The 130467-nt window shown below is 35.5% G+C and overlaps 5 protein-coding genes across 11 annotated transcripts; 4 read left to right on the forward strand and 1 right to left on the reverse strand.

Moving 5' to 3' along the window:
- Nucleotides 1-3640: 3640 nt before the first annotated feature.
- Nucleotides 3641-9840, forward strand: LOC135966154 (NKG2-C type II integral membrane protein). Of its 2 annotated transcripts, XR_012419969.1 has the most exons (7): nucleotides 3641-3851; nucleotides 4226-4324; nucleotides 4598-4642; nucleotides 5123-5156; nucleotides 5703-5854; nucleotides 7451-7551; nucleotides 8430-9840. XR_012419969.1 is itself a non-coding variant. In XM_065523689.2 (6 exons), the coding sequence occupies exons 1-6, from the start codon at nucleotides 3665-3667 to the stop codon at nucleotides 8539-8541; spliced, it is 696 nt and encodes a 231-aa protein (XP_065379761.1). In that variant the 5' UTR covers nucleotides 3641-3664; the 3' UTR covers nucleotides 8542-9840. The 2 variants fall into 2 exon arrangements, 1 of the variants encoding a protein (XP_065379761.1); XM_065523689.2 differs by lacking the exon at nucleotides 5123-5156.
- A 9141-nt stretch (nucleotides 9841-18981) lies between these two features.
- Nucleotides 18982-27106, forward strand: LOC135964331 (NKG2-C type II integral membrane protein). Of its 2 annotated transcripts, none has more exons than XM_065523690.2 (6): nucleotides 18982-19211; nucleotides 19586-19684; nucleotides 20473-20517; nucleotides 21064-21215; nucleotides 22812-22912; nucleotides 26807-27106. In XM_065523690.2, the coding sequence occupies exons 1-6, from the start codon at nucleotides 19025-19027 to the stop codon at nucleotides 26826-26828; spliced, it is 606 nt and encodes a 201-aa protein (XP_065379762.1). In that variant the 5' UTR covers nucleotides 18982-19024; the 3' UTR covers nucleotides 26829-27106. The 2 variants fall into 2 exon arrangements, with proteins under 2 accessions (XP_065379762.1, XP_045220618.2); XM_045364683.3 differs by lacking the exon at nucleotides 26807-27106 and adding an exon at nucleotides 23792-26095.
- A 1792-nt stretch (nucleotides 27107-28898) lies between these two features.
- On the forward strand, nucleotides 28899-35456 carry KLRC4 (killer cell lectin like receptor C4). 2 transcript variants are annotated; one of them, XR_010579268.2, is made up of 6 exons: nucleotides 28899-29105; nucleotides 29582-29680; nucleotides 30184-30237; nucleotides 30783-30845; nucleotides 32594-32694; nucleotides 33526-35456. XR_010579268.2 is itself a non-coding variant. In XM_065523691.2 (6 exons), the coding sequence occupies exons 1-5, from the start codon at nucleotides 28919-28921 to the stop codon at nucleotides 32678-32680; spliced, it is 579 nt and encodes a 192-aa protein (XP_065379763.1). In that variant the 5' UTR covers nucleotides 28899-28918; the 3' UTR covers nucleotides 32681-32694; nucleotides 33526-35456. The 2 variants fall into 2 exon arrangements, 1 of the variants encoding a protein (XP_065379763.1); XM_065523691.2 differs by having other exon boundaries at nucleotides 30783-30934.
- Nucleotides 35457-56082: 20626 nt separating this feature from the next.
- On the forward strand, nucleotides 56083-77445 carry KLRK1 (killer cell lectin like receptor K1). Its single transcript, XM_015430167.4, has 8 exons — nucleotides 56083-56181; nucleotides 57253-57357; nucleotides 59161-59268; nucleotides 66107-66199; nucleotides 66418-66453; nucleotides 67267-67418; nucleotides 68564-68667; nucleotides 72834-77445. Exons 2-8 carry the CDS (start codon nucleotides 57318-57320, stop codon nucleotides 72949-72951), a joined length of 651 nt encoding a protein of 216 aa, XP_015285653.1. The 5' UTR covers nucleotides 56083-56181; nucleotides 57253-57317; the 3' UTR covers nucleotides 72952-77445.
- Nucleotides 77446-87384: 9939 nt separating this feature from the next.
- On the reverse strand, nucleotides 87385-94197 carry KLRD1 (killer cell lectin like receptor D1). 4 transcript variants are annotated; one of them, XR_012419971.1, is made up of 6 exons: nucleotides 93984-94197; nucleotides 92581-92673; nucleotides 92373-92435; nucleotides 90172-90261; nucleotides 88540-88643; nucleotides 87385-87725 (listed from the first exon to the last, which is right to left on the reverse strand). XR_012419971.1 is itself a non-coding variant. In XM_005570117.5 (6 exons), the coding sequence occupies exons 1-6, from the start codon at nucleotides 93988-93990 to the stop codon at nucleotides 87605-87607; spliced, it is 540 nt and encodes a 179-aa protein (XP_005570174.3). In that variant the 5' UTR covers nucleotides 93991-94197; the 3' UTR covers nucleotides 87385-87604. The 4 variants fall into 4 exon arrangements, 2 of the variants coding, with proteins under 2 accessions (XP_005570174.3, XP_005570173.3); XR_012419970.1 differs by having other exon boundaries at nucleotides 88540-88646; XM_005570117.5 differs by having other exon boundaries at nucleotides 90110-90261.
- Nucleotides 94198-130467: the final 36270 nt, after the last annotated feature.

The raw sequence follows: 130467 nt of genomic DNA on the forward strand, positions 1-130467 counted from the left end.
GTTATGTTATGTGGCATCCTTAGTGAATGATTTCACTGTTTTAATTCCATAATATGACTAACAGAAAAAACCTAGTTAATGAAAATGTAATAAAATGTACATATAAAAAATGTACTTGTAGTAGAAATAGATACAATATAAACACAAGCATATATGCATATAACATTATTAATTTATTTTGTGAAAATATATTACAATATATTTTACAGAAAAACATATACACCTACCAACATTAGCCATTCTGATGGAAGGGCAAATAATAATTCTCAGTGCAAAGAAATAAATACAGATTTAAATTTCAACTTTTTAGATTTCAGAGAATGGCCAGGCACAGTGGCTCATGCCTGTAATCCCAGCACTTTGGAAGGCTGAGGCAGATGGATAACGAGGTCAGGAGATTGAGACCATCCTGGCTAACACGGTGAAACCTCGTCTACTAAAAATACAAAAAATTAGCTAGGCATGCTAGTGCACGCCTGTAATCCCAGCTACTCGGGAGGCTGAGGCAGGAGAATCACTTGAGCCCAGGAGGTGGAGGTTGCAGTGAGCTGAGATGGCACCACTGTACTCCAGCCTGGGCAATAGAATTATGCATAAACATTCACCCTTTTCTTGATAGAAAATAAATGATGAAAAGATTTTATTTAATATGACTAGATAATTTATAGTTTTTTTCCTGATATTCGTATACCATTTTTTTAAAATTTTTGTTTACTTATTTTTGAGACAAGGTCTGGCTCTGTCAGCCAGGCTGCAGTGCAGTGACACTAACTCAGTTCACTACAGCCTTGACCTCCAGGGCTCAAGCGATCTCCAGTCTCAGCCTCCAGTGCAGCTGGGACTACAAGCAAACACCAGCATCCTCGGCTAATTTTTTTTGTTTGTTTGTTTTGAAGAGATGGGGTTTCATCCTGTGTATCATGCTGACCTCAAACTCCTGAGCTCAAGTGATTCTGGATGCTGGGATCACTGACATGAGCTACCACACCCCGGCACTCATGTATCATTTTACTTATGTTTTAAAAAATATCTGTTTTCTGTCCTCCCCATTTTTAAGTAGGTGATATCTTAAAAATTGCTTTTACCTCCCTACTTAGTTTAACTTAAGCTTTAATCATTAAAACAAATATTTCTATTAAAATTGAGACAATAAGTCATGATTAGAGAAGGAATCGGTGAACAATATTGTAGGTAGTTTTTTATTAGATCAGTCTCTGGCATAAAGATATAGTTCAGTATTGTTTAATATTTTATTCTTTCAAGAGACATTTATTTTAATCAGAGGAATCTGGTTAACTTACATAAAGAAGAAAAATGAATGAGGGAATTTTAAGAACTACGGCAAAGAAATCAAGAAGATAAGTTTGAAAATTCATGTCAGTTACAGTAAAGTTGAAAACGTAGCATTTTCTGAAAACAGTGACAAGTACATTAAATTCCGATTGATAAGATTATTTAAATTTTTTAGTATGATAACAGTGATAGAGGTGTATGATAAAGAAGTATATAATGCCAACTTTTAGGCAGCTTGTCTAAAGGTGGAAAGTAAACATCTAAGATACTTTTAAAAAGTTACAAGATTTTGGTGTTTGTGACTGAGAAGGAAACAATCAACTCCATGGGTCAAATCTCTGCTCTCCCCCCACCCTGTCGACTATTAAAATAATTTCTAAGAGGCACTGAAAATGGACGAACTAAATGCCACCCTAGCCACCCAAAGTCTCCTATATTATAGAGTGTGTGATGAGATAAACTGATTCAAAATAGCCCTAGGGTGAGAATTTCCTGTTCAAATCTGAAGTGACACATTGGCGAGGAATCTACTTTTTCCACTCTTGCCTCACTCTGACCCTTCAAAGGGCAGTCTGTGAAGATCACAGATAAGGTTTGTGTCTTTAGGAGGTAACCTGACCTCTCCACTGAAGGGCGTGTGGCTTTCTGGTGACAGAAGGTATGTGTTGCTACTCTCCCTGTTTCTCTACTTGCTCATCTCATTTAGTAGAAGATTGTAAATACTGACTGTGATGCACCTGAGATAAAGTTTATATAGAGTAAAATCAAGGTAGAACTCTCTTCATGTGAATAATTCAAGGTGAAAAACGAGCCAAAATATAAAATACGTTTGAGAATTTCTTAGAGTTATTGCCTGTGGAGAATCACTCAAGTAGATGCACACATAATAATAGGTTTGCCAATCAATGTAATTCAGAGTGAAACCCATAACCATCATGACAATGAACAATTCATTTTGGATTTTGTAATCCTTACTGGCTTAATTGTATATTACATTTAGAGCAACCTCTAAAAATTTTTTTTAAAATGGATACCTCAAATTGTGAATGTCAAACATTAATTCTCAATCTCATACCTGGATTTAATGAAAGTAGTTTTAATTTTTAATAAAAGCAAGGATGAAGTCATTTCCATAAAATGCATCTGACCTGAATTATAAACAATTGGAAGACCTGAAACAATTGAACCGAACATTGCAAAACAGATGTACCACACTGACATGAGATGCCTAATTAATGAGTTATTTTACACACTCTAATGCCAATCAGAAATAATAAAATGGTAATTGCGTTAAAAATAGGCAAAATATATATTATATATTCAGTGTTAACATGTCCCAGGTTGTGTGTTTAGTTTTGCATGTAGTATACTTTATAAATTATTTTTCCCAATGTAGATTAGTAAACTAGGTTAGTAGACACGCAGTAATTTAGTAAAGGTCACCCATTATAACTTGCAAAGCTAGAATTAATTGTAGTCTCACTGACTACAGAGCTCATTGACTAGATTATTAAATTACATTATCTGAACTATTACAATTACTTATACAACCAAAGCGACCCTCACTGACTTCTACAACCATAGGAGCTTTCTGAAAGTTTGATTGGACACTGTTCTTCCACAGATGGCCCACACGTTTATTCATCATTTTAAGTTTTCCAATTTAAGTCCTTAAATCAATTACCAATTTCTTGTGTAAAAGAAGCAATTTAAAAATGCATTTTGTTTTCAATAGTATTTACTTTATGCATAGAGTAATGTACTGTTTTACAAGATATAAGATATATTTTTAAAATCTTAATGAATTTTCCAATTTCCTAATTTAGAAAAAAAATCATTTGACAATACCTCATGTCCTTTTAAAAAATGAATTTTTAGTATAAGAAGTTACTCTATATGCTAACAGAACTATTTTATCTTATGGCACAATATGCTTAACCATCAGGGAATCTTAAACCTATCATAAGAAATAGTGTATTTGTATTTCTAAATACAGTATTTTAATTGTTAACATATGCATTCTATTGGTGCTAAATATTTTTGAAGAATTTAAACTTAATTTAATACAAATTTTTTTCATGAACTTCCTATTTCTCACAGGTTTAATGTTTTTATTGTTTCCACTAGATATATTATGTCAAATACAGAATATGTCTAAAAAAATACCAATTGTATCATGTGATTTTTGCTTAAAGCTTTAGGGAATTAGTACCAGCATTTTACAATGGTTAACAGCAAAGTAAACATTACTGCTCAGTCCCAACATATGCAAATTGCCTATACCAGGGATCCTATCAAAATATACACCGTTTATAGCTTCTTAAGTACAGTTATCGTAGAGCACAGTCCCTGACATCACACAGCTGCAGAGATGAATAAACAAAGAGGAACCTTCTCAGAAGTGAGTCTGGCCCAGGATCCAAAGAGGCAGCAAAGGAAACCTAAAGGCAATAAAAGCTCCATTTCAGGAACCGAACAGGAAATATTCCAAGTAGAATTAAACCTTCAAAATCCTTCTGTGAATCATCAAGGGATTGATGAAATATATGACTGCCAAGGTAACACATTAAATAGATCTTCGATATTATTATTCTAGGACGTACAGTTGAGTGCAGAAGGGTGGGGAAAGATTAGCGAATATTTTGCACTTGTGAGAATCAGAGTTCATAATTGGGATCTAATATTCTAATATGACATCAGAAGACTAATTTTATTAGGGCATTGTTCAACCGTACTCGGCGATCCACTCATGGAACATTATGTTTCCTGAAAATGAACTGGTATATTCTGAGAGAAAGGTTACCAGAGTAGATGTAGATTTAGAGGCCAGAGGTTATCATCATGTTTCCCTGTGCATGTGGGTTCTCTAGTATGGAATCCTAATCAACTCTCTATCTCCCCTCTCTCAGTGCCTCTATTTCTCTCCCTGCAGGTTTACTGCCACCTCCAGAGAAGCTCACTGCTGAGGTCCTGGGAATAATTTGCATTGTCCTGATGGCCACTGTGTTAAAAACAATAGTTCTTATTCCTTGTAAGCACATTCTTGAAAGATTAGACGGGAACATTTTACTTTAATGCTTGGAAGTGCCTCAAAATATTTCATACTGTTGAAGAATAGAACTCTCATTGTAATGTTTATTTCAGAGATCTATTACTTCATTTATTTTTTACAGAAAAAGTTAATTTCATTAAAGATTGTCCCCATTTTAAATAACACACAAAGTTTCAAAGTAAGAAACTAAACTTGTTATGGTTTATCTAGATATTAGTTTTTACAAAAATCATTTTAATTTTTCTATTACAGTCCCGGAGCAGAGCAATTCTTCCCTGAATACAAGAACCCAGAAAGGTACATTTTTATTTTCAACGTTCAGATATTAGTATAATTTGGACCCAGAAGTAATATGGTTATTCTGAACTTTTCACAACATAAATAACAAAATCATTGTAGAGAATATGTGTTTATTTTTTTGTGTGTGTAACCTATCTGTATATATATACACACACATACACATACGATGTATTTTCTGAATTCATAATTGAAATGCATGCTATAGGAGAAAAGTATTTAGAAAAACGAATTAATTTTTGAAAGTGGTTACGTCAAATACTACAAGAGATGGTGAAGTTTTGTGCTAAAGTCTTTAAAAATATTTCTTTCGAAGATCTAGTCATTTATTTTTATAGAAAAAGTGAATTTTATTAAAGATTGTCCCCATTTTAAATAACACACAAAGTTTCAAAGTAAGAAAGTAAACTCATTATGGTTTATCTAGATACTAGTTTTTATAAAACTCATTTTAATTTTTCTATTACAATCCTGGAACAGAACAATTCTTTCCCGAATACAAGAACTCAGAAAGGTACACTTTTATTTTCAACGTTCTGATATTAGTACAATTTATATTTTGTGTCTGTTTTAAGGCATATAAAAGAATGATGGCATTTTTGCAGAAAATAAGCCATAAAATTCAGCCATAAATATTTATAAACAAAGATTATAAGGCAGCATTTCCTTTTCTCCGATAAGTAGAAATACTCACTTAAAATCATTCTACCCTCTTTCTCTCAATTAACAGAAGTTTCCTACTGCTATGAGATGATATGAAATGAATAATTTTACTATCCTAAAAAAGCAGTTGTGTATCAGTGACGTTCAAGACATGTGTAGAGTGTATTTTTTTTGGTGGTTTGCTTTATATGGGAACACGATTAGGGATGACAGGCTAACCCTTGTCTGTGCATGTGTGTATGACTGACTCGGTTATTTAAAAATATATATTTATAAGCCTGTAAGGATGCATAAATATGTTAAGCACATATAGGTTTATACTGTTGCAAATATGTAAATGAATTTTCATTTGTAAACGTTCATATTGTTCTGCATAGTAATTCATATCTTTATTTAGTACGTCATTGTGGCCATTGTCCTGAGGAGTGGATTACATATTCCAACAGTTGTTATTACATTGGCAAGGAAAAAAGAACTTGGGCAGAGAGTTTGCTGGCCTGTGCTTCAAAGAACTCTAGTCTGCTTTCTATAGATAATGAAGAAGAAATGGTAAGATATAAATGTTTCAAAGATTTTATGAAAAGCTTCTTTCAGTGAATAATACATTTGTAGGAAACATCCATGTGTGTGTACATATAATTATCTTATATATTTTCAAGTTTATGTAATATTCAATTGATTGACTTAATGTTTCTAAAGTTATATACTGCTAATGTACTTTTATTTTCAGTTTTTGTTTTCAAGGAAAACCATGCTTCTATAAATACTTTGAATACACAATAAATGTTGCATCTAATTTTATCAGGAATGATATGATCTGATCATGCAGATTGATTGCAAAGTGCATGAACTCATGTGATATAAGACAGATCATGAAATAAAAGTTTCCAGCTCTAGCAGTTCCACCCCTGTGTGTACACTTATCACTTACCCTGACTCCTCTCCAAAACACTGTCTTGACTTTTAATATTATAAATAACATTTGCCTGTTCTTGAATTTATATAAAGGGAATCATACAGTGTGAATTTCATGTCTGTGTTTTTCACTCCTATCTGATATTTGTGCAATTCTTCCATATTATTGCAGTTATCAGTAGTATGTTACTGTTCACTGCTGTACTATGTACAAAGAATAGTAGGAATCCATTGAGTCCTTGTCTCTGGATGGGGAAGTGGGTCTCCTGCCCTCAGGGACAAAGAGGACCCTGGGTGGTGCACTGGTAGTCATGGGGTCGCTTTGCTGATCCCCCTCACCCACATCCACCCTGGTGTCTCTTGGAATGAGAAGGAAGCACTTCCTCTGGCTGTACTGATAGCAGGTCTCCTGGTAGCTCATCCTCGCCAGTGGTACCAGCCTCGCCTGGTGGTATGGATGGGACTCCCCTTAAATACAGAGCAGGAGTGAGCTTTGCTGGGCCTCCTCCTGTTGCCAGGTTGGGTGCGGGGAAACAGCAGGCCTAGGTCACCTTCTTCTGTCGGGTGGGAAACTTAACATGCTCGCTCAGATACTTTGTTGAATCCTGATGCTAGGGTCCCAGACAATGTCATTTTCCTCTTTCCATTTTTCAGAGTTCTCCATTGCTTTTGTCTTTCATTAATCCTAGAGTTTAATAGTTATTTTTAGTAGGAAGTAGCAGAGAGAGATGAGTCTACACCACGTGGTCAGGATCACTGTTATTCCACCAAAACCAAATCAGATAAAAAAGTGAGGGCTTATCTAGTTAAAGAATGGTGTGGTGCCCAGAAAACACAATCTGTAGCTTCTATGTCATTTATTTCTGAATGACAACCTCTCATTTCTCTTCTAAATCTCCAACTCTGGGACATATAGTGCAAATATAGATTGATTTTGTCACAGTATCTGGAGGAATGAATGCACAGTATCAGGAAACTTATTTAAATCCTTCCTGTGTTTTTTCAGTCAATTGGGGTAACTATTATAATGCAAGAATTAAGATGTCTTTATTAACATGAGAATAAGAATGAAAGTACTAAGTATAAACATTGAAGAGTTCATTTATATCAAAATCATAAACATTTATGAAAGTTTTTGGTACTGCAAATAGTGATTTTCAACTTTAATATATTGTCTTTATAATGTTTTCATAATTATTATTTAAGTGAAAATTCTTTCTTTTCTTTTAGAAATTTCTGACTGCCATTTTACCTTCCTCATGGATTGGTGTGTTTCGTGACAGCAGTCAGCATCCATGGGTGACAATAAACGGTCTGACTTTCAAACATGAGTAAGTTGTTTTGTACGGTGCTATATAAAAAATATATAAAGGATAAATTCAGAAGACTAATATGAATAAATTTATGTGGAATCATATACATGAAGAAAGATGTGGAAAGTTAGTGAAATGTTGACATAATTATTTTACAATAGACCATAGTAGTCCCTATATGTCAATTGCTCGTCGGTCAGCTAGTAACCCTCTTGGTTATGAGATGGACCAGGGGCGTCCTATCTTTGGCTTCTGTGGGCCACATGGGAAGAAGAATAGTATTGGGCTGCACATAAAATACACTAACACTAATGATAGCTGAGGAGCTAAAAAAAAAAAAAAAAAGTCACAGAATGTTTTAAGAAAGTTTATGTATTTAAGTTGGGCCACATTCAAAGCTGTCCTGGGTCACATGCAGCCCGTGGGCAGCCAGTTGGACAAGCTTGAGATGGACTATCAGGGAATTGCAGAGCTTGTTTTTATTAAAAAGCCACTCTTACTATTTTCCTTAAGAATATCCTCAAAGCACAATAGTAGTGCTGTTGGCATATTGCTATAATTTTTTTATTAGTAGTTATTGTTGTCAATCTCTTATTGTGCCTAATTTAGAAATTAAACTTTATGGTAGTTATGAACGTGTAAAGAAAACATAATCTCTCTATAGGTTCTGTACTACCTGCTGTTTCAGGCATCCACTGGGGTCTGAAAACATATCCCCCGTGGATGAAGGGGAACCAGGCTATTGAGTGTTCAGAATAATGACTCTTACTAATATTATGAGAAATTTAATTACCATTTTCCATAAAATTCTTTTCTTACACAACATAGAAAATGCTTTTGTCTCATGAATCATTTGCTTAAAATGTAACAGAATATGGATTTTTCTCCCATTACAGGATAAAAGAGTCAGATCATGCTGAACACAACTGTGCAATGCTACATGCACGTGGACTCAAATCAAACCAGTGTGAATCTACAGTAATATATCATTGTAAGCATAAGCTTTAGAAGTAAAGCATTTGCGTTTGCAGTGCATCAGATAAATTTTATATTTCTCAAAATAGGAATAATATTATGATTGCATAAATTTTGAAATGAATTACATTATTTGCTCTAATAAGAAAATTCTAAGTCAATTATTGAAGTAGGATACACACAATTACTAAAGTACAGATATCCCAGCATTTGTGTCGGGCTCATTTTGCACAACATGATATTTGTGGTATTCAGCCTTTCTAAAAGTTGCATGTTATATGAGTCAGTTTCTATGAAGTATCAAGAACAGTCAAACCCATGGAGACACAAAGTAGAATAGTGGTTGCCAATGCCTAAGGGAGGTGGAAATAGGAGGTGACCACTAATTGATAGAACGTTCTTTGTGTCGTGATGAAAACTTTCTAAATTCCAATAGTGGTGATGGTTGTAACTCTGTGAATATACTAAACATCATTGATTTTTAATCATTTTAAGTGGATGAAATTTATGCTTTGTACATGATACTTCAATAAAGCTATCAGGAAAAAAAAGAGCCTCTCATGGGATTGTTTGTGACTGCATTTATTCTCTAATTTTCAAAGATGAGCTTCTTTATCATATTGACTTTTCTAATCAATATAAAGTGTTTCCTTCCTTCAATGTACGGTGTTATCTTTAATTTCTCTCTATCGTATTTTGTATTTTGTGCGATTGAAGTCATACAGAAATGTAGGTATTTTATATTCATGCTTTTGTAAATGGCATCCTGATTCTAAAATTCCCTTTAGTAATTTTTGTTGTTACAAATAGAAATACAACTGATATCTGCATTTTTATTTTATATTTACTTATTACACTGATTTTATATATTTAAATCTATTATGTCAACTATTGATTTTTTTCTGGGTGTTCTATATAAAGAACATTTTATCTGCAAATCATCACACTTTTATTTTTTTAAATCCATGTGCTATAACTTAGTTTTATTTTCATTTATTTTCACTGGCTAGGGTTTTATACCCATAGTTGAATAGAAAGTGCAATCAAAGTTCTGTGTGTATCATATGTATCGTTTTCTGGTTTTGGCAAAAAATACCTCAACATGTTATTCATATTTACAAATCTTGATAGTTTTCTTCATCCTATCTCATTGCAAAGCAGTTTTATAATATTCTCATTTTCTAATAGATTTTATCAATTGTACCATTTTACTAATTTGTATCAGTTGGAATGATATATGTTTTGTTTATATAACATTTTATAAACTACTTTTATTTTTTCAAATGTTAAACCAGCCTTTGTTTCTGAAATAAATCTATGATGATCATTGCATATTTGCCTCATAAAATATCAGTGCTGGCTGGGTGCGGTGGATCACGTCTGGAATCCTTCACTTTGGGAGGCTGAGGTGGGCCGATCACGAGGTCAAACGATCGAGACCATCCTGGCCAACATGCTGAAACCCCATCTGTACTAAAAATACAAAAATTAGCTGGGCGTGGTGGTGCACACCTATAGCACCTATAGGCTGAGGCAGGAGAATCACTTTAAACTGGGGGTCCGAGGTTGCAGTGAGCCGAGAGCACACAACTGCACTCCAACCTGGCCACAGAGGGAGTCTCTGTCTCAAAAAAAAAAAAAAAAAAAAAAAGTGGATATCTATTTTATGTAGGGTAAGATTTATTTCTTCATCCATGTTCACAAGGATATTTGACCATGTTTTTGTTCATAGCTATAAACTTGAAAAGTTTTGGTATCAAGGCTATCTCGGGAAGAATTTCCATTTTTCTGTAACCTGGAAGCATTTGGTGAGAGTACTGCTTTATTTTTAAATGTTATAATTCACTAGTAATGTCATCTGAGTTTGCAGACTGTTTTTGTAGGAAAGTTTATGTCTAAACTGAATTTCTTAGATACATGTGGGATATACTCAGAATTCTATTTGAGGTGCTGCATTTGGCAAAGAGTATTTATGAATTTTCTATTTCATATAGACATTAAAATGTAAGGAAAATATAGTTTTATTGCCTCTAAATAACTTTAAATAACATTATGGCATTTCCACGTTTAATCTAGAAATAGGCCAGTTGTGGTGGCTCAAGCCTATAGTCCCAGCACTTTGGGAGGCATCACTGTGCCCGGCCCATATCAATTTTTTAAAATGTTAAATTTGTTATTTTTGTGGATATATTAGTAGGTGTATATTTCTGGTAGTCTTTCATCAAATTTTAAAAGCATTTTCATTGAAAATACCTTTGGCCTTGCTGTTCTCTCTACTGTAATATTCTTTATCGTGACTTTTTACTGTTTATTCATTTTTTTCTTATACATCACTTGTATTTAATTTTAGCTTTTCTATTTTTATTTTAGTGCATTCCAGTTAATTTAATTTTTAGGTCATCTTTTGTAATATATATACATTGAGGACAATCAGTTTTTACAAGAAAGAGTTCTCTTCTCTTCTATTTTCCTTATAATTCATATAAAAATTGTGACCATTCATTTTGAGAATTTCTTTCACCCATATGTTATCTAGACACGTATTACTGAATTTAAAACCATGTAAGGTTGGCAGATATTTTTTACTGACTTCTATCGTAGGTAAACTGTAGTTAGAACATTTTCTGTGAAGCTGGAAATATTCTTCATCTTTGTATAACAAGATGTGGCTAGTGTGCTGAGAAACTGGTTTTACATGATATTTATTTTGTATTAATTAACGTTGAACTAGAATATTTATTTTTTAACTGTCCACTGGCCAAGCTTAGCTAGTGGTACTACGTTGAAATCGTAGTCCTATATTTTTTACTTATATGCTTAGAGTTATGAGATTATAGTGTATTTGGGAAAAATACGTGAAATTAAATATGTGAGTATGCTACATATGTGTGAGTGTGTGCCTATGAGTGATAACTACTTGTCTAGTTCTAATCTTTCTATAGGCTCCCTGGTCTGTTTATGTGTTAAGCACTGAGAGAAAAGTGTTTAAAAATCCCATTTATGATTGTTTACTTATTCACTTTCTTCAATCATATGTTGAACTTGTATCATTAGGTACATGCAATGATAAAAATGTATATTACTAGTGGTTTAGAAAGTTAATCTAACATTATGAAGCATGCTTCTTCAATTCCAGTAAAGGGCTTGCCTTATATTAAGACAGCACATTAACTGTAATAGTGTTCTACCAGTTTGTGAGATATGGTATATGTTTGTAAATATTTTATCTTCATCTTTTCTTTTTTAAATATTTCAGTTTTAATTTCAGTGAGTACATAGTAGGTGTATATGTTTCTTGGGCACATGAGCTGCTTTGAGACAGACATGCAATGCATAATAATGACATCATGTAAAAATGGTGTTTCCATCTCCCTAAGGATTTATCCTTTATGTTACAATCTAATTATACTCTTTAGTTATTTAAAATGTACAATTAAATTATTATTGACTGTAGTGACCCTGTTGTGCTATCAAACACTAGGTCTTATTCATCTTTTCTAAATATTTTTATAGCCATTAATTAAGCGTTTTCACCTCCCTACTACTACCCTTCTGTTATCCTTCTCAATCTTTGGTAACCATCCTTCTAGTCTCTCTCTCCATGAGTTCAATTGTTGTGATGTTTAAATCCCACAAGTAAGTGAGAGCCTGTGATGATTGTCTTTCTGTGACTGGCTTATTTTACTGAACATAATGACCCCTGGTTCCATTCATGTTGTAGCAGATGACAGGGTCTCATTCTTTTTATGACTGAATATTACTCCATTGTTTATATATACCACATTTTCTTTGTCCATTCCTCTGTTAATGGGCACTCATGTAGCTTCCAGATCTTTGCTATTGCGAACAGTGCTGCAGCAAACATGGGAGTACAGCTATCCCTCAGATATACTGATTTTCTTTCTTTTGGGTATATACCTGGGAGTGGGATTGCCGGATCACATGGTAGCTCTACTTTTATATTCATTTTTCTTTATGCTTACATGAAAGGAATGTCTCATAAAGACAATAGCTATTACTGAATATATACATGCTTTGCTTTTATATTCAAATACTTTATACTTAATATAATGATGAATATCTAAAATATTATCCTTATGTATTTTATTTGTATGGAAATATATAAGCACAGGTATTAATTATAACTTAATTTTTATTACATTCTGATTGAACACTACCAAGTGTTTAAACTCTGTTGTTCCCTTGTGTTTTCATAATAGACATTTTCATTGTTTACTTTCCACACAGAAACTTGTTAATTTAATACAATTTACAACAAACCTGCTGGCACTTTGATCTTGGACCTCCCTGCTCTCTGAACTGTGCGTAATATATCTATATGGTTAATAAATTGCTTGGTTTGCGATATTTTATTATACCAGTACAAACAAAGTGAGATTACTCTCTATTTTATTTACCAATTAGCCTGTATCTGCTCCCCAAATTCTAATACAAATATTTATCTCAATGTTGGAAACTTTATCATTAATACACTATTCAGTATCCAATATCCAATTAAGTATATCCACACAATTCCCTTACTTTAAGTCTTCTTTTTGAATATCCAAGTTTTCATTGGGAATCTATGTTTAATCTATTGAAGATATTTAAATTTTATATTCTTTAGAGTTTGTAATAACTAATTCACTCCAATTTTTAAAATTACTTGAAAATTATTTTATTTCATGTTACATTAAAAGTATATTTTCACTTGTTATTGACTTCCAACTTACCCATAAATTATATGAAACCACATATTGTCATTTTTTGCTATAGTCACAGTAATACATTTGTAGGTTTGTGTTAGGGTTCTCTGGAGGGACAGAACTAATAGGATACACGTATCCTGGTTTTCACATGTATCTATGAAAGGGGGTTTATTATGGAGAATTGGCTCACACAATCACAAGGCAAAGTCCCACAACAGGCCATCTGCATGCTGGGGAAGAAAGAAGCCAGTAGTGGCTCAGTCCGAGTCAAAAGCCTCAAAAGCAGAGAAGCCAAAAGTGCAGCCTTCAGTCTGCGGCCGAAGTCCCAGGAGCCCCTGTAAAACCACTGGGGTAAGTACAAGAGTCCAAAGGCTGAAGAACCTGGAGTCTGATGTCCAAAGGCAGGAGGAACAGAAGCGACGCATCCAGCATGGGAGAACAATGAAAGCCAGAAGACTCAGCAAGCCAGCTTACCCCACCTTCTTCTAGCTGCTTTGTTCTACTCACTCTGGCAGCCATTGGATGGTGCCCACCCACATTGAGGATGGGTCGTCTTCGCCCAGTCCACTGACTCAAATGTCAGTCTCCTCTGCCAACACCACCACAGATACAGTCAGAAACAACACTTTACCAGCTATCTGAGCATCCTTCCATCCAATCCAGTTGATACCTAATATTAATCATCGTAAGTTCTGTGTATGTGTGTGTATTTACATCATATAAACCTACATGTATACACACATCATATAGAGTAAATTCTAACTACTCCAGTTATCTTGTGTAATTTTTGTTTTGTTTTTATATATTTATTATGCCTTTGTATAAGCATAAACTTCATTCACATTAAATGTTCAAACAGTAGAAACTTGTCTTATTTCGATTAACAAAGGACATGATACACAGTCATGTGCCATAAAATGATGTTTTGGTCAATGATAGACTGCACATAGTTAGTGGTCCCACTAGATTATCACGGAGCTGAAAATTTCCTATGACTTAGTGAGGTCATAGCAATCGTTGCAGTACGGTGTATTATTCACATGTCTGTGGTGATGCTGGTGTAAACAAATTACTATGCTGCCAGTGAAATAAAAGTATAGGACCCACAATTACATGCACTACATAATATTTGATAGTGATAATACATGACAATGTTATTGGTTTATGTATTTGCTGTAGTGTACTTTTAATTATTGCTTTAGAGTGTACTCCTTCTACTTCTACAAAAACGGTTACCTGAAAAACAACCTTGGGCAGGTCCTGCGGAGGAATTCCAGAAGAAGGCCTTGTTACCACAGGAGAGGACGGCTGCACATGTGTTATTGCCCCTGAACCTCCCAGTGGGGCAAGATGTGGAGGGGATGACAGTGATACTGATCTTGCTGACATTGTGTAGGCTTAGGCTAATGCGTGTGTTTGTGTGTTAGTGTTTTTAAAAGGTTAAAAAGAAAAAATTAAAATGAGCAATAGAAAAAAAGCTTGTAGAATAAGAATATAAAGAAAATAGATTTTAAGACTGTGCAATTTGTGTTTTTAAATATAGGGTATTTAAAAAGAGGCAGAAGGTTTTTTAAAAAATGGAAAATTTAGAAACCAACAAAGTTGCAGTAAGCTAAAGTTAATTTATTATTAGCAAAAGAAAAAAGTGCTGCATAAGTATAGTGTACCCTAGTGTAGAGTTTATGAATCCTGCAGTAGTGTGCTGTAATATCCTAGACCGTGACTTTCACTTGCTACTTACTCACTGACTCACCCAGGGAAAATGCCATTTCCGCAGGCTTCATTCATATTCAGTGCCCTATAAAAGGATGCCATTTTAACCTTTTTTAAACCATATTTTACTGTTTTTTATGTTTACATATGATTAGATAAACAAAAAGTACCATTCCCTTCATTGCTTACATTATTCACTACAATAACATGTTGGATGGGTTTGTATCCTTGGAGCAATAGGCTATTCCGTATAACATAGCTGTGTAGTAGCTGTATCATCTAAGTTTATGTAAATACACTCTATGATGTTGACACAAGGATAAAATTGCCTAAAGACACATCCCTCAGAAGTATCCCTGTCATTAAGCAAACAATTACAGTATAACACTATTTAATGGAAAACTCCAAGTGGATGTTTGTAACAATGGTAGACATCAGTATTTCAAACTGAAACAGAAAACATTAGTGAATGATACGTTATGTGGCATCCTTAGTGAATGATTTTATTGTTTTAATTCCATAATGTGACTAATAGAAAAAATTAACCTAGTTTATGAAATATAATAAAATGTAAATATAAATAAATTTACTTGTAGGAGAAATAGATACAATATAAACACAAGCATATATGCATATAACATTGATTTATTTTATGAAAATATATTCCAATATATTTCACAGAGAAACATCTATACCTAGCCAACATTAGCCATTCTGATGGAAGGGCAAATAATAATTCTGATTGCAAAGAAATAAATATGGATTTAAATTCCAACTTTTTAGATTTTAGAGAATGGCAGAGCACAGTGGCTCATGCCTGTAATACCAGTACTTTGGGAGGCCAAGGCATATGGATAACGAAGTCAGGAGATCGAGACCATCCTCACTAACAGGGTGAAACCTCATCTCTACTAAAAATACAAAAAAAATTAGCTGGGCGTTTTGGCACATGTCTGTAATCCCAGCTACTCAGGAGGCTGAGGCAGGAGAATCGCTTGAGCCCAGGAGGCAGAGGTTGCAGTGAGCCGAGATGGCACCACTGCACTCCAGCCTGGGCAATAGAATCATGCATAAACATTCCCCATTTTCTTGACAGAAAATAAATGATGAAAGATTTTTATTTAATATGATGAGATAATTTATAGTATTTTTCCTGATGTTCATGTATCATTTATTTTCTCAATTTTGTTTGTTTATTTTTGAGACAAGATCTGGCTCTGTCGCCCAGGCAGCAGTGCAGCAACACTAACTCAGTTCACTGTAGCCTCGACCTCCAGGGCTCAAGCGATCCTCCTGCCTCAGCCTCCAGAGCAGCTGGGACTACAAGCAAGCACCGGCATCCTCGGCTAATTTTTGTATTTGTTTTGAGAGAAGGGGTTTCATCCTGTGTATCATGCTGGCCTCGAACTCCTGAGTTCAAGTGATTCTGGATGCTGCGATCACTGACATGAGCTACCGCGCCCCGGCACTCGTACAATTTTACTTATGCTTTAAAAATCTCCATTTTCTGGCCTCCCCATTTTTATGTAGTTGATGTCTTTAAAATTGCTTTTACCTCCCTACTTAGTTTAACTTAAGTTTTAATCATTTACAACACATATTTCTATTAAAATGCAGACAATAAGTCATTATTAGAGAGGGAATCAGTGAACAATATAGTGAGTAGTTTTTTATTATTGCAGTCTCTGGCATAGAGATATAGCTCAGTATTGTTTAATATTTTATTCCCTCAAGAGACATTTATTTTAGTCAGAGGAATCTGGTTAACTTACATAAAGAAGAAAAATGAATGAGGGAATTTTAAGAACTATGGCAAAGAAATCAAGAAGATAAGTTTGAGAATTCATGTCAGTTACAATTAAGTTGAAAATGTAACATTTTCTCAAAACAGTGACAAGTACATTAAATTCCGATTGATAAGATTATTATTTAAATTTTGTTATTATGATAGCAGTGATATTATAGGGGTATATGATAAAGAAGTATACAATGCCAAGTTTTAGCCACCTTGTCTAAATGTAGAAAGTAACCATCTAAGATACTTTTAAAAAGTTACAAGATTTTGGTGAATGTGACTGAGATGGAAACAATCAACTCCATGGGTTAAATCTCTGCTCTCCCCCCACCCTGTCGATCATTAAAATAATTTCTCTAAGAGGCACTTGAAAATGGACAGACTAAATGCCACACTAGCCACCCAAAGCCTCATGTATTATAAAGTGTGTGATGAGATAAACTGATTCAAAATAGCCCTAGGGTGAGAATTTCCTGTTCAAATCTGAAGTAACACATTGGTGAGGAATCTACTTTTTCCACTCTTGCCTCACTCTGTCCCTTCAAAGGGCAGTCTGTGAAGATCACAGATAAGGTTTGTGTCTTTAGGAGGTAACCTGACCTCTCCACTGAAGGGCGTGTGGCTTTCTGGTGACAGAAGGTATGTGTTGCTACTCTCCCTGTTTCTCTACTTGCTCCTCTGATTTAGTAGAAGTTTGTAAATACTGGCTGTGATGCACCTGAGGTAAAGTTTATATAGAGTAAAATCAAGGTAGAACTCTCTTCATGTGAATAATTCAAGGTGAAAAACGAGCCAAAATATAAAATATGTTTGAGGATTTCTTAGAGTATCCACATTATAGCCTGTGGAGAATCACTCAAGTAGATGCATACATAATAATACGTTTGTCAATCAATGTAATTCAGAGTGAAACCCATAACCATCATGACAATGAACAATTCATTTTGGATTTTATAATCATTACTGATTTAACTGTATATTACATTTAGACCAGCCTTTAAAAATAAATTTTTGAAATGGATACCTCAAATTGTGAATGTCAAACCCTAATTTTCAATCACATACCTAGAATTAATGAAAGCAGTTTTAATTTTTAATAAAAGCAAGGTTGAAATCATTTCCATAAAATGCAAATCTGACCTGAATTATAAACAATTGAAAGACTTAAAACAATTGAACCAAACATGGCAAAAAAGATGTACCACACTGACATGAGATGCCTAATTAATGAGTGATTTTACACACTCTAATGCTAATCAGAAATAATAAAATGGCAGTTGTGTTACAAATAGTTAAAATGTCTATTAGGTATTCAGTGCTAATATGTGCCAGATTGTGTGTTTTGTTTTTTACATACATTATACTTTATAAAGTATTTTTCCCACTGTAAAGTACGTTAATAGACACTAAGTAATTTACTAAATGTCACACATTAAAACTTGCAAAGCTAGAATTAACTGTAGTCTCACTGACTAGAGATCATTGACTAGATTATTAAATTACATTATCTGAACTATTACAATTACTTATACATCCAAAGCGACCCTCACTGACTTCTACAACCATAGGAGCTTTCTGAAAGTTTGATTGGACACTGTTCTTCCATAGATGGCCCACACGTTTATTTATCATTTAGGTTTTCCTATTTCAATCATTAAATCAATTATCAATTTCTTGTGTAAAAGAAGCAATTCAAAATATATTTTGTTTTCAATAGTATTTAGTTTATGCATAGGGTAATGTAATGTTTTACAAGATATGAGATGTATTTTTAAAATTTTAATGGTTTTTCTGATTTCCTAATTTAGAAATTTAGTATAAGAAGTTACTCTATATGCTAGCAGAATTATTTTATCTTATGGCACACCATCCTTAACCATCAATGAATCCTAAAACTATAATAAAATTTGTGTATTACTAAATACAGTATTTTAATTGTTAACACGTGCAGTCTGTTGGTGTTGTGTTTTTGAAGAATCTAACCTTAATTTAACACAAATTTTTTTTTATGAACTTCCTATCTCACAAGTTTAATGTTTTTATTGTTCCCACTAGTAATATTATGTCAAATACAGAATACATCTAAAAAATTACCAATTATATCATGTGATTTTTGTTTAAAGCTTTAGGAAATTAGTACCAGCATTTTACATTGGTCAACAGCAAAGTAAACATTACTGCTCAGCCCCAACACATGCAGTTTGCCTATACCAGGGATCCTGTCAAAATATACACCCCTCATAGCTTCTTAAATGCAGTTATCATAGAGTACAGTCCCTGACATCACACAGCTGCAGAGATGAATAAACAAACAGGAACCTTCTCAGAAGTGAGTCTGGCCCAGGATCCAAAGAGGCAGCAAAGGAAACCTAAAGGCAATAAAAGCTCCATTTCAGGAACCGAACAGGAAATATTCCAAGTAGAATTAAACCTTCAAAATCCTTCTGTGAATCATCAAGGGATTGATCAAATATATGACTGCCAAGGTAACATATTAAATAGATCTTCAATATTATTGTTACAGGACGTGCAGTTGAATGCAGAAGGGTGGGGAAAGATGAGGGAATATTTTGCACTTGTGAGAATCAGAGTTCATAATTGGGATCTAATATTCTAATATGACATCAGAAGACTAATTTTATTCGGGCATTGTTCAACCGTAATCTGCGATCCACTCATGGAACATTATGTTTCCTGAAAATGAACTGGTATATTCTGAGAGAAAGGTTACCAGAGTAGATGTAGATTTAGAGGCCAGAGGTTATCATTATGTTTCCCTGTGCATGTGGGTTCTCTAGTATGGAATCCTAATCAACTCTCTATCTCCCCTCTCTCAGTGCCTCTATTTCTCTCCCTGCAGGTTTACTGCCACCTCCAGAGAAGCTCACTGCTGAGGTCCTGGGAATCATTTGCATTGTCCTGATGGCCACTGTGTTAAAAACAGTGGTTCTTATTCCTTGTAAGCACATTCTTGAAAGACTAGATGGGAACATTTTACTTTAATGCTTGGAAGTGCCTCAAAATATTTCATACTGTTGAAGAATAGAACTCTCATTGTAACGTTAATTTCAGAGATCTGTTACTTCATTTATTTTTATAGAAAAAGTTAATTTCATTAAAGATTGTCCCCATTTTAAATAACACACAAAGTTTCAAAGTAAGAAACTAAACTTGTTATGGTTTATCTAGGTATTAGTAGATAAACCATAGCAGAGCAATTCTCCGGTAGATAAACCGGAGCAGAGCAATTCTTCCCCGAATACAAGAACCCAGAAAGGTACATTTTTATTTTCAACATTCAGATATTAGTATAATTTGGACCCAAAAGTAATATGGTTATTCTGAATTTTTCACAACATAAATAACAAAATCATTGTAGAGAATATGTGTTTGTTTTTTGTGTGTATGTAATCTATATATCTATATATACACACACATACACATACAATGTATTTTCTGAATTCATAATTCAAATGCATGCTATAGGAGAAAAGTATTTAGAAAAACAAATTAATTTTTGAAAGTGGTTACGTCAAATACTACAAGAGATGGTGAAGTTTTGTGCTAAAGTCTTTAAAAATATTTCTTTCGAAGATCTAGTCATTTATTTTTATAGAAAAAGTGAATTTTATTAAAGACTGTCCCCAATTTAAATAACACACAAAGTTTCAAAGTAAGAAACTAAACTCATTATGGTTTATCTAGATACTAGTTTTTATAAAACTCATTTTAATTTTTCTATTACAGTCCTGGAGCAGAACAATTCTTTCCCGAATACAAGAACCCAGAAAGGTACATATTTATTTTCAACGTTCTGATATTAGTACAATTTATATTTTGTGTCTGGTTTAAGGCATGTAAAAGAATGATGGCATTTTTGCAGAAAATAAGCCATAAAATTCAGCCATAAATATTTATAAACAAAGATTATAAGGCAGCATTTCCTTTTCTCCAATAAGTAGAAATGCTCACTTAAAATCATTCTACCCTCTTTCTCCCAATTAACAGAAGTTTCCTACTGCTATGAGATGATATGAAATGAATAATTTTACTATCCTAAAAAAGCAGTTGTGTATCAGTGACGTTCAAGACATGTGGAGAGTGTATTTTTGTTTGTTGTTTGCTTTATATGGGAACACGATTAGAGATGACAGGCTAACCCTTGTCTGTGCATGTGTGTATGACTGACTCGGTTATTTAAAAATATATATTTATAAGCCTGTAAGGATGCATAAATATGTTAAGCACATACAGGTTTATACTGTTGCAAATATGTAAACTAATTTTCATCTGTAAACATTCATATTGTTCTGCATAGTAATTCATATCTTTATTTAGTACGTCACTGTGGCCATTGTCCTGAGGAGTGGATTACATATTCCAACAGTTGTTATTACATTGGCAAGGAAAAAAGAACTTGGGCAGAGAGTTTGCTGGCCTGTACTTCAAAGAACTCTAGTCTGCTTTCTATAGATAATGAAGAAGAAATGGTAAGATATAAATGTTTCAAAGATTTTATGAAAAGCTTCTTTCAGTGAATAATACATTTGTAGGAAACATCCGTGTGTGTACATATAATTATCTTATATATTTTCAAGTTTATGTAATATTCAATTGATTGACTTAATAATGTTTTTAAAGTTATATACTGCTAATGTACTTTTATTTTCAGTTTTTGTTTTCAAGGAAAACCATACTTCTATAAATACTTTGAATACACAATAAATGTTGCATCTAATTTTATCGGGCATGATATGATCTGGTCATGCAGATCGATCGCAAAGTGCAGGAACTCATGTGATACAAATCAGATGATGAAATAAAGGTTTCCAGCTCTAGCAGTTCCACCCCTGTGTATACACTCATCACTTACCCTGACTCCTCTCCAAAACACTGTCTTGACTTTTAATATTATAAATAACATTTGCCTGTTCTTGAATTTATAAAAAGGGAATCATACAATGTGAATTTCATGTCTGTGTTTTTCACTCCTATCTGATATTTGTGCAATTCTTCCATATTATTGCAGTTATCAGTAGTATGTTACTGTTCACTGCTGTACTATGTACAAAGAACACTAAGAATCCATTGAGTCCTTGTCTCTGGATGGGGAAGTGGGTCTCCTGCCCTCAGGGACAAAGAGGACCCTGGGTGGTGCACTGGTAGTCATGGGGTGGCTTTGCCAATCCCCCTCACCCACATCCACCCTGGTGTCTCTTGGAATGAGAAGGAAGCACTTCCTCTGGCTGTATTGATAGCAGCTCTCCTGGTAGATCATCCTCGCCAGTGGTACCAGCCTCGCCTGGTGTTGTGGAGGGGACTCCCCTTCAATACAGAGCAGGAGTGAGCTTTGCTGGGCCTCCTCCTGTTGCCAGGTTGGGTGTGAGGAAACAGCAGGCTTAGGTCACCTTCTTCTGTCGTGTGGGGGACTTCACATGCTCGCTCAGATACTTTGTTGAATCCTGATGATAGGGTCCCAGACAATTTCATCTATCTCTTTCCACCTTTCAGAGTTCTCCATTGCTTTTGTCTTTCATTAATCCCAGAGTTTATAGTTATTTTTAGTAGGGAGTAGCAGAGAGAGATGAGTCTACACCACCTGGTCAGGACCACTGTTATTCCACCAAAACCAAATCAGATAAAAAAAGTGAGGGCTTATCTAGTTAAAGAATGGTGTGGTACCCAGAAAACACAATCTGTAGCTTCTATGTCATTTATTTCTGAATGACAACCTCTCATTTCCTTCTAAATCTCCAACTCTGGAACATATGGTACAAAAATAGATTGATTTCGTCACAGTATCTGGAGGAATGAATGCACGGTATCAGGAAACTTATTTAAATCCTTCCTGTGTTTATTCAGTCAATTGGGGTAACTATTATAATGCAAGAATTAAAATGTCTTTATTAACATGAAAATGACAATGAAAGTACTAAGTATAAACATTGAAGAGTTCATTTATATCAAAATCATAAACATTTATGAAAGTTTTTGGTACCGCAAATAGTGGTGTTCAACTTTAATATATTGTTTTTATAATGTTTTCGTAAGTATTATTTAAGTGAAAATTCTTTCTTTTCTTTTAGAAATTTCTGACTGCCATTTCACCATCCACATGGACTGGTGTGTTTCGTGACAGCAGTCATCATCCATGGGTGACAATCAACGGTCTGACTTTCAAACATGAGTAAGTTGTTTTGTACGGTGCTATATAACAATATATATAAAGGATAAATTCAGAAGACTAATATGAATAAATTTATGTGGAATCATATACATGAAGAAAGATGTGAAAGTTAGTGAAATGTTGATATAAATATTTCACAATAGACCATAGTAGTCCCTATATGTCAACTGCTCATTGGTCAGCTAGTAACTTTCTTGGTTATGAGATGGAGTAGGGATGTCTAATCTTTGGCTTCTCTGGGCCACATTAGAAGAATAGTATTGGGCCACACATAAAATACACTAACACTAATGATAGCTGATGAGCTAAATAAAAAAAATTGCAAAAATATCTCAGAATGTGTTCAGAAAGTTTACATATTTGTGTTGAGCCACATTAAAAGCTGCCTGGGCCACATGTGGTCCATGGTCCGTGAGTTGGACGAGCTTGAGATGGACTATCAGGGAATTACAGTGCTTGTTTTCATTAAAAAGCCACCCTTATTTTATTTAAGAATATCCTCAAAGTACAAGAGTACTGCTCTTGGCATATTGCTTATAATTTTTTATTAGTAGTTATTGTTGTCAATCTCTTGTTGTGCCTAATTTATAAATTAAACTTTATCATATTTAGGAATGTGTAGACACAACACAATCTCTCTATAGGTTCTGTACTATCTGCCATTTCAGACATCCACTGGGGTCTTGAAACATATCCCCCGTGGATGAAGGGAGGACTACTTTATTGAGTTTTCAGAATAATGACTTTTAGTAATAGTATATGAAAAATTTAATTACCCTTTTTCTTAAACTTGTTTTCTTATAGTACATGAAAAATGTTCTTGTCTCATGAATCGTTTGCATAAAATGTAACAGAATTATGGATTTTTCCCCATTACAGGATAAAAGACTCAGATCATGCTGAATATAACTGTGCAATGCTACATCTAGATAGACTTAAATCAGTCCAGTGTGGATCTTCAAAAAGATATTATTGTAAGCATAAGCTTTAGAATGAAAGTATTTGAGTTTGCAGTGCATCAGATAAATTTTATATTTGTTAACATAGAAATGATATGATTGCATAAGTCTTAAAATGAATTGCATTATTTGCTCTAATAATAAGAAAATTCTAAATCGATTATTGAAATATAATGCACACAATTTAAGAAGTACGGATATCCTAGCATTTAGGTCGGGTTCATTTTGCTAAACATGTTTGTGGCATTCGGACTTCCTAAAAGTTGCATGTTTTGCGGGTCAGTTTATATGAAGTGTCAAGAACAAGCAAAACCATGGAGAAAGAAAGTAAAAGAGCCCTGCCAATGCCTAAGGGAGGTTGAAATAGGAGGTGGCCGCTAATTGCTAGAATGTTTCTTTGTGTCAGTGATGAAAACTTTTTAAATTTCAGTAGTGGTGATGGTTGTAACTCTGTGAATATACTAAAAATCACTGATTTTTAATTATTTTAAGCGGATGAAATTTATACCATGTACACGATACCTCAATAAAGCTCTCCAAAAAATATAATAATAATACTGTCCTGGGATTGCTTGAGTCTGCATTTAACCTCTAAAGTAATATTTAAAGATTAGCTTCTTGACTTTTCCAATCAATATCATATTGTGCCCTTCAATGTACTGGGTTCAATGTACTGGGATCTCTTTAATTTCTCTCTATTATATTATATATTTTGGGGGATTGAATCATACAGAAATGCAGATATTTTACATTCATGCTTTTGTAAATGGCATTCTGATTTTAATATTCCCTTTAATAATTTTTGTTACTGTAAATAGTAATACAATTGATGTCTGCATTTTGATTTTGTACCTAGTTATTTCACTTATTTTACATATTTAAATCTATCATTTCAAACATAGATTTTTCTGGATTTTCTACATAAACAGCAATTTTATCTGCAAATAATCACACTTTTATTTTTTCTATCCATATGCCATAACTTATTTTTTTCTTCATTTATTTTCTCTGGCTAGTGCTTTATATTCATAGTCGAATAGAAGGTACCATCAAATTTTGCGTGTATCATGTGTATCATTTTCTGGTTTTGGCAAAAAATAATTCAACATATTATTCATATTTACAAAGTTTGGTCTTTTTTAATCACATCTTTCTTATATTGAAGCAGTTTTATAATATTCATTTTTTTCTAATAGATTTTATCAATTGTTGTAACATTTTAATTATTTTTTGTTACTCAGAATGATATGTGTTTTCTTTATACAACATTTTATAAAATAAATTAGTTTTATTTTTGTCAAATGTTAAACTAGGCTTTGTTTCCGAAACAAATCCGTGCAGATCATTGTATATTGCCCCTTATAAAATATCAGTGCACATATTTTATCTAGGGCAAGATTTGTTTCTTTATCCATGTTCACAAGGATATTTGACTATGTTTTTATTTATAGCTATGTACTTGAAAAAGTTTTGGTCTCAAGGCTATCTTGGGAAGATTTTCTCTTTTTCTATAACCTGGAAGCATCTGTTAAGAGTACTGCTTTAGCCATGAAAAAGGATGAGTTCATGTCCTTTGCAGGAACATGGATGAAGCTGGAAACCATCATTCTCAGCAAACTATCACAAGGACAGAAAACCAAACACCACGTGTTCTCACTCATAGGTGGGAATTGAACAATGAGAACACATGGACACAGGGAGGGGAACATCACATACCGGGGCCTGTCGGGGAGTGGGGGATTGGGGAAGGAGGTATTAGGAGAAATACTTAATACATAATACCTTTTATATTAGGTATTAGGAGAAATACCTAATGTAAATGACAAGTTGATGGGTGCAGCAAACCAACCTGGCACACCTATGCCTATGTAACAAACCTGAACATTGTGCACATGTACCCTAGAACTTAAAATATAATAATAATAATGAAGAGTACCACTTTATTTTTAAATGTTATCGTTCACTAGTGATGCCATCTGAGTTTGCAGGCTATTTTTGTAGAAAAGTTTATGTCTAAACTAATGTCTTCAGTACATGTAGAGTTTACTCAGATTTCTATTTGAGGTACTATATTTTGGTAATGAGCATTTCCTAGGAATTTTCCATTTCATATGGACATTAAATACATTGATAATATAGTTTTATTGCCTGTTTAATAACTGTAAATACCATAATGGTATTGCCATGTTTAAACTAGAAATAAAATATCTGTGCCTTTTCAAAATCTTCCTTTAGTAGTCTTTTGTGACCATTCATCTTGATAATTTATTTGGCCCATATGTTATTTAGACATACATTACTGAATTAAAAACCATATAAGGTTCTCAGATTTTTGTTTATTGACTTCTATTGTAGGTAAAATATAGTTAGAACATTTTCTATGAAACTGGAAATGTTCATCCCTCTATAAATGTGGTTCATGTGGTGAGGTAGTGGTTTTAAATGTTTTTTACTTTTTATTAATTAATGTTAAATTTGAATAGGTACATTTCGACTGTCTCCTGGCCAAGCTTTCCTAGTGGTACTACATTGAAATTGAGTATATGTGTGAGTGCGTGTGTGAATGTATTCATATGAGTGATAGTTACTTGTCTAGTTTAAATCTTTCTACAGGCTCACTGGCCTGTCTTGTATTAAGCATCAAGAGAAGAGTCTTTAAAATCCCATTTATGATTGTTTACTTGTTCACTTTATTCAATTATATGTTGAATTTGTATCATTAGGTATATGCAATGATAAAAATATATTACTAATGGTTTGGAAAATTAATTTATCATTATGAAGCATATTTCCCCAATTTCAGTAAATTTCATCTTAGCTCACTGCACCCTCCACTTTACCTCCAAGGCTCAAGCGATCCTCCCACCTCAGCCACCAGAGTAACTTGCTACAGGCAAATACCACCATGCTGGCTAATTTTTGTATTTTTTTGTAGAGATGGGATTTCATCATGTTGACCAGGCTGGTCTTGAACTCCTGAGCTCAAGAAATCTACACGTCTTGCTCTCCCAAGTTGCTGGGATTACTGACATAAGCCACCGCACCTGAGTGCTCATGTACCATTTAGCTTGTGTTTTTAAAATCTACTTTTTCTGCCCTCCCTATTTTTAACTAAGTGACATTTTAAAAATTACTTTTCCCTCTCTATATAGTTTGATTTAAGCATTAGTCATTTACAACAAATATTCCTATTAAAATGCAGACAGTTATGATTGGAAAATAAATCAATGAACAATATAATGAATGGATTTTTATATTTCAATCTGGCGTGGTGATATAGTACAATATTGTTTAATAATTTATTCTTCCCAGAGACATCCCCTTTAGTAGAAGATTGTAAATATTAAATGTGATGCAACAAGGTAAAGTTAATACAGAATAAAATCAAATTAGAACTGTCTTTACATGAATAATTCAGGGTGAAAAACAACCCAAAATATAACATGTGTTTGAGGATTTTTAAAAGTATTTACATGATTGCCTGTGGAGAATTAGTCAAGTACATGCATACATAATAATAGGTTTGTTGATCAGTATAATTTAGAGTGTAACCAATAAATATCATGACAATGAAGAATTAATTTGAAATTTTATAATCATTGTGGATGTAATAATACTTTATATGTAGCCCAGACTTTAATAATCAATATACATCAAATTGTGAATGTCAAACATAATTTCTCATACACATATTTAATTGAAGCAGATTTTATTTTTTTAAGAAAACAATAATGAAGTAGTTTCCATAAAATGCAAATCTAATCTTAATTATAAATAATAGGATGACTTAAAAAAATTGAGCCAAACAAACATTGCAGAAAAGATGTACTACACTGATATCAGTCTCCTACCTAATTAGTTATTTTACACAATCAGTATGAATTAGAAATAATAAAATGGCAATTGTGTTAAAAATAATTAAATTTTAAATAAATTAAATTATAAATAAATTAAATTATAAATTAAAAATAAATAATTGAGGGCTAATGTGTGCCAAGTTGTGTAAGTGTTTTACATACATTATACTTTATAAATTACTTTCCCCAATCTAGATTAGTAAACTGGGGTTGTAGACACTAAGTAACTTTGTAAACGGTCATGCATTATGAGTTTCAAAGCTCTAATTAATTTTAGGTCTCACTGGCTACAGAGCTCATTGACTAGATTATTAAATTATATTTTCTGATTTATTACAATTACTTACACAACCAAAGTGACCCTCATTGCCTTTTAAAACAGCCACAGGATCTTTCTGAAAGTTTGAACCTAAAGTGTTCTTTCATAGATGGTCCAAACTTACATTTATCATTTCCAGTTTTCCTATTTTATCCATTAAACCAATTAGCAATCAATTCTGTAAAATAAGCAGTTAAATGATTTTCTATAGTAATGAATTTATGCCTAAGTTAATGTAATGTTTCACAAGGTATAAAATATTTCTTTAAAATTTTAACAGTTTTTCTGATGTCCTCAATCATTCAGAATAAAAAACATTTGCCAAGACCTTATGCCCTTTTAGTAAATGAACGTAAGTCACTAACTTAATGTACTTTAGTATTAAAAGTTGCTCTATACGCTAACAAACCATTCCTCCATCTTAAGCACTCAATCCTTACATTAATGAATTTTAAAATTGTCATACAATTAGTGCATTTTATTTTCAGATTTCAATTTTAGTGTTTTTACACAGGTATTGGTGATAAAATATTTCTGTAGAATTTGACTTTAAATTAATGAAGATATTTATTTTCATTTACTTCTTAGTTTTCACAAACGTATTGTTTTTTATTGTTCCCATTAATAATATTGTGTCAAATACAGAATACCTTTTAAAAAATGACCTATTGTTTAAAGAGATTTCAGTTTAAAACTTTAGGAAATTGGTACTAGACTTTTATATTGGTCAACAGCAAAATGAACATTATTACTCAGCCACCAACACATGCAGTTTGCCTATACCAGGGATCCTGTCAAAATATACACCATTTATAACTTCTTAAGAGCAGTTATCATAGAGCACAGTCCCTGACATCACACGGCTGCAGAGATGAATAAACAAAGAGGAACCTACTCTGAAGTGAGTCTGGCCCAGGAGCCAGGGAGGCAGCAAAGGAAACTTAAGGGCAATAAAAGCTCCATTTCAGGAACCGAACAGAAAATATTCCAAGTAGAATTAAACCTTCAAAATGCTTCTTCAGATCATCAAGGGAATGACAAGACATATCACTGCAAAGGTAAAACATTAAATAGATCTTCAATATTATCGTTCTAGGATGTGCAGTTGAATGCAGAAGGATGGGGAAAGATTAGGGAATATTTTGCACTTGTGACAATCAGAGGTCAAAAGTCAGGATCTAATATTCTAATATGAAATCTGAAGCCTGATTTTATTCAGGCATTGTTCAGTTGTAATCTGTGATCAACAACTCATGGAGCATTATATTTACTGAAAATGAACTGGTATATTCTGAGAGAAACATTACCATAGTAGATGTAGATTTAGAGGCCAGAGTTTATCTCTTTTTTTTTTATACTTTAAATTCTAGGGTACATGTGCACAACGTGCAGGTTTGTTACATATGTATACTTGTGCCGTGTTGGTGTGCTGCGTTTATCTTTATGGTTCCCTGTGCATGTGGGTTCTCTTATATGTAAACCTCATCAACTCTCTATCTCCCCTCTCTCAGTGCCTCTATTTCTCTCCCTGCAGGTTTACTGCCACCTCCAGAGAAGCTCACTGCTGAGGCCCTGGGAATCATTTGCATTGTCCTGATGGCCAGTGTGTTAAAAACAATAGTTCTTATTCCTTGTAAGTGTATTATTGAAAGATTATAAGGGAACTTTTCACTGTAATGATTGGAAATGCCTTGAAACATTTCATAATAATGAGGATTAGAATTCTCTTTTTAATGTATATATCTGAACCCCAAGATAATACGGTTCTTCTGAACTTTTCAAAATTATAAGTAACAGAATAATTGTAGAAAATATTTGTTTGTTTTTGCGTGTTAAATATGTGTGTATATATAATACACACAGAGAGAGATGTATTATGATTTCATGATTCAAAGACACGATTTAAGAAAAAAATATTTAGAAAAACAAATTAATTTTTGAAAGTGGTTAAATCAAATACTATAAGAGATGGTGAAGTTTTATGCTAATGGCTTTAAAAATATTTGTTTTAAAGATCGTTTTTATTTCAGATTGTTCCAGTTTAAAATAATTTTAAATTTTGTATTTCAAAGTAAACAACTGAAATTATGTTTTATCTAGCTGTTAATTTTGTAAGAATTACTTTAATTTTTCTAGGTATTGGAGTACTGGAGCAGAACAATTTTTCCCTGAATACAAGAATCCAGAAAGGTACATTATGATTGTCAGTGTTCTGATGTTAGTACAGTTTATATTTTGTCTCTATCTTAAGGGATGCAAAATGACAAGAAAAATTTTTGGTAGAATAAACTATAGCACTAAGCCATAAATGTTTATAAAATAAAGATTACATGAGGGGAATTCCTTTTCTCCAATAATAAGTAGAAATACTCAGTTAAAATCATTATACCCTCTTGTTGCATTTAATTAACTGAAATTTCCTAATACTATAAGATGATAAGAGATAAATAATTTTACTATACTTAAAAAGCAGTTTTGTTCAGTGATGTTTAAGATGTGTAGGGTGAATTTTTGTTTGCTGGTTTGCTTTATATGGGAACACAATTAAGGGATGAGAGGTGGACCTTACATTGTGCCTGTGTGTATGAGTGACTAGTTGTTTTAAAATATATATTTAACAGCCTATGAGGATGCATAGATATTGTGTACCTATGTGTTTATAGCTTTGCAAATATATAAAATAATTTTAATTTGTAAACATATTGTTCTGCATAGTAATTCATATCTTTATTTAGCATATGATTGTGGCCATTGTCCTGAGGAGTGGATTACATATACCAACAGTTGTTATTACATTGGTAAGGAAAAAAGAACTTGGGAAGAGAGTTTGCTGACCTGTGCTTCAAATAACTCTAGTCTGCTTTCTATAGATAATGAAGAAGAAATGGTAAGACGTAAATGTTTCAACACTTTACTAAAAGCTTATTTCCGTCAATATCATATTTGTAGAAATCATCCATATGTTTATACATATTTAATTCATATAGTTTAAGTCTGTGTAATATTCAACTGACTTCATAATATTTTCATATTCATATACTGTTAATGCACATTTGATGATTTCCAGTTTTGCTTTTCATGGAAACCCATTCTTCTATGAATATTTTTATCCCAAAATAAATATAAAGAAAACTAAGCATGTCATAGTCATTCATATTGATCACAAAGTGAATGGATTCATGATACAAGGCAGATCATGAAATAGAAGTTTCCAGCCCCAGCAATCCTGCCCCTGGATATGCCTTCCTCACTTTTCCTGCCTCCTCTCCAAACCTTTGTATTGACTTTTAATGTGATAAATAAGCTTTGCCTGTTTCTGGATTTATGTCGAGGGAATCATACAGTGTGCATTTTCATGTGTGTCTTCTTTTACTCCTATATGATATTTGTGCAATAATGCAGTTAGCTGTTGTTTGTTACTGTTCATTGCTGCATGATGTACATAGAACACTTACAATCCATTCAGTCCTGTGTCTCTGGATAGGGAAGGGAGTCTTATGTCCTCAGGGACAAAAAGGAACCTGGATGTGCACGTGTAGTCATGGGTTTCCTTTGTTGATCCCTCTCGCCCGCACCTACCCTGGTGTCTTTTGGTTTGGGAGGAGAAGCACTTCCTCTAGCTCCTAATTGGTAGCAGGTCTCCTGCTAGATCATCCTTGCCAGTGGTACCAGCCTTGCCTGGTGTTGCTTTCAATACAGAGCAGGAGTGGGTTTAGCTGAGCCACCTCCCGTTGCTCTGAGAAACAGAGGACTAGTTCACTTTCTTCTGCTGAGTGGGGGACTGAAGATGTCCGGACACTCTGTTGATCCCTGATTCTGGAGTCCCAAACCATTTTGCCATCCTCTTTCCACCTTTCAGAGTCTTCCTATGTGTCTTTCCTTGCTTGCAGAGTTTAGAGTTGTATTTAGTAGGGAGTAGCAGAGAAAAAGGAGTGATGTACCTGGTCAAGACCGTTGTCATTCCATCAAAGCCGAATCAGATAAAAGTGAGCGCTTATCTAGTTAGAGAGTGGTGTGGTGCCCAGAAAAGCCCATTTTTGGCCTCTGTGTCATTTATTTCCTCAATGGCAACCTTTCAATTTCCTTCTAAACTTCAAGAAGGAAAAGTTCCACTATGAGAAACATGGTGGAAAAATACATTTATTTAATCAGAATATCTGGAGAAAAACATGTGCAGTATCAGGACGTTTATTTCAGTTCTTACTGTGTCTGTCTTACCAACCCAGGCAACTATTAAATTACATGAATCACAATTTTGCTTATTAAAATAAGAAGAATGAATGTACTAAGCATAAACATTGAAGAGCTCCTTTTAAGTCAAAATTACAAAAATTTGTAACAGATTTTTACACTATAAAAGTCGTTTTCAAGTTTACTATTTTGTTTAATGTATTTATTTTGTTTTGAAAATTAAGCATCCTATGAAAGAATGTATTACCTGCACTTTTAAAAATTAATAAAAGTTTAGAATTCAAAGAACGCACCTAAAAATTAATAAAATCTTTTATAATTATTATTTAAATGAAAATTTTGTATTTTCCATTAGCAACTTCTGGGCTCCCTGTCAGTTCTCTCATGGGTTGGCATCTCTCGTAGCAGCAGTGATCATCCATGGGTGTCAATAAATGGCTGAACGTTCAAATTGAAGTAAGTTTTTTGAATGATGCTATATGGTAGAAGAATATAAAAAGGTTCAGAATAACATTGTGAATAAATTTAAGTGCAATTATAGCCGTAAATAAAGATGTTGAAAGTTAGTGAAATGCTGATATAAATATTAAGGAATGATCCACAATTACATTTTCTGTGGTTTTAGTTACCCAGGCTCAACCACAGCCAAAACTATTAAAAGGAAAACTCTAGGAAGAAAAAATTCATGAGTTTTAAATTGTTCACTGTTCTGAGTAGTGTGATCAAATCCTTTATATAGTGTATGGATCCATCTCACCTGGGACATGAATCATTGCTTCATCCAGGATACCTGCATAGCTTAAGTTACCTGTCCACTAGTCACTCAGCTGTCTCAGTTATGAGATCGACTGAGGTGATATTGTACCATTTGTGTTCAAGTCACTGTTAGTTTACTTAATAAGGACCCCAAAATGCAAGAATATTTATGCTGGTATATTGTTATAATTGTTCTTTTTCATTATTATTAGTTTGTTTTAATCTCCTAATGGGCCTAATTTATAAATTAAACTTTATCAAAGGTGTGTATGTATAGATAAAACACAGTATATATACAGTTCAGTACTATCTATGATTTCAGACATCCACTGGGGATCTTAGAACATATCCCCTGTGCAGATGAATGGACTATTTCATTCAGTTTTCATATTACCAACTCATTATATTATTATATGGAAAATATCATCTGTTTTTATAATATTCTTTGCTTACAATTTGTGGAAAATGCTCTTGTTCCGTGAATTGTCCCCATGCAATCTAATGGGATTTATGGATTTTTCTCCATCATAGGATAGCAGAATCAGATATTGGAAAGCATAACTGTGTAATGCTGTGCTCATCTGGCCTTAAATCACACAGATGTGGATCTTCACAACTGTATACTTGTAAGCATAAACTTTGGAATTAAAGCAACTGAATTTGGAGTCTGTTCAGGTAATTTTAAATTTCATAAAACGGAAATAATATTTTGATTGAAAAAGTTTTAAAATAAATTTCATAATTTGTCCCAATAATGGAAAAAGTTTTCAAAATCAGTTATTGAAATGTAATATGCACACCACTAAGTACAGATATCATTGCTGTTGTGTCTTGCTCTTCTTACTCAACATTATATTTGGGCATTCAGTCTTTCTTAAAGTTTCACAGTATGCAAGTGTGTTTATATGAAATATCAGTAATAGGCAATCCCATAGAGACAGAAAGTGGAATAGTGGTTGCCAATGCCTAAGGGAAGGTTGGAATAGAAAGTGACTGTTTATTGTTAACGGTTTCTTTTTGGGATGATGGAAACTTCCTAAATTTCAGTAGTGATAGTCATAACTCTGAATATACTAAAAGTTACTGACTTATGCACATTAAATGGATGAAATGTATGCTGTATACATGACATCTTAATAAAGCTATTTTTAAAAAACTCCTGGATTTATATTTGGGACTGAATGTGATATCTAAAGTAGTGTTTAAATATTAAGATTTCTTTATAACACTGACTTTTCTAATCAATATCATGCTGTGTCCATCAATATATTAGGTTTTCTTTAATTTCTATCAGATTTGAGGGGATTGAAGTCATATAGAAATACAGGTATTTCACATTCATACTTTTGTAAATGGCACTTATTTTTCAATTTTCTTTAATATGTTTTGTTGCTGTAAATAGAAATATAATTGACGTCTGCATGATGATTGTACATCCAGTTACTTCACTAATTTTATGTGTTAAATCTATCATCAAGTATAGATTTTTCTGGGTTTTCCATTTAAACAGCTGTTTAATATACAAATTGTAATACTTTTCTTTTTATTTCCAGGTGCTAAGAATTTTTTTCTGATATATTTTCACTGGTTAGGGATTCATTTCTGATGTTGAATAGAAGAAACAAAAAAAGTTCTGTGTATATTATATGTGTCATTTTCTGTTTGGAGAAAATATATCAACATTTTCTTTAAGCTTATGAATTTTTTATTATACCTTTCTCATATTAAAGCAGTTTTATCATATTCCTGTTTTTCTAATAGTTTTTATCAATTGATGTCGCATTTCTATCATTTTTCATTTTTTATCAATTGAAATGATATATCTTTTCTCTGTATAATGTTTAAGTAAATTACCTTCATTTCTTTCAAATGTTAGAAAAGTATTGTGTTTCTGAAACAAGACCCTATTTATCATACTGCACTGCCACTTTAAAAATAAATCAGTGCATATATTATACTTAGAGTAAGATTTGTTTCTTCATCTAGGTTCAAAAGAGATTCAACTGTGTTTTTACAAACTGTGTACATGAGAAATTTTGCTATCAAAGCTATCCTGGGAAGCTTTCCTCTTTCTCTATAACCTAGAAGCATTTGTGTAAGGGTAGTTTTATTTTTAAACGTTATTATTCACTAGTGGTTCCATCTAACTTATAAATTATGTTTTGTAGGAAAGTTTGTATAACAAACTCAATTTCTTTAATATGTAGAGTTTACTCTGGTTTTTGTTTCTTTTATTGTGTTTTGGTAATTTGTATTTTCTAGGAATTTTATTTTGTAGGATATTAAATGTATTCCTGATAGAGTTTAATATCTGGTATCTGTAAAAACGACAACGGTTTCCCCATGTTTAATCTAGAAATAAAATGTTGATGTTTTCTAAAACTCTTTCTATGGTAGGCTCATCAATTTTTAAAAGGTCTTTTCAATAAAAATACCTTTGGCCTCGTTGAGCTTCTCTCCCGTAATTGTGTTCTTGTTATGATTTTTTACTGTTTATTCTTTGTGTTTTTCTACTTTACTTATATTTAATTTCCGTTTTTCTGCTTTTAATCTCATTTGATGAGTTCTCAGATAATTCAATTCTACTTTCATATTTTACTCTCTCTCTCTATATATATATATTTAAGGCAATTAGTTTTTCACAAGAGAGAATTTGCTCTATTTTCTTTGTAATTCATATTAAAATGTGACCATCCATTGTGATAATGTCTTTGGCCCATAAGTTATTTAGAAATGTATTACTGAGTTAAAATTATACAGGTTTCCTAATTTTTAGTTATTGACCTCTATATTAGATAAACTGTATAAAGCATTTTCTGTGAAGCTAGAAATATTCTGCGTTTCTGTGTGAATGTGGCTAGTGTGAGAAATTGATTTTATTTTCTATTAATTAATTTTATATTTGAATAGTTACATTTCAAGTGTCCATTGACCAATGTAGGCTAGTGATACCGCATTGAAATCATAGTTTAATATTTTTATATTAATATGCTTGGAAACATGAGATTATAGTGTACTTTTGGAAAATTTCCATGTGAACTCAAAAACAGAAGTATCCTGTTAGTATATACTGTCTGTACAAGTGTGTGTGAGTTTGAGCATATAGGTGATAGTTAATAGTGTAGTTCAAAACCTTTTAAAGATTCACTGGTGTGGCTGTTTGTGTGACAAGCTGTGAGAGAGAAGTGTTAAAACCTCATTTTTGATTGTTAACTTGTTCACTTCTTTCAATTCTATGTTGAACTTGCATTATCAGATACATACACATTATTTTTAAAATATTATAATGATGTAGTAAATAAAATTATTATTATGAAACATGCATCTTTATTTTCAATAATGACTTTTTCTCTTATTTTATGACTTTACGTTAACACTAGCAGTTTTCTACTGGTTTGTATTGCATGATATATTTTTTCATCTCTTCATTTTAATTTTTCTTTATACTTAAAGGAGTGTCTTACAACAGCAGTTTTGTTAGAATAAACATTCTTTGTTTTTAATATAAAAATAATTTTCTTTATATTTACTATAAGTATTAAATTTTCAAATATGATTATTATGTATTTTATTTGTATGTCCATAATTATATAATTAATTATAATTATTATCTAATTTAGATTGAACATTGCCAGGCTTTTAAACTCTTAGCTTTTTATTGCTTTATCTTTTCACTAGAAATATTTTATTGTTTAAATATTTCTACTAGCAAATTGTGCCAATTTGTTAATTTACTATGCTTCGAATATTCTTTCATTAGTGCCCTGCATTTTACAGGGCACAACAAATTAATGCTTTTACCCCTTCTTAGACAATGAAAAGATCTAACTATCCTTCCTATGGTTTAAATATTTGTGTCTTCTTAAAATTTATATTGAGACTTAATCCCTATTTTGCTGGTTTTAAGAGGTAGGGCCTTTGGGGAACTAATTAAGTCAGCAGGGCTTTGCCGTAATGATTTGATTAGCGCCTCACAAAAAGGCTGTTAGGAACTAGTATTCGCCCCATTTTCCCTTCTGCCATGTGAGGACGTAGCAACATGGTGCCATCTTGGAAGCAGAAAGCAGCCCTCATCAGACACCAAATCTGCTGACACCTTGATCTTAGACTTTCTTGCCTTGAGAACTGTGAGAAATAGATTTTCATTGCTTATAAATTGTTCAATCTATGGAATTTTGTTATTGCAGCAAAAATGGACTAAGACTACCCTCTCCTTTTATTTACTGATTATCCTATATTTGCTTTCTGAATTCTGATATAAAAATATATTTAAAGTTTGAAACATTGTCATCAATATTTTATTCATTTACTATTTAGGTAGGTATATCCACATAATTTCTTTTGAAATACATCATCTTTAGAATATAGTTAAATTTTATTTTCTTTTCTTCTAGGGAATAGCAACTAAATCTCTCCATTTAAAAACACTTCTTGAAGATGAAGTCGTTTGCCATCTTATTTAAGAATATTTTCACTTATTATTGACTTCCAATTAATCCATAACTCTTAAGACACTAGGTATAGCCATTATTAACCATAGTCACAGTAATATATATTTTGATTCTATATCTATATATGTACTATATATTTATATCATATAGAGTAAATTTTGATTACTCCTATTATTTTCAGTGACTTTGTTGCCTTTTTATATTATTATGTGTTTGAATAAGCATAGATTCCATTAAAGTTAAATGCTGGAAGAGTAAAAAAACACATTTTGTTACATATAACAAGGATATGATATACAGTTATGTGACCGAAAAAATAATGTTTTGGTCGACAATGCACCACATATATGATGGTGGTTCCATAAAATTATAATGGAGCTGAAAAATTCCTATATCCTAGTGATACTGTAGCTGTTGTCATAGGACAGCTCGTTATTCACATGTTTGTGGTGATACTAGTTGTAAACAAACCCACTGAGCTGCCAGTCATGTAAACATATAGCATATACAATTTTGTACAGTGCATAGTACTTAATAATAAACAACTATGTTACTAGCTTTATGTATTTAGTGTACTACACTTTTTTTAACTTTTAGGTTCAGGAGTACATGTGTAGCTTTGTTGTGTAGGTAAACTTCTGTCATGGGGGTTGGTGGTACAAATTATTTTATCACCCAGGTATTAAGCCGGATACCCATTAGATCTTTTTCCTGATCCTCTCCCTCCACTCTCCCTCCACCCTCTGATAGGCCCTAGTGCATGTTGTTCGCCTCTATGTGTCCATGTATTCTCATCGTTTAGCTCCCGCTTATAAGTGAGAACATATGGCATTTGGTTGTCTGTTCCTGCATTAGTTTGCTAAGGAAAATAGCTTACAGCTCCATCCATGTTCCTGCAAAGGATGTGATTTCATTCCTTTTTGTGATCACATAGTATTGCATGGTGCATATGTACCAATTTTCTTTATCCAGTCTATCACTGATGGGCATTTAGGTTGATTCCAAGTCTTTGCTATTGTGAATTACACTACATTTTTTATTCTTATTTTAGAGTGTGCTCCTCCTACTTATAAAAAATAGTTAACTACAAAATGGGCTTAGGCAGGTCCTTCAGGTGGTATTCCAGAAGAAGGCATTGTTATCATAGGAGATGACAGCTCTTTGAGAGTTATCGCCCCTGAAGACCTTCCAGTGGGACAGGATGTGGCGATGGAAGAGAGTGATATTGATCATCTTGACTCTATGCAGGCCTAATGTGTGTGTTTGTGTCTTAGTTTTTAACAAAAACATTAAAGAGGAAGAAAAAAGTGAGAATAAAAATTTTTTATATAGGAAAGAGTTTACAGAATAATCATATAAAAATATATTTGTAGAGTTGTACAATGTGTGTTTTTAGCTCTTTTATTACAAAAGAGTCAAAAAGTTTATAAAGTAAAAAGTTAGAGTAAGTTATTTAATATTATTGAAGAAAAGATTATTATAAATCTCGTGTTGTCTAAGTGTATAGTGTTTAAAAAGTGTCCAGTAGTGCACAATACTGTCCTAGGCCTTCACATTCCACTCAACGCTCACTGACCCACCCAGGGAAACTCCCAGTTCTACAAGCTCCATTAAGTGTACCATTTTTTATCTTTTATATTGTGTTTTTACTGTACCTTTTCTATGTTGAGATATGTTTAAATAAACACATACTTACCATTGTGCTACATTTGTCTACAGTATTCAATAGAGTAGCATGCTGTACAGGTTTGTAGCCTAGGAGCTGTAAGTTACACCAGATAGCCCATGTGTGTAGTAGGCTATACCATCCAAGTTTGTATAAGCACACTCTATGATATTCACACAATGACAAAATTGTCTCGTGACCCATTAATCAGAATGTATACCCATCATTAAGTTGCACGTGACTGTATAATGCTATTTAATTAAAAACAATAAGTGGGTGTTTGCAGGAATAGTATACATCGGTACCTCAAATTTAAAAAGGGAACATTAGTGAATGTTACATTGTTTGGCATCTTTGTGAAAGATTTTGTTGTTTTAATTCTATAATGTGACAAAAAATTACTTAGTTTATAAAAATGAAATAAGTATGTAAATGTAAATAAATGTATTTCTAATAAAAACACCCAACATGCATATAAGCATATATCAGGTTATTTAGAATTATAATTATGAAAATACACTAAATTATAATTAATAGAAATATATACATAGCTAGCAAACAAACATAGTATTTCAGATTCACAGTTTTACAAATGGCATCCTTATTTTAAAAATTTCTTTAGTAATTGTTGCTATAAATAGAAATACAATTGAAATTTGCAAGTTGATTGTTATATCCAGTTACTTCACTGAATTTTTTTGTATTAAATTTATCATGTTAGGTGTAATTTTTCAGGTTTTCTATATTAACAGGTATTTTATCTCTAAATAATCCCACTTTTATCTTTTCTTTCCAATTGCAATATTTTCTCTATTTCTTTTCTATAACTTAAAAAATTATGAGTACATAATAGTGTACCTATTTATGGCATATACATGCTATTTTGATACAAGCATACAATGTGTAATGATCAAATCAAGTAATTAGGATACACATCACCTCAAAAATTTGTCATTTCTTTGTGTTGGGAACATCTGAAATCTATTCCCCTAGTTATTTTGAAATATACAATAAATTATTATTAAATATAGCTGCCTTATTGTGCTACCATTGTGCTACCTTTCTTCATACCCCTGACACTATCCTTCCCAGCTCTGGTAGCCATCCTTCTACCCTCTACCTCCTTGAGATCAATTGTATTAGTTCCCACATATGAGTGAGAACATGTAATATTTACCTTTTTGTGCCTGGCTCATTTCACTTAACATGATGTCCTCCAGTTCCAACCATGTTGTTGCAAATTACAAGGATTTTATTTTTTTATGGAATAATAATGTTCCATTATATATGTGATCTATCTGTACCACATTTTCTTAAGCCATTCATCCACTGATGAATACTTAGCTTGATCCCACATCTTAGCTATTGTGGATAGCACTGCAATAAACATGGTAGTGCAGATCTATCTTTGATAACCTGGTTTCCTTTCTTTTGAATATACACCCAGCAGTAGGTTTGCTGGATCATATGGTAGTTCTATTTTTTGCATTTTGAGGAATCTCCATACTGTTTTCCATAACGACTGTACTAATTTACTTTCCCACCAACAGTATACGAGGGTTCCCTTTTCTCCACACCCTCATCAGCATCCATTATTGCCTTTTTGATAATAGCCATTCTAACTGGGGTGAGATGACATTTCATTGTAGTTTTTATTTGCATTTCTCTGATGATTAGTGATGTTGCGCCCTTTTTCATATACCTAATAGCTATTTGTATGTCTTCCTTTGAAAAACGTGTATTCAGATCTTTCACTCATTTTTAAATCTAGTTATTTGGTTTCTTGTTACTAAGTTATTTGAGTTCATTATATATTCTGGTTATTAATCTCGTCAGTAGAATAGCTTAAAATTATTTTCTCGCATTATGTAGGCTGTATTTTCACTCTGTTGATTGTTTCCTTTGCTGTGCCACAGCATTTTAGCTTGATGTAATGCTATTTGTCCATTTTTGCTTTTGTTGCCTGTGCTTTTGAGGTCTTACTCAATAATTTTCTGCCCAGAATGTCAAAAGCATTTCTCCAGTATTTTTTTTCTAGCAGTTTTATAGTTTCAGATCTTATATCTAAGTCTTTAATTCATTTTAGTTTGGTTTTGTATATGGTGAGAGATAGGAGTTTAATTCTTCTGCATATGAATATGCAGTTTTCCCAGCATTATTTTTTGAGGGGACTATCTTTTTTTCCAATGTATGTTCCTGGCACCTTTGTCAAAAGTGAGTTGTCTGTAAACTCATGGATTTATTTCTGGATTCATTGGTCTATATGTCTGTTTTAATACCAGCACCATGTTGTTTTGGTTGCTATAGCTTTGCGGTCTATTCAGGTGTGACGCCTCCAGCTTTGATATTTTGCTCAGAATTGCTTTGGCTATGCTGGGTGTTTTGTGGTTCCATATGAATTTGAGGATTGCTTTTACTATTTCTGTGAAGAATGTCAGTGGCATTTCGATACAGATTGCATTGAATCTGAACTAGCTAAGGTTTTATTTTGAATGTTGAATAGAAGCCACAGAAAGGTTATATGTATATCATATGTATCATTTCCTATTTTAGGTAAAAAGATTGCAACATTTCATCCATATTTACAAAGTTTGTTTTTATTATACCTTTCTCATATTGAAGCAGTTTTATCATATTCCTATTTTTCTAATAGATTTTGTTATCAATTGTAACATTTTTATTGTTTTGGCATCAATTGGAATGATTCGTGTTTTCTCTGCATAACGTTTATAAAGTAAACTCTTTCGCTTCTCTCAAATGCTAAACCAGTCTGAAATAAACCACACTGGTCATTCTGCATTGCCTGTTTAAGTTTATTAATGCACAGGAGATTACACTGTGTTTTTATTTATAGCTATGTACATGAGAGGCTTTGCTCTTAAGGATATATTGGGAAGCATTTCTCTTTTTCTGTAACCTAGAAGACTGTGTAAGGGTACTGTTTTACTTTACAATGTAATTATTCACTAGTGATGCCATCTGAGTTTGTAGAATGTTTTTGTAGGAAAGTTTATGTAGGAAAGTCAATTTCTTCAGCACATATAGACATTTCACCCATATTTACAAAGTGTATGTTTATAGAGGTTACTAAGATTTCGGTTTGTTGTATTGCAATTTGGTAATTTGCATTTTCAATAATTTTCTATCTCATATGGATATAAAAGTACTCATAATATGGTTTCATTATCTGTTTCATACCTGTAAAAATCACAATGGTTTTCCCTTAATCTATAAAAATATTTGTGCCTTCTCATATTCTTTAATAGTCTTTTATCAATTTTATTAAGTCCTTTCAATAAAAATACCTTCAGCCCCATTGACCCTCTCTACTGTAATTTTGCTCTTTGTCATGATTTCTTACTATTTATTGTTTTCTTCCTACCACTTTACTTCTATTTAATTTCAGTTAATTTCATATTTCTGTTTTTTATTCAGACAATTCGGTATCTGCAATTTTGTTGTAATATATGCATTTAAGGTAATCCATTTTTCCCAAGAAAATATTTTGCTCTATTTTCCTTATAACTGATGTAAAAATTGTGAACATTTATTGTGATAATTTATTAGGCCTTTAGTTTATTTAGAATTATATTTACTGAATATAAAACGATATAAAGTTCCTAAAGTTTTGATTATTGACTTCTGTGCTAGTAAACTGTAGTTAGAACATTGTCTGTGAGGCTAGAAATGTTCTTCATCTCTGTGTAAATGTAGCTAGTGTGACTCATAAACTTATGTTTAATGTTATTTACTTCTAATTAGTTAATATTAAACTTGAATTGGTACATTTTAACTGTCCACTGGCCAACTTTGGCTAGTGCTACTGCACTTAGAGCAAACTTCTAAATTTTATATTAAAATTCATAGGCTTATGAAAATATAGTGTAGCTTAAAAAATTAGTATTCCGAATTAATATACAGTTTATATGTGTGTGTATACACAGGTGTGTTGGCTAATTGCATAGTTTAAATCTCTCTATAGTCAGTGATGTATCTGTTTGTGTGATGAGATGTGAAAGAGAAGTGATTAGATCCCTAATTTTATTATTTACTCATTTATTTCTTTCAATTCTATATTGTGTATTATTAGGTACGTACAAATTATTTTTAAATTACTAATGGTATATAGAGAAATATATCACTATGAATATGCTTCTTCATTTCTAATAACAATTTCTGTTTTATCTTATTACAGTATATTAAAGTAGTTTTCTACCAGTTTGTGTTGCATGGTATATTTTTTCCATTTTTCATTTTCATATTTTTTATGTTTATGTTAAAGGAGTATCTTTATGAGTATCTCATAAAGACAGCAAACCACTATTTTTAAATACAAGCACTTTGTAACAAATCAAAATCATTCCATATGTATTTGTTACATTTTTAAATAATTATTATTTATATTTTTAATTGTATGTATGAATGTGTAAATATAATATGTTTATTGAATATAATATTTCATTTCAATTTAACACTTCCAATTTTTGAACTCTCTTTTTCTTAACTTTTATATTAAGCTCTGGAGTACATATGCAGTTTTGTTATATAGGTAAGCACGTGTCACAGGGGTTTGTTGAACAGACTATTTTGTCACCCAGGTATGAACCCTAGTACCCATTAATTACTTTTCCTGATCCCTTCCTTCCCCCACCCTCTACCCTCAGGTAGGCCACAGTGTCTGTTATTTACCTCTATGTGCCCATGTGTTCTCATCATTTAGCTCCATTTCTAAGTGAGAATATGCAGTATTTGGTTTTCTATGTCTGTGTTAATTAGCTTAGAATAATGACCTTCCGCTGCATCCATGTTGCTGCAAAGGACATAATCTTGTTCTTTTTTTTATGACCACCTGGTCTTTCAGGGTGTATATGTATCCTTGATGGGCATTTAGGTTGATTCCATGTCTTTGCTATTATGAAGAGTGCTGTGATGACCACGCAAGTGCATGTGTCTTTTTGGGGATATACACAGTAGTAAGACTCATTGATCAAATGATAGTTCTAAGTTCGTTGAGAAATCTCCCAATGGCCTTCCTCAGTGGCTGGACTAATTTACATTCATACCAACAGTGTGTAAGCGTTCCCTTTTCTCCAAAGCCTTGCCAACATCAGTTGTCTTTGACATTTTAGTAATAGTCCTTCTGACTGGTGTTAGATGGAATCTCATTTCGACTTTGATTTGCATTTCTCTGATAGTGATGTGGAGCACTTTTTCATATATTTGTTGGCCGCTTGTATGTCTTCTTTTGAGAAGTGTCTGTTATGTCTTTTGCCTATTTTAGTGGGATTTAATTGTTTAAGTTCCTCATAGATTCTGGATATTGGAACTTTGTCAGGTGCATAGTTTGCAAATATTTTTCCCATTCTGTAGGTTTTCTGTTTATTGGAGTTTAAAGTTTCTTTTGCTGTGCAGAAGTTGAACTTATTTTGTATATGGTATGAGGTATAGATCAAAATATTTTGTGTGCGCATATTGATAGCCAAGTGTTTAAACGTTTGTTAAAAAGATTATACTTTCTCCACTGAATGCGTTTACATCTTTCTTGAACTATTCTACATTCCATATATTTGTGGATACATTTTTCACTTAGTCTATTTGATTAACCTAGGTATCTATTTATCTACTAGTTCCACATCTTGTGAAAATTGAGAGAAAGCTACAGAGATTTCCCATGGTCCTCACTCACGCACTACCTCTCCCATTATCAGTATCCCCCACCAGCATGGTATATTTGTTACGAATGAAACATCATTATTACCCAAAGACCATAGTTTATGTTAAGTTTCACTCAGTGTTGTACACTTTATGGGTTTGGCCAAGTATATAATGATAGTGACATGTCTATCATCATAGATCATACAGAATAATTGCATTCCCCTGAAAATCTTCTGACTCTGCCCACTAATCCTTTCCTCCTTCAAACACATGGCAGTCATTGATCTTTGTACTGTCTCCATAGTTGTTACTTTTCCAGAATGTCATATAGTTGAACTCATACAGTATATTACATCTGAGACATTACATCTTAACCATATCATATATCTCAACCATTTTTGAGTGAACAGGTCAGTAGTGTTAACTATATTCACATTTTACAACAGATTTCTAGGATTTGTTCATTTTGCAAAACTGAAACTCTACATACATTGGACAACTCCTCTTTTTGCCCCTAGCAATCAGCATTCTACTTTCTGTTTCTATGAGTTTGACTACTTTAGATATCTCATAAAATAAAGCATGCATTATTTGTTTTTTTGTGCCTGGCTTATTTAACTTAGCATAATGTCCTTAAGATTTATCCATGTTGCAGTATGCAACAAGACTTTGTTTTTAACAATAAAATATGTTATCCTTTTTAAAAATGTTTAAGCAACTTTATTGAGGTATGATTGACATACAAAAACCTGTACATATTTAATGCATACAACTTGATGACATTAGAGATAAGTATATAACCATGAAACCACCACAATAATCTGTGTCATAAACATATCTGTAATCTCTAAAAGTTTCCTTCCATCCTCTTTACTATTGTTTTTTGTAATACAAACACTTAACATAAGATCTTCCCTCTTAGCCAAATCTTTAGTATACAACATTGTTAACTACACATTCTGTATAGTAAAATAGATCTCTAGACCTTGTTCATCTTGTATAACTGAAAGTTTGTACCCTTTGACTAATACTCCCCTGTTTTTCCCTCTCCCAGCCCCTGACAACCACCCTTCTACTCCCTGCTTCTATGAATTTTCTATTATTTTATTCAGCATAATGTCCTTCAGGTTCATCCATGTTGTTGCAATAGGGTTTTCTTCTTCTTAATGGCAGAATTGTATTCCATTTTATATACATGCCACATTTTCTTTATCCACCAATTCATCAATGGGCATGTATGTTGCTTCTATGTTTTAACTATTGCAATGAACATGGGAGTGCAGATATCTGCTCAAGATCCTGATTTCAACTCCTTTGGCTCTACAGAAGTAAGATTGTTGGTTCATATGTCAACTCATTTTTAAATTTTTGAGGAACCTCCATAATGTTTTTCATAGTGACTGTACCATTTTACATTCTCATTAACAGTGCACAAGGCCCAAATTTCTTCACAACCTAACCAACAGTTGTTATTTTCTGCTTTTTTCATAGCAGCCATGCTAATGGGTATGAAGTGATATTTAACAGTGGTTTTGATTTATGTTTCCTAACAATAGTGATGTTGAGCATCTTTTCATATGCTTGTCGGACATTTGTATATCTTCTTTGGAGAAATATCTATTTGAATCCTTTGTCCATTTTTAAATAGGGTTATTTGGGTTTTGTCATTGGATTACATAACTTCTTAATATATTCTGGATATTAATCCCTTATTAGATACATGATTTTGTTGCTTCTATCATTTGCTGTGCAGACATTTTTAAGTTTGATGTAATCCCATTTGCCTATTTTTTGCTTTTGTTGCCTGTGATTTGGGTGTTATATCAAGAAATGAGTGCTAAATCCAATTTCGTGAAGATTTCTTTACATGTTTTCTTCTAGAAGTTTTATAGTTTTGAATCTTATTAAGTCCTCAATACATTATGAGTTAATATTTGTAGATGATGTAATGTAAGGGTTTGACCTCACTCTTTTGCATATGTCTAACCAGGTTTCTCTGGAAGATACTGCCCTTTTTCCACTGAATGGTCTTGGCACTCTTGTTGAAAATCACTAGTCCATATGTGCCAACGTTTATTTCTGGATGTATTAAGTTGTTGTTTCTATGGAGAGCAAGTGCCTGGGGTATGCTATTCCTCTATCTTGTTGATGTTGCCTTCTTCCAATCTAGAATAGTATTCAGGGCAAATGTGGGCTCTGCGGAAGGTAATGTGGTCTAAATGCTCCTGGTGGTGGGGGATACATTGACCATTCTCTGATTTTCGCACTGACTCAAGTCATCTCATAATCAATCCTATCTGTTCCACAAGATTATATTAGAGTCCTTGTCTTAAAATCCCCTTCAGTCATTTGATTATGATGTTTTGAGATGGAGATTTCTACATGCTGATTCTATTAGTAGTTAGTTTACTTAGCATCTTGGATGTATACATTTTTAAAAAAGCAAATTTGAAAACTTTTAAAGTCAGTTTTGTCTTAATATTATTTTTCTACATCTTTCTGTATTCTCTTTTTCTCTGGGATGAATAATTTCCATTAATCTATCCCAAAGTTGATGAATTCTTCCTTTTGAATCTCAATTGTTTTTTCTAGCTAATTTAGTGAATTTTTCATTTCAAGTAATGTACTTCTCAACTCAGAATTTGGTATATTTCTTGGTTTTCATTTCTCTGCCAAAATTTCCTACTTGTTTTCTCATTGCCATCATATTTTCATTTAATTGATTGAACATACTTTTCTGTATAATTTAGGTACATTTATAATAGTTACTTTAAAATTTATTTTCTGATAAATCTACTGTCTTGTCCCGGAAAAAGTCAGATTTTGTTGACTGATTGTCTTTTCCTCCAAGTATGGAAGACATTTTTCAGTTTCTGCATGTTTTCTAATTTCTTATAATAGATTTTTTAATAATATAGCATCATACAAATAAATCTGGGGGGTTTATAAAGAATTTTGGGAGGTAACTTGCATACAATTTTACTGCAGAATCTTTCTCCTTTAAAATGCATTTACTGATGTTTTTGTTTCAAAATCTTATTTTTTTATTTTTAGATTTTGGCCCCATTTCCTAGGGATTGCCCTTGTGAATTGCATAGCTTGGCTGTCAGCCAATATATTATTTTAAAAGATTTATTCAAAAACCTTAAGTTAGTAGAGGTTCCACTCTGCGCTAGTGTGTGTGTGTGTGTGTGTGTGTGTGTGTGTGTGTGTGTGGTGGAGGAAGTGTTAATAAATTTGCAATCAGTTCTCAAGTCTCCTTGGGCTTTTCCTTTTTACTGGAATCACCCTGGTGTCCTCTACACATATGCATATTTTTTTCAACAATCAAGAATAAAATCCTGCTGTTTATACAACATGGATGAACCTGCTGAGCATCGTGTTAAGTGAATAAGGCAGATACAGAAAGACAAATATCACATAATCTCACTCATATGTAGAATTAAAGCAAAAAAGAGCTGATACTATAGAAGCAGAGTGATCACCAGAAAAACACCAGAACAGTGGTCAACAGAGACTGGAGGAGAGAAAAAGAGGGGGACAGGGCGAGAGCTTGGTCAATGTGTACAAAGTTATAGTTAGGTAGGAGGAATCAGTTCTGTTCTATTGCGTAGTAGGGTGATGATGGTTAACAGTAAGATATTGCACATTACAAGTTAGCTGGAATAGAGGCTTTTGAATGTTCTCACCACAAAGAAATGATAAATACATGAGACAGATGGATACACTAAATACCCTGATTTGATTATTGAATATAACATATATATGTATTGAATATCAAATTGTACCCCATAAATATGTACAATTACAATGTGTCAATTTTTTTAAAATTTAAAGAATATGTAGAGGGCTAATGTCATGAGGTCTATTGCATTCTCATGTTTAGGATTTTGTTATATTTATAGCTGGCACTGTTCTTCCCCCAGAGGAGACTACACCTCAGACTGAAAAAAAAAATGGGGTTTTCTCATTCATTTCCCGCAAAATTCAGCACTTTGAGTTGAAAAGCAGTGGTCAGCTGGGCGCGGTGGCTCAAGCCTGTAATCCCAGCACTTTGGGAGGCCGAGACGGGCGGATCACGAGGTCAGGAGATCGAGACCCACGAGGTCAGGAGATCGAGACCATCCTGGCTAACACAGTGAAACACCGTCTCTACTAAAAAATAGAAAAAAACTAGCCGGGGGAGGTGGCGGGCGCCTGTAGTCCCAGCTACTCGGGAGGCTGAGGCAGGAGAATGGCGTGAACCCAGGAGGCAGAGCTTGCAGTGAGCTGAGAGCCGGCCACTGCACTCCAGCCTGGGGGACAGAGCCAGACTCCGACTCAAAAAAAAAAAAAAAAAGCAGTGGTCTATTACACTGTGCCCCAACCTCTGACCGCTAATCAAGTCTGTCCTTGTGGCAAAAACACTGTTGATTTTCCCTGCTTTCCCCAAGCTGTAAAAACTGCAACTGTTACTCACAGTACTGGGCTGTGGTGGGTGGGCAGGAGGCATGGGAGCAGCACTAGGTAAACTTACTACAAATTTACTGCATTCTTCCTTGAATCTCTAGCAGTTTTTCCAAGAATGAATAGTTCACAAATGATTAGCAGCCTTTGATCAATTTCCAGAAGCTTGGAATTTTTTTGTTAATTTGTTGTCTTCATTCAGTCACGGCAATACATTTTTATCTGTTCAGTGTGTAACACTCATTATCTTAGTGAATTGAAAGACTGAAAAGTAACAAGAATTAGCTTTGCTATTACAAAATTTAAATTAGTGTAATAGTTTTGATTTTGCATCTCATAAAATTTGTTTTCTCATACAAATTCTCAAACTCTGCCAGTAATTTTTTTATGGATTGCAGTCTCCTACAAAACCAATAATCCTTGGCTGGTGTGGCCAAATGGCAAACACTAATCTTGAGAACTTCTATATTTTTACCTAGAAGGAATAATATTAGAAAGAAAAGAGCAATATGTGAACAATTCTATAAATATTTATTTCCATAGACAAATTATATAGAAAATATTCAGATTTATATATAACTATTAATCTAAATAAGTCATCTATTCATAAAAATATTGTTATATATTACCAGTATTAGCAATACGTTATTTTGAGTATTTCAGGTTTCCAATATCTTCAGAGAGGAACAAGAACCGTGTACATTTGAATTTTTATAGAGACAAACTTCTTTTGAATTTTGTTTGGAAATAAAAACATGCTTGTAAACACCAACTTATAAACAAGTTTATAAACACTTAAGTGTTATCGCTTACACAAGTTTAATATAATGTTACTCCCACCACCTGTAAAGAACATACTTCTAGTTTCTTCAAAAGCCATACAATTATGTTCTTAGAATTATTTTTAAATCTTTACATTATTTTAAAAATACATATCCAAGTACATACTCTTTCTTTCTTTGAGACAGAGGCTCGCTCTGTCACCTGTGCAGTGGCACGATCTCGGCTCACTGCGATCTCAGCCTTCCAGGCTCAAGTAATTCTTCGGCCTCCACCTCCAAAGTAACTGGGACTTACAGGTACTGGCCACCAGGCCTGGCTAATTTTTCGTAGAGATGGGGTTTCGCCATGTTGGCTAGGCTGATCTCAAACTCCTTACCACAAGCAATCTGTCCACCTCGGCCTCCGAAAGTGCTGAGATTACAGGCGTGAGGGATTATAGGAGTGAGGGATTACAGGCGTGAGCCACTGCACCCTGCTATATTATTTATTTCTTAAACATCTGCAATTCGTTAAAATACATCATGTATAAAATATAAATCATAATATTATCAAGAACTATTCTAAGTGCTGAATAAAATGAATATTTCCACTCATATATTCAGTTGAATTAATTTCTTCTAGTCTCTGAAGGTGTTTAGAATGACAATTCAACACAACTGTGGGTGGCCCTAGGACAGGGCAGTTCTAACACCAGCAAGTTGAAACTGGTGAGGATGGATCTCACGCTGTGACTGGCCAGCAGGAAGTCTTCATTCCAGAGTGCCGGAGCTAGATACTGGAAGGCATGGAACAGGGATCCGGACAGCTAACAAAAACTTGCTGGAGGGTAGATACCACAGGATGTCACGCAAACATGCAGCTGGCAGCCACAGCCATAGGAGCAAAAGGAGAGAAAGTATCATAAAAGCAGGAAGAAAAATCCTTTCTACTCCAGTCTACACAGTGCCTTTTAGAGACAAAACTTATCATGTAAGCTGGCAAGGGAGAAAATTTATGGGATCTCTTCATTATGATAGAGCAGGGTAGTGAAGGATAGATTTGAAACTAAGAGGCGATAAATTGTGAATAAGCACACAGGGTTACTATGCAGCAACCACAATGTTGCTATACAACAGCCATTTGGATATACCCCACTTCCTCAGAGAATGTAACCAACATTACATTCTAAATCTGTTCTAGTGTAGCATTGTCAGTAATTAGTTCTGCTTTATGGTATAGATTGGTATCTTCACTGAGAAATAGTTTCCTTTGTTAATATCACAGTTCCATGTAAAAACATCATTTGCTTCTATGGCATGTAGCCCTTAACAATTTGTGTCTGTTTTTCTAGCTCCGTTAGTATCAAATTCATTGTCCTCTGAGTAGGTCACATTGTCTGCTCAAAGCATGGAAACCTAGCCTTGTGAACCTCTTACTTAAAACCCCTCAAAGACTTTTTACTGACTACACGGTACTACTCAAACAACATAGCTTAGATTATCAATCTTTCTTCTCACTCACACCCTTTCTTGTGGTTCCAGCTTGCTCCAGGCTCTGTTTTCATCTCCAGCTCTTCATAACGCCACTTAATAAACCAACAGTACTGGACTGCGTGTAGCTTTATTTTTTCATTTTAATGTCTCTCTTCTATGTTTTTGAGATTTCTGTCTTTGGTATGTTGTATGTTTTAACAACATTACCTTGATTTCTAACTTTTTTTTTTTTTTAATCTTCAGAAATCACCCAGTCTAGGACATCTTCTCTAACACCATTTTCTCATATTTAATGTTGGAGACCTATTAGAAAATTGTCATCTATAATACTATCTTTGAAAAAACCCGAAGTTTGTGTCTGGCACTGTGAATTACGTGCTAATTTAAAACCATATGCTTCTGTGTATGCCTTAAATAGGGTGTGAACAGCTAGATGACAGGAATCATGCTTTACACTTTATTGAACTTTGTTTATTCATGGCCAAACAATATGATTGCCCTATAATAGATAAAAGCCCGATAAATAAATATAGAATGATATTATGAAAATGTTGGTAATTTCCTATTTTTTACTTATTTTTGTTAAGCTTTGGTACTGTTACTTCTATGTCAAATAATGAAGACAACATTATTACAGTGTAGAAAAACACCAGGGCCTCTTGGCTAAGACCTCAAGAGGAGCATTGTAAGATTTTAGTAGTGATTTTTATATTCTCCAAAATATAATGCAAAAGTTGTAGACTTTTAACCCCTTGCATTTTTTATGCCTCTGCACACAAATGAAGCTACTGGGGATAAAGGAAGAAGAAATAAGTCAGCTAAAATTTGAGCACCTGCTAATAGGTACGTAAGAGTGAAAAAAACGTGACTTGAGACACCTTGCTTTCACTCAGATCTACAATTAATGAGCCATTTTCCTTTGGAAAAATAAAATGCTGTCTTATCCCTAGATCGTGTCTTTAGGCACTTGTGGTAAGTAACGTTACCAATTTAAGACATCTTCAAAATTCTAGACTTCTTTGATACTCAGAGCACTGAAGTAAACACAAAATCCATTTGAATCCAAGATGCAGAAGTCATTAAAGGCATCATTCCATTTACAAATGTGGATATTACCACTCTAGCAGGAAATGAAAGGTTTAGTGGCAAACAAATAAGCAATCAGAGAAAAGTAACTAGGATGCTAATAAAAAATATGATGTCATCTGACCCGCAAATCATGCGTGTAAGTTACTTGAGAGCAATTTTTAAAAGGTACTATTTATTTATGGCTATTTATGCACAATTATAAAGATAATACCAGAGTGGGTAAAAACACTTTTCTGTTCCATTATACTACACAGATTGCAATTAAACAAACAAAAAAATGGTGTGTCCTAGCATGGATTAAGTTAATATAACACAAATATTTGCTAAAGATATTTCAAATGAATTGCTAAATTTTAGAATTATACAAAGTTTCAACTGAGTTGGGTCCAAAAAATCATTTAATCATTCCTGGTTTAGGAAGCTGTGCCAGAAAATATTAGTTAATTGCCAAGATGATGACCTGTTTTTCCCCAAAGTATACATTCAAGATTTATGGAATCTCTGCCTTGAGTTCATATGATTACAATACACCAGTTGATATTATCTGTCAGTACGTAGCCCGGTAATACCTAGCTGAATGCAAAATAGGTTCTGAATATATATATATATATATATATATATATATATATATATATATATATATTTCTTAAAATGTTTGCAGACTTTTTTACTTTTTCATTAGTCATCGTTTCACTTCTGCTTCAATATGCCCATGCATGTCCTGATAACATTGGGTGCACCATGGTGGTGTGGCCATAGATGCCCCTGCATATCCAAAGACTCAGCTCTGTTTCTTCCACTCCCTTTTATTTTCTTTATTGTCCATGTGAATTTTAAAAATTTGTCCTTTTTGACATGTCTTTTGTCAATTCAAACACATTTACCAAAAGGTCAAGATTACAAAATTTTTGCTTGGCAATAACCACACATTTTATGCTTTCGTATTTGGACAAGTGTCCAGTAAACACCTCAGACCACATCCAGTTTTAGTGTCACAGCTTGAAGCAAGCAACCTGCCAAGAGCTCTGTTTCTCACCACAAACTTGCACTGCATGTTAAGTCTTTCCTGTGTACCAGAAGAGAAGGATTTTCTGAGACCACAGTGCAAGTTAGCTTACTGATCAAAAAGGCTAGTTGATTATTGGCTCTTCTCAACTAATGAACGTAATTAAAGAGCTTATTGTGGTGATGGATGTTCTCAAATAACTTGAGCTCAGGCTGTTTGCAAAATATTGTAACTTTTCTTCTAACAATAGTTTTTAAAAGTTATATAAATACGTCTATATGAAGTTTGTTCAGGTACTTTTATAGTCAAATTATTCTTTCTGCATAAATTCATTTGTGTGGGTTTTATTTCATCTATTAGAAAATATTATCTCTGAAAGCTATGCTATGTCCTTTTGCAATTCCACGTAGCATAAACCAGTACAAATGCCCAGCAAATCCCCAACAAGTTTATCATGATGACTATAGCAAAGTGAGTATATGTTCAACATTGAGAAATAAATTGGAGTTTTAACATACTATTTCTTTATCTAAGTAATTGTTTTAACTCAACATACAGGACTTATTTTAGAATTTTCTTCTTTGAGGATCCTTTCCACACTCTGTCAGTTGGTTTAGGGTTCTTTATATATGACAATATAACTCTCCTGGTGCTTAGCTTTATCATGGTATTTATTTCAAAAAACTTCTTTTAGGCATGTTTTGTGACTTCCTTGTTGGCTGTAAATTGACATTTGAACTAAATGAAATAGTAGGATATACAAATGTTCTTTTTTATCCTATTCCTTTCCCCTTTTCTCAATTCTGTATTTAAGAGACAAATAATCTCTATTCAATTGAAAACTACATACATAAAAATAACTCTTCAGGAAACTGTGATTCAAGTTTTCCCCATAAAAAGCCAGCATTTAAACATTTATTCGTTTCCTTTCAAAAACCAAATATTTGTTAAAATGTGGTTGTAAGAAAATATCAGCCCAAATTTCCTCTATATAGATCTATTTTTACTATATAAAATAGTTAATAGAAAATGCTGATTAGCTGAAAAGAATCTTGGTATGTCAGAAAATAATATATTTTCTTCAACTTGTTTTATATTTACCTATCCTGTTTAATTTTGAATTTGTTTTGTACTTTTTCATTTTCTATCACCTAAACTAAAAAGTAATTTCCAGTTGGGTGTGGTGGCTCACGCCTGTAATCTCAGCACTTTGGGAGGCCGAGGCAGGAGGATCACCTGAGGTTAGGAGTTCGAGACCAGCCTGACTAACATGGCGAAACCTCGTCTCTACTCGAAATACAAAAATTAGCCAAGTGTGGTGACACATGCCTGTAATCCCAGTTACTCTGGAGGCTGAGACAGGAGAATTGCTTGAACCCAGGAGGCAGAGGTTGCAGTGAACCGAGATCTCCCATTGCACTCCAGCCTGGACAACAAGAGCGAAACTCCGTCTTTAAAAAAAAAAAAAAGTAATTTCCATGTGGGCAAAAACCTTCTTTTGGATTGTTTACTTTGACATTCTCAAGACCTAGAAAAGGGTGTAGCAAATAGTATTTGCTAAATAAAAAAAAAGTTGAATAAATTTATTGTCCAACTTTAACACATTACCACATGAAAGTTGTTTTTGAGATTAATAACTTTGGTTATTGTTAAAATTGTATAATGTGTTCATCTTATATTACTTTATATGATGTCTTATGTTAGTATTTTAAATTAATAAACAAATAAAATATATATTTAGCTAATCTTGTTCATTGGCATCAATTCATATATTCACTTGTTTTTATGTGTACTGGGGTATATATCTAAGTTTCTAATTCTTCTGCATATGATGTCTATATGACAGAGATGCAATTTCATGTTTTTATATTAAAATTTAACAATTCCCAGAACTAAGGTTTTTTTAACTTAAAGGCCAGTGTGATAGTAACCAAGGACTAATTATTGAATAGAAGCTAATTTCCCACTTTATCTGCAATGTTACCTTATATTTTTTAATCTATGTACATGACTTTTTCTTGACTGTATTTTTTCCCTTCTCAATTTGTCTATCTATGTCCCACATGCCACTTTGCCTTTATTAATATGGTTTTAACATAGGTCTTGCTATCTAATAAAACAAGGCTCCCATGTTTTCTTCATCTTCAATAGTGATTTTCCTAGTCTTGACTTTTGCAATTTAATGTATATTTAGAATTCTGCTTTGTAAGTCCCACAACAAAATCTGAGGTATTAACTGGAACTGAATTGAATCTTTAAAATATTTAGGATTAAATGGCATCATTTAAAATCATCATTTTCAAATCCTAAAATGTTATTAAAAATAATGGCAAAACTAAAATTACTTTTGCACCAACTGAACATTTATCCAACCATGGGTGGTCTTACCTCTTTTACCAAATTAACAATATTTCTATAGTGATAAGGCGGAAGTACTGTGGTTTATGTTTTTCCACAGGAAGGTGAGATTATAACATTTGTCACACTTTTCTCAAAGATAGAATTTCAGTGAGTATCTCCACTTTCAATTCTAGATCAGGAACTGAGAACATATCTAAATTTTCTAGTTTTATAGAAGACTTTTATCCACAAGAATCAAGATCTTCCCTCTCTGAGCAGGTGTGTGTATGTGTGTATGTGTGTGTGTTTATTATTCAAGATATGAGAAACTATATTTCGACCTCAAAAAAATAAAAATATTTACACTGTAAGGTAATTCTAATTGTTTCTTAGATGCTTGAATAGAACTCCTGAGGATACAGAATACTTATCATTTCTGATGTGTATTCTATCACTGTATCTGATGATAGGGAATTAGTACATACCTATTAAAGAATTAGAAGTTGTAATATTACTATAAGAAGAAGCTTTGTCTCTAAGCAAAACTAGAAAAAATTGAATCTTTACCTTTAGGATTAGAAGAATTGAGTTTCAATTTGAATTCTCAAATTTTTGAGTTTTCTGATGTTGTAAGGGGCACTTACCTTTGATACACATCTTTACATGCAAGGTGAAACAAGTTATATCTGTGCTTTCCAACTATCATAATCAAATATGAAATAGCTTTTATTTTTAAAGTCTAAGCACTATGCATATTTATTAGTTTTTTTTTCTGGAAGCTCTGCTGTGCATTGCTAAGATGTTACTAAATAAACATGTGAGATTAGTTTTATTAATGATGGTGGTGATGAGAATTTGTTGTTGATGATGATGATACGGGCACGTTGGATGAAAATGCACTAGAAAAGGACATTCAATAAAAGTGCATAAAACTTACCTGAGTTTAGCTAGCAGAAAGAAAACTAAATTATTGCCAGATAAAATAAACAACTATAAACACTTGGTCTTAGCTAAAAGGCCAAGAAGCAATAAATAACTATAAACAGAAAACTGTGTGTGCTGTTATCTAATATCAGTAATGTAAAATATTTGTGTTAAATATCTCAATGTAGGTGAATTAATATATTCATTATATTGTTATGACATTTTGAAGTAATTGGCGATTATTTTACAACCAAGAGATATGTATACAATTATTTTTGCCTGGCTTTATGTGAATTGTCATTTCTATTCTTTTCTTAGAGGCATGCACAGGGGGAAAGTTTCTGGATTTTACTTTTCTATTCAAAATATTTTCTCTCACCACAGGAAAGAGAACAAAAAACAAATGCTCAATTTTATTTTATTCAGGAATCCTTTGTGCTTTGAAGACTTCAGATTCCTCTCTGAGGTAGACGTGCACTTACAATTATTTGATGGGGTGGATTCGTGGTCGGAGGCCTCGACACAACTTGGGTATGTTTTCACCACATAAGTGTGTAGTTTTGTTTGTATACAATTTTAAGATACCAAGAATTTTATACAAGCATATAAGGCATAGGCAAGCAATTTACTCTGATTCTTTTCATGTTCTATTTATGTTGATTTCATGTTACGTCCGTATTGTATGTGAAATCAAGTCTTCCAAAACTTAAAAACGTTTTTTCCCTTTATTTTATTAACTATATTATGGTAAAGTCACAATTTGGGCCAGTTTGAAATAGTGAAATGGATGTGGAGTCATACTTGAATTTTATTCAAACTTTTACCGCTCTCTAGATTTGAAATGGGGTCAATCTGCAACCTCTATGTAGTTTAGTTTAGTTTCTTTTTCTATCAAATACAGGCATGAAACATTCCATATTGATCTTAGTAGATTTGTGTAATATTCAAATCAAGTGACATGTATTTTAAAGCCCTTTTTATCCTAAAGGTGTTTATACATTTATAACTTATTCACAGTTGGTAACATTATATTAAATAAGCTTTATGATTTTGGCCATCTCTAATATTCAGTTTCTTCATCCATAAAGTGATACCTACTCTCTTTACTCCATATGTAAAATAACTGAGTTAGATATTACATGTGCAAACAATGTCTAAGTCTAATTTTAGCTATAAAAGATAATTCATATTATCATTTAATTTATAAAAGGCTTTTGTACAACAAACCCCCATGACATGAGTTTACATATGTAACAAACCTTTGCATACAACCCTGAACCAAAAATAAAAGTTTTAAAAAAAGCTTTTAAGAAAATATTAATCATCAGTAAATAATATTTCAAGAGAGCAAAATGATTCTTTCAGTATTTTGTTCAGAGGCAAGATTATCTGTCTTTGTTCTAAAGGATTAGATCCTACTATTTTAGCCTATGTATGTCCTTCATTATAAAGAAAATTAGACGGCTGGGCACAGTGGCTCACGCCTGTAATCCCAGAACTTTGGGAGGCCGAGGCAGGTGGATCACCTGAGCTCAGGAGTTCGAGACCAGCCTGGCCAATATGATGAACCCCCGTCTGTACTAAAAATAAAAAAATTAGCCAGGTATGGTGGCACAAGCCTGTAATCCCAGCTACTCAGGAGGCTGAGGCAGGAGAATCGCTTGAATCCAGGAGGTGGAGGTTGCAATGAGCCAGGATCACGCCACTGCATTCCAGCCTGGGCTACAAGAGCGAAACTCTATCTCAAAAAATAAAAAATAATAAATAAATAAATAAAAGAAAATTAGACACACTAGTATTTACTAAAAGCTTACTAAATGATTGATGTTATTAAGTTCCTTATATTTTTATTTCATTTTTAAAATACCCATACTGGGTTGTAATAGTATCCTTTTCTTTTTTATTTCTTTCTTCTTTTGCAAGTTAGGAAACTGGGATGCAAAAGCTAGATTATTTATGAAGTTATATTAAGTTTGTATATGTGAATAGGTGATTTAAATACATGTCTTTCTCCAACATGTCTTTTCACTATACCAAGTCCCTTTCTGGTAATGTTAGGTTTCATTATACATTATGAATTAACTAATTTTAATAGTTAAAATTAGTTAGGATTTGCTGAGGGTACTTTGCATGGCATAAATGTAATTTTATTTATATAGTAAAGTGTAAACATAATAATGTAGTAATATAAAATGAAAATAAATTCATGTTGTGCTTTAAAAAGGATTGTCATGAGAAGTACATAGATGGAAATGGCAAGTGGAATTTTTAAAATGTATGCACCAAATAGCAGAAAGGCCATGACTCATATAAGCCTGAATTCTTTCTTTCTAGAGATGAGTGAATTTCATAATTATAAGTTGGGTCTAGCAAAGAGTGATTTTTCAACACGATGCCAAAAGCAAAGATGTCCAGTAATCAAAAGCAAATGTAGAGAAAACGGTAAGTCCTATGTTCCATTTGTCTACTCTCAGTATATTCAAATGAATCTTGGAAACTATGTGATTAAATCAATGACAATCATTCAGTTTACTTTATCTTCATCAGGAAAGCAGGAATACCCCCATGAACTCTAATATAATATTAAAATATATAATAAAATTATGGTATTAAAAGCTATTGAGTTTAGAATATTTTCATGGCCTAAAAAATGATGAGTTTATTTACCATGATAATATAATTGAGGCAGGAATTTCTAAGAGATTACTGAAAAGAAAACTAAATAGAAATGAAAAACAGAAAAGATATTTTAAAAATCCTCCAGAGATATGTTCCTAAATATTATAGAAGTGATAGCTAGATTATTATTTATAGAATTGTTTCTGACTGCAGTGAAGAAGATGTACTCTCCAATGTCTTTTTTCAAAGCAGAATATTATTGATAATAGACCTTTATATAGTTTGTATGAAAAGCAAAACAACAGGTGACCCCTCAATTTTGATTAAAAACTAAGAAACAAATTATTAATGAATAGCATCACTTTACAAGAATTAATTTAAGGAATGCAAAGTGCTATATGTAAAAATTCCTTTTTGGACTAAAATATTCAATTGTTACCAAAATTTTAAACCCACATGCCTTTTCACTCAGCAATTATCATTGTGGGAATTTATCCCAGAGAGGGACTCAAAAATATGCACAGATGGGTATGAAATGTATCATTATTTCTAATAGCAACACCTAAGAAACAAATTAAATATCCACTGGAAAAAAAATTCAAAGTCTGTCAAAAATTAGATTCTGTCCAGAGTTGTCAGTGAAATACAATGCAGCTATTTATAAATTTGGTATCCTTATACACCATGAGAACTAATCACCAGGATATTGTCTTAGGTTAAAAAAAAAAAAATTCATAGGATGTTTTGTATATTATAGTTTCTTTAAAATGTATTTTTAATATGTAGCTAAGGGGAATGGTAATTTTTATTTATTTTTAGTTGGCATGTAATAATTATACATATTTAAGGGATACGGTGATATTTCCATACAACTATACAATGTCTAATGACCAAATCAAGGTAATTAGCACATCCATCACCTCAAACATTTATCAGTTCTTTGTGTTGGGAACATTCAAAACCTTCTCTTCTAGCTATCTGAAAATATACAATAAATTACTCTTAACTGTACTCTCCCTACAGTGCTATAGGAACACTAGAAAAAGCCCACATGTAGCTATAATTATGTATCCATTAACCTCTCCTAATCTTCTCCTCCTCACTATTCTTTCTAGCCTTAAATAACCACAATTCTACTCTCTAATTCTGTGAGGTAAAAGTTTGGATCTCCTACATATGAGTGAGAATATGCGGTATTTATCTTTCCATGCCTTATTTACTTTACTTAACATTATGTATTTCTGACGCATCCATGTTGGTGAAAATAATAGGATTTCATTCTTTTCATTCTTTTTTTTATGACTGAATGGTATTCCTCTGTGTGTGTGTGTGTGTGTGTGAGAGAGAGTATACACACATTTTGTTTAACCATTCATCTGTTAATGGACACAGGTTAATTCCATATCTTGGCTATTGTGAATAATGCTGCAATAGACATGGGGCTGCAGACATTATTTCAATATACTGATTTCCTTTCCATTGGAGAAAGACTGAGATTGCTGAATCGTATGGTAGTTCTATTTTTGGTTTTTTAAGGAACCTCCATACTGTTTCCATAATGGCTATACTAATTTACATTCCCACCAACATTATATAAACATTAGCCTTTCCCTGCATCCTCACTGTCATTTGTTATTTTTTGTCTTTTTAAATAATAGCTATTCTAACTTAGGGTGAGATGATAGTCATTGTGGTTTTGATTTTCATCTTATTGATGATGAATGATGTTGAACTTTCAAAAAATATATCCATGGCTATTTGTTTATCTTCTCAGAAATATCTATTCAGATCCTTTTCTCATTTTCAAATCAGTTTTTGTTGTTGATGATGCTGTTGAGTTGTTTGAATTCCTTGTATATTCTGGATATTGTTCTCTTGTCAGAGGAATAATTTGCAAGTATTTTCTCTCATTCTACAAGTTGTCTCTTCACTCTGTCACTTGTTTCCTATGCAGCAAAGAAGTGTTTTAGTTTGATACAGCCTCATTTGTTTCTTTTTGCTTTTGTTGCCTGTACTTTTGAAGTCTTACCCATAAAATCTTTGCCTAGACTCATGTACTGTGGTGTTTCTCTTATCTCTTCTAGTAGTTTTATAGATTCAGTTCTTACTTTTAAGTCAGTTCTTTTATAGATTCAGTTCTTACTTTTAATCCATTTTGAGTTGATTTTTCTATATAGTGTGAGATGAGGGTCTAATTTCATTCCTCTGTGTGGATATCCAGTTTTTTCAGCTCCATTTATTGAAGTGCCTGTCCTTTCCCAGTGTATGTTATTGGTGCCTTTCTGGAAAAATCAGTTGGCTGTAAATAGATGGATTTATTCTTGCATTGTCTATTCTGTTTTATTGGTCTAAATGTCTAGTTTTATGTCAATGCCATACTGTTTAAGTTATTATAGTTTTGTAGTATATATTGAAATCAGGTAATGTGATGCCACCAGTTTTCTTCATTTTTGTTCAAGATTGCTTTGACTATTCAGTCTTTTGTGGTACCATACAAATTTTAGGATCTTTTTTCTATTTCTGTAGAGAATGTTATTAGTATTGTGATAGGAAATTGCATTGAATCTATAGATTGCTTTGAGTCGTATAATTACTTTAACAATATTCTTTCAGTCTATGAACATGAGATGTCTTTCCATGTTTTTGCATCCTCTCTGGTTTCATTAATCAGTATTTTATAGTTTTCACTGCAGAGATCTTCCACTTGTGTGATTAAATTTATTTCAGGGTATTTTATTATTTGTAGGTATAAATGGAATTGACTTCTTGATTTCTTTTTCAGCCAGTTTGTTATTGGTGTATAGAAACACTACTGATTTTTGTATGTAGATTTTTGTATCCTGAAACTTTACTGAATTTGTTTATTTGTTCAAAGGCATTTTGTTTAATTTTCATGTATCTGTGCAGTTTCCAAAGTTCCTCTTGTTATAAATTTCTAGTTTTATTCCATTGTTGTCAGAAAATTTACTTGATATAATATTGAATTTTGAAAATGTGTTGAGACTTATCACCTAGCATATGGTCTATCCTGATGAATGTTCCATATGATGATAATAAGAATATGTGTTTTGCAGCAGTTGGATGAAATGTTCTGTACATTTAGTAAGGTTCATTAGGTCTATATTATAGTTTTACTTGGATGTTTCTTTTCTGATTTTCTCTCTGAACGATCTGTCCATTGCTTAAAATGTGTGGTTGAACTCCTCTACCCTTATTGTATTAGTCTATTTCTCCCTTCAGATCTATTAATATTTACTTAATATATCTGAGTGCTGTAGTATTGGGTGCATATGTATACTTATAAATACAATATTATATTGCTGAAATGACCCATTTGTCATTATATAATGGTCTTCTTTGACTCTTTTTTACTCTTTTTGACTTAAAGTCTACTTTATCTAAGTATAGCTATGCCTTCTCTTTACTGGTTTTCATTTTCATGGAATATCTGTTTTCATCCTATACTGTCAGTCTATGTGTGTTTTTACGAGCAAAGTGAGTTTCTTGAAGGCAATATATTGTTCAGTTTTGTTGTTTTTAATCCATTCAGTCACTCTATGTCTTTTACTTGGAGAATTTAGCCCCCTTGCATTTAATATTTTATTGGTAAGTAAAAACTTACTATTGCCATTTTATTCCTTGTTTTCTAGTAGTTTTGTAAGTCTTCCTTTCTTCCTGTCTTCCTTTGTGATTAAGTTGCTGTCTCTGGCAGTGTATTTTAATTCCTTGATTTTCATTTTAGTGTAATTTTAGTGTATCTGTTATAGGTTTTTGTTTTGTCATTACCATGAGACTTACAAGGACATCTTATAACTATAGCAATTATTTTATACTGATGACAACTTAAATTTGATCACAAAGAAAAGAAAAACAAAACGAAACAAAAAACTAAACAACTCTACACTTTAACTCCATCTCCTCTCACATGTTGACTTATGTTTGCATGGATTTACATCATTTTATATTGACTATCTAATAACAAATTATAATTACTTTTATTTTGATAGAGTTGTCTTTTGATCTTTATAAGATCTGTGTGGTTGAGGCACCACAATTGAAGTATTAGAATATTCTGAATTTGTCTGTATACTTACTTTTATTAGTGAGTTTTGTACCTTCAAATCTTTTCTTATTGCACATTTATGTTCTTTTTTTCTGACTGAAAAAATGCTCTTTAGCATGTCATGTAAGACAGGTCTAGTGAGAATAAATTCACTCAACTTCTGTTTGCCTGAGAAATACTTTTTCTCTCTGTCATGTTGATAGTTTTATTGGGTACGGTATCTCAGTTGGCAGGTTTTTTTCCTCGGGTCTTTGAGTATGTCACCCCACTTCCTCTTGGCCTATAAAGTTTCTGCTAAGAAGTCTGCTAACAGATGTGTTGAAGTTTCTTTATATTTATTTTGCTTTTTAAATTTTGCTTCCTTTAAAATTCTCACTTTATCTCAAGCTTTGAACATTTAAATTTTATATGCCTTGTGGTCATCTTATTTGGGTTGAATCTGCTTGCTAATCTTTGACCTTCCTGTATGTGCTTATTCATATCTTTCTCTGGGTTTGGTAAGTTTTCTGTTTGTCCACAGCTTCCCAGACCAGTGCTGTGCCAGGGCTTGCCCAAGGGCCATGGTTGCTATGGCCTGCAACCACTGAAATTTTCCTGAGACCCAAGGCCACTTTAGTCAGCTGGTGATAAAATGGGCTGAGACTAAGGTTCCTCCTGCCTAAGCAGTGGATTCCTCTCTGGCCCACGTGGGTCAAAATGCTGCCCGTATGAGCACTGGTGTGGAATCAAAGGCCGTGGGCTCTCTGTCTTTTGCTGTGTTCCAGTGTGGTGGGGCCAGGTCTAAGTTCCAACACAAAGTCCCACACTCTTATTTCCATTTCCCAAGCAGGCAGTTTCTCTCCAAGCACTGCAGTATCTGGGTTTGGAAGAGGGGTGTTTAGGCAAGGCAAGACGGTCTTTTCTTACCTCTTTAATGTGTTTTTTCTTCTTATCATGCCAAAATCAGGGTACTGTGATAGCTCACCTAATTTCTTGAATTCTTTTGAAGGTACTTTCTTGCATGGATAGTTATTTAGTTTGATGTTGCTGTGAGAAGATAATAGCTAAAGGGTTCTTCACAGCCAGCTTGCTCTTCTGTCATTTTCTTCATTGTTCTCCGGTATACCTGTTGTTTTGCCTACCCATTGATTTTTTTTCTCCTCTATCATTATCTATCTTTGTGGTTTGGTGGTTCTCTGCAGTAATAAGATTTGATTCCTTTCTCTTTCTTATTTGTGTATCTGCTCTACCAGTTTTATACTTCTGTGCATTTTTATGGTGATAGACATTGTCCTTTCACTTCTAGATATAGGACTCCCTTAAGCATCTCTTGTGGGGCTAGTCTAGTGGTGATGAATTCCCTCAGTTTTTGCTTGTCTGGAAGAATATGTCTCCTTTATTTCTAAAGGATAGCTTTGCTTAATACAGTATTCTTATTTGGCAGAGGTCTTTTTTTTTTTTTTTTTTTTTTGGCATTTTGAATTTATCATCCCATGCTCTTCTGGCCTGCTGCTGGAGAAAGTGGGATTGCTGGCCGTGGTGGCCGTGGGCCCCAAGCAAGTGGCTCTGGGAATCTGGGGTGCACATGCATGACTCTGTCTATGCTGAGGACAGACTCTCTACTTGGCTGCATCACCTGTTCCCTGGACAAAGGGCTCTGTATGGGCTTGATGCAAGGGTCATGACTACACCATTGATTGGGATCACCTGGTGTTGCTATGCTGCAGTCCTCTAGGTGGATTTGGTGGAATGTCAGCAGGGCCCCAGGGATGTGAAGATGCAGAAGCTATTGGGCCCCAAAGATGTAAAGGTAAAGGAACTATTAGGCCCCAGGGCAGAGTGTACTTTTGTGGTGGCTACACTCTCAAAATGGTGCAGTGCTGCTGCAGCCTGTGTTCCAGAGAAGAGGAGGGACCCCAGTGTGAACTCCCACCCTGAAATAATGCAGTGATGTGGATTCCAGTCAACTCCCTATACCGGACTCAGGGATTGTGAAGAATGTGGAGCTCTCCTATAGCTAGGAGAGCAGGTATTTCTAACGGGAATGTGGACCCCTGGGGAGCTCCTGCTTACCTTTTCTCCTCAATGGAGAGTCCCTCTTGGCTCTAAGCTGATCCATGTCACCTGCTTCTCTTCCCTTTCTATGCTATCGCCCTGAGCATCTGTGCCTCAGAGAGACTTGGTCACTTTCTTGCTGAATTCCAGCCTTCTCCCTTCAACACGCTATTCAATGTGTGGTTATCTACTTGTTGTTTTGGTCCCTTGTGGAAGTGAGTGCTGGGTGCCTGCAGTTAGCCATCTTGATGATGCTTCCTCCTTCTTTGTTTATGTTTATTATTGTATCTGAATAAAAATAATAAATCATAAGCATAATTTACTCTAGGGATGACTGGGGAACTTGTAGAGAAGTATAGAAGGAAATATTACATTGTTGTACTCTAGTTTTTGATCATTTGCAAAATATTTATGCTCTGTTCTGGGAAAAATAATTAAGGCAGAAAAAGGATCAATACTACCTTCTCATTAAAAAAAAAAAAACCTCTAATATTTATATTAAATACAAAGATACCCAAACCCTTTATGCTTCTTTTTCTGATCTGTCTCTTTTTTCTTTGACAGCATCTCCACTTTTTTTCTGCTGTTTCATTGCTGTAGCTATGGGAATCCGTTTCATTATTATGGTAACAATATGGAGTGCCGTATTCCTAAATTGTAAGTGATAACAGAGAAGTAGATTGCAACATTGTTAATTTAACAATTGTAATGTATTACTTTTGTTAGTATTCAGAAACACAGAAACATAAACTAGAAATATTAAATGTATCTTTTTCATATTTTTGCTATTAGTCCAGAAATGTGTAAACTATATTTGCTTATAGTATAAATTACTAACAATACAAACTTTTTAATACTTATGGTTATTTTAATAGCATTATTCAACCAAGAAGTTCAAATTCCCTTGACTGGTAAGTGAATTTTTTAAATGTTTTAGAACATATATTGTATGTATCTACCTACACTATTGTGTAGGCATGTATTCAATGATGTAAGAAAAGGAAAAATTAAATAATTAATTCTAGTCTGTAATACACTATGGCTTCTGTTTTCCTTTTAACAATGAGGGAATACTTGTAAAAATAGAGGATGCTTAGGTTTGATATCTTTCTCTCTCTCTCTCTTTCTCTCCAATACTTGTAAAAAATAGAGGCTACTTAGGTGTGGTTTGACATCTTTCTCTCTCTCTCTCTCTTTTTTTTTTTTTTTTTTGAGATGGGGTCTCACTCTGTCACCCAGGCTGGAGTGCAGTGGGGTGATCTCAGCACAGTACAACCTCCACCTCCCGGTTTCAAGTGATTCTCATGCCTCAGCCTCCCAAGTACTTGAGACTGCAACCTCCACCTCCTGGGCTCGAGCAATTCTCGTGCCTCAGCTTCCCAAGTAGCTGGGACTGCAGGCATGCGCCACCACACCGGCTAATTTTTGTGTTTTTAGTAGAGGCAGGTTTTCACCATGTTGGCCAGGCTGGTATCTGGTATCTGACTAACCTCAAGTGAGTCAACTGCCTTGGCCTCCCAAAGTGCTAGGATTACAGGCATGAGACACCACGCCCAGCCTGGCATCTCTCTATGAATACGTAGAGATGTGCCTTTGGTTATGACTATGATAGTTTAATAATCTGAAATTTTAGAGTTGGAGTGAAAAAGACATTTAATTTGTCTAGATAAAATCTGCTATAATGTTCAGATATGTAGAATTAATAATATATTTTCCTTTTCTAGAAAGTTACTGTGGCCCATGTCCTAAAAACTGGATATGTTACAAAAATAACTGCTACCAGTTTTTTAATGAGAGTAAAAACTGGTATGAGAGCCAGGCTTCTTGTATGTCTCAAAATGCCAGCCTTCTGAAAGTATACAGCAAAGAGGACCAGGTTGAGTATTTATTTTAATTTCCCATCCTATATTTAATCCTAACATCTGAGGCAAATCATTGGAATATGAACCTGGAATATATAAGGGACACTATGACTTGGTTATTCTAATACCAACCCTAAATCTTTCTTCATTGAAAATAACAAAGCATAGAAATTGCAGGTATCAGACACATGAAAAAATGCTCGTCATCACTGGCCATCAGAGAAATGCAAATCAAAACCACAATGAGATACCATCTCACACCAGTTAGAATAGCAATCATTAAAAAGTCAGGAAACAACAAGTGCTGGAGAGGATGTGGAGAAATAGGAACACTTTTACACTGTTGGTGGGATTGTAAACTAGTTCAACCATTATGGAAAACAGTATGGCGATTCCTCAAGGATCTAGAACTAGAAATACCATATGACCCAGCCATCGCATTACTGGGTATATACCCAAAGGATTCTAAATCATGCTGCTATAAAGACACATGCACACGTATGTTTATTGCAGCACTATTCACAATAGCGAAGACTTGGAATCAACATTCCACTGATGGAATGTTGGAATGTCCATCAGTGACAGACTGGATTAAGAAAATGTGGCACATATACACCATGGAATACTATGCAGCCATAAAAAAGGATGAGTTCGTGTCCTTTGTAGGGACATGGATGCAGCTGGAAACCATCCTCAGCAAACTATCGCAAGAACAGAAAACCAAATACCGCATGTTCTGACTCATAGGTGGGAACTGAACAATGAGATCCCTTAGACACAGGAAGGGGAACATCACGCACCGGGGCCTATTATGGGGAGGGGGCAGTGGGGAGGAATGGCATTGGGAGTTATAACTGATGTAAATGACGAGTTGATGGGTGCTGATGAGTTGATGGGTGCAGCACACCAACATGGCACATGTATACACATGTAACAAACCTGCACGTTGTGCACATGTACCCTAGAACTTAAAGTATAATTAAAAAAAAAAAAAGAAATTGCAGGTATCATGTATGTGTGCTCAGACAGGAATTATGCTAGTTGGGGGACCGAATGCATGTTTTTACAAGTGTGAGAACAGATGAAATGGCTATGGTCTGGCGTTTACTAAAATTATGAACACTGATTTCACTTATAGTGTATTTGTGATTTCAAACAGGATTTACTTAAACTGGTGAAGTCATATCACTGGATGGGATTAGTACACATTCCAACAAATGGATCTTGGCAGTGGGAAGATGGCTCCATTCTCTCACCCAACCTGTAAGTCTTTGACCCAATGGGTCTCTAGTTTTGAATTTTTGTCCTAAGCTTTCCCTGTAATAAGTCTAATCACTCATTTCACATAATCCCAAGACATTTGCATGTTCTAATAGATTTAGTAAAAAGTGCTTAGGCCCTAAATTTGGGAGAAAGTTGTATTCATTGTAGAGTAGCCAACACAAATACTAATAAGTAATATAAATTGTTTAGTATATGGTAAGTACTATGCAAAGCAGGTCTAATATTATGTTCGTTTTACAGAAAAAGAGACAGAAGCAGAGAGGTTAAGTATCACATACATTTCTTTCTGAATTTATTACCAGACATGTTGAGACATAATTAACATATAATAAATTGCACATATATAAAGTACACAATTTAATAAGTCTCAAGAAATATATATATATACTCATGAAACCATTAAGAACATCAAGATAATTAACCTGGAAAACATTCTCTAAGCACGCACCTTTGTGATTTCTCCTCTGTGTCCCTACGTACTTACCTCTTTCTCTTTCCAGTCAGTCAGTTTTCTGCCACTTTAGTTTGCAATTCATAGAATTTAATATAAATGAAGTCATACAATATGTATCATTTGCAAAGTCTTATTTTCACTTAGAAAAGTTGTCTTGAGATTCAGCCATCTCATTGCATGAGTAAAGAGTTAATTACCTTTTATCTCTTCATTTATTGATGTATATTTAGGTAATTCCCAGTTATTGATCATTACAAATAATGCTACTTGCTAATAATATTTGTGTACAAGTACTTGTATCATATTAACAAAGTCTTTCTTTTCCTTAATATAAACACCTAGAAACAAAATGGCTGAATCATATAAGTATATATTTAACCTTTTTAAAAGTGCCACACTGTTATCCAAAGTGGTGGTGATATTTTACAAATTTTACTTTCTACCTATCTGTATGTAAGAGAAAATCTGAGAGAGAAGTTGCTTCATATCCTAGTCAACACTTGCTTTGATTAGCCTCTTAAATTCTATACTGGTTGGGCGCAGTGGCTTACACCTATAATCCCAGCACTTTGGGAGGCCGGGGCAGGCAGATCACCTGAGGTTGTGAGTTCGAGACCAACCTGGCCAATGTAGTGAAACGCTGTCTCTACTAAAAATACAAAAATTAGCTGGACGAGGTGGCAGGCACCTGTAATCCCAGCTAGTCAGGAGGCTGAGGCAGGAGAATCGCTTGAAGCTGGGAGGCGGAGGTTGCAGTGAGCCGAGATTGCACCACTGCACTCCAGCCTCAGTGACAGAGCGAGACCCTATCTCATAAATAAATAAATAAATAAATAAATAAATTTTAGACACACTAAATGATGTGTTTTGGTATATGAGTGTAGTTTTAACTTGCATTTTACTAATGCAATGATGTTAAGTAGCATTTTTTTGTGCTTATTTGCCATTGAGGTAAAAATTTTCTTCTCACTGATTTCTGCTTTGATCTTTATTATTTACTGTCTTCTTATAGTAGGTTAAATTTGCTTTTTTAGTTTCTTATATTGAAAGCTGATGTTGATTTGAAACTTTTTTTCTAATAAAAGTTATACTATTAATACGTGAGATGATTTGGCAACATCCCCACATATTTTAAGATACTATTTTTAAATTTCCATTCAGTTAAAAATAGTTTCTAAATTGTCTTTTGCATTCTTTGATTCATTGATTTTTAACATGTGTCATTTAGTTTTCAACATTTGTGAATTTTTCAGACATATTTTTATTGTTGATTTCTAATTTAATTTCAATTTTATTAGAGAATTATTTTGTATAGTAAGTCTGGCACTTTTTTAAAGTGCTCTTTTCATTGATTTTCAAATTTACTTTGCTACTTTAATGATTAATTGACAATGATCAATGCACAACCTTTTACTCTCATGTATTCTTTTCAACTTTCCCCTTGTGTTTATTGTAGCAAGAACTCCTTACCTTCCTTCCTCATTATCTGTTTATAATTTGGAAGCCCCAGTATACCTTAGAATTGATACACGACGTCCTCATTTATGTATGGTTTGCAAGTTTATTTTTAACAGAAAAAACGTTGATTCTCTAAAAAAAAAAAATAAGAGTTGTATCATATTTTCTCAACATTTTCCTATCTACAAGGACAAAACTTTCTTTCAGAAGCAAAACGACTGGCATACTAACTTTCTGTTTATGCATGTAGTAATTATTTGTTGACTGCTACACAATTTCTAGGAATTATGCAGAGAAAACTACAGAGATGAGTAGAATAAAACTCATTTAGGAGCTTCAAACTCTAGTCAGAGATGTAGTTGTAAGCAAATAATCCAGTGTTGTTAGGTACTCTGGCAGAAGTGTGATGAAAGTAGCATGAAAAAACAGACACAGAAATCGAAGGAACACATGGACAAAGTGATATTGAAAAGAACGAGGCCGGGTGGAGTGGCTCATGCCTGTAATCCCAGCACTTTGGGAGGCCAAGGCAGGGAGACTACCTGAGGTCAGGAGTTCAAAACCAGCTTGGCCAACATGGTGAAACCTATCTCTACTGAAAATACAAAAAATAGCTAGTTGTGGTGGCAGGCACCTGTAATCCCAGCTACTCACGAGGCTGAGGTAGGAGAATTGCTTGAACCCAGGAGGCAGAGATTGCAGTGAGATGAGGTTGTGCCACTGCACTCCAGGCTGGCGACAAGAGCAAAACACTGTCAAGAAGAAGGAAGGAAGGAAGGAGAGAAGGAAGGAAGGAAGGAAGGAGGGAAGGAAGGACAGAAGGAAGGAAGGAAGGAAGGAAGGAAGGAAGGAAGGAAGGAAGGAAGGAAGGAAGGAAGGAAGGAAGGAAGGGAGGGAGGGAGGGAGGGAAGGAGGGAAGGAAGGAAGGAGGGAAGGAAGGAGGGAGGGAAGGAAGGAAGGAGGGAGGGAAGGAAGGAAGGAAGGAGGGAAGGAGGGAAGGAAGGAAGGAAGGGAGGAAGGAAGGGAGGAAGGAAGGGAGGGAGGAGGGAGGAAGGAAGGAAGGGAGGGAGGGAGGGAAAGAAAGGGACTCTAATGTAGACTGAACCTAGTAAGAGCAGTTATTAAAAAATCTAGTCTGGGGCCGGGTACAGTGGCTCACACCTGTAGTCCCAGCACTTTGGGAGGCCAAAGTGGGTGAATTGCTTTAGGTCAGGAGTTCATGCCCAGCCTGGCCAATATCGTGAAACCCCATCTCTACTAGAAATACAAAAATTAGCCGGATGTGATGGCACATGCCTGTAATCTCAGCTACTCAGGAAACTGAGACAGGAGAATCACTTGAACTTGGGAGGCAGAGTTTGCAGTGAGCCAAGATTAAACCAGTGCACTCCAGCCTCGGCAGTGGAGCAAGATTCTGTCTTAAAAAACAAGCAAACAAACAAACAACAAAGCAAAAACTCTTTAAAAATAGTTTTCTTCCTACAGTGGTCGATTGTTCAATTACAGAACAGAGGTCATTACATTGTCCTTTTAAATAGGGATAGCATCAGACCATAATATTTCTATTTTTTGTCAGTTTTACATTGAAGTGACATCCTCACTCTTTCTTGAGCTTTCTATTTCCCATCTCTTATGAAAGAAAACAAATTATTATTAATCATGTAATTCCAAAAGATTAAAGATGCCAGAGTAAAACACATATATAGATATAGAAATCTCTACGTGAAACGCCTAAACACATGCACGCATGTATACAAACACACACCCTTATATACACACTTGTGAATGTGTGTATGTATTAGAAGATTTGAGGTTTTATTTTCATTTCCTTACCAAGTAAAATTGCATATATCTGAAGAATATGTTTTATTTTTCCACAAAACACAGTATGAAATTCTAAATTGAATTCTGAATTGATTTCTCACTTAAATATTTGTTTTAAAATAAACATTTTAAAGTTTTCATTTAACTTGGGTATACATATGAAGAGATTTTATACTTCAGAATTGACTAGTTTCCAATGTATGATAAAAAGAGTGGCACCTTATTTACAATTTTTACTTTTATTATCTGAGTTGGCTATATTTTGTTTATAAATTAGGACTAGGCACGGTCCTAAAATCTCCTAAAATGGTATTAAGTTCCTATATTTGAAGTTCAATAGGTATGATTCATTTTTATTTTCCTGCATTAATAAAATCATGTTTGTAATTTTTAATTGTCTCTCCTCTAGACTAACAATAATTGAAATGCAGAAGGGAGACTGTGCACTCTATGCCTCAAGCTTTAAAGGCTACATAGAAAACTGTTCGATTCCAAATACATACATCTGCATGCAGAGGACTGTGTAAAGATGATCAACCTTCTCCATAAAAGCCAGGAACAGAGAAGGGATTACACCAGCGGAAACACTGCCAACTGAGACTAAAGGAAATAAACAAAACGGGACACAATGACCAACGACTGTCAGATTTCTTAGAGTCCACAGGACCAGACCATAGAACAATTTCACTGCAAACACGCATGATTCTCCAGGACAAAGGAAGAGAGATCCCAAAGGCAATTCAGATATCCCCAAGGCTGCCTCTCCCACCATAGACCCAGAGTGGATGGGCTGGGGGAGGGGTGCTGTTTTAATTTCTAAAGGTAGGACCAACACCCGCGGGATCAGTGAAGGGCGAGAAGCCCAGCAGATCCCTGAGAGTGCAACCCCCACCTCCACAGGAAATTGCCTCATGGGCAGGGCCATAGCAGAGAGACACAGCATGGGCAGTGCCTTCCCTGCCTCTGGGGATCATGCTGCCACTTTTAATGGGTCCTCTACCGCCCCCAGCCCCTCTGGGTTGGATTAGTGGTCGGTCCCTGGGAGGTGATCAAGCTCCTCTTCATCCCTATGGCACGGGCTTTCCTGCCTTGGGCCTTTACTCCTTACCGCAGTTCCTGAAGTGCTGGTATTGTCCTGCAGCCCCGTCCCGTTGCACTGCCAGGCAGGGTGCCAGCACATGGGGAGAGCCGGTCTCCATCCGAGTGAAGCTCACCTGCAGCACACCTTGCATGCCGGGTCTCCCCTGGCCCTGGGGCTCTAGAACTGCAGGCAAAGGGGACAGTAAATCTGTCATCTCCAATCCCGGGTGACCCCCAGAAATGTTGTGCGATAGATAAGAAATCAGAGAGACCAAGGGGTTGAGGAGGATATTTATTATTTAGGTGCACTGGACCAATCAGATTAACATCCAAACGACTGAGCCCTGAACAAAGAGTCAAGTTACCTTTTAAGCATTTCGTGCGTAGGAGAAGATTTGTGCAGGGGGAAGCATATTACAGAAACAAGAAACAAAGACGTTATTCAATTGAGACTTGCATCACATCGTTTCTTACTTTTCAAGGAAAAGCATGTTTTGCGACTTGAGTTTATCTGTCTAGTGACCTTGCAGCTGCACAGCTAGAGAAACGGGTCTTCACAATGCCTGGGAAAGGGAGAGATAAGACTCACTAGCTACAGAAAAACAGGCAGCTAATTGTTAAAGGACTCCAACTCTTTCTCTTCCTCAGGGGGAATTGGGTTTTCTTACATACAACTGAGTTTTTGCTTACACATTTTTAAATTTATTTTGATTCCTGTTCCATGCCAACCACCTATGCTGCTGTTTTCCCCTCTCCTTCCCCTTCCCCTAGGGGAGGGACCCGCAGCAGTGGAGCTATTCTTTCTTCCCCCAAGAAGAAAGGAAAGGGGGATTCTGAATATTTTTCTTACTACCAGAGATTTGTGTGAGGTTCAACCCACCCCCCCCCCCCCCCCCCGCCCACACACACACACATGGGGATTCCTCACCTCTTTCTGAGGTTCAACACCCCCTATGGGGATTTCTCACCTATTTTTAACCTCCAAGACATCCTGACTAAGGAATACTTTACCACCCCTGCGGTTTCTCTCTCTTTGGTATGTCCTAACTAAGGAATGCTTTACTGTCCTGAGGCATGTTTTTTTTTTAAGTCCCTATCACCGAGGAAATACTTCACCGGCTCCCGCAGCTTCTTCTTGCTTGGTCTGTGCGCAGAGTCATCACCGCAGTATGTAAGGATCCTTTAAGCTAGATTGCTGGCCAGTTTCTTTCTTTCTTTCTTTCTTTCTTTCTTTCTTTCTTTCTTTCTTTCTTTCTTTCTTTCTTTCTTTCTTTCTTTCTTTCTTTCTTTCTTTCTTTCTTTCTTTCTTTTTCTTTCTTTTCTTTCTTCTCTTTTTCTTTTCCTTCCTTCCTTCCTTCCTTCCTTTCTTTCTTTCTTTCTCTCTCTCTTTCCTTCTTTCTTTCTTTTCTTTCTTCTCTTTTTCTTTTCCTTCCTTTCTTTCTTTCTTTCTCTCTCTCTCTTTTCTTTCTTTCTTTCTTTCCTTCTTTCCTTCCTTTCTTTCTTTCTTTCTTTTCTTTCTTTCTCTCTCTCTCTTTTCTTTCTTTCCTTCCTTCCTTCCTTCCTTCCTTCCTTCCCTCCCTCCCTCCCTCCCTCCCTCCCTCCCTCTCTCTCTCTCTCTCTCTCTCTCTCTTCTTTCTTTCTTTCTTTCTTTCTTTCTTTCTTTCTTTCTTTCTTTCTTTCTTTCTTTCTTTCTTTCTTTCTTTCTTTCTTTCTTTCTTTCTTTCTTTCTTTCTTTCTTTCTTTCTTTCTTTTTCCTCTCTGTGTTGCTGAGAGTCCGGGTTTATTCTTCACACCAGGTGGGTCTCAATTTCTCATACCTGAGGGCCCCTTCAATGAGGTAGGGGAGCGCGTTCCCTCATGAGAGAGGACTGGAGACCACCCCTGGAAGAGAATGTATTCCCATATGGTTTGCCTCCAAATTGTTTGAAATGCTTGATTCCCGGTGCTATAAAGAAACGGCACTTGAACATAAATTTAATTTATTTAGTAAGGCCATTTTTTACTTCCTGCAGAAAGGGTACACACGCCAGCAGTTTTGCCACGAGTGTACACCGAGCGAAGGAGACAGGGTCATTTATAACCTGTCGCATCCACCCTACTGCTGTATCCGGTTTCCATTGGCTGGAACAGGACCTCGCATTCTGTATTTGTCCCGATTGGCTAGCAACTTAGAACTTTTTAAAAGAGGCAAAGGTAGAGGAGAACAAAGGAAGGAGGAAGTAACTTGTGGAATGCTGAGAAAGGTAAAAACACTTTTAAATAAGGAAGAGGAACAGGCTATGACCTAACGCTTGCTTGGACCAGTATGAGCACGCCAGGGGCAAATATTTAGGAGCACAGGTCTTTGAATAAATTTTGCTTCTAAGAGAAGTTACTATTTATTCCTAATTAGATAGGGAGGAAAGTCTTTGAAGAGCAACCTCTACTTTGCTTTTTACAGAATAAATGCAGGCGAAAAGAACATAAACTTTGCCAGGGGTAGAATGTTATGGACAGAATGTTTCTGTTCCCCTGAAATTCATATTTGAAATCCTAACTCCCAATGGTATGGTATTAGGAGGGGGCCTTTGGGAAGTAATTTAGGTGTGAAAGTTGATTATAAGAATTGAGTAATTCTGTTTTTATGTCTACTTCTTCTTTGTCTAGCATCAGGATTGCAATCCTTTTCTTATTGCTACCAATTTGTCTTGTAAATCTTTGTTCATTATTTTACTGTGGTATACTATTACCTCTCACAGTTCAACTGTTTCATACCAACTTTTTTTTTTTTTTTTTTTGGCATTTGTGTTCTTTTTTTATGATTGTGTTAGAGTGTCTAATTCAATTTGCGGCATTTATTGCACTTTTCATCTGCTTAGTGATTGTTTCCTTTTTTGAGTGAGTGGCTTTTCATAAGAAAAATATTTTATTTATATTATTTGAACTTTTGAAGTTTCATATAAATATGGTTTGATTTTTCCTATTCCTGTTTCGTGGACAAGGATCCTAGTTAGAGAGCTCCCTCTTCTGTCAGTTCTGTCCTATTCAGCATAGCGTCTTCTATGGGTGGTGGTGATGATGGGAGTAGGAAGGGCAAATGATAGTCATGTCTTTTTTTCTCTTTCCTTTCTGCAGGATTCTTAAGTTCCTCAAATTACTTATTTACTTTGATAGTCATATTTGTAAGAAGTATCACCCCTTCTTTATTTTCCACTTCTCTCCCAGAAACCATTGCTTTCCTTTCCAAGTTTCCCACTTCTGGTCTTGCGTTTCAAGCCTTTTCCCAGTACTATGAACTACCAAGTCCCAAATTGTGTTAAGTACTCTGACATTTATTGTTGAAGTTTTATCTTTCAGGGTTTATTGTATCTGTGATTCATTTATGTCCTCTAGTCTTCTCTTCTGAGTATGTTAAAGACTAATCTCCCTACCCTCCACCGCAGGTGTTCAGAGGTGGGCAGGAGCAAGTGTTCTTCTGCAATTATTTTTCTCTATTTATAGGTAATTTGAAGGTTGTGGTACTCTATGTCTCCTAGAGATGTTGGAAAAGTAAGGTATTATGTGGTTTTATTTGCTTTTCTTATTGATTTTATGAGTTTGGGGGAGAGATGGGAGATATTTGGGATTAGGCAACCGTCTCTGCAATGTGAGAAACTGAGGATTTACTACTGTTATTTGTTAAAGTGCCCTTTCTCTTAGATCCTTACTCTGAAATCTATTTCATACTTCAAACCAGTCACAGGCTGTATGGAAGACTTATTATAAGCTCTCAATAAGTAAGAATTCTAAAGTGTTAACCTCAGGTGACTGTGTTCTTAATGTACATGCGTACTTTCTTGTAGCCTGTCTATGTAATTTATTTAGTGTTTTAACAAACAGCTGTCACCTATGTTGGCTGAAAAAAATGCAAGTTTAACCATTTTCATGTCGGAGCAATTAAAACCAAGTATGAAAAAATATTACATTGGATTTTACAATATATGTGCATCATAGCTAGAAACATTTCTAAGAATCGAGAAAACCTCAGTTGGTGAGTAGAAAATATCAGAAAGCCTACTTAGTCCTATATGGGATTGTTTTATCATAGCTCCTACAGGATGTTTGATGGCATTGTGTACAGTAGTATTTGTTCTCTCCATCATGAGATAACTCCAGCCACAATGTTTTCCATTTATGCGTGGTAATGTTTTGTCCATTTAAGATGCAATTACATTTCATTGTATTGTATTCCAATTTAGAAATACAGCAAATGTTTTTTATATATATTAAATTTAAAATATATACATATACATACACATAAATTATAAATATGTATCTTATTTTTAGATATGTAAATTATTTAAAACATGGTGGAGTAAAATCAGCAAGATAACAGAATGGGAAGCCCACCAATTCAACTAAAAATTCATAGACAAATTTTCTTTGTGAGACATTAAGAAACCACTTGAGATGCTCCAAAGCTGTTGGTGAAACTACTCATGTTGAAGCTATAGGGAAATCTAAGGCACACTCCTTCCCTAATTCTTACCCCCAGCACAGTGCCAAAAAAGCAGGAAAAAACTCCCCAGCTCCAAGCTTTCTCTTGGTTAATAAATGATGGATGGCATGTCCAATTCCCCAATTTTTCCAGGGGCTACTCCTAAGATTGGCTTCTCTCTAGCCTGTCTCAGTGTACCGATAGAACCAAGCATAGCCTGGCTGCCCGGGACCAGCAAGAACATAGGTGGTGGGGTGAGCTGGCAGTTTCATAGCACTGTAGTTCCTCTCCTTGGATCAACATGAGTGAGTGGACCAAAGCCTTCAGCTCTCAGCGTCTCCTTGGGGGAAAAAGTTGAACTAAACATCTGATAATCCATATTTTCTGGAGATTGCCTGAGGAGCTAGCTCTGTTTATCTCAGAACACTCAGAGGACCCGGGATATTCTAGGTGCCTGTGATCTACTAAGAAAAAAAGAAAACCAGTTGGACTAGCATGAAGGTTGAAGAAGACTGCAAAAATCCCTTGCCAAATAATAACTAAAAGACAACAAAAAATGCCTTTACTGATATTATAAAAAATAGACTTTAAGTCAAAAATTGTCACAAGAAAAAAAGAAGGACATTACATAATGTTAAAGGAGTCAATTCACCATTGGAGCATATAACAATTTTAAACATATATGCACCCAACATCAGAGTATCTAAATGTATAAAACAAACATTGAATGAATTTAAGGGAGAAATAGATAGCAATACAATAACAGTAAGAGATTTCAATGCTCACTTTTAATAATGGATAGAACAACCAAACATAAAGGCAGCAAAGACCCAGATGACCTGATCAACACTGCAAGTCAAGTCACCTACAGACATATGCAGAACATTCAATCCAACAGCAGCAGAGTATACATTCTTCTCAAGTGCACATGGATCATTCTCCAGGATAGATCATATGTTAGGTCATTAAAGAAGTCTTAAGAAAACTCAATCAACCTTTGCAAAATAAACTTTCTAAATTAACTGAGACCTGTCTCAAATTTTCAGGGTTCACAAAGGAAACAACCAGTGGAATGAAAAGATGATCTACAGAATGGGAGAAAATAATTGCAAATCATATATCAGAAAAGGAGTCAATATCCAAAACATATAAAGAACTCCTACAACTCAATATTAAAAAAACACAAGTAACCCAATTAAAAAATGTATCAAAAAACATACAAAGGGTCAATGGGTATATGAAATGATGCTCAATATCACTAATCATCAGGGAAATGCAAATTATAAGCAGCAAATATCATCTTTTACTTATAAGGATGGTTATTATCAAACAAACAAAAGACAAGTGTTGGGAAGTATATAGGGTAATTAGACCCCTTGAACACTTTGGTGGGAATGAAAAATTGTACTGCTTCTGTGGAAAACAGGATGGTGATTTTTCAAAAAAATAAAAATAGAACTACTATACGATCCACCAATCCCCCTTCCAGGTAATTATGCAAAAGAATTGAAATAAGAATCTCAAAGAAATATTAGTATACTACTGTCCATTGTTATACTAGTCACAGTAGCCAACATGTACATACAAATACAATAGAATATTATCCAGCCTTAAAAATGAAATCCTGCAATATGTAACAATGTGGATGAAACTTGAGGACATTATGCTAAATGAGGTAAGCGAGTCACAGGATAAATACTATATGGTTCCACTTATGTGAAATATCTAAAGTGGTCAAGCTTATAAAATCAGAGAATAGAATGGTGGTTGCCAGCAATGGAGAGAGGAAAAAATGGGACGACGTTAATTAGAGGGCATAAAGCCTCAATTATGCAAAATGAATAAATTATAGAGATCTACTATACAATATTTTACCTATAGTTAATAATACTGTACTGTAGACTTGAAAATTTGTTAAGAGGGTAGATCTTGTGTTTACCTCAATAAAATAAAATTTTAAAAAATTAGCAAATAGATGCAAAGATACGTAAAAAAGATAACATGAACAACTGATGTTTATAGCTGAGAAATAAAAACTATCTGATTTCAATAGAGGCAGAATAAAACATTTAATAAAAGCATATGTCATATGTACTTCTTATAAAAATTATCATCAGACTAGGAATAGGAGGGAACTTTCTCAACCTAGTAAAGGTCATTTATGAAAATCCTACAGCTAAAATCAAATGTAAAGATTAAAAAGTGAATATTCATCCTCTAAGATCAATAGCAAACCAAGGGTGTTTACTCACCACTTGTATTCAACTTTGTGTTGAATGTTCCAGCCACTGTGACGAGGTTATAAAAAGAATTAAAGGCACACAGTTTTCAAAAGAAACAAGTAAAACTGTCTTTATTCATCTATGCAGATAATACAATGAAATCTACAGAAATGCTGCTAGCATAAGTGAGTTTAGGCAGGTTGAACAATAAAAGATACACTTAGAATCAACTGTGTAAATGAATATATATATATACACTTACAATTTTAAAAATAAAAAACTTGAAATTAGAAAATAAAATGTATAATAGCACTAAAAACAATAGACTACTTTGGGGAAATCTCATAAAAGCATAAAAGGCCTGAATATTAAAAACTGCAAAACATTACTGAGTATAATTTAAGTATATTGAGACGATGGACTAGGTAAAGAAAATGTGGTACATATACACCATGAAATACTATGCAGACATGAAAAAGAACAAAATCATGTCTTTTGCAGCAACATGGATGGAACTAGAGTCCATTATCCTAAGCAAATCAACCGAAGAAAAGAAAACCAAAAACCACATGTTCTCCCTTATAAGTGGGAGCTAAACATGGAGTGCACAGGCACACAAAAAAAGGAAACAATAGACACTGAGGCCTACTTGAGGGTGGAGAGTGGGAGAAGGATGAGGATTGAAAAACTGCCTGTCAGGTACTATGCCGATTACCAGGATGACAAAATTATCTGTACACCAAACCACTGCAACATGGAATGTACTCATATAAGAAGCCTACATATGTACCCTTGAACCTAAAACAAAAGCCAGAAGGAAAAAATTAAGCATATTGAAGTACAAGAAACATATTTTATTCAAGGATCAGAAGACTCTCAGAAATAAAAAGGAATTGGCTGGACATGGTGGCTCATGCCTGTAATCCCAGCACTTTGGGAGGCCAAGGCAGGTGGGTCGCTTGAGGGCAGGAGTTCAAGACAAGACTGGTCAACATGGTGAAACCCCGTCTCTACTAAAAATACAAAAATTAGCTGGGCGTTGTGGTGGGCATCTGTAATCCCAGCTACCAGGGAGGCTGAGGCACGAGAATCACTTGAACCTGGGTGGTGGAGGTTGCAGTGAGCTGAGATCGCACCACTGCCCTCTAACCTGGGTGACAGAACAAGAGTCAGTCTCAAAAAAAAAAAAAAGAAAGAAAAGGGAATTAACTATTGATACATGTATCAACATAGATGAGTATAAAAACTGTTACGCTGAATGAAAAATCCTGACAACAGATGTACATATTATATGACTCTATATAAAACATAGAAAGGCAAGTCTATAGTAACAGAATACAGTACAATACTCATCTGTGAGGGAAGGAGCAGATTTTTTATATATAGGGAAAAGGATACTTTTGAGGGCAGTATGTGTTTCATATATTGCTGAGGTGATGGTTTCACGGATGCATAGATATGGAAATGCATCAAATGTCATACTTTAAGCATACAAACTTTATTGTATCTCAATTATACTGCAACAGCGCTGTTAAAAATAAATAATGGCTAAAAGCTTAAACAAGCACTACATAGAAAAGGATATAAAAATGAAAACTAAAAGATGAGAGGTGAGCATCATTATTCATTCAGAAAATGGAAATTAAATGTACAATTGTATGCAAATGCATAGTATCCAGAAGGTCCTTAGACTAAAATAATTCATAATACTATGTGTTGTCAAGAACATAGAGTAACACTCACATAAACTGCCAGTGAAATTATAAATAAACTTTATAAATAAATTTTTACAAGTTTTTAAAGCATGAAATAAAGGGCCTAAATACACGATAGCTTATGACTTAGAAATTCAACTCCTAGGCATACACTCAAAAGATATGAAGCCACATGTCCCACAAGAGATATATTAAAATGTTTATAGTGATTTTACTCATAATAGTGAAAAGTGGAAATGACTCAAATGTTGAACAATATTAGAATAAATAAGCAAATTGTGATACATTCTTATGAATTCTACATGACAATAAAAGTAAGGAGCTACTGCTGCACAAATATATGGATGTATCTCACAGACGTAATGCTTAGCAACAGAAGCCACCAAGATCATATTTGCTAAGCTTCCATTTATATGAAATTCAAGAACAGGCTAAACAAACCTATATTTTCAAAAATCAGAGTAGTGGTTTTCTTGGAACAGGGGAGACAGTATCAATTAGCAAACAGAAAGAGAGTCTTGGTGGTGGTAGATAGTCTCTATTGCAATCTGGTAGTAATTGTGTAAGTGTAGACATAGCTTAAAGATTTACATGTAAATTTAAGATAGATATTCTTTATTGTGTTTTTGCTCAATTAAAAATATATACAGAGGTAAACCGTAATCAATGAAGTATTTAGTGTAAATGAGAAAATTAGTGAAGAAAAATTTCATGATGGCAGTTTGTGGAGCAAGTCTAGTAAGGTGCCAGTCCAAACAAGAGCAGGTGGGTAAGGCCTCTTGGAGGGTTAATTCCAATGAGAACAAAGTGACACTCATGGGTTATATAACATAACTGAGAACTAACACAACAAAAAACAAAAAACAAACAAACAAACAAAAAATTTTAATCTGGCAGAAGAGTTGTTTTTTATTGTATAAGGGTTGTAATAATAGAACCTCAAAGAAGGAAATATAATCCTAGCTTACTATTGGGCTCTAAAATGTCCTCTATTTGACCGGACGCTATGACTCATGCCTGTAATCCCAGCACTTCAGGAGGCCGAGGCAGGTGGATCACTTGAGGCCAGGAGTTGGAGACCAGCCCGGCCAACGTGGCAAAACCCCATGCCTACTGAAAATACAAAAATTAGCCTGGCGTAATGGTGGGTGCCTGTAATCCCAGCAAGTGGGGAGGCTGAGGCATGAGAATCGCTTGAACCAGGGAGGCAGATGTTGCAGTGAGCCGAGATTGTACCACTGCACTCCAGCCTGGGTGACAGAGTGAGACTCCATCTCAATCAATAAATAAATGTTTTCTATACCTGAGGTCATGATGATGAAACACATTGTATTAGCTAACTACTATAAAGAACAAGTTATCCTCAAACTTGTGAGCTTAAAACAACAGAATATTTCACTTCACAGTTTCTGAGGTCAGGAATCAAGAGCAATTGTGCTAGCTGGTTCTAGCTCAGGATCCCTCACGAGGCTGCAGTTAAAATGTAGGTTGGATTGTATTTTCTAAGGCTTGACACTGGCTGAAGAGTTGAACCAAGGAGGCTCATGCACATGGCTGTCTACAGGATGGCTGCAGTTCCTTGCTCGCTGTTTATAGCAGGCCTCGGTTCTTTGCCACATGGAACACTTCAAAAAGTTGCTCATGACGAGGTAGCTGGCTTCCACCAAATCAAATGATATGAGAGAGGACAATGCGAAAGACATACTGTCTTTTATAATCTAGCCTCAAAAGTGACATGCTATAACTTCTGCCTTATTCTCTTGGTCACACTAATCAACCTGTATACAATGTAATTGATTATATCAAAAGTGTTAAGTTCCAAGAAACAGGGATCATTAGGACATATAGGAAGCTGTTTACAAGAGTCTAATCTTTGGCCCCAAATGATTTATGTCCCTCCCACATACAAAATCCACACCAACTGCTAAATCTCATCCCGTTACAATGTCAGCTCAAAGTCCAGAAATTTGTCACACCCAAATGTGAGTGAGACTCATCAGGTGAAGTTCCTTAAGTTTAATTTCTTGAGTATAAGTTTTCTCCATCTGAAAGCTCGTGAAATTAACAATACTAGAGACTTGCTTCCCTTATACGCTCAGCATCCAAAAGAACAAACTCTATAGACATCCTTGTTCAAAAGAGGGAGGGGCATGAGAATTACAAAGGAGTCACTGATGCATAATAATTTAAAATCTAGCATAGCAAACGTTGGGACTCATTTGATTAGGACTCAGTCCTGTTTCTGCTATAAAATGACTCTTCACAACTCTTGGATCCACCTTACAGGCTCTTAGTTCTGTCCTTTGAATCATTCTTACTTTTTAATAAAAGGAAGCACTTCATTGTCATTTTTCTACTGACATAGTCATCTCAAAAATGTTTTGGGGTTTTCTATGAACTCTATTTGTAAAAACCACACACATAAATCTCTTCAATCTTTCTCTCTACCTGGAGCTTCTGCTGAGATACCTGAGGGACAATGCCCTAGGGCTTCCTAGAAGCCCTGTTATTTGACCTTTATAGATCCTTTGTCTGATTGAATTGAGGCACTACCTGTGTTCTTTCTATGACATTTTCAGGAAATTTTAGTCACACGCACACCTTCTCCTTTAGAATCATGCTTTCCTCAGAGCACCCTAGATTGGACCTTTGCTCAGAATCTATTTCTCAATTTTAGCATTTTTGACATGCTAACACTTGAGAGTCCAGGAATCTCAAAACTATCAAGTTCTGACTTCTTTCGCTTAACAGCCCTTCCATTAGGTTATGTGTCTTCTATAGCATTGTAATATAAGTAGTAGGAAGAAATCAGACAGTATCTTCAACACTCTGACTAGAAATCACTTTAGAGCATTCTCTTAATTCATTAAGTACATTTTCTACCTTCCACAATACTACAGACAAAAGTGTTGCTAAACTTTCTGGTACTAAATAGAAAGATTTTTACTTTCTCCAGTTTCTAATGTTTTCTCTTCCCTACTATAAGCTTGTACTAGAAGGTTTCAGTCTTTCCTGTCCTTTTAGCCTCCATCCACTGCCTGTTTTCAAGCACTCCAAAATTTTAGTGTCTTTTTTTTTCCTTATAACGGTAACTTCATTCTGGGTACCAAAATATGTATTGCTTATCTATTGCTATGTGACACATTAATACTTAGTGACAGTTTCCAGAGGCTTCTCCAGCCCTGCAGAACTGTGAGTCAATTAAACCTCTTTATTTTATAAATTTCCCAGTCTTGGGTATATCTTTATTAGCAGCATAAGAATGGACTAATACACTAATGTTGTGGGTGAGCAATGGCTATCTGGGCCCGTGGCATTGAGGTAAAAGAATTTACCAAGACAGTTGTAGGTAAAGAAAGGCAGATTTATTAAAGAAAAGTAGGAAAATAGGTTTCCAGGGAGGTAACAGGCAGCATCAGCAGAAGAAAAACTGACTACAAAGAAACAAAGGCTTGCTGAAGATTTTATGGAATAGTGTTTATGCTGTATGCTGCAGAGGGCTTTGTCCAGTACTGATAACGCCAAGGTTGCAGTGAGCTAACTTGCAGGTGTCTGGTGATAGGTTAGCACATGGCCCATATCCTGGACATGAAGAAAGGCAGACTCATAGCTTATCTGCTTTCTCTTTCTGCCTTCCCCTGCTCCCACCAGCCTAACTCCTTTTCCCTAATTCGAACTTCACAACTAATGGAGGAACGAATAATTAATGTATTGAGAAAAACAGAAAATAATTACTTGTCCTAGCATATGTGAATTAAGGAATCAAAAGGCAGTGTTTAAATTACATAAACTGGCCGGATATATTATGCCTGTAATTCCAGCACTTTGGGAGGCCAAGGTGGGCAGAACCCTTGAGCCCAACAGTTCGAGACCAGCCTGGGCAACAATGCGAAACCCCATCTGTACAAATGATACAAAAAATTAGCTGGGCATGATGGCTTGTACCTTAGTCCCAAGTACTCAGAAGGCTGAGGTGGGAGGATCACCTGAGCCTGGGAAGTTGAAGCTGCAGTGAACCATGACTCCATCACTACACTACAGCCTGGGCTGTAGTGGGAATGAAACCGTGTCTCAAAATAATAATAATAATAAATAAATTAAATAAATGGCATAAACTATGAAGTAGCAGTTGTAACATATTTTTAGGATTATGTGGGTACAGTAGGCATAACTCTAAAGTGGTTTCTAATTGTACACCAGTGGCCTAGTGTACACCTGCATAATCCCTTCCCCTTTAGTTTGAGTAGAATTTGGGATTATGATGGGATGTTACTCTGTGGTTAGAGTACACTAAATAACAAAGGTGAGGCAGTTTTTCAGATGCAATTAAGGTTCCAAATCCTTCTATCTTTTTTTTTTTTTTTTTTTTTTTTGGAGAGGAGTCTTGCTCTGTCGACCAGGCTGGAGTGCAGTGGTACAATCTCGGCTCACTGCAACCTCCGCCTCCCAGGTTCAAGAGATCCTCTCACCTCAGCCTCCCAAATAGCTGGGATTACAGGCGCACACTACCATGCCCAGCTAATTTTTGTATTTTTAGTAGAGAGAGGGTTTCACCATGTTGGCCAAGCTGGTCTCAAACTCCTGACCTCAAGTGATCCACCCACCTTGGCCTCCCAAAGTGCTGGGATTACAGGCATAAACCACTGGACCCAGTCCAAATCCTTCCATCCTAAGTCAATCAAAATGAATTTTTTCATCACGAAAATGATGAAAATAGACCAGCTTTGATTCATAACAGAGAAAACCACTCTAAGTGTTAAAATCAATACAGAAGATAATGCCTAATGAGAGGAGGTCAGGGAGATAGGAGAGTTGGTGCAAAAAAAAAAAATTTATAATCGTTACATGCTTGCCTGTATTATTTTAAATTTTTTAATTAAAAATATATTATTTTGTAATCACATGGACAACAAATCCAAAACATTACAAATCTCCAGAAAGTGCAATGCATAAGCTCTCTTAGTTCAAATTAAACATTTGAAAGATACTACATTTCATCCTATATATTTTGTCAGTTAACTGAAGTGCATTTTTCCTAAATCAATCTTCATACAAGAATGTGAAGAGGGCCAGGGATGGTGGTTCACACCTGCAATCTTAGCACTTTGGGAATCCAAGGTGGCAGAATCCCTTGAGGCCAGGAGATCAAGACCAGCCTGGGCAACACAGTGAGACCTTGTCTTCAAAAAAATTAAAAATTAGCTGGGCATAGTGGTGTGGAGCCTGTAGTCCTGGCTACTTGGGAGGCTGAATCAGGTGGATCACTTGAGCCCAGGAGTTGAGGTTGCAATGAGCTATGATCTTGCCACTGCACTCCAGCCTGGGCAATGTGAGTTAAATTTTATTTTGTAAATTTTATTTGACATGAATTAAATTTTATTGAAATTTGTGCTGAGAATTTGCAAGAATGTAAATAAAATTACATAAACGTGCAATAAAACGACATCGAATTTAACATTAAATAGATACATTAAATCAAAATACTCATAAAATTCTTCATATTAATTTTATAATTTCAAATGTAGATACACAAATTTCATCAATTTTAAAACACATTGTTTCACATCTATGACAATTGTGTAAGACACTGTTTGAAAACATTTTATAGACTCCAGAAGTAGACAATTAGTAACAATATAACAGGTAACTGTGTCATTATTAGTAATGTTGGGTCTTTACTCTCCACCTTCTCTGCCCCAAGAAACGTTTAAATGAGCTGTTGCTTACAGATATAACGATTTTTAGTTTCACAGGATTCGTCTAAAGCATTTCCCTTTGAATTATATGCTATGCAGTTCTTTGGTTTAAAAGTTTCAAACGATGGAAATCTGTAATGAAGAAGAAAATGTTAATATGCACAAAAAGAAGTGAGAATGTTCAGATAATTTTTCAATTAAATGATATAACTTTTAAAAGCATTTGAGTGAGATATTAACATATTGAGTCCTTTTTTTCTTTCAGTAACCACAATTTTCATGATTCTCTAGTGTAATGCTACAAAACACCCAGTTATTTTCTTACTAATCAATAGCATTGAGGCCAGGAGCTTTTCCTTGCTGTTTTTCTGTTGTCATTAATGGTTTAAATATGTGATATGCTTTTCTTCTATTTTATTTAAGATGTATTATCTGATCTAGTCTAGGAAAACAAACAAGAGCATAAACTTTGTCCCTGTGTCATGCTGCAAATCTCATGTTTATAAATGAAAATGAGATTCAAAAAGTACACACATGCAGAAAATGAGCCTACACCATATAAAACATAAGACAATGCTGAGAATATTGGGATCTACCAGAATAGATAAAATAATAAATATACCATTTTTTCTGGACTGCCTCTGTGTATATGAGAATCTGTACATGCACATATAATTCCAAGTGCTTGTACTAAGGCAAAAACAACGTATATGTTAAAAGTTCTTTTATGGCCACAAATACACTAACTTCATGTCACTTGAGCGTTAACTTGGATGTTCTAGGCAGATCTAAAATTGTCATTTTGTTGTACCTTTTCCTTTTTCTGTATTCTCATGCCCTAGACCAGGTCATTTCAGCTACAGTGCTCCTGGATGTTACCTTTACTAATCACATCTAAGGACACATTCGTAAAGAGCAAAAAAGGCCATGATTGTCAGAAACTTACAGATACTGGGAGAGTGCGGAGCCATTCTCCCACAACCAGGCGGTGTGTTCCTCACTATAAGAGAGTCCAATCCAGTAAAAATGTTGACTGGAGCTCATAAAATCCTGCTTCAAGTAAAAGACAATCACATTAATCTATTTTTAATCTACTCTTGGAATAACATATTTTGAGGGAAAGTCAGTGTTTACAATAAGATTCAGCCTGTCTATTACACAAACGGAAATTATTTTTAACTTCCTCTTTAAAAGGTATAGTCACATAACTCAAAGTTCTCATTTATCAGGCCCATTCATATATGGAGAAAAAATACTACAAAATCTCACTTCTTTAAGAATTAGAAACCTTATAAAGGGAGATACAGTCTTTATGGAACACTTTCTTCACGGGGGATCAATGATTAAATTTGATTCCAAAATAATGGTATTGTGCAGGATGAATCCCATGGGTATAATCTGCTCAACATATAATCAGCAAAGGTGCCGTGTACAGCAGGAGAATTTTTTCACTTTTTCTTAAGAATTGGGTAATTAGGGGCCGGGCACGGTGGCGCATGCCTGTAATCCCAGCACTTTAGGAGGCCAAGGCCGGAGGATCACGAGGTCAGGAAATCGAGACCATCTTGGCGTTATAGTGAAAACCCGTCTCTACTAAAAATACAAAAAAAAACTAGTCGGGCGAGGTGGCGGCACCTGTAGTCCCAGCTACTCCGGAGGCTGAGGCAGGAGAATGGCGTGAACCTGGAAGGCGGAGCTTCCAGTGAGCCAAGATGGCGCTACCGCGCTCCAGCCTGGGTGACAGAGCAAGACTCCTTCTAAAAAAAAAAAAAAAAAAAAAAGAATTGGGTAATTAGGGCCAGGCGCAGGCTTGGTGGCTCATGCCTGTAATCCTAGCACTTTCGGAGGCCCAGGAGGGTGGATCACCCGAGGCTGGGAGTTCAAGACCAGCCTGGCTAACATGGCAAAACCCTGTCTCTACTAAAAATACAAAAAGTGCTAGGCCTGGTGGCGAGTGCCTGAAATCCCAGCTACTCAGGAGGCTGAGGCAGAAAAATCACTTGAACCCAGGAGGCAGAGGTTGCAGTGAGCCCACATCGCACCAGTGCACTCCAGCCTGGGCAACAGAGTAAAACTCTGTCTAAAAAAAAAAGAATTGGGTACTTTTTCTACCATATTTTCCATGCTAGTTTATATCCTAGAAAGATGACAAAAACTATAAAATTATCAAAGAAATTATAAATTCAATTAAAAGAGCTAAAAAATTACAGTCATGTAGTTGGTTCTTCAAATAAAATGGGTAAATGTAATGACCTATTATCTTCTTTGAATTCTTCCTGAAAAGTTTCTTTCACTTTATTTGGCACCTAGCTTGATTTGTATTCTCATGATATAAATCACTGAGGAATTTAATGTAGATTTTACAATGACTACTTTAAGGTACACAGAACAGATAACTCAATTCCAATGTAACCGTCCACTTACTATGTGATTAATGACTTAAAGTATTTAACTTGTTCAGATAGTATATTTTTTCTAGATCAAAGAAAATGTAGAAAATCAGACTTAGCACATGCCAGCTCATCTCTGTTTTGAAGCTGAAGCAGACTGGATTTCTGAGAGGCGCAGAAATGCCTACTTTCGTTCCACGTTTTCTCTTCACTGGAAATGAAGTAACAGTTGCATCGGTACCCAACCCATTTTTCGTGGCAAGAACAGCAGTCAGAGTCTGACAGAAAAGATAAAGCATGACTAATGACACTGGAGACTAGACATTTCTTTCAATGCTATTTAATTATTCAAAAAATATTTGCTGTGTATTCTTTTAACATTCTTTCAGAATCTACTGTATATACCACACTTCAGGGGCTACTAATGTGAACTAATTAGACATGAACATGGTGCTTTTTCCTCATGGAGGTTATATTCTAAAGATAGAATCACAATTATATAATTTTCAATAATTTATTAACGATATTTAGTGATGATTTGGATAAGTGCAAAAAAATTAAGTATGTTAGGCCGGGCGCGGTGGCTCAAGCCTGTAATCCCAGCACTTTGGGAGGCTGAGACAGGCGGATCACGAGGTCAGGAGATCGAGACCATCCTGGCTAACCCAGTGAAACCCCGTCTCTACTAAAAAATACAAAAAACTAGCCGGGCGAGGTGGCGGGCGCCTGTAGTCCCAGCTACTCGGGAGGCTGAGGCAGGAGAATGGCGTGAACCCGGGAGGCGGAGCTTGCAGTGAGCTGAGATCCGGCCACTGCACTCCAGCCCGGGCGACAGAGCAAGACTCCGTCTCAAAAAAAAAAAAAAATTAAGTATGTTAAAACAGCATGTAGCAGAGTCTAAGATGAGGGCCAGTTACAAGAACCTCTTTTTGAGGAAGTGACCCAAAACTAAGTACTGTAGCATAAATAGGAGTTAATTAGATGAAAAAGATTTAAAGGAGGAAAACATTTTAGCATACTTTCTGAGTCAGAAAAGAATACGGTACATTTGGAGAATTTTGACATGTTTGGATATGTTATTTTTGAAAAGGGAATCTAAATAAACCAATTATCTTGAGGCTTAATTATACATTTTATCAATAATAGTGTCTTCAACATTTGTTATCCACAGTAATAAAAAGCATGACACATCATAGGCACTCAAATCTTTGCCATATATGTGGTGCTGAAGATGTTGCACTATATTTTTATATTTTTTAATTGTTTTTGAGACAGAGTCTTGCTCTATTGCCCAAGCTGGAGTGCAGTGGCACCATCTCAGCTCACTGCAACCTCCACCTCCCAGGTTCAAGTGATTCTTGTGCCTCAGCCTCCTGAGTAACTGATACTACAGGTGCGTGCCTCCATGTCTGGCTAATTTTTGTATTTTTAGTACAGACGGGGTTGGCCCGTCTCAAACTTCTGACCTCAAGTAATATGCCTATCTCAGCCTCCCAAACTGCTGGGATTACAGGCGTGAGCCACTGTGCCTGGCCAAGATGTTGCACTGTAAATGAAGCACTATATAATCACAGATGATGGTGAGACAACTTGGGGCGCATTCTGAAAAAAATATATTCAGAAAATCGGGGCCGGGTGCAGTGGCTCTGCCGGGTACGGTGGTTCATGCCTATAATCCCAACACTTTGGAAGCCCAGGCAGGTGGATGACCTGAGGTCAGGAGTTCGAGACCAACCTGCCAACACGGCGAAACCCCGACTCTACTAATAACACAAAAATTAGCGGGGCATGGTGGCGGGCACATGTAGTCCCAGCTACTTGGGAGGCTGAGGCAGGAAGATGGGAGAATCGCTTGAACCTGGGAGGTGGATGTGGCAGTGAGCCAAGTTCGCGCCACTACACTCCAGCCTGGACGACAAGAGCAAAATCCGTCTCCAAAAACAAAAATTGGACTTTGAGCTGGCTTTCACTGGATAAGTAAGGTTTAGAAATCTGTGCACTGTATTCTGGATTATAGAAGGAGCAAAAGGAAAAGTAATGAGATGAAAAAGTATAGGTTATAAGCAAATTCAGGCAGGTAATAAGGATTAACTGTAACATTTCCTATGGTTTATTTTTTGTTTCTTATTTATGAGCACTCATATAGGAAACATATCTTTCATTTCAGGCTACTATTTTCCTGATTAGTTAAATGTACAAATGATACACATTCAATGTAATTTAATCATTTTTACATTAGATTGAGTAATGTAAAATGAGACTATCCTACACTGGTAGGCAAATTTCTATTACTACGTATAATATTCCATCATGACTTTCTGTGTGAAAAACAAGAAACTGCTTGTGTAATCCCTTATCAATGCTAAGTTTTCCAAAAAATGTGACCTACCTTTCTGGAGTTCTATGTTGGGTCCTGGAGTATATGCTGGCTCAACATTCAGTTTAGTAAAAGCTATAAGACATGTTTAAAAATTTGTTTAATTAGGTATGGGTTTACGAAATAATAAAATATTACACATTAGTAAGATGAAGCCTTTATTATTAAATGATGTCATCAGAGTTTTGATTTTTATGGAGACTTGCTTAGAAAAACTTACAATTTTTCAACAGAATTCCCAACGTAGCCATCAACGAAAGGCATATTATCCCTAAGGTCCCAGAAATTAACCTCCACAGAGTGGTCTTAAACACTGTAGAGAAAGACAGACAGACAGAGTAATGACTTAAAGAGCAAACACAGGAGCTGAGTTCTTAAAAGTAGAAACTAGTGAGGGAGAATCCACAACATTCTTTCATTTGATAATGGGGTCATCTTGCCAATAAAACACTGAAGACTTTCCAATCAGGACTTCACCCAATACCAACATTTTTATGTGATGTATCTTATTCTTCAGGAAGATTATTCAAACATTTTCTTCTCTACCAGCTCTGTCGCAGTAAAGTGAATTTACCATTTATGTTTTAAATTGGCAGAGATGCTTAAAGATCTGGAGGAAGAAGATATTAACGGGCACCATGTTGTGTTTTATGGACTTACCTAACAGACGTTTATTTTTATTCTCTCAACAAAATCACAAGATAGATAGTATGATTCTCACTACATAGATGAGAAAACATAAAGTCCAATAATGATGTTATTTTCTCAAGGTATCAAAGCGAGTAAGTATCCAAGTCAGAAATCAAATGAAAGTGTGTCTAGCTCAAGAATCTTTCATTTAACATAATCTACCATTGTCACAATAATACTACTGAGAGTATGTCCTCTCCTCATCTCAATGCAGGTTTTGCTCTGATAAATGTCTAGCTGCTCATGGGTTCGTAGAGATATTATAGGGAAAAGAAGACATAGGAACGTTCTGGACTTGGTGTGATAACTGATAACGACAAATATATGGGTAACACCTTGGAGGCCTGGCTTCATTTCACAGTACATTGAACATACATGAATAATCTTTTTTCCCCAAGAACATTACGTTTGTTCATACCCAAAATTACTTGCTTCTAGGCTTTTCACCTAAAACAGTTCCACATTAGGAGATTCTAACATGAACACACTCTCAAAGAGTGATGTTGTCATTAACAACAGTACAATGTGTCAAACTGTTCATTTGTGTAATTTTTGGATGTCATGACATAAATAGTAAATTTAAAACTTTTCAGCATTGTGTCATTAATATTTGGCATTTTCTATTGCTATGCTAGAATACTGTTGCTCACAGTTTAACTAGGCTAAAGTTCAGTTCTCATTCAGAATTTAAAGGTAGCCCTGTCAGAAGCCACTCTTTAAACCTGTGAGAAAAGCTTCATGAAATCATGTCTAAGTTACACAATGAAGAATCAGGAAAATAAAATGAATGTGGAAAGTGCTAATGCATGAAAATCCTAAAAAACATCCACTGTTAATCATGTCCTTCTCTCTTAAAGCATTACCCCAAAATTAGCCAATCCAAGAAATAGCTCTTCTGGTTATTTTTAATTTAGTGACTGAAATCATACGTACCTGCCATGAGAAATTATGTTCCAAGAGCGAAGCAGAGAAGGCACGATGTGCACTTTTTCAGATAGAACAGCGTTGAATTGTTGGAGCTGAGCTGGAGATTAAAGAATCTGAAATTGAGTATGAAGAAATTTAGCCAAAAAAGAGAATGAAAAATTGTGCATTTAAATGATGTTCTTGAATCATCTATTGGTGAGACACGCATTATAGTGTGAATAAGAAGCAGTAGAATCACAAGCCTCTAAAGTGTTCCAGGAACCACAACACAGGAAATTCTCACAGTACTTCTGTAATATTAACACTTCGGCAAGGACTAAAGAAGGTGAGAGGAGGTGAGAGGGAGTTTTGTTGCTGTTTTGTTTTTTATTGTTTGAAAATCAAATTCATTTTCAAGAGTTATCTGGAACATGAAGGAAATGATGGTCAAACCAAAGGTAAATTTACTTAGTATAACAAAATTAGTCACGGAATTTTCCTTTTTTAATAATAATGAACATTTATTACTTACCTTGTGCTTTACACAATTTAAAGCGCTTGGCATATGTTAGCTCATTTATTTCTGTAAATGCCTTGATAGTAAAGATATATAAATACTCTCCATCTGTCAATGAGAAAACTAAGGCATACAGAGCGAAGTAATTTGCCCAAGGTCACATAAATTGGGATGTCCATGTCTCTGTTCTTCTGATCTCTACCTAATTATCCTGGCCATGACAGGCAAAGTTCAAAAAAGTAAAACTGGATGCGTTTCCCACTTGAATGCCTCATTCACGTTAGCCTTAAAAGCTTTTTTCAACACGTCAGTTTTCATTTTCTTAAAGTTCTTTAAGCATGACTTCAGCTTCTTTATTTTCCTTATTTTTACTAATACATTATTATATTGTTTAGTGTGTTATCTACTTCAGATACTACACTGATACTTCAATATACACTTGTTTGTCTACAGAAGAGTAACCTTGTTAATGGGAATATCAAATGTGGAGCAGGTCAAATTTTCAATGTGGAAGGGATTGGCTATAATAAGAATCTCGAAAGGAGAGATTTCTATCCATGATGTAGTATGTGGAAATACAATCAACCATGCATCCCCATACAAAAGCAGACACTCAAATAAATGTTTTGTGTATTGTATTTTGTATACTGTTTATGTTCAAGCATTATAACATTACTATAGATAAACCTTTTTGTAAAAGATGGGCTTTCAACCAACAACAGAAAAAAATGAAAAGAAAAGACTACTTTGATTTCTCAGTTTTTATGAAGTCTAAACTTTCCATCTTTTCAGTTTGCATTGTGTGCATAGAGCTGCTTTCATTGCACCACCAAATTTGTTGAGCTATAAATCCTCACTGAGGAATATAAGCGTAAAATCTACTTCATCCAGATGATATGCAAATCTTAATTGAAGTGATTTATTTAAAAATCCTTTGCTTACTTGAAATCTATTCATTTTTAGTTTTAGTGTTAGAAAAAGCTGATCTAGAATAAACCTATCTGATATTGATTATTTTCCCCCCATGTAAAATTGCCTTAAAATATTGGAGATTAGGGGCTTGCTTTTAGTTTTTCTCTTGAGACAGTATAAATTTATGACAGAATGTGCAATAGGGATTATTACTACATTTTCAGTACTAAGAGAAACACCTTTATTTGGAAGTTATTCTAAGTTTTTAGAACCATGTTTGGTGAGAATACATCCATCAATCATTGTCCTTTTTTTTTCATCTTAGTTCACTGACTTAGAAATAAAAATCCAACAAATACAAGTTTACTTCAAGAACTCCAGGCTTAAATATTTAAGATACCTAAACACACACATACACACACACACACACACACACACGCACACTGTAAAAAAAAAATGTGTGTATATATATATATATATATATATATATATATATATACTTCCTTCCTTTAACTCTTTCTGAGCTGCCGACTCTGATTGTTCTTTTTTCTTCTTCTTCTTCTTCTTCTTCTTCTTCTTTTTTTTTTTTTTTTGAGACGGAGTCTGGCTCTGTCTTCCAGGCTGGAGTGCAGTGGCACGGATCTCTGCTCACTGTAAGCTCCACCTCCCAGCTTCACGCCATTCTCCTGCCTCAGCCTCCCCAGTAGCTGGGGCTACAGGCGCCTGGCTAATTTTTTGTATTTTATATATATATATATATATATATATATATATATATATATATTTTTTTTTTTTTTTTTTTTTTTTTTAGTAGAAACGGGGTTTCCCCGTGTTAGCCAGGAAGGTCTCGATCTCCTGACCTCGTGATCCTCCTGCCTCGGCCTCCCAAAGTGCTGAGATTACAGGCGTGAGCCACTGCACCCGGTCTCTGTTCTTTTTATTTGTTTTTGTACATAGGCAGGTGAATGGTTTCCATGTACTGTATCTCTCCCACTCATCTCCACTTTTTCCTGAGGCTTGAGGTTATCATTGCCTCGCCTTTGTCCCTTGGAATATTTGGGGAACTATGGCCAACTAGTTATCGGTATAGCTGTATCTACGGGCTCTTTTTTCTTCAATAACTGCTGAAAGCCTTGCTGCTCTCAGACTTGCTAATCCGGAAGTGCTGAATAATCATCACCAGAATGGGCCTCAACAAATGAATCTTGTGATTTGCTATATAGTCTAGCAGTCTCAGCCCTAAAGTCAGGTAATTCTTATCACTGTGTTTTGCCCCATTTCCCAGAATTACTCTATAGTGTTATGCTCTAGTCACCACCTCTAGAAGCTGGATTAAGAAAATAACCTTTATTGTGTTCCACCTGCCCTTTCCTATTGCACTTCCTTTCCTACCTTTATTCGATACACAATTCCAAATAAAGTTTCCACTCAAAGTATTCTCTGGGTGTGCTGCCAAGAGAACCCAGACTAAATTCCGCGGACATATCCAGCTTCACTTATATAAATTTGCTCTAGAAAAGTTAGGTATCCTGCCAAAAGAACATCTCTTTTTGCAGGATCTCCCATTCCCTAGTATCCGCTGCAGGAAGGCGCCCTCTTCCTCCCCTGCAGTTTACTAGTGCCCTTGTTCAGAGCAAGTGATGACTTCAATAGCTAAGTCAACTTTTAAACCTTAGTCAAAAGCCGGGGAAAAGAAGCTAATGTTCACTTAACATACAAACAGTGACGTCTTTTCCCCACCTAAAAATTTATAACTAAAATGCAGAACACAATAATAGTATACATTCTAGTATCCCCAAGGGAAAAATTTATTTTGATCTCACTGCTTTTAGAAAATGCATTCTTTGAGCGGAAAGAAAATTGCTCACATCAGGCTGCAAATCATTCTTTTAACAGGGAGAGAGGGCTCCCTGAGAAAAAACAAAAGACGTTACTGACCTGGTAAAATCCCATTGTAAACATGCTAATAACAAACCTACTAGCTATAGTGGTTTTTTATATATAGTGGGTTTTGCTTGCAAAATCCTTATCAATGGAATGATTTTAGCAGGATGTATTAGATTGTCTAAAATTGTTAGTGGTAAAATCAAATAAAAACATAAAACGAAGGCCGGGCATGGTGGCTCACACCTGTAATCCCAGCACTTTGGGAGATGGAGGCAGGTGGATCACCTGAGGTCAGGAGTTCGAGGCCAGCCTGGCCAACATGGAGAAACCCTGTCTCTACTAAAAATACAAAATTAGCCGAGCATGGTGGCACATGCCTGTAACCCCTGCTACTTGGGAGGCTGAGGCATGAGAGTCTCTTGAACTCAATGAGCTGAGATCACACCACTGCACTCCAGCCAGGGTGACAAGAACAAAACACACTGTTTAAAAAAAAAAAAAAGCATAAAACTAGAAATTGTGGGTTTATGGAGGCTGGCTTCCTGGAAAAATGTCACATAAACCATGGGTAACCATAACCATGTAACCATCTGAACCATCTGAGTATAAAATGGAGACGTGACATGACCAAAACATCTCCTTTTGTGTAAATGGTACAGCCACAAACACCTTTAAGAGACCTCATATGTTTATCTGTTTGTCTGGGCCACAGTGTGTCCTAAGGGGAAAGTAAGAATGAGTAGGTGCTTTTGCAGGCCTGGGTTTTCCACTGTTTTGTCTGCATCTCACAATTATAACTAAAATTATGAGTAAAGCATGATAGTGGGTGAAATCTCCGAGGATGCTTGTGATACTGATTTGACAATCCACTCCTTTGTGTTACCTTCTTGAAGAACTGGTTAAGTTTTGTCCACATAGATAATGAGAAATATACATACAATTATATGTATAGAAGCAAACACTCCTTGCCTTTCATCTTATAGCCCAAGTTATCATTGTCCCTCTCATATATCTAGGAACCTTTGTTGTACTTGAGCAGACTTTTGCATCTGTAGGCCTTGGGCCTTCTTTTCCCACTAGATCTGCTCAAAGCTTCGCCACCCTCATACCAATGGATCTCAGGACTCAATATATAAATATCCCACATTATTCTGCTTATCTTGTATGCAGGGGCTATTTGGGGATGCATGTCAGAAAAAGAAATGTGGTGTTGGGGCTCAGGACACATCACCCCAAAATTTGATAGCAGGAGACTAGAATATGTCCCCTCAAAATATTTTTCTTTGTTGGCATGTTTCAAACTGATTATTTTGAGAAACTGCAGACACAAGAGTAGCTTATGTGAAAAGCTGCCCTTTTGTAAAGGAAAATTACATCTGTAAAGGAAATCTATATTAGTAAAATTATCTATATCACGAAAAGAGCTGCTCTTAAACAATTTTTCCCCTGAAGGACTCTTATTTACATAGCAAGAAAATCTTTATTCAACATGTATTTCCTCACCTTCACCCTCCCACAACGTGTCCCTATTCCAGAAACCGCCTCTAGAAGCCCCAGTCCCTACTCCTTTATGCAGATCAGGATGCCATTCAAGTGTCAATCATCCAGCCCTTCAATGAGTTGCATATTTTTGTGGAACCCAAGACTAAGGAAACTCTCCTAATATGAAGGAAAAGAGAATAAGCACAAAGGTGAAATGGTAAATGAGAGTAGGAAGATAAAAGAGGTCAGAGAAGCAGGACAGCGTGCTTCTGACACCAAGGTTCTCATGCCATGAGTGAAGCCACCTCTGCAAAATTATGACAGTGAAAGAAATCTGACATAGTTGATTTGATCTTGCTTCTGACTTCCAAGCTGTCCTTGGTCATTACTGGGTGTAGGTCAAGCGAACTTTGGGAGGAATTTAGTTTATAGTTTAACCTTAAGGCAAGAATGATAATAGCTCTTCTCAAAACTCAACTGCCTTTGATAAACTAATAAAAAGGTCACAAGGTTAGGGTTATGACAGGGGCCTGAGCTCTGCTAAAGTGTGGTTGCAGTTTCTATAATCACTTACTGCTTAGGAGTCATGTGTCTAGTGACCTTCCCAATGGCTCCTATAGATAGCATCAATACTGTAGAAGTTAAGGTTTGTTGTTTTTGAGGTGCTTTTTCAGACGAACCCCACCTGGACTCCTGGCTCATGACTCAACTAATCCTGTGGCCTAACCCAGAGGCAGACTGAACTCGTGAGGACCATTTTCTATACCCTTATGGTTTCACCCCCCTCCAACCAATCAGCAACATCCATGCCCTAACCCCCTGCCCACCAGATTGTTCATAAAAATACTAGCCTTCAAGCCTTCATGGAGACTTTCAGTGATAACTCCAGTTCTCCCAAGTAGGACAGCCTTATGTCAATTAATTTCTTTCTCTGCTACAATACCGGCATCTCAGTGGATGGATTTTGTCTGTGCATTGGGCAGGAAGAACCTGTTGGGCGATTGCACGAGAAGGGAGGCTGCATTGGGTGACATTTACCTGCCACTGATGTCGTCACTTCCCTGCATCAATATCCTGAATTTTTATGGGAGTTGAGTAAATGTCTTGAAAACAACGCATGCTCTGCATAGATGAGAACAGTCACATCTTGTTTTATTGCAGCCTACTTTATTACATTTTGCAGAAATTGCGTTTTTTACAGATTGAATGTTTATGGCAACTTTATGTCAGGTAAGTCTATCAACACCATTTTTCCAACAGCATGTGTTCAATTCATGTCTCTCTGTCACATTTTGCAACTGTCAAATTAATTTAAAATATTTTCATTAATATTATATATCTTATGACAATCTGTGATCAGAGTTTGTTGATGTCAATTTTGTAATTGTTTTGGGGCACCAGGAACCATGCCCATATAAGATGGTGAACCTATTAGTCAATTATCTGTGTGTTCTGCTCCACTGACCAGCTGTTCCCATCTCTTTCTCCCTCTTCTCAAGCCTGACTATTACCTGAGTTACAACAATACCAAAATTTGGCTAGTTAATAACCCTAAAATGGCCTCATGTGTTCAAGTGAAAGGAAGAGTCTCACGTCTGTCACTGTAAATCAAAAGCTGGGAGGACATGTCCAAAACTGAGATTAGGCTGAAACCTAGGCTTCTTACACAAAAGAGTTAGCCAAGTTGTAAATGCAAAGGAAATGTCTTAGAAGGCAATTTTAAAAGTGCTACCCCAAGTGAACACACAAATGATAAGAAAGCCGAAAAGCCTTATTGTAATAGGACTACCAGGTTACTATGCCCTCTGTGCAGCAACAGACCAATACACTGACAGCAGGTTTGCAGCAGAGAAAGAGTTTGACCGTCGCAAGGCACAGAACAAGAAAATGAGAAGAATTTTCAAGGCCCAAATATTTTTTGTGGAGGTGTTCTGGGCCAGGATTTTTAAAGGATTGTGAAATGCAGGGGTTGGAACATTTAGGGTCATCTACTGGTCAGGGTAAGGGGGATGAAATCATCAGAATGTGGTAACTGCATTCTATCATGTGTCAGTTTCTCACCGGGCCCCACAAACTGACTGGCATTGGTGGTTTTGTTGGTATGCAGAACCTAAAGAACAAGCTCAAACAAAAGTTTATCATCTTCTCACAATGTCTTAGATTTTATCTATGGAACAGAAAAAGAAAAAAAGTCTTGTGACAAGGGCTGCATTATCCTAGGGTACTAAGCTACAATTGGCTATGCAGAAATGAGTCAAAGGACAAGCTGGCTTAATCATTGCTGCTATTGTGCTGCAAGCCTAGTTGGATTTTTCCCCCTTCGTTCATTTTATAAAATTTGGGGGTGGGGACCGTTTTCATTATTGTGGATATGGAGAAAGTTGTAGCAGTCTGCATAAAAGATCAAACTAGTCACAACATTCCCTTAAACCTAAGTCTAATCTAGAACTCTAACTCTTTTTAATTCTATGAAACCTGAGAATGGTGAGGAAGCTGCAGAAGAAAACTTGAAAGCTAGCAGAGTTTGGGTCATGAAGTTTAAGGAAAGAGGTCGTTTCCATAACACACAAGTGCAAGGTGAAGGAGCAAGTGGTGATGTAGAAGCTGTAGCGAGTTATTCAGAAGATCTAGCAAAACTCATTGATGAAAGTGTCTACACTAAGTAAAATATTTTTAATGCAGACTTCTTCCTTATATTGAAAGAAGATGCCATCTAGAATTTTCATAGCTAGAGCAGAGTAGGTGATGCCTAGTTTCAAAACTTCCAAAGAGAGGCTGTCTCTCTTCAGAGGTGCTAATGCAGTTGGTAACTTTACAGAGCTTTTACGTGACCAGGTCAATGAGCAGTAATATTTTAAAATGTGTAAGTTTTTTTCAGAGCAGTAGGTCTCAATAGTGGGTTTAAAATATTTACTAAACCGTGCTATAAATAGATGTGCTACCATCCAGACTTTGCTTATTCACCTGTAGAACTTGGACAGGTAGATATATTGTTTTTTAAGACATAATGCTATTGTACATTTAACAGACTACAGTATAGTATAAACATAACTTTTATATACATTAGGAAACCAAACAAATGTATGTGATTTATTTTATTGTGGTGTTCTGTAATCAAACCCACAATATCTCCAAGGTTTGTGTATATTATGCATTTCCTGTACCCAAAGAACATTGTAGCTAGTTTTCTTATCATTATCTGGAGATAACTTTCACTTAAAAGAGATAGCATCCATATTATTTAACTTCATCTAGATACCTCTGTTCCTTGTCAAGGTCAAGAATCCTTGCATGTTTTTAGGAAAAACAAAACAAAACATAATTTAAAAAAAAAAAAAAAAGCAGAATGGAACCCTAATGGTAACATGGCAGAGACTATCTCTGAACCTTGGTTTGTTTAGACAAAGGAAATCCTAGACTGATTCTTGGCTGGAAAAGTAATAACTCACCTTTCTATACCTTTAGAGAGAAATCTGATAAAAATAGAAGAACCAGAATGAAAAATCATTTCCCCTTGGGGCAGACCAGGGTGAGCACAAGTGAGATATAAAACTATTAATTTTCATAATGAGTCCTTCTGTACTATGGATTTTTAAAGCATATGTGTGTTTTACTTTGGTTAAAAAATAATTAAGAAAAAAATTTAAATCTCCAGGAAGCATAATTACTAACTCATTTTACTTAGAGTTCGAATGTTTTGAAAGATGGTATTCTGTAATCTGTATCAATCACCAAAAACTTAAGTTCATTTTCCTAATTATTTCTTTATTCAACTGTGGAAATGGTTCTGGTTTGATAGTCACAGTGTCTTTGTAGCTCTGGGCTTTCTTGACTCTTGGCATGTTGTGTGCTGAAATGATGAAGCCTAGTTAAGTGCTCCTCAATTATATCATTAGTACTTGAAATATACTATTAGATGTGAAATAAGACTATCAATTTAAGTTTCTTAAGATATATATGTACCATTATCATAAAAGTGTGTTGCACAATATTAGACACATGATATTTGGAGAAAGTGTTTTCTGGATTGATCAGGGAGAAAAAAAGTTCAAGTAAGTGACTCTTTTGGTGATGAAAAAACAAAGGAAAACCCCTCCAGAGAAAAAGTAAAAAGTGCTAAGTTAGTGGCCAGGGCAAAGGTTATATTTCATTTGCAAAAGTCTGGAAGCAATCACTGGGTTAATCACTGTGTCAAAGCAGAGGCGAAGGACTTTCACCGGGTTTGCAGAACTCAGAAACATTCAGAGTAGATCACCCTATATCACTCCCCTTTGTGAATGAGTAACACATAGAAAGAATCTCTATGTATTTGTGTTTGGTTAGAAGAGAGCAAGACAAAGACCCAGAAATAATTTGCAATTTGTGAAGGAAGAAGAAGGAAACCCCAATTTAGTAAAACATAGTAACAACCCTTAAAGTGTGTTAGGGTTGCTGAAACTGAGGCATGGGGGAAAATGCAATACTTAGTTTATAAAATACATTAAAATAAGAAAATGTATAAAATTATTTTTATTGTTTTTTTAATATTCTCAGGTAAAGACAGAAATTTAACCAATAATAGTCTAAATGTTTTAAAAATATTTATAACATTTATTTTGATGAAATAAAATATACATCGACACATTTAACTATCTTCCAGAGGTACAGAAAGGAGTGTGATTTGTTAAAATTTAAGAGGTTTTGCTTTTAATCAGAATAGACTTGGAGCTTTCCTAAGAAAACAATTATAAAAGTGATTGCATACAAATATAATAATTTTAATTTCAACGTTTCTCTTTCCCTGTATTCCATAGAATGATCAAAAAGAGATAGTGTCTGCACACCAGGAAACAAATGAGCATAAGTTTACAATTTGTGCCGGGCGCGGTGGCTCAAGCCTGTAATCCCAGCACTTTGGGAGGCCGAGACGGGCGGATCACTAGGTCAGGAGATCGAGACCATCCTGGCGAACACGGTGAAACCCCGTCTCTACTAAAAAATACAAAAAACTAGCCGGGCGAGGCGGCGGGCGCCTGTGGTCCCAGCTACTCGGGAGGCTGAGGCAGGAGAATGGCGTAAACCCGGGGGGCGGAGCTTGCAGTGAGCTGAGATCCGGCCACTGCACTCCAGCCTGGGCGACAGAGCCAGACTCCGTCTCAAAAAAAAAAAAAAAAAAAAAAAAAAAACAAGTTTACAATTTGCATGAGCACAGGAACACTTTCATCCTTTGAGCTATCAGGATAACCTAGGCGAAGATGAATTGTTGTCCTGTTTCCTTCCTTCTCTTGTCTCAAAATTTCACACCTTTAGATATTACCTTTAGTGCAGTTCTTTAAAATGTGAATTGCATTGGGCAGATCATAGATTAAACTTGAAAAAACAGCAGAAAAAACTACCACATAACTACCACATACTTACCAAGTTATGGGAGAAAGTAGAGCCATCTTCCCACAACCAAGTGCCAATTGCTCTCTGAAACAGTGTCTGACCCAGTAAAAAGAGAGTAGAGAATTTATAAACTCCTGGTTGGAAACAGAGTCAAACATGCGTATGAATCCCAATTCTGTCAATCCCAGTACTGCAGGGGCCATGGGAGTAAGTTTCCCTTGGCTCTCCGAAGGTTCATTGAAAAATCCATTTACAAAAGGCAGATTAGTAGGAGAAAAAGCATACACATTTATTTAACATGTGTACACGGGTGCCTTCAGAATGAAGACCCAAAGATACAGGGGAAATTGTCTATTTTTATGCTTAGGTTCAACAAAATATGAACAGCCATGTAGAACCATGAGTGCACAAGATGAATATGATCTAATGCAATAGATTGAGCAGGAAACCCCAGCGAGGTCTGTCTTTCTAGATGCTTCTCGGACTCTCTGAACACGCATTTGTTCCTTCTGGGTATAGGGCAAGACCCTTTCTGGAATGGAGTCTTATGACCTACAGTCAAACGAGGTACGTCAGATAATTTCTTTATGGCCAATTTTTACACAGAAGGTAGGGGACATTAGAGTAATCTTTTTAGTTTTTATGCCTGGCTTTGAAGAAAAGGGGTTCTGGTTTGTGTGACCTGCCTTGGGTGAGAGGGATTTATGGCTAGCCTAAAACAGAATGGGACTGAGATACAGGAAAGCAGGAGAAGGTCAGAGAAAAATTTTTGCTAGGAAGGTTGCTTCTGAGGCCTTCATTTTAGGATGTTGTTTTTTGAGTCTCAATAATACAAAGGTTCTTATAGTTACCTTTGTCTGTTTGAATTTAGGCACCTTGCATTTTGAATAAAGTATCACACTCAGCCATTCAACTCCACATCTCCAAAATTATATTCTTTTAAAATTATATAATTATATTCAAAATTATATAATAGTCACATGACTCTTCTTTCTCTCTCTCTCTCTCTCTCTTTTCTAACCCATTTGCTCAGGGAGTATAAATTATTACCAAATTGCACTCATTTTAGGAGGTATCAAAACATAAATGTTCTAGGAACTTAGATGATTAGATCTGCCTTGCACTTCCTTTGTATGGTTTTTCTTTTCTTTTTTTTTAACGGGGTCTCACTCGGTCGCCCAGGCTGGAGTGCGGTGGCGCGATCTCAGCTCACTGCAAGCTCCGCCTCCCGGGTTCACGCCATTCTCCCGCCTCAGCCTCCGGAGTAGCTGGGACTACAGGCGCCCGACACCACGCCCGGCTAATTTTTTTGTATTTTTAGTAGAGACGGGGTTTCACCGTGTTATCCAGGATGATCTCAATCTCCTGACCTCGTGATCCGCCCGCCTCGGCCTCCCAAAGTGCTGGGATTACAGGCATGAGCCACCACGCCTGGCCTCCTTGGTATGTTATTATAGATTCTACCTCATGATATCTCATTTCATGGACACTCTGTGGATAAAACATCAGTATGTCCTACGGTCTGTAGTCAGTCAGCAAAGGTTCTAAGTGCAGCCGTGGCAAGATGCTCTTTTTTAAAATAATGGACCCATTTATATATTCTCTCTAATACTACTCTACATGTTATATGAGAAATCGGAAATAAAGCTACATCATTTAAAAATAAATTATAAAGAGGAGTTAAAATTCTTATGATTCAAAGCAGTTTAAATGGTCATTGGCTAAAACAATTGATAAGACTGAAATCTCACTCTACATTGAAACAGGGTATTAGACTTATGATTGCCTATTTTATCTCTAATCACCTAAAGGGCAAAACATGAACCTAATACGTTTCTTTAAATGACATATCTCGTCCGGGCATGGTGGCTCAAGCCTGTAATCCCAGCACTTTGGGAGGCCGAGACAGGTGGATCACGAGGTCAGGAGATCGAGACCATCCTGGCTAACCTGGTGAAACCCCGTCTCTACAAAAAATATAAAAAAAAAAAAACCTAGCCGGGCGAGGTGGCGGGCACCTGTAGTCCCAGTTACTCGGGAGGCTGAGCCAGGAGAATGGCGTGAACCCCGGAGGCGAGCTTGCAGTGAGCTGAGATCCGGCCACTGCACTCCAGCCTGGGCGACAGAGCGAGACTCTGTCTCAAAAAAAAAATAAAAGTAAAAAAATAAAAAATAAATGACATATCTCACTGTAAGAATGTTGAATAAGTATGCAATATTCATTATTGAGACCACTTTATTTCACAGAAACATGGGTGTCTATATTTTAATGTATTAATAATGATATATTTTGATTTATTGTAAATGTTTCTCTTTTATTTACCTTTTCTGAACCCTTGAATGTTTTGCTCTTCATGTAATATGTTAAGGCATCTTATGTCCATTTTATCACCTGTATTTTAAACTACAAGTATTGACCAGATAATTTGTTCAAAATTCTATTCAATGTGTAAAAATCAAATTCAAAATATTTAGCATAAATTTTAGGGGTTTCTTTATTTCAAAAAAAAAAAAATTGGGATATCTGACTTAAGAAAGTATTGACTTCTCTCTACTCTCTAACTGAAATAGAATGGAATTCTGAGAATCAAAAGAAAAATGGCTTTCTAGGAAATTTTCTGCTTCATTAGAAATCAGATACTTTCCCAATCCACTCAGGATTAGAACAGTGTCACAAGGGAGACAGAGACAAGTTTAAAGAAAAATGAAGAACTAACTCAAAATAAAATTGAAATTTGGGCGTCATCTTGTAGGATAAATAGGACTTGAAAGATACAGATACGTGGTTACAATAAAATAAGAAATAGGCAACAGCCATGGTTCATATCAGAATCTAAAAGGACAGAAAAAATTCTACATATTCTCTCTTCTTGCCTTTTTAAAATAAAATATAGTATACATATTGAAAAATAATAGAAACACAAAATTTAATAATTTATGAGAGGCAACACTCTTGCAACTATGATCTGAGTCAAGAAATAGAACATTTCCAGAATCTTCAAAAGCTCTCCTAATTTAACCTTCCAATTACCACGCTCTTTCTCTTTCTAGATGTTAGCACCGTCTTGATCTCTAATCCTGTATAGTTCAGATTTGCCTGGTTTGAGAATTTATGTTACTATAACATACATAGTCGCATAATATAAATTATTTTGTGTCAAGCTTCATCCAAGTACTCATTTTCGTGACCTTGACACTAACTAGGCAGGATTCAAATTACCTTGGCAGTGGATATGATACACTGATTGGCTCAGTTGGGACCCAGTTTGGATATCAGAGTGGGTCCAACTTCAGTCAAAACAAAATGGGGGCCGGGCGCAGTGGCTCATACCTATAATCCCAGCACTTCGGGAGGCTGAAGCAGGTGGATCACCTGAGGTCAGGAGTTTGAGACTAGCCTCGTCAACATGGTGAAACCCCGTCTCTACCAAAAATACCAAAAATTAGCTGGGCATCGTGGCATGACCCTGTAGTCCCAGCTACTCGGGAGGCTGAGGCAGGAGAATCGCTTGAACCTGGGAGGCGGAGGTTGCAGTGAGCTGAGATCACGCCCCTGCACTCCAGCCTGGGCTAAAGAGTGAGACTCCTTCTTAAACAAACAAACAACAAAATGGGTAGGAATGATTATCTAGAGGACATTTTGAGATATTAAACTTCTAGGAGGATTCACTCGGACAAACTGGTAACTCCTTTTCATACTTGTTTGTTTTTATTTTGTTTTTTGTTTTTCTTAAGATGGATCTTTCTGAATGAGTCTACCATTGATTCACATGTGCAGGTTCATGTTAAAATACAGTATCTGGGAAAAGACAAGAGTAAAGAACACATATTCGGGTGTGTTGTGTAGAGAAATCTTCAAGTCGGTATGCATCAAGAAAGAAAGAGTAGCAACGACTCTCACAAGCTTTCATTTGGAAGCGGCACATCCACCGTCTCTGAATTTACCATCTTCGATGTGGAGTGACCATTTATTAAGTAGGAGTGGGAGAATCAACAATGTGGCTGAGACATAAGAAAAAAAGGAAAGTGAGGATAAACTAGCATTAATACCAAGGGAATAAAAATACTGCCTGTTAACCCCTGAGATTTTTTTTTTCAGTTTTTATTTTCAAATGAATATAGATTGACGAAAAAGTTACAAAAATAGCATAGGGACCTCCCTTGTCCCTGCTGTTGGGTTTCCCCAGTGATAACACAGACACACCTCATTTTATTGCACTTCACTTTATGGTGCTCCACAGGCGTGGCATTTTTTACAAATTGAGGTTTTGTGGCAACCCTACCTCTGGCAAGTCTATCAGTGCCATTTTTTTTTTAATACCATGTGCTCACTTCCTGTCTCTGCCTCACATCTTGGTAATTCTTGCAATATTTAAAACTTTTTGGCCGGGCGCAGTGGCTCACGCCTGTAATCCCAGCACTTTGGGAGGCCGAGGCTGGCGGATCACGAGGTCAGGAGATCGAGACCACGGTGAAACCCCATCTCTACTAAAAATGCCAAAAAAAACTAGCCAGGCGTGGTGGCGGCTGCCTGTAATCCCAGCTACTGGGGAGGCTGAGGCAGGAGAATGGCGTGAACCCGGGAGGCGGAGCTTGCAGTGAGCCGAGATCAAGCCACTGCACTACAGCCTGGGCAACAGAGTGAGACTCCATCTCAAAAAAATAAAATTAAAAAATTAAAAATAAAATAAATAAAAACTTTTTTAACATTATTGCAATATCTTTTATGATGATTTGTGATCAGTGATGTTTGATGTTACTATTGAAATGGTTTTGTGGTACAATAAACAATGCCCATATAACATAGTGAAATTAACTGATGAATGTATGTGTTATGACTGCTTCGTTGGCCAGCGATTGTCCATCTCTCTTTTTTTCCTTAGGCCTCCCAGTTCCCTGAAACACAACAACACTGAAATTAGGCCAGTTAATAACATTACAATGACCTCTAAGAGTAAAAGTGAAAGGAAGAGTCACACATCTCTTACTTTAAATCAAAAGCCAGAAATGATTAAGCATAGTGAGGAAGGCATTTTGAAAGCACACATAGGCCAAAAGGCCTGTTGAGTCAAACGTTTAGCCAAATAGTGAATGCAAAGAAAGAGTACTTGAAGAAAATCAAAATTACTATGCCAATGAACACGCAAATTTTATATATATAATATATATATAAAAAATATTTATTTATATATATATATATCAGCCTTATTGCTAATATGGAGAAAGTTTTACTGATCTGTAACAAAGATCAAACCAGCTACACAATGTTCCTTTAAGCCAAAGCCTAAGGCGCTAACTCTTCCATTCTATGAAGACTGTGAGAGGTGAGAAAGCTGCAGGAAAAAAAAAAAAAATTGGAAACTAGCAGAGGTTGCTTCATGAGATTTAAGGAAAGAAGCCATCTAAATAATATAAATTACAAGGTGAAGCAGTAAGTGCTGATGAAGAAGCTACAGCAATACAGCAAGTTATCCAGAAGATCTAACTAAGATAATTGATAAAGGTGGCTACACTAAACAACAGATTTTCAGTGTACATGAAACAACCTCTGGAAAATCCATCTAGGACTTTTATAACTAGAGAGGAAAAGTCAATGTCTTGCTTCAAAGCTTCAAAGGACAGGCTGGCTCTTTTGTTAGGGGCTAACTGGTGACTTAAGTTGAAGCCAATGCTCGTTTACCTTTCCGAACAATGTAGGACCCTTGAGAATTATGGTCATCTCCTCTACCTGTGCAGTCCATACAGAACAGCAAAGTGCAGATGGCAGCATATCTGTTTACAACATGGTTTGCTAAATATTTTAAGCCCATTGTTGAGACATAGTGCTCAGAGAAAAAGATTTCTTTAAAAATGTTACAGCTCATTGAGAATGAGCCTGGTCACCCAAGAGCTCTGATAAAGATGTACAAGGAGATTCATGTCATTTTCAAGCCTGCTAACACAGCATCCATTCTGCAGTCCGTGAATCAAGGGATCATTTCAACTTTTAAGTCATATTGTTTAAGAAATACATTTTGTATTTAGTACATAAATAGTGATCCCTCAGATGAAACTGGGCAATGTAAATTCAATGAAGCGTTTAGGAACATTTGTGGTTCATGGGAGGACGTCAAGTATAGCATTAACAAGAGTTTGGAATAAGTTGGTTCCAACCCTCATGGATGACTTTGAGGTGTTCGAGACTTCAGTGGAGAAAGTAGCTGCAGATGTAGTAGAAATAGCAAGAGAACTAGAATGAGAAGTGAAGCCTGAAGATGTGGCTGAATTCACTATTTACAATAGCAAAGACCTGGAACCAACCCAAATGTCCATCAATGATAGACTGAATAAAGAAAATGTGGTACATATACACCATGGAATACTATGCAGCCATAAAAAAGAATGAGATTATATCCTTTGCAGGGACATGGATGAAGCCGGAAGTCATCATCCTCAGCAAACTAACACAGGAACAGAAAATCAAACACCTCATGTTCTCACTCATAAGTGGGAGTGGAACAGTGAGAACACATGGATACAGGGAGGGGAACAACACATACCACAGCCTATCGGGGGTAGGGGGTGAGGGGAGGGAGAGCATTAGGACAAATACCTAATGCATGTGGGGCTTAAAACCTAGACGATGGGTTGATAGGTGTAGCAAACCACCATGACACATGTATACCTATGTAACAAACCTACACATTCTGCATGTGTATCCTGGAACTTAGAATAGGATTAAAAAAAAAAAAAAAGATGTGGCTGAATTGATGCAATCTCATGACAGAGCTTTCATGGGTGAGGAAGTGCTTTGTATAGATGAGGAATGAGACATTTCTTGGGATGGAATCTACTCCTGGTGAAGATGTTGTGAACATTGTTGAAATGACAACAAAGAATTTAGAATATTGCAAAAAACGTAGTTAATAAAGCAGTGGCAGGGTCTGAAAGGATTTATTCCAATTTTGAAAGTTCTACTGTAGGTACAACACAATGAAACAGCATCATAGACTACAGAGAAATCTTTTGTGAAAAGAAGAGTCAGTCAATGCAGCAAACTTCATTGTTGTCTTATTTTTAGAAATTGCCACTGTCACCCCAGCCTTCAACAACCACCACCCTGATCAGTCAGTAGCCATCAATGAGGCAAGAACCACCAGAAACAGAAACAGACTAGGGGTCTCTGAAATCTCAGCTGGTTGTTAATATTTTCTGGCAATAAAGTATTTTTAATCAAGGTATATACATTGTTTTTTAGATATAATGATTTTGAACACTTAGATTGCAGTATAGCATAAACATAACTTTTATATGCACTGGGAAACAAAAAAATCATGTGACTTGCTTTATTGCAATAATTTCTTTTTTGTGGTTGTCTGGATCAGAGTGCACAGTATCTCTGAGGTATGCCTGTATTTTACATAAGTAGAGTACAATGTCAAAACCAGGAAATTGACATTGGCACAATCCATAGACCTTATTCCGATTTTAGTAGTTTTATATATGCGTTCATTTGCTTGTGTGTATTTGTGCGTATGTATGTATGTTATTTTATGCAATTTTATCATGTGTAAATTCGTGTAACCGTCATCACATAACCTCTGATTTTATATTCCAGAAAATACTGGTCACCAATTATTTTGTTACTCTACAGTATGGTTATTAAAGAAGAGACAAATACTGAAACTTTTCCTTTATTCAGCAATTTTCATTTTAATAAGTTTGTTTATTAGGGGAGAGTTGCAAACATTTATTGAGCACACATCACATTGCAATTTTAGTGCTCAATATGTATGCCGCATTTCAATGTGTGTGTGTGCGCGTATGCGTGTGTGTGCGTGCATGTATCAGGAATTCTATTACATCCAATGCTTTCTTTAATATAAATAAGATCACACAAATTTTCCCAGCAATATGAAATCATTTTAAATTCCTTCTACCTCTGATTATTCTAAATTCCTTCTACCTCTGATTATTCCTAGAGTTAAAGATCCTAACATCATTTTAAATTAAATAGCCAGCTTCTTATTGGTCATTCATTTTATCCATGGAACTTTTCTAAGAGTTGACTTTATAGGTCTTGCTCTGGCCTTTCCCAAGGAGTAGAGATGACCATTTCGTAGCTACAATCCAGTAAGGAAATATTTGCCACGTTGGATGTTTGCTATGTTGACTTTCAGTTCTCATCCAACATACCATTTTAATCTATGTTGTCTAATGCCTTTGCAGTTATATTTTGGGCATTGGAAACTGCCTTGTTGTTGTTCCTTCAAATATGGCATCATTTTACAGTTTCAATTTTAACTAAAGATTGCAAATTCAGCCAGGCGGAGTGGCTCACGCCTGTAATCCCAGCACTTTGGGAGGCCGAGGTGGGTGGATCACCTGAGGTTGGGAGTTCGAGACCAGCCTGACAAACATAGAGAAACGCCATCTCCACTAAAAATACAAAACTAGTTGGGCGTAGTGGTGTGTGCCTGTAATCCCAGCTACTCCACAGGAGAATTGCTTGAACCTGGGAGGCGGAGGTTGCGGTGAGCCGAGATTGCACCACTGCACTCCAGCCTGGGCAACAAGAGCAAAACTCCATCTGAAAAAAAAAAATACAAATCCAATTATGGATATTGACCACATATATTACACAAACATTTCCCCTTTTTGCATCTGCATCAAGTTAAAAGAATCCAGAAAACTGCTTCCCACTAAAAGAAATAAGGAAATAAACAAACCAAACCAAAGCAACTACCAATTCCACATGTGGTTTAGGAATAGGCAGGATCCAAAAGAAACAAAATAATGTTCAAGTTATGCATGCAAGTAAATCTACACTGCCCAGTAGCTATTTACAAAGTGACATGTTTATGTAGTAAAAGAAGTGTGCAAAAGTGATCACAGAATTAGTAATACATATTTTGAATAAAACATTGACAGTCTCCCTGATTGTTTAGCATAGAAAGAAGTTCATGAAGCCAGAGTGGAGAAAACATAACTTGTTTCAAAATTTCTTAATTAGAGTCCTTAATGTGTATCTTTTCTAAATAATAGATTAGTGCCTCATATGGGACCCAGCAAGGCCTAAGAACCTCCTGAAAGAGTTGCAAAGAGCTCAGCTGCAGCTGCAGCTTGTCAACTTCTATGCGGCTGGAAACAAGTTTCTCTGTGGTGAACTGTTGGGTGGCCCTTAGGGTTCTCATTCTGAAAGAACAAACCGAAGTCGATGTATTGGTCGCTTCCTAAAGTCCAAAGCCTGCGTAATGTCACTAAGTGTCAATGAAGTGGAACTGAGCCTCTGTCTTATAGCCTTTCGGCAAAACTGTCTACATTGCGAAGCTCGATGGTCAGTGTCTGCTGATGGAACTTTGGCATAAAGAAAAAGAGACATGGGAAGTAAAAGGATTCCCTAACTCAGAATAGTAAGACACATAAATACGCAAACAGGAAATGAAGAATCAGACCAGTAAAACTCTATCAGACTAACCAACTCACCTTCTAACATTTTTGACTAAACACTTACTTGGTACGCATTAAACAATTTATACATTCTCAAGTTCCAGTAGCCTGAAATGAATCTTAGAAAAAGAGTCTTATAAAGGATTATCACTAATATTTTATAATTTACCTCTAATTCTTTCATAGTGATGTATGTAGTCTATAATGGATTATATTTAATGATTATCTATAAAACCATTAACAATTTTTGAGTTTACTTTATGCCAGGCTCTGTGTTTGATTATTTTATAACATTTATTTCATCTAATCTTCATAAACCCTATGAAGATTTTGATAGTACTAGTTCTTAAATTTCATAGTTGAAGACACAGGAGATTATCAAGGAAACATGCTCAAAGTCAGCCAAGCAGTGGTCAAACTGAGTCTCACTAACCTTTGTCTACCTCTACCTCTAACGGATTAAAATCTAGAGAGCCATTTTTCATAACTGTAAGAAAATTATATTTTATTTTGCCTCAATTGTGCTGGGAATTTTTAGTTTTTGTTCAAATTTAGATAGATAAGTCACCACAGATATATTGAATGTAGGTTTATTATATAATAATAACAACATATATTTACATAATGTACACATATGTATATATGTGCATGCACACACACTTGACTATGTACTGACTGATCTTTTTTTTTTTTTTTTTGGTTTTTTTGAGATGGAGTCTTGCTCTGTTGCCCAGACTGGAGTGCAGTGGTGCAATCTTGGCTCACTGCAACTTCCACCTCCTGGGTTCCAGCGATTCTCCTCCATCAGCCTCCTGAGTAGCTGGGATTACAGGCACACACCACCATGCCCGGCTAATTTTTGTACTTTTAATAGAGACGGGGTTTTACCACGTTTCTCAGGCTGGTCTCAAACTCCTGACTTCGTGATCCACCTGCCTCGGCCTTCCAAAGTGCTGAGATTACAGGCATGAGCTACCGTGCCTGGCCTGATCTTTCTTATAGAGGTAAAATCCATATTTAGACAGATAATTAAACTAACTTATCCCCGTAGTGTTGTATAACCTAGGGGTGATTTTTAAAGTTCTAGTAAGTTTTTAGTTACCTGTTTTATTTCCTAGTTTCTCTATTTTCATGCCTCTGTCTTCTAAGAAGCATAATTTAATTCATAAAAGTATCTGTCTATATATAACAATATCTAATTATGGGTTTTATAATACTTCAGTATATAAATAATTCACTTGAAAAGGATGTTGACACTAAAATGGATGGTCTTTTTTAAAACTTAAAATTTATTTGGATTTGTTTGAAGTTAGGTTTCATGGGAGGAAATGCTCTCATTATTTATATAACATTTTTTTGCAACCTAACCGTGAGAGGTCCAAGCGTTAAATTAAAAAAAATTTTTGGAGTTATTTGTATGTATGCATGTATTTGTGTATGAAACAAATACCAACAAATACTTATTGATTATACCAATCTCATACATACCTTTGCATTCTCCCATGGCTGTCTAACTTCAAACCTGTGCCTTACAATGCATATTCATCTTTGCTTTAGGTACAGTTTTGCCATGGTTTTTAATTATCAAAAAAACACAAACAAACAATTTTTTAAAAGAGGGTTTTTTTTCATTTTTGTTTTGAGACAGAGTCCCGCTCTGTCTCCCAGGCTGGAGTGCAGTGGTGCAATCTCAGCTCACTGCAACCTCTGCCTCCCAAGCCATTCTCCTGCCTCAGCCTCCCCAGTAGCTGGGACTACAGGAGTGCCACCATGCCCGTCTAATTGTTGTATTCTTAGTAGAAATGGGGTTTTGCCACATTGGCCAGGCTGGTCTTGAACTCCTGACCTCAGGTGATCCACCTACCTCTCCTCCCAAAGTGCTGGGATTACAGGTGTGAGCCACTGCGCCCGGTGCCCAGTGAGGTTCTTTATAAGAACAAAACTATATAAACAGTTACAGGACGAGGTGCAGTGGCTTACGCCTGTAATTCCAACACTTTGGCAGGCCAAGGTGGGAGCATGACTTGATCTCAGGAGTTCAGGACCAGCCTGGGCAACAAAGTGAGATCCTGTCTCTACAAAACAAACAAACAAACAAACAAACAAAAACAAAACAAAGCGCCACAAGCGAAATAAAATGCTGATTCAAAGACTATTTTGCATTCCAAACTAATTTCTAATCAGTCCTTATCAGGTAATTGTTCTTTCTGCTTCTTCAATCTGCTAAATACAAGATGTCAAACGTGAATAGTTTCAAGTGCTTGATTCTGCTTTTGGTAGATTGTAAACTTGAGTAGGTTACATAATCCCTTTAAGATTCTTTTCCATCATCTGTAAAACGTAAAATGCAACTAAATAATTTATTGGCAATATATCTGAGAATGGTTTAATGTATAAACATATAGGGTATTTAACACCTAATTTGTGCTCAAAACCATTAAGAAACATATTGATAGGACACAAGCTATTCATTATTAGTTACAGTGAGTTTGCAGACTGAACTTTAAACTTTCATGGACATCTCTGGATTCTGATATGACCCTGGCCCCCTGTAAGACCTCAGTCATCAGTACACTTTATGTGTAATAGGTGTGGCTGACACATCGCACTATACGGTACAGAATGTTTCCAACCACAGAGTTGCTGCTGCCTGAAATAACAGTTAACACCTACACTGGTCTTGGTGTGACCGCAGGAGGTAGGGGATAAAGTGGATGGGTAATGGGTAGAGGAAATGGCGTGTCTGGCGAAAACAATAAGAGGCTGTTTCATACAATATTGGGAGTTGAAGCAATTTACCTGGGCAAAAAACAAAAGACATAGCTTAGGGAGGAGAGAAGAGACCAGAACTGAGGTTTACAAGCATGGATGCGGGTGATCATTACCACTATAACTGCACTATTTTTGTTATTCCAGCAAGTGTAACCATAGGAAACATTACTAAACTTAGAACTACGACACTATTTACCTGTTAAGAGAAGAGGAGGGAATAAGAAGGAGTCAATCACAAAGAAAGAAATAACATAAGAATCATAAAGCATTGATTGGACTATAAATACTAGTCATATTTTCAATGAGATGATTTTTAACTGGAAATTTTATTCTGATAATGTGCTTACAGATAGCATGTTTTGTAGGTGGAAATAATGGGCAGGTAAAGACACACACAAAAAAAAACTTTAAGGTACCATGAAGAAAGATGTTACATAGTACCTTAAATTATCATGGTGACTATTGATACATAAAGGACTTATTTAATATTGGAAGCTTAATGACAGGAATGGTTTGTCCCTGAGTTATTTCTGAACCCTTATCATGACAGAATGGTGACTGTAACAGAAATTCTTGAGACTAGACATAAAAATGGTTCACGCGAGAGGAAAAGAAAGCTAGCATATGGCAAAAATAATTCCTGGAATAAAAGTGACTTGACCAGCTATGATTTTACAGACGGTTTTTTTTTTATGAGACGGAGTCTCGCTCTGTCGCCCAGGCTGGAGTGCAGTGGCTCAATCTCCACTCACTGCAAGCTCCGCCTCCCGGGTTCACGCCATTCTCCTGCCTCAGCCTCCCGTGTAGCAGGGACTACAGGCGCCCACCACTGTGCCGGGCTAATTTTTTGTATTTTTAGTAGAGACGGGATTTCACCGTCTTAGCCAAGATGGTCTCGATCTCCTGACCTCGTGATCTGCCCGTCTCGGCCTCCCAAAGTGCTGGGATTACAGGCATGAGCCACCGCGTCCGGCCATAGTGTTTTTAAAAGAAGCCATCCATTTCTATCAGTCACAAGACTCTCTACTTAAATTTCAATTTTAGCAACAACACAATCTAAAGGTAAGAATTTGTTTTATTAATAGAAGTAAAGTATTTTGAAAATACGGAAATGGTATTTTACTCCAGGTTAATATACAACATTGCTAGCGCGGTACACTGGCAACATCAGTAGAGCCAGATAATGAAGAGAGCTCTCACAGGAATCGGCCAGAGATTATTCTTTTCTATACAGTTTTCTCACCATACATTTAAAAACTTTTAGGTGGAAACTAAATGATGTGTAGGATTCAGAGACCCTAATTTCTTTTTTTTTTTTTTTTTTTTTTTTTTTTTGAGACCGAGTTTTGCCCTTGCTGCCCAGGCTGGAGTGCAATGACACCATCTCAGCTCACCACAACCTCTGCTTCCCAGGTTCAAGCGATTCTCCTGCCTCAGCTTCCCGAGAAGCTGGGATTACAGGCATGCACCACCACGCCTGGCTAATTTTGTATTTTTAGTAGAGATGGGGGTTTCTCCATGTTGAGGCTGGTCTCGAACTCCTGACCTCAGGTGATCCACCTGCCTCGGCCTCCCAAAGTGCTGGGATTACAGGCATGAGCCACCGTGCCTGGCCCAGAGACCCTAATTTCTTATCTGGAATTTATGGATAGAAATGTATTTTAAAATTTATTAGTTTGTATTTTAAAATAAATGTGTTTATACATACATGAATTAACAGCCCCATTGGCATTGGATGATGCACCCTGTAACCAAACACATTAATATTTCCACAGCAAAATGTATAAAACAAAAACTACGATTAGCTAAGTTCAGGTTTTGGAACCAAACTAATGAAAACATTTTGTTTATAGATATTTGGTTTTTAGCTTTATGGATAAGGAATTGGAGACTTATCTCCTGTGTCAGTATGTGGATTAAAGTATACTCAATTCTTTGTTCAAAACACCTATTCCCCCCTTACTGAGCCCCTCCACATGTGGTTTCTTAATGATAATTTATCTGAGTGATTTTACACACATGTTATAGTAAACCTATGTATAGATTGGACAAGATAAGTTGAATCTCTTCGCAGAATATTGTGTTAACAGGTCTTTTGCTGTTGTTGTTCTTGTTGTTTTTTGAGACAGAGTTTCACTCTTGTCACCCAGGCTAGAGTGCACTGGTGCCATCTGGGCTCAATGCAACCTCCACCTCCCTGTTCAAGTGATTCTCCTGCCTCAGCCTTCCAAGTAGCTGGGATTACAAGCGCCTGCCACCATGCCCAGCTAATTTTTTTTTTTTTTTTTTTTTTTTGTATTTTTAATAGAGATTAGATTTCACCATGTTGGCCAGGCTGGTCTCAAACTCCTGACCTCAGGTGATCCGCCCACCTCAGCCTCCCAAAGTGTTGGGATTAAAGGCGTGAGCCACCGCGCCAAGCCAAGTCTTACTTTTGATTGAGTATGAAAAGTATCTTTCCCAAAATATTATGGTTCTATGCTTTGATAGATTTGGTTTCCCCCCCTCTGTCAGTCACTTTTCTCTTTGCCCTGCCTGGATTTCCCCTGTTCTGCTTGTTTCTTGGGGTGCTGATTCCTGCAACACATGTTTCACTGCCTCCATGGCTAACCAGCTTCCAGGTAGGTGCAGTCAGTGGAGCCACTGGGTTGAGATTTGGAAGATGGGAAGAGGGGAGAAGCCTGTTACTTTGTCTTTCCCCTCTCTGCTTCAGGCTTTATCTCCAGCAGTGGCCACAGATGCTATGTACTATTCTGTTTTCTTTAATTTTAAGATTATTTTACTGTGATAGGAATACAACACGAGATCTACTCTATTAACAAATTTTGAAATGTACAATACAATATTGTTAACTCTAGGCACAATGTTGTGCAGCAGATCCCTAGAGCTTACTCATTTTGCATTACTAAAACCTTATTCCCATTTTCCACTCCTCACTGTCCCTGGTAACGACTATTCTGCTCCTTGCTTCTATGAATTAGACGATTTTAGACACCTCATACAAGTGGAATTGTGTTTTTGTCCTTCCTTCATGCTATGTGGTTTGAACTGCTGCCAAATAGCAACTTCTTCCTGGCAGGCACCAGCCACTGTGGTGCCAGTCCCATCAAGTGGTTCTGGTGAGCCCACCTGCTCCCTTGTTTCTCCAGCTCTGGGAATAGTACCAGCTTTCCGTTTTGCCCGTATCTGAATTGTCTTCTTTCTCCTGACTGACTCTTGGAGTTCTCCAACTGTTTGGTAAATACCCTCCTGTGTTAACTTCCGTCTATGTAATGACTTGGCACAGAATTTGTTTTCCTGCCTGGACATTCATGAATACATCAACCTACCTGGAATAATATCTACTACACTCGTGTTCCCCTGACAATTTCTCTGTCTTTATGTCTGCCTATATTTCTGCTCAGTCCCTCCCTCTGATCTAGCCCTAATGCTGTTTCTCAAACAAACCATTCGGTTTTATGTTTTAGAGACTGTCCACTATTTGAACAGTTCCTTTCTCAAATATTTTAGAAGCTCTCTACTGTCCAATGTCACTCATTTGACATTACTCAAATGACACCTCCTTTGGGATGCCTTCCTTGAACACATCTTCTAACTTTGTACCCACATCATTATGTATGCTCCACAATATTTCTTACAACAGAGCAAGAAGCCAAAGGTCGGTCACAGGACCAGCAACTTAAAGCCAAAATATAAAGTGGCATACCATTTTAAACATAATACTATATATGAACGTTAGAGTAATTATATTTTTATTTGCCAGGCGCAGTGGCTCATGCCTACAATCCCAGCACTTTGGGAGGCCGAGGCGGGCGGATCATCTGAGGTCAGGAGTTCGAGACCAGCCTGACCAACATGGAGAAACCCCGTCTCTACTAAAAATACAAAATTAGCTGGGCATGGTGGTGCATGCCTGTAATCCCAGCTACTCAGGAAGGCTGAGGCAAGTGAATCACTTTGAACCTGGGAAGCAGAGGTTGCAGTGAGCCGAGATCACACCATTACACTCCTGCCTGGGCAATAAGAGCGAAACTCGGTCTCAAAAAATATATATATATATGTGTGTGTGTGTGTGTGTGTGTGTGTGTGCGCACGCTTTCATATTTGATATTTCTAACTTTATGGAGAAAGTATTTTATTATGTAATGCTGACATTAAACAAAATTATAGGCAATGTTAGAGAAATCAAATATTTATATTTTTATACAAATAATCAATAGAAGAGTGACATATAACCATCAGAGTATTTTATTCTCAAATTCACAAAAACGATAAACCAGAAGATTAAAGCTAGAAGAGATTAGTGGTTATTGGTATATTTAACAGAATTCAGATTAAAAGGCTTACATTTGTATGAGAATTATTGTTTCTCAAGATTTCGGAATTCTATTTATGTAACCAAAACAATTAGAATAATTCAGATACTGCCTGTGTAAGTTTACGGCCAAGGTTTCCCTCAATTTCCCTCTAAACTGGATATGTAGTCTTGCTCTTCACCTGCTTCCCCGGAGTCTCCAACTATGTAAGTAATTCTCAGATAATTGTCTCTCAGTCATTTTCAGTCATAGGAACATGTCATTTCAGGAATTCAAATTCCTAAATCCATATACTAACAAAATTTTTGAATTTTATGCAAAGTTAAAGTTTTTCTTTTTCCTTTGGCTCCAACTGAACTCAGATGAGAAAATCAGCACAGAAAAAGGTAGTGTAGATGACTTCTCTCTTTGTCTCAGGAGAGAATCTCTGGGAGTTCTTGCATACATCCCTACAGAGCCCTGCAACTGCAGCTCCTGACATGGGTCATGAACCTGCACTTGTGTGTTGTGTGGTTTTGATTCTGCCTCACCCTCAAACCAGGTGTCTCATTTTTTCTGTTAGAGCTCTGTATCCCACCCATCACTCTTCATGCATGGCAGCTGTCTAAGTATGCTATTGCTGCTGTGACAAATAAGCACAAATTTAGTGGATAAAAACAACAAAAATTCTTCTCTTACAGTTTTAGAGGGTTGGAGTCTGAAAAGTCTTATGGAGCTAATACCAAGGTTGCAGCAGGGCTGAATCTGTTCGTCTCCTCACCCAGCTTCTCATGTCTGCCAGCATTCCCTCACTTGTGGTTTTGTCATTCCAGCTTCTGCTCCCAGGATTGCACTGCCTCCTCCTTTTCTCTCCTCAAATCTCCCTCTGCATCCGTTTTGTAAGGATACTTGGGACACATTTTAAGCCTACTCTGATAATCCAAAATAATCCTTCAATCTCGAGATCCTCAATCTCTTCTCACTTATGCTATGTATTTTTTGCCCTATAAGGTAGCATTCACAGCTTCCAATGATTATGACCTGGATATACTGGGCGCCATTATTCAGCCTACTACAGAATCTAGGATGAGTCCAGGTTATTCCCTGCTCTCATTTGGACACCTTTTACCCACAATAAACATTCACACATAGTTTATTTCATATGGATGTGCAGTGGGTTCCCAGTGGATCTTTCACAACTCTACCACTACAGACTTCTGGAAGCATGATTCTCAACACCTGTTTTTCAAACCACACCTCACCTCCATTCTCCACGCTCTTTCGCTGCATTTTGTGCAGCTGAATTCTAACAACTGCATCACACAGTCTTCCTCACCCTCTGACTTCTGTCTGTTTTCAACCACTGGGAGACATTGGTAGGAGAAGAGAAGCTAGGAGAAGAAAGTGGAAAAATTACATAATTCTCTAGCTCCTTCCTCATTTTCAGGTCCTGGAAATGGCTAGAATCTGTCCTGAACTCTTGGCATCTTCTGATACTCAACAATGGAGAATGGCATGAACGTCATCCTGCTGCCCTACACAATATTGTCTAGACTATGGGTAGCTAAAAAATCTATTTGCAATTAATAGTAAAAAAATAAAAACTAGGTTCTGATTAAGTATTCTGCTGTATTTTGCTAGAATATTGGCTACTTAAATGTTTTCCATATAATTATTCAATAAATATTTATTCTGATATGTCCCATCTCCATTCTGATATACCCCGTGTTGAATTTTTTCTTCAGAAAGGAAAAGAGATATTTCTCCTTCATTTAATCCAGTGATTATTTTTCATTTAAACATCAGGCATCTGGTTAATATACTGTAGGTGTGCAAAAAGTGTCACTGACACATCCTTTCATGGTGCGTTCCTCTGTACAAACACTTCCAACCACAGTGTTGCTAGCCCTTGAAAGGACATTTAGCACCTAGACCACTGATGTTATTGTAATGATTCTCGGTAATTCTAACTCTGGTCATGAGAAAGGAGAAAGACATTTCCGATGAAAAATAATAAAATTCTACTGCAAGAGATGTTGAAAGTCAAATCTGTGTATCTGGCCCAGAAGCAGTAGGTTTCGCTTAACAGAGGAGAAGGAAATCAAAACTGAGATTTGCAAGCCTGGATGTGGGTGACCGCTATTAACTATCACATTAGCATCGTTATCATTTGGACAAGCATGACCACAGGTAACAACATTAGCTTCAGAATCATGAAAGGATTTTTTGTTGGAAGAGGAAAGAGGGAGGAATGTAGAGACAGGTAATAATGTGAAATAACATGAGGCAGGAAAAATTTTGATGCAATGAGAATAAGAAATAATGTGAGGATGGAAAAATTATTGATACAAGTTATACATAAGATTATATAAGTGTTATAATCATGTTCTGAACATGCATTCTTTGAGATTTTGTCTCAATTGGATGTATTTAGGTAACGTAATTTGTAAACAGAAATAATGGGCAAGTGCATGCACATAAAGAAAACTCCTGAATATCTGTCATACTGCCCGTTTATATAAATCAGAATCCTTCACAATCTTGAACTCATTCTGCTTAGAAAAATAAAATGTGATTTGATAATAAGATTTCCAGAAAACACATTCAGGCATTTATATTAAAGAAACAGGAAGCTAGACCATTTTAAAAATCATTTTTCTTAAATTGTAAGTGACTAAAGCATCCATGAATACTATGCAGCCATATAAAACAATGAGATCATGTCTCTGCAGCAACATGGTTGGAGCTGGAAGACATGATCCGAAGCAAACTAACACAGAAACAAACAGAAAATCAAGTACTGCATGTTTTCACTTATAAGTGGTAGCTAAACTTTGAGTACACATGGACACAAAGAAGGGAACAACAGACCCTGGGGCCTGCTTGAGGGTGGAGAGTAGGAGGAGGGTGAGGATCAAAAAACTACCTATTGGGTACTATGCTTATTACCTGGGTAATAAAATAACCTGTAAACCAAACCCTTGGAATACTCAGTTTACCAATGTAACAAACCTGCCCAGGTACCTCCTAAAGCTAAAATTAAAAAATAAATAAAAATTAAAAAAATAAAAAAATGAAAACTAATGCTAACATGTTTTACAAAAAAAAAAAAAAATGGATTGTAAAACACAATGAAAATAGCATACGTATCTGAGAAGCCATTTAACATATTAAACATTCCCTTTAAGAATGCATAGGCATCTGTGCAAATCTGCTATATCTAAGGCAAGAAAGTTGTTCATACAGAAAAAAAAAAAAACCATGATTTGCATAGCATGTTAGAAGAAGCAACTTATTCTTAGCAATCAGGAGCAAAAAACTCTACTTAAGCGGCAGTTTTTGGAAGAATATAATTTAAAACTAAGGACTTATTTTGCACATAGTGGTGCTTTTAAAATCAGTGGTTACCATTAAACACAGCTTATATCGCATACACAAGATAAGCAATAGTGTCAGAAAATAAATAGGAATCAAGACAGCACTGGTTCAGGGGCTGTTCTTGAATTCATAATATGTGGACCAAGAAAAGATGAGGAAGGTAGAGTCGGAAATTGCTTTTGTGTAATTTTGAGGAGGCCATACCAAAGCTTAACAATACCAGATGCCTATAGATTGTAGTGAGCATGGAAGTCCATCAAATACTTTGAATTTTAGCCTTATACGTGGCTCTTTTGATAAGATGGGTGCCATTTTCAGACTGTGAATGGCTTGGAAACCTGAAAACCTGACACAGATTATTTTCATAGGTCAAATGGAATGGCTTGAGTTGGCTGATAAGATTGGAATAGGAATACTGTCACCCAGGAAAGTGCTCACAGAGTGAGGTTCAACTGATAGCTACAAGAGAGGGTCAAACATCCATTGTAGTCAATCTGCCAAAAGTGGTAGGGGCAATGCCCTGTGCAATGGGGTCTCCTCCTCCAGAAAACAATAGGATCATCTTAGGCAGGAACCACAAGTCTGGCATGCAGCGGAAGCCTCTGCATCAGAAACAGCCCGTCACGCTGTGCCAATCTATGATGGTTGCTGTGTTGTCATGTCCAGCATAACAATAGATCCAGGCAGCAGTGGTAAAGATCAGATAGTGTGCAGACTTTAAACCTTCCACAAAATTGAATCTGAAATGCATCACAGATGTATACATAAAAGGTAGATGTCCGCATTCTCTAATGAGACCAGTTGGAATCAAGCTGTTGATTGAGTCTACACTGTATGATCAATATTTTCTGAAATCTAAAACTTTTCTAAAACCCAAAGTCTATTAACATGTTTACAAAGCACAGGGACTAATTGAAGCAAAATCATAAAATAAACAAAAACATAATTTCAAAACAGTATATTACAGTTAAGATTGTATTCAAATACATTGTAATCATGATTCTCACATTCATCTGTGAAATATTTTTACACAATTTTAGAAAATAAGTGAAGTAAAAAAAAAATCATTTTTTCCATAGGCTGTTTATATCATAACATAATCAATTAATGGCAGAACTGAGTCCCAAATTCACAAATTCAGCTTCCAAATTCTACTCTCCTTCATTCATTCTTTCTTTCTTTCTTTCTTTTTTTTTCTTTTTTTTTTTTGAGACGGAGTCTCGCTCTGTCACCCAGGCTGGAGTGCAATGGCGCGATCTCGGCTCACTGCAAGCTCCGCCTCCCGGGTTCCCGCCATTCTCCTGCCTCAGCCTCCCGAGTTGCTGGGACTACAGGCGCCTGCCACCTCGCCCAGCTAATTTTTTTGTATTTTTTTAGTAGAGACGGGGTTTCACCGTGTTAGCCAGGATGGTCTCGATCTCCTGACCTCGTGATCCACCCGTCTCGGCCTCCCAAAGTGCTGGGATTATAGGCTTGAGCCACCGCGCCCGGCCCTTTCTTTCTTTTTAAGATGGAGTCTTGCTCTCTTGCCCAGGCTAGAGTGCAGTGGCGGGATCTCGGCTCACTGCAGCCTCTGCGTCCCGGGTTCCAGCAATTCTCCTCCCCCCAGCTCCTGAGTAGACTAGCTGGGATTACAGGCGCCTGCCACCACGCCTGGCTAATTTTTGTATGTTTAGTAGAGATGGGGTTTCACCATGTTGGCCAGGCTGGTCTCGAACTCCTGACCTCAGGTGATCCACCTGCCTTGGCCTTCCAAAGTGCTGGGATTACAGGTGTGAGCCACCATGCCCGGCCTGCTCTCCTTCATTCTTTTCCACCATGAAGTGGGGAAATAATAATAAACTCAGTAAAAAACAACACCACCTGTCAGGCGCAGTGGCTCGCGCCTGTAATCCCAGCATTTTGGGAGGCTGAGGTGGGTGGATCACCTGAGGTCAAGAGTTCGAGACCACCCTGACCAATATGGTGAAACCCCGTCTCTACTAAAAATACAAAAACTAGCCAGGTGTGGTGGTACACCTGTAGTCCCAGCTACTCGGGAGGCTGAGACAGGAGAATTGCTCAAACCTGGGCATCAGAGGTTGCAGTGAGCCGAGATCATGCCACTGCACTCCAGCCTGGGTGACAGAGCAAGACTCTGTCTCAAAAAAACAAACAAACAAACATACGACAACAACATCTATCCAAAACCAAAATGGCAATTGATTTATTGAGGGACTAAGTCATCCCCTATAATAAAAATTAAAATGACTATTAATTAGGGAGTTAATAACATTTGTTTCTATTTGTCCCTTTTCCACTTCCTCCTTGCCTTTCTTATCTCAGTGAATGTATTAAAGGTCTAAATATTTCGTGCAAGAATTAGAACCAATAGTGGGGATACAGTTAAATGTGTGAGTCTCAGTGAGTCTACAGTTCCATGTACAGGGCATGTCTGAGACAGATCAGAAGCATCTCTACCTTTGGAACATCAAATATCTTCAATGAAGATGTTTAAAGAAAAAACAGCAACAACAACCCTGTGAGGCCAACATTTGCCTTTGTATTTATTTCATTCATTCTGCTTAATTTCTTCTTCAGGCTTGACTTAAAATTTCTCATTTGTTGCTACTGCCATGCCCTAACCACACAAAACTAGACTTAATGATGAGTCACCTGAATGATTTTATTGCTGCTGATTTCTTATTTTCCATTACATATGCCTAATTAACTGTGGCATGCAGCTAAGTTAAATTTCATCTTCTCTTGTCACTAAGTGTGCAGAAAAAAATTATTAAAATTTTTAAAACAAAACTTCATCTTCTCTTTTTCTGTATCCAGATTGCATACTCTGATGATAGAGGTCAAGCTGCCTGGTGCTAATTCATATCAGGCTCTCAGATTTCACCTTGATTATCACTGGAAATTGACCATTATTTTACTTATTTTTTTTGGTCAGATTTTATGGTGGTGCTCACCTGTAATCCCAGCAACTTGGGAGGCTGAGGCAGGATTGTTCCTTGAACCTAGGAGGGGTAGGTTGCAGTGAGCCGAGATCACACCACTGCACTCCAGCCTGGGCAACAAGAGTGAAACTCCATCTCAAAAGAAAAAAAAAAAAAAAGAAAAAGAAAAATTTCTTACTTTCAATACCAAAATGTTTTGTTGTTATTTTCAAATTTTGACCACTGCCCTGAAACCATCTCTCTTACAGGAAGTGAGCAAAGGCCAAAAGGATAAAGAGACTAAAAGGCTGTGATAAACAGAAAATGTCAAAGGCTACCCTAGAGAAATGTATAACCATTTATACCCATATATCCACCTAGTCACTAAATATCCAAACAAAGCACAAGAACAGAAAACATATTACAATTTTAAATATAGATTACAAGTGTTGTGAAACGATAATTTACAAAATACAGACAACATCCAAGGCAACATTATTTATAATAGTCCTAAAAAGAAAGCAATTAAACTTCCATCAAAGACAGAGTAAGTAAACTGATTGAGAGTATATCATACAAAGAAACCACATACAAAAGTAAACCACAGCTGTCCAAAGCAACACAGATAACTCTAATAAATACAGAATAAAACAATGCAAAAAATGTACAGTTTCATTCTATTCACATAAATAAAATTAAAATAAGCCAAAAAGCTACTGTCTAAGAATATATGCATAAGAAGCAAGAAAATCAGAAGAATGGTTAATTCTAGGAGGAAGCATTATAATAAGGAGGATCAATTCAGGAAACACTCGGGGTGTGGTAATATCTATTTAGACCTAACTTTTATTATTATTCATTAATCTCTACATATGTTTTCTGTACTTTCAGAAAATGTTTGTCATATTTCAGAGGGAAAAATATTAATTGATTTATTTATCTAATTGGTAATTTTTATTATCATAAAAGTTTATCTTAAAAAGAATGGAGGATACACAAATGCAGTTTTGCATATTATCTCACTTGATATTAGAGGTATGACTAAAATAACACTCCATTGTAACTATGAACTTCGAATACCTGGTTTCTCATGTAACTCAACAATTCCCACAACACCTAATCCTAACTACATGCTTCGGATAAGGTAAACTTAAATCAAATCAGCTTTCCCCTGATGGTTGAAAGGAATATTTTCTTCCTGAAATAGTATCTCCAGAGCCAGACATCATGTGGATTTGCAGGCTGCATTAACACCACCACTGGTTAAAAAGATCAGCAAGTCAAGATTTCATTTTAAAATCGTCTAAATTAGTAATATTTCTTGTCACCTAGCAGAAAAAAATACAAACTTAATTTGTAGTGTTCTCTAGAACAACCCATTTCATCCCAAGCTTAATGATTTACCATGAATAAATTAGTAAGAAAGATGAGACACTCAGAGCTAGAAACAAATAAAAAACTAAGCACACAAGCAAACAAAGTACCTTAAAAAGAACCAGTAGGAACAAAAAAAGACAGAAGATACAAAATAACGGCTAGGCTTGGTGGCTCATGCCCATAATCTCAGCATTTTGGGAGGCTGAGGCAGGCAGATCACCTGAGGTCAGGAGTTGGAGACCAGCCTGATCAACATGGTGAAACCCCACTCTACTAAAAATACAAAAATTAGCTAGGTGTGGTGGCAGGCATCTGTAATCCCAGCTACTCAGGAGGCTGAGCAGGAGAATCGCTTGAACCCGGGAGGTGGAGTTTGCAGTGAGCCGAGATCACACCATTGCACTCCAGCCTGGGGGAGAGAGGAAGACTCCATCTCCAAATAAAAAAAAAAGAAAAAGATACAAAACAACGATTACATCAATAATCAGACACATGGTATAAATTAATTGTATTTACCATGGTTAAGGGAACATAAGACAAATTTGGAAATGTGTTTAGAAAACAAAAAACTCTTTAAAATACATAAATGTATGGATTTGTAAAAGAACTAAATATAAGTTTTTGAAAGACAAAATAATATATTGGATATATTTAATGTCTACTTAGATATGGATGAAGAGAGAATTAATGAATTGAATGACATTTCTGAAGTCATTTTTCAAAATACAGCCCATAGAGACAAAAAGACAGCATGAAAAAGAAATCAAACATATGGCAGTTTAGACAAATGCCTCCAGGTAGCACAATTTAAATCTAATTGTGTTAAAGGGTTATATTAAAATTGTGAATACTACTGTTGAATTGAAACTTTTATTATTATTAAAAGACCCATCTTTTTACTACATTTTTCCTTAGAGTGTGTTTTGTCAGATATCAGGAGCTATGACACTTTAGTTTGATTAATGTTTGCATTATATAAATGTTGATCTTCTATTTTCAACCATTTCACATCCTTATCTACTAGATGTAGTTTTTGTAAATAACCTATAGCCTTTAAAAAAAAAAAAATTCTTTTTTGAAATGTAGTATCAGTCTGTCACCCAGACTGGAGTGCAAAGGTGCAATCTCAGCTCACTACAACCTCCGCCTCCCAGGTTCAAGCGATTCTCCTGCCTCAACCTCCCAAGTAGCTGGAATTAAAGACATGCACCATCGCTCCCAGCTAATTTTGTGTTTTTAGTATAGATGGGGTTTCACCATGCTGGTAAGAATGGTCTCAAACTCCTGACCTCAGATGATTCACTCACCTTGGCCTCCCAATATGCTGGGATTACAAGTGTGAGCCACCGTGCCCGGCCAACATTTTAAAAATTTTAAGAACTCATTGTGATAATTTTTAAATGTTTTTCCTGGAACATTTACAGAGTTTACCTTTACTGTTGATATGTCTGATGTACTATAATTTACATTAATTTATGCTTTCTACTTGTCCTGCCTGATCTTACATCCTCCACTCCACCCACCTTTATAACTTCTTTTGGAGGTACTTATTTTTCTCAATCTATTTTTTCCTCTATAATTTTTGAAATTTTACTTTCTTTTCATCATTTTATTACTCACTCTAGAATTTAATCCATGTATACGTGAATTATTAATATCTGAAGTTGATCATCATCTTTGCACTCTTCCAAAACAACTTAAGACCCAACAATGCTCCATAGCCTGCCAGTCAAATTATACGCTTTTGGTATGAAGTTTATTTCTATCCATCAAAGGTGAGGGCAGTTGACCTGTGGTTACTGTGGTGTGTATGTCTCAGAGCACCCATTAGACTATAAAAGAATTTCACATATGCACACTTCAGTCCTTTCAATGATAAAAATAAATTATGCTCATCAGAAACAGTAACACAAAAATAGAAAACCACATATGAAAAATACAAATTTAACAAGTTAATGACCAAAATATTATTACATTACAATCTTATCAGGTCAGACACATAAAGTTATTCTATTACAAACAACATATAATTATAGAATTCTTTCTACCAAAATGTAAAGTTATATTATATAATAATTTTATTACATAGAAATGAGTAATAATTGTTTTCATTATTTAATTTGACAGTTATTTTACTTTTTAAAGTAAAACATCCATTGGTCATTTGAAAA

This window comes from Macaca fascicularis, chromosome 11, assembly GCF_037993035.2.
Source record: "Macaca fascicularis isolate 582-1 chromosome 11, T2T-MFA8v1.1".
In the NCBI taxonomy this organism is placed as follows: Eukaryota; Metazoa; Chordata; class Mammalia; order Primates; family Cercopithecidae; genus Macaca; species Macaca fascicularis.

Bases quoted from the DNA above. Each gene is read 5' to 3' on its own strand.
- KLRC4 (XM_065523691.2), top strand. From the start codon at position 28,919: ATGAATAAACAAAGAGGAACCTACTCTGAAGTGAGTCTGGCCCAGGAG. The intron at 30,238-30,782 runs GTACATTATGAT...ATCTTTATTTAG, and splicing joins GAATACAAGAATCCAGAAAG to CATATGATTGTGGCCATTGT. The intron at 30,935-32,593 runs GTAAGACGTAAA...ATTTTCCATTAG, and splicing joins TAGATAATGAAGAAGAAATG to CAACTTCTGGGCTCCCTGTC.
- LOC135964331 (XM_045364683.3), top strand. From the start codon at position 19,025: ATGAATAAACAAACAGGAACCTTCTCAGAAGTGAGTCTGGCCCAGGAT. The intron at 19,685-20,472 runs GTAAGCACATTC...TTTCTATTACAG, and splicing joins AACAGTGGTTCTTATTCCTT to TCCTGGAGCAGAACAATTCT. The intron at 21,216-22,811 runs GTAAGATATAAA...CTTTTCTTTTAG, and splicing joins TAGATAATGAAGAAGAAATG to AAATTTCTGACTGCCATTTC.
- KLRD1 (XM_005570116.5), bottom strand. The intron at 90,262-92,372 runs GTAGGTCACATT...CTTTTCTGTCAG, and splicing joins CAACATAGAACTCCAGAAAG to ACTCTGACTGCTGTTCTTGC. The intron at 87,726-88,539 runs GTAAGTTTCTGA...TCTTCATTACAG, and splicing joins TCCGCACTCTCCCAGTATCT to ATTTCCATCGTTTGAAACTT.
- LOC135966154 (XM_065523689.2), top strand. From the start codon at position 3,665: ATGAATAAACAAAGAGGAACCTTCTCAGAAGTGAGTCTGGCCCAGGAT. The intron at 4,643-5,702 runs GTACATTTTTAT...ATCTTTATTTAG, and splicing joins GAATACAAGAACCCAGAAAG to TACGTCATTGTGGCCATTGT. The intron at 5,855-7,450 runs GTAAGATATAAA...CTTTTCTTTTAG, and splicing joins TAGATAATGAAGAAGAAATG to AAATTTCTGACTGCCATTTT.
- KLRK1 (XM_015430167.4), top strand. From the start codon at position 57,318: ATGGGGTGGATTCGTGGTCGGAGGCCTCGACACAACTTGG. The intron at 57,358-59,160 runs GTATGTTTTCAC...CTTTCTTTCTAG, and splicing joins GAGGCCTCGACACAACTTGG to AGATGAGTGAATTTCATAAT. The intron at 68,668-72,833 runs GTAAGTCTTTGA...TCTCTCCTCTAG, and splicing joins TCCATTCTCTCACCCAACCT to ACTAACAATAATTGAAATGC.